Below are 144,179 nucleotides of genomic sequence, written 5' to 3'. Positions count from 1 at the left end.
TGGTAGACTGGCTTGAACAGCAGGCCAATGGGTCCTATGCCTGTGTCCTACCCTTTGGGGTTTTTTTTTTCCTTATGACAAATGACACAACAAACAGAGACAAAGAAAAACAGCAACCAACCCAGGAAGGAAAAGGATCAATAAAAACCAAGAGTACTCACACCAAATCTTCAGCAGAGTTCCCATACCCAAGGATCTAGTTCCACAAATATTTTCTCCTGCTGCTGATCTAAATTGAGAAAAAGAGAAAAAGGACTCTTTCACTTTTGGTGCCATCAGACCCTGCAGACAGAGATCCAGGAGGGTGATGTAGCAAGAATTCTTACCTTCTGCCAGCTTTGTGTCAGAGGTCCCAGGATCTCTTTGTCTGCACTGGGAGCAAGCAGTATCTGATCCTGCCAACTGCGCCCAAACTGTCAGGGAAGGGAAATTTCTCCCTACCCTTCCTGATTCTTTTGGCTGGTCTAATAATTAAATTTACCGAGACAGATTAACAGGAGAAAAAAAATTAAATACATTCAAACAGATGTCTCATATGTGTGCGAAGCAAAGAAGTGACCAAAGTAGGTAGCTTTTATACTTTTTAGACAAAGACACAATAAATTTGTGAAGAATTGACAAGACAAAGAAGTTTGGGTTTGGGGTAGTAAATTAGTAAAGAAGTAACAAGTTGTGTTTTATGCCTTCTTGGCCTTGAATTCCCCATCTCTGGCAATAAGGGTGTCTCCTTTGCTCCACATGGAGATTTATCTCCTGCTTTCAGGGAGACAAAAGAGGGTCTGAGTGTCCTTCCTGCACCAGCTGTTTCTTAAGTAATTTTAATTAAAAATAATCAATATGCCACTTTGGCTATTTTGGGGGGACTGACCTGGGCCCCATTACAACTGTTCTATAAGTTTGAAATTGTTAAAAACAAAAAAATGTTAAAAAAATAAAGCCAGAGTGAGGAAGGCTAGGAAAAAAAATCTCAGCATGCTGATTTACAAAAGAGTAAAGGGGGAACAAGACCTGCTCTCAGGGCCACCTCTGTGTTCAGTGGTTTGGCTAAAATGGATGTCCACTTAGATTACACTAATTCATTCATACAGTAAATATTCACAATGTCTGAATAGATTCTATGTCAACATTATGCCCTGGGGATACAAGAGTGAGCAAAATAGGCACGATCCCCCATCTAAGGAAGTCAGTGAGCTAGCTGGGGTTATAGACAAGTAAAAAGGCAATAGCAACATATTTTACAGGCACATACAACAAGTGCTCAAACCCAGACTTTGGAGATGATGTAGTCTTCCCAAAGGGAGTAAGATCCAAGGAGAGACTGAGCAAAAAGCCAGAAAGGAAGGTGATTTGAAGCGTTTGCAAGTATATATTAAAATATGTTTCATATGTTACCTGACCCAAGGGATAGTTAATGCTAAAATCTCAGCCCCTCCTGGAATCAACACTCTGATGTGGCAAGCATTTGAGCAGAGCAACGATGTTCCTTTGGAGATGTCTCTCCAGGTACTGTTCAACTCTCAATAAAGCAGACTCACTCTTCCCCCTATCCTATGGAGATGGGCATGGGTGTTAAACCAAAAATCATCTTCCAAAAGTGACAAAGCAAGGATTCCCGGGAGCTCTGGGGATTTATCTGCAATGCCTTATAAATGGTTGCTATGACAACAACCAAACAAAGCAGTTACCTAATGTATGCCTCTCAACTAGCTTTTATTGACCTGCTTACTGATGCTCATGCTCCCCTAAACGTTGCTCTTATGGAGTCTGTGCTTTACTGGACATTTAGGGCATTCGGTGCTGAAATGATGTTACAGAGACTCGGTGTATGGAATGTGAAAGAACTCAAAAAGGAATAACCAGGGCTATTTGGGAAAGAGACTAATAATATAAAGTGAGGGACACCTGGGTGGCTCAGTCGTTAAGTGTCTGCCTTCGGCTCAGGTCATGATCCCAGGGTCCTGGGATCGAGCCCCACATTGGGCTCCCTGCTCAGCAGGAAGCCTGCTTCTCCCTCTCCCACTCCCCCTGCTTGTGTTCCCTCTCTCCCTGGGTCTCTCTCTGTCAAATAAATAAATAAAATCTAAAAAAATAATAATAATATAAAGTGGAATAAGCTTTTATATTAAAATAACAAGTTAAAGCTTAGTGAATCTGGAGAGTTAATTGTGCATGAATCAACATAAACTCAAGATTTTGAGATGTCCCACCTACTTTTGAAATTGCCATACTCTGTTGGAGCATGCCTAGAGCAATCTTGCCGCCCAGGCTACAGGACCTTGGCCTCATTTTGCATGAAAGCACAGAGTCCTGACTCTTGGTTGGTGGAAGAAGATAAGACTGAATCTCTTTTTCTATAGCAGCAAAGCCATCTGAGTTTTCTTGTTAGGTACAGCATTGGGCTGGACCAACTGGGGCCAACATAGAAGCAATTTATACTGGTGGAACTGTATATTGTATATTGGTGGGACTGGTCAAGCAGTATCTACCCCAGCCCCTCAGAGGAGCAGAGCTTGTAAAAGAACCTTGAGTCCCTGTAGGTTGGAGGAAAGATGCTCCTCCTTTCTCTCCCAAATGTGAGGAATTGAGTGGGCTGCCTGCCTACAAGGCTATGTTGAAGAAGAACCTTGCCCACACTTCAAGTGTAATACAGCTACAAAGCCAGGGAGTGCTTAGTTGAGATTATGAGAAATCATGCTAAAATGTAGGACCACACCCAAGTTAGCTGTGATAGACCTACTGCCCTAAATGCCTTTAGACTTGTCTGAAGGGTTCCAGTCCAGTGCGCTTGGAGAGTCAGCATGCCAATTATAGGCACTAAATTCTCTATGGGAACTTGTTCAGGAAAAATGTAGAGATGTGTGTGTTCCTGGGGTCTGTGCTCAATCTATTCCCATGGAAAGCAAGAAGAAGCAGGAGGGGACCAAGTATAACTGGGGATTTTGGAAAACTAAGCTCTCTGAGCAGCTGACACAAAATTATTTGCTGTGAATGTCAACTGCCACGATTGTAACCCTTGTGCCTCGTGGTCCTCACATCCCAGCCAATCCAGACCCCTTGGCCAATCTGGGATGCACTCCTCAGCCCTGCCTCCTCCTCTTTCATTCTGAAGCCTTGACAACCCAACCTCTCCCCACCTTTGGGAAAGGAGGGAGAGAAGCTTAGACAGGCTCCAGGAGGCCCATCACCCCACCTCTGCACCTTCAATCATTCATCTGTTCAAGAAATATGTATTAGGGCCCTATGGTGCTGAAGAGGCAAAAGTGAATAAGGCAGATAATTCCAACTCTCAAGGAAGATAACAAGATAAATTCTAATTGTGGTAAATTCCATAAGATAAGCAAAGCAGAAAGCCATGACTGAGGGAAGGTGGGCCTCTCAGTGGCTTCTCGACTAGTATGCTTGTGGCAGCTGAAAGCTTCAGTCCTCATCCTCCAAGGGAAGAAGAGAAGCACCTTGGGGGAATGGGGGCGGTGTGGGGGTGGATCCCTCTGTCACTTCAGCAGACTGTTGGCATCTGAGCCCTGTTGCCAGGCAACCCAGCCATGCCACAGGCAAACTTGGCCGTGAGTTTGGAACCCAGGTAAGCAAAGTCAACTTCTCCTAAGCAAGAAAGCTCTCACCCAGAGCATCTTGGTATCTGGGTGGCCTTGCCCTATGGATCCTTGAAAGACAGAGAGGAAGAGAAGCAATTTTGAGGGGGCAGAGTCAGAGGTCCTAACTCTTGGTCCATGGAAGAGGCAAGATTGAAACATCTTTTCAAAAAGAACAATGTCAACAGCAACAATGCTTAGCAGTAGACTAAGTAAATCTTGGCCAAAAAGATCATTCCCTGTCTCTTTTGATTATATCTCTCCCCCTTTCAGCTGACTGTCCTTGTGCTGCACTCCCTGGCCCCACCATACATCTGGCAAACTGACAGTAGGAGAGACACCTAGAAGCAGGGGCTGTCCCTAGATGACCAAAGGGCTCTGAGGTGTGGACACCTGTATTGAGCAGGAGGGATGCCCCTCCTGCCCCCATTCTGACATCCCCCCAACCAAGAGCATTAGGTACATTTCTTTAGCCCCAGTGGAGTAATGTGCAAACATACTACTCAGAGAATCTCTTCCCACTGATGATCAATCCACCCCTTGTGATGAGAAATCTACTCTTAAATCTTATTGAGGATCTCTTATATGTGACCAGTTCTCTATTGCTGCTTTCAAGATTCTCTCTTTGGCTTTTGGCTTTGGACAGTTTAAATATGATATTTCTAAGTGTGATTTTTTGTTTTCAGTTGTGCTTTGCAACTCCAAAATTCCTATTTATTTCCTTTTTTATAAGTTCTGTCTCTTTATCAATGTTCTCTATATCATGAAACCTTCTTCTTCTGGTTGTCTTTAGATCTTTGTCCATGGTTTCTTTTAGCTCTTTAAGCATATTTAAGACAGTTGGTTTAAATTCTTTGCCTGGTAATTCCAATATCAGGGTTTCTTTGGGGATAATTTCTATTAATTTCTTTTTTCCTATGAATAAACCCTATTTACTAGCTTCTTTTCATGTCTTTTAATTTTTGTGGAAAACAGTACATTTTTAATATTATAATTGGAAACTCTGGAAATCTGATCCTCTCCCCTCCCCAGCATCTTTTGTTATTGCTGTTTATTATAGTTGTTTATTTAGTGAACTAATTTTATAGTCTGTAGTATATGTCATATGTGGTCTGAGTTCTCCATCCCAATAGTCCATTAGTGGTTACCTAATGATGAGACAGAGATTTCCTTAAATTCCCAGAACCACAAAGTCTCTAGTCTTTGCTCAGAAGCTGTGTGTGTATGTTGAGGCATTTGTTTAAAACTCAACCATACACTTTACAACCCTGCCTTAACCTTCACTTCCTGCTTCTTCAGAGCCTCGAGGTCAGGAGAAGGTGAATCCTCAGGACCCTCTTGAGTCGTTCCTAATAGCATGTGCACACACCTAAGCATGCATATGGACTTCCATCCTTCCAGAAATATGTCACAGCTTTTCACAATCCTTATAGATATCTCATTACTCAGCCTTTCCCCCTGAGTTTTCAGGCTAGTCCGTTGTTGGCTCCAACTGTTACCTATCACCTCAAGCAGCAGCAACTGAGATGTTAGCCTGTTAGCTTGTAAAGATTTTCAACAAATTTCAAGCAAATTTAGCACTGGGCCAGGTCCAAGTAAGGCAAAATAAAAACAAGCTTTTGAGCCAGTCTTCCAGGAAACCAGCATACAATCAGAACAAATAATGAATTACAATTCTTCATAAATGAAGTCGATTCTGTTCCCTCTGGTACCAAGAATAGGTACTACTGAAATGGGGAGTAAAGAATGGGGCTGGGATAAGTTAAAACACCAAAAAGTTCATTATTATTACCAAGAATCAGCTGTTTTTCTTGAATAGTTATTCTCTGAGTGGCTATAAGCCTTTGGTTAATTTCCAGAGTTTCAAAAAAGTTGATTCTCACAGATTTTGCCCATTTTGTGTTGCTTTTATAAAAGGATGGAATTTGGAGTTCCTTACTCCACTATTTTGCTGACATCCCCACCATATTTTCGACAGATATTTTTGCAACATGTAGAATTCCAGCCTGATATTTTTTTTCTTCCAGTACATTAGAGATGTGTCTTCTAGCTTGCATTGTTTCCAACAAGAAATAAGCTGTCATTCTTATCTTTGTTCCTTTGTTCACAACGTGTCTTTTTTTTCCTCTGGTTATGCTTAAGAGTTTCTCTTTATCATTGATTTTAAGAAATTTCATGATAATGTTCCTTGGTGTGGTTTTCTGTGTGTGTGTGTTTTGTTGCTGTAGCCGGTTTTTGGTTTGATTTGGTTTGATTTTGGGGTGTGTGTGTATGTGTGTGTGCTTACTTGGGCTGCATCGAGCATCTTGGATTTGTGGGTTTATCATTTTCATCAACTTGGAAAATCTATCAGCTGTTAGTTCTAGATAAATGATAGATAGATAGATAGATAGATAGATAGATAGATAGATAGATAGATGATAGATGGTAGATAGATGATAGATAGATACACATTTGACTACTTGAATTTGTGCCACTAGTGGGCTTACTGGTGTTCTCTTCTTTGTTTTTTGGTATTCTTTTTTCCCTCTATGCATTTGATTTTGGATTGTTTTGATAGTTATATCTTCAGGTTCACTAATCTTTTCTTCTGCAATGTCTAATCTGCTGTTAATCCTATCTGGTGCATTTTTCATCTCACACAATATAGTTTTCATCTCTAGAAGTTCAATTCAGATCTTTTTTAATATATCTTCTGTGTCTCTTTTTAATATATTCAGTCTTTCCTCTAGGTTCCTGAACATATGGAGAATAGTCATGACCACTGTTTAATGTCCTCATCCACTACATCTATCATCTGTGTCATTCCTGGGTCAGGAATAATTGATTTTTCTCCCATATGGGCTGCGTTTTCCTTCTTCTTTGCCGTCTTGATAATTTTTTATTGAATGCTACATATTATGAATTGAACTTGTTGGATATTTTGCATTCTTACAAATACTCTCAAACACTGTTTGGAGACATAGTTAAGTAACCTGAAAATGGTTTGATCCTTTTATGGTTTGCTTTTAAGCTTTGTTAGGTGGGACTGGAGATTCATCTAGTCTAGGATTAATTTTTCTCACTGCTGAGGCAAGACCTTTCTTAGTACTTTTAGGATGCCTTATGAATTATGAGGTATTCTACTCCAGTTTTTGAGAACAGGTACTATTCCAAGCCCTGAGTGAGCTTCATGCACCATCCCCTCGAATCCTTTTGAATGATTCTTCCTCTAGCCCCTGGTAGTTTCCTCACATACAGTACTAGGCTGAATACTTGATCAGCAACCTCTGCAGATCTCCAGAGTTCTCTTTTTGTGCAATTCACTTCTCTCTGGCACTGTGCCCTGAGACTTCTTGCCATTTTGGCTTCACCAGACTCCCAGCTCCATCCCAGCTTGGGGAGACTACTGCTCTCTGCCTATGTTCCCTCTCCATGCATCATGGCCAGGAAACATCCTCTGGGAAGTAAGCTGTGGCCATTATAGGGCTCACCCCATTTGTTTCCCATCTCTCAAGGATCACTTTCCTGATTGTCAGAGTCTTAAGTGCCATTGTGTCATTTATTTTTTTGTCTTTGATTTATTTCATCAGCATTTTATAATTTTCAGCATATTAATCAGGTACATGCTTTATTAAATTCATACCAAGGATCTTTTCACTCTTGCTAGTGTAAGATAAATTGTAGTATTTTTGTCAAGAAATATTTGTTTTTGTCCATTTGTTGTTATTGTTGTTAAAGCAGAAAGGTAAATCCAGTCCCTGTTACTTCATTTTTTTTTAATTGAAATATAGTTGACACATAATGTTATACTAGTTTCAGGTGTACAACATAATGATTTAACAATTATATACATTACAATGCTCACCACAATAAGTATAGTTACCATATGTCACCATACAAAGTTACTACAGTATGAATAGACACTTCACTGGAAAGTAAACACAAATGGATTGTAAATGTCTCAAAAAATTCTCATAAACTCACTAATAATATGAGGAATGAATTTTAAACTCAGATTACTGGATATAACTACTCCATTGACAAAGGTCAAAAAGTGTAGGAACACATTAGTAAGGTTATAGGAAAATACATTTCTCAGACATTGTAAAACGAAGAATAAATTAACAATTAGTTTATGGCAATTTGTCAAAATCTTAAATGCATGCACACTTTAACCCACCAATGCCATTTCTAAGAATCTATCCTACAGACTCTCATATGTATGCAGAGATGAATGGACAACTACATCTGCAGATCTCCAGAGTTCTCTTTTTGTGCAATTCACTTCTCTCTGGCACTGTGCCCTGAGACTTCTTGCCATTTTGGCTTCACCAGACTCCCAGCTCCATCCCAGCTTGGGGAGACTACTGCTCTCTGCCTATGTTCCCTCTCCATGCATCATGGCCAGGAAACATTGTTTATCATGGTAAGAGATTGGAAACAATCTAAACATCCATTGATTTGAGACTTGTTAAGTTCTATATGTTGTAATTGTAAAAAAAAAAAAAGGGGGGGGGAACCTGGTTGACTCAGTCAGGTAAGCATCCGACCCTTGATCTCAGCCCATGTTTTGATCTCAGGGTCATGAGTTCAAGCCCACATTGGGCTCCACACTTGGCATGGAGCCTCCTTTAAAAAAAAAAAAAAAAAAGGAGATCTTCAACAAATGGTGTTGGGAAAATTAGACAGCCACATGCAGAAGAATGAAACTGGACCATTTCCTTACACCACACACAAAAATAGACTCCAAATGGTTGAAAGACCTAAATGTGAGACGGGAGTCCATCAACATCCTAAAGGAGAACACAGGCAGCAACCTCTTCGACCTCAGCCGCAGCAACTCCTTCCTAGAAACATCGCCAAAGGCAAGGGAAGCAAGGGCAAAAATGAACTATTGGGACTTGACATCAAGATAAAAAGCTTTTGCACAGCAAAAGAAACAGTCAACAAAACCAAAAGACAACCGACAGAATGGGAGAAGATATTTGCAAATGACATATCAGATAAAGGGCTAGTATCCAAAATCTATAAAGAATTTCTTCAACTCAACACCCAAAGAACAAATGATCCAATCAAGAAATGGGCAGAAGACATGAACAGACATTTTTCCAAAGAAGACATCCAAATGGCCAACAGACACACGAAAAAGTGCTCAACATCACTCGGCAGCAGGGAAATCCAAATCAAAACCTCAATGAGATACCACCTCACACCAGTCAGAATGGCTAAAATTAACAAGTCAGGAAACGACAGATGTTGGCAGGGATGCGGAGAAAGGGGAATCCTCCTACACTGTTGGTGGGAATGCAAGCTGGGCAGCCACTCTGGAAAACAGTATGGAAGTTCCTCAAAAAGTTGAAAATAGAGCTACCATATGATCAGGAAATTGTACTATTGGGTATTTACCCCAAAGATACAAATGTAGGGATCCGAAGGGGAACGTGCACCCCGATGTTTATAGCAGCAATGTCCACAATAGCCAAACTGTGGAAAGAGCCCAGATGTCCATCGACAGATGAATGGATAAAGAAGAAGTGGTATATATATACAATGGAATATTATGCAGCCATCAAAAGGAATGAAATCTTGCCATTTGCAATGATGTAGATGGAACTGGAGGGTATTATGCTGATCGAAATAAGTCAATCAGAGAAAGATATGTATCATATGACCTCACTGATATGAGGAATTCTTAATCTCAGGAAACAAACTGAGGGTTGCTGGAGTGGTGGGGGGTGGGAGGGATGGGGTGGCTGGGTGATAGACATTGGGGAGGGTATGTGCTATGGTGAGCTCTGTGAATTGTGTAAGACTGATGAATCATAGACCTGTACCTCTGAAACAAATAATACATTATATGTTAGAAAAAAAAAAAAAGATAGCAGGAGGGAAAGAATGAAGGGGGGGAAATTGGAGGGGGAGACAAACCATAAGAGACTATGGACTGTGAGAAACAAACTGAGGGTTCTAGAGGGGAGGGGTGTGGGGGGATGGGTTAGCCTGGTGATGGGTATTAAAGAGGGCACGTTCTGCATGGAGCACTGGGCGTTACACGCAAACAATGAATCAGGGAACACTACATCAAAAACTAATGATGTAATGTATGGTGATTAACATAACATAATAATAAAAAAAAGGAGAGAGAGAGACATGTTATTATGTACTAATATATATAAAGTATGTTATTAAGTGAAAAAGAGAAAGGGCACTAATGTTCGAAGAAAAACTAAAAAGTCAGGAGGAAAGAAGACTTAATATTCATAGTATACTCCTGTGTAGTTTTAATGTTTTACCTTGTGCGTAATTGTTGTGTTTATAGGTAAAAATTCAGTCGATATTAACTAATTTCAAAATATATTACCCAAAATAGCTGTTTTTAGTTTAATGATAAGTAATAAAAGATAGTTTTATGAGAACCAATCCAACTCTCCAGATGTAGCACTATTTGGGGAAATGGTAGATTTTCATTAATGACCCCAATTCTTCACTCCTCTTTATATCCATGCCCTTTGTCTTTCTTAGGTAACCTGTTCAGGGATCTTTCACTGTGGGTGGGACATAATTTCCCATTCCTGACATCCATGTGACTTGCTTTGACCAATACAATGACAGTGAAGGAATGGGTGTAAGCTCCAAGCTTGGGCTTTAAGATACTCTCTGTTTCAGTTTGTTCCTTGTGCTTCTGTTCTCTTCATGAAAAGGACATGCCCAGGCTTACCCACTGGCCCCAGGAGGGGACTGAAAGACAAATGGAGCAGATCTATTCCAGCTAAGACTGCTTAAAGATCAGCTTAGCGCAGAGCCCCCAGATGACCCACAGACACATGAGCAAGCCTAGCTAAGATCAGCCAAGCCCAGCCTCGTGACCTGTGAGCTCTAATAATGAATGACTGCTGTTCTAAATGTTCTAAATATTCTAAGTTATGGTGGTTTGTTACACAACGATTTCTAACCAATAGGGCTGGTGTCAAGGCATTTTAAATATTACCCTGGGTGATGTATGGTGAGACCAGAAGCAAATTAAGAGAGAGAAAGTTGAAAGACTTTTACAATATGGTTACTCAGAGTTTCCCTGGGAGAGGACAGCCCACCACGCAGGGCCACTCAGGGAAGCACGAGGGTTGGTCAGGAGGCAGAAGGAGAAAGGGAAACTGTAGGTAAGCACCTTTACCATGGCTTCTGAGGGAAGGGACGGGCAGGGGGGATGAGCAGGTTTAGGATTGGCTAATGTGAATAATGTCTGGGGCATAGAGGCTGTCCTTGGTGGTTTGGTACCTGGCCCTGGGCGACCAGGGCAGCTGTGTGGTAGACCATGTGTGTGGTGGTCCAGGTGTAAAAACCTGATAGGGTGGGGGAGGATTTAGCTAATCAGGAAGGAGAACTCACCAGCCTCTAGCTAGGACCTCAAAACTGGATCAGGGAAGTATTTTTTAAAAACTACAATACCCAAGGTCATAGTCCCTGTGATCTTAAGGACTTTATCATACAGGATATGTGCTAAGAAGCAGTCAGAAGCAGGAATCCCAAAGGGAAAAAAAAATCAGAAAAAGGTTGCATCAATTATTATTAATTATTGGGACTGAAAGTCCATTGAAGGTATTCCAGTTACTATGGCTGCAGAACAAACTACTCCAAAGCATAGTGGCTTAAAACAACATTTATTTTGCTTACAGATCTGCAGTTTATGTAGGGTTCAGTGAGATAGCTTGTCTACTCCGTTAGGCATCATCATGTAGGGCAGCTCAAAGGTTGGGAGCTGGAATCATCGGAAGGCTTGCTCACCCACGTGTCTAGTGATGGGGTGTCTCGTGTCAGCTAAGACCTAAGCCTGGGCTGTTGATTGGAACACCCACAAATGGCTCTCCATATGGCTGCTTAAGCTTCCTTACAGTATGGTGGCTGGGCTCTGGGAGAGAGAGCCGGGAGGAAGCCGTATCACTTCTTATGACTTAGACTTGGAAGTAATAGTTTTCTTCTACTATATTCTTTTCCTTAAGGTAGTGATGAAGTCCCACTGGTTCAAGGGGAGGGGAAATGAACCATCTCTTGGCGAGGAGTGTCAAAGTGCTGGTAGAGCACGGGGACTAGAAATACTTCTGTGCCAGTTTTTGGAAAACATATTCTGCCATGGGGGTGGGTGGAGAGAGACAAGTTGAAGACGATAGAGGAGCACAGGAGAGATGAGGTGGGGGTGTTTCTTAGGTGGAAACGTGAGGAGGGGCATGAGGAAGCTCAGCTGCAAAGAGCCCAAGAGTGGAAGGGAGCAATCAGTACCCGCCCATGGTAGAAGCAAGAGTGAGAGACATGGTAGGGCAGCTAGGAGCTTTCATGTCCTGCCTGATGGTTTAACAGGAGTTGAGGGAGTCAGAGGTACCTGATGCTTGATCAGGTCCTGGATGGGGTGCATGGCTCAGGCTGGCTGGCTGGAGAGGCAAATCTGATTGCTGCCAAGGGCATGGAGGGGGCAGCCCATAAGATCCCTCATGTTTATACTGTACTAGCCAGGTGTGGAGCCGTGCTCGGTGAGGGGGTGAAGGAAAGGCACAGCACTCAGCCCCACCTCCTCACACCTCTGTTTCTACATCTGCACAGTGGACACTGCCTACTTTTCAAGGTCACCAGGAAGATCAAGCACAATGACAGCCGTGAGACACTTGCCAGTCACTGGGTGCTCCGCACAGAGGCCACAGCTGCTCTGCTTGGATCGCTCATGAACTTTCTCGAGGGAAAAAGAATGAAGTGTCAATTCCTTGACCAGGAATAGATTGATTCCCAGGTGGCAAAATGATCTTATGCTATTAATGCCTGGGAGCTTTTAGGGGGAAGGCAACGAGTCTGATAGGGGAGATGGCCCACTTCTTGATTTGCACCTGACAGAGCTCAGAGCCTCCCACTCACAGCCGGAGGGCCTGCAGCCTGGGTTTCCCAGAGAAACCAGCTCACTGGCTGCAAGGGAAGTGCCTCTGTTTGAAGGTAAGACTGACATACAGCCCCAGATTCAGGCTGGAAGAAATCCAGGAGCCTTTCTCTTCCCCCTCTGCATGGGCCTCCCTGCATTCTCTCTACTGTCCCACGTCCATACTCAGAGGCTAGGCTCAGGATGTTCTGGCTACTCTGCGAGCCTGCCCGGCTGGCTGGGCAGGGCAGGGCAAGACAGCACAGTGGGACAGGGAACAAAGGAGGCAGCACTCGAAAATTCTGGCAGTCACAGACAAATACGCTCGAACGCACACTCTTGGCCCTGATTCTGTTTTAAGCTGTGAGCCAAAAATGTGTCTTATCCAGATGGGAAAATGTATCTAGAATAGCAATTGTCTGCACCCACCCACACACACACACACACACACACACACACACCACCACCACCACCACCACCAGCCCCACCAAATTTTGGGGCTGTACATTAGGTCTGGCAAATAGTAGGTGCTCAGCTCCCGGGCCTTTCTTTCCGTTTTCCAAATCCTTCTCCCTGCGGGGCAACTCTCAGTTCACTCTGGAAGACTTCAAAGCTAGTTCAAGGACACCAAAGATACTTCTTTTTTTTTTTTTTTTTATGGTCTTCTGGTTCTTTTACTTCCTCTAAAGCATATGTCTAACTTAATTCAACAAACATTTATGGAGCACTTGCTGTGGGCCAAGTGCGTGCTTACCGCCAGGACAGGCATCCAGATGCTCTGGAGCTAGAGCTGCGCTGTCCAGTAGAACAATCTGTGGCAATGGCAATGTTTTAGACCTGTGCTGTCCACTACAGAACCACCAGCCACATGTGGCTACAGAGCACTTGAAAGGTGGCTGCTGTGACCGAGGAACGGAATTCTCAGTTATATTGGATTTTCGCTAATTTTAGTTTAAATCACCATATATGGTTAATGAGTGCTCTGTTAGACAGTGCAGACTAAAAGGAGGCGGGCATGTGCACAAAAGCCCTATTCCACCTCTGCTAAAATGCCGCAGTGGAGATGCAGAGACTACCTGAAAAAATAGGTGCATTTCCAAGTGGGCATTACGGAAGTCTTCCTGGAGGTGGCAGCCTGGGAGAAGAGGATTAAGGGAGGGAAAAAATTTCAACAGGTGAGTCTGGCTGAGAAAGGGACTTGTGGGAGAAACCAGCATTGGGCAAAAGTGCAGGTGCTGGAAAGTGCAGTATAAACACGGAATAGTTAGTTCCTTGGGGGCAAAGGAGGCGGGACAAGCAGGCTAGTGAGAGCCTGATCGGCAGCCCAGTGTTTGGGTGCCTCAGAGCAACAGAACGATGTGGTCATCATGAGCTTTAGGAAGCAGACAATATGGCTAAGACACAAATGAGGGGAAAGCTGAGCGGTCCTTGGCGGGCGGGGGTGTGGGGGCGGGTAGGTCCACAAACCAGCGCCAGTACACGAGGGCAGGCACAGAGAGACTGAAGAAAGAGGCGGGCCACTCCAGATTGACAGGTGGCAGTTTTCACAAGCAAGGCAACTTACTTACAGGCTTGTCTTGGCGGCTGCAAGATGAGTAGATCCCACACCTGCCACCAGAATCTTAGAAGCTTATATAGAGGCCTTAAAGGGGCCCAGTCATGTATAGTGTCCAGAGGATTTCAACCACACATTGCTCCCTCAAGGCTGTATCCTTGAAAACAGCTCCCACCATGGGAAATGTGGTTGGAACGGACTTTCCAAGGACAGGGGAGGGGTGAGGAGTCTCCAATTCCCTGGGTCCAGCTTGCAGGTCGTCCTCTCCATGACCTCCTCCAAGAGGGTGCCATGGTCCAAATGAGAGGGAACAAAGACCTGAGTTAGGACAGAGGACACAGCTGGGGGGTGGGGAAATGTGAACTTGTCCTTGGATGACACTCCTAGCACCTCCTACTTTGTCCTGCCTCCCTAACACCCAGCTACATTTCAGTTCATAAAATGGACTGTCAAGGGGCGCCTGGGGGCTCAGTCGGTTAAGCGTCTGCCTTTGGCTCAGGTCATGATCTCAGGGTCCTGGGATGGAGCCCCATGTAGGGCTCCCTGCTCAGCGGGGAGTCTGCCTCTCACTCTCCCTCTGCCTCTCCCCCCAACTCATGTTCTCTCTCACTCACTCTGCTGTCTCTCTCAAATAAATTTAAAAAAAAAATTTTAATGGACTGTCAAAGCACATAGTAGACATCCAATAAATGTTTGCAGAAAGATGGATGAGATTGAGCAATTTCTCAAGCTGGGTGATTGATTATAAATTAGTTTTGGGGATAAAGCAGGGTTAGAGATTCATTCCATCAGCCTCCAGATAGCTACTGTGTGCCCACTAAAGGCTGCACACAGAGGCACGGGGGGTGCAATGGTGAAACAGCCCAAGTCCTACCCTCAGGGAGATCACAGTCATGTTGAAGGATGCAACCAGCTTCTTCCGGAACTCACGACTGAGGGGGGAAGATGGCTGTTAATGGAAATTGAGAAATCAGGACCAAAGGGTGACCCAAGGGGACAGAGCATTTTGTTTGGGGCACTGGAGTTTAGTGTGCCAGTGAGACATCAAGTTGGAAAAGGTCAGCACGTCCTTGGAAGAGGTGTTGGGGTGGGAAGACTTGCTATGAAGCCATGAGCAAGCCAAGGAAACTGAGGCTGCAGGAGTGATGGAGATGTCCAGGCAGTAGGATCAGAAAAGACAAAGGGAAGCAGAAGACAATGCTCAGAAGACAGCCTTTAGGCCCCTTCAGCCAGCCAGTCGTGCACACCTCACCCTCAGCATTATGGTCAACCAGATGACGTCAACCCTCAGTCCCTTCTGCTCAGCCCACACTTCCCCATCACAGGCTCTGCTCTCTGCAATTGGGCAACCGGATATCATAGATCCAACCAAAGGCATTCTGCCCCAAGTATTGCTCGGAAAAGCTGAGGCTTTACCTGCTCCTCCAGGCCAACTTGTGTCCCCTAAAGTTCATAGGTCGAGGTCCTAACACCCGCTACCTGAGGAGGTAGAGATAGGGCCTTTTTAAATGAGGTAATTAAGCTAAATGAGTTTATTAGGGTGGGCTCTCATCCAATATGACCGGCGTCCTCATGAAAAGAGGAAATTTGGACGCAGACACGCAAAGAGGGAAGACCACGTGAAGACACACAGAAAAGACAGCCATTTCCAAGCCACAGAGAGAGGCCTCCAGAAAAACCAAATGGCTGGCACCTTGATCTCGGACTTGCAGCCTCCAGAACTGTGAGAAAATACATTTCTGTTGTTTTAAAACCCCTAGTCTGTGGCACTTTGTTACGGTGGCCCCGGACAGCTAATCCCCGCGGTTATCATCAGCGGGTGTGAGCCCTCTTGTCTCCTGTCAGACAGCTCCCTCCGGCTGCACAGAGCAGGTCCCCCCCAACCCCTTTGCCGCCCCCCCCTGCTGCCTTCCTGCTCACCCCGTCCCCACACACACCTGCTCCTATCCCTGCAGGATGAGAAGGGGATCTGTAGACCCTTCAGATTGCAGGCTCCCACTTCATTTTTTTAACGGTCTCCTATAGAAAGGGTAGACAAAACAGTGTTTTTCCCTTGGCAGAGAATCCTTCTCAGATATATTTGTGGATCACAGTTCACTTGAACTAAACAGCAGTGGCTTGATTCCACCTGGACACCCCCGGGCAGCCTGTGCACTTTTTTTCCCTTTAAATTAGATGCAAAGGAACAGACGGGATTAGAAATTCAACCACATGTGCCTTCTTCCTTTATGCCCCAGTCCCCCTCCACACACACACACACACACACACACACACACACACATGCACGCACGCACACACAGACACATGTGTCCACACACGTGTGCATGCACGCACACGCACATGCAAGCACACAGGCAGAGATGCTATTCTTTTCTCCTAGCCAGTGTCCTGCCTACCCAAAAGCTGTGTCCTTGGGGCCCAGGCCACAGTGCCGCTCCTCGGCATAGACAGCCTGACAGCCCAGGATCTCCGGAGTCTACTTTAGTTCTAACAGGATATCTGATGCTTTAACATTTTTATTTGAAAGCCCTTGAAAGCTTCCCTAGTGTAACCCATCCCCCCTCAAAGGTCCTATCAGGTATTCAGGTCCCATCACCACTGAGGAGGGTCAGGTGATGTGTCTTGGGCAGACAACAGAGAATTCTGAATAGGGCTAGAATTCCGCAGCACCAGGAGGAAGATTAGTGTTCTTCCAGGAAGGCACCTCAGTTACAAACCCAGATCTCCCTGAAAACTTTAAGCCAATCTGGGTTCTTAAGAGCTGAGTTTTGATGAGCCACAGGAACTGGTGATGAAGGTCAGCAATCCTACAGTCAGCAATCCTGAGGACTCGGGTGTGGCATCAGGCACACAAAGTCCAGGATGACCAACTGCCTTTCGTGCAGCTCTTCTGACATCTCAGAGCCCTAGTGGAAGGGCTAAAGTGCTTTTCCCCTCGCTCTGACCCAGAAGCTCTGAAAAAGCTTTTAAAAAGTTGAAAAAGTCACCAACCTGATCCGTAGTTCTGTTTCCTCCCTTGTGAAGTCAGGAGGATTCCGTGTAAGGGACTCTTCCCCTTCCTTGGAGTGCCGGAGCCCTGTATTGTCCCAGGGGTCCCACTCCAAGACGAGCAACATGGCGGAAAGAATCCCTGACTCGGGGCTCACCATCATAGCTCTCACCAAGACAGTAGACTTTGTGAACAGTGACAGAAACCAGACACTGCCACCGCCTTCTGAATGCCAAATGAGCACCTGGAAGGTCAGCAGCCAAAAAAGCCAAAGGACTCCAGAAAATTGGAAACACCCTGACAACAGCTTGAAGGAAAACTGAACAGAAGAAGAAATTGAAGATGGAAGAACAGGGTTTTTATTCTTAAGAAAATTTCCACCCTTTCTGTCTCTATAGACTAACTTCTCTGTGATCCCCATGGGCTAGGGCTGGAGCAGGTGATCCTGAGGGACAGGGCTACATAGAGCTTTCAGCACTTTAGTCGCCACAGGTATGATGGGGGCAGTTGTGGGTATTCACCAAGGTAGGACTTGTGTGAGCCAGGACTGAAGTACTTATTCACTAAATGACATCTGTTGTGATTATCATTGCTTTTTGCCTGTCTCAAGCCCCACACCTCGATGGGCATGTCTTCATAGCTCAAGAAAGATGCCAGGGAATATAGCAGGAGGATATCATCAGTCGGGAGACTTAAGAGCAAGGATGTTGCCAGGGGGTAAGAAGTTCTAGAGCCAGAAGTACTAACAGCAGGACATCCAAGGACCAGGTAATAAAGTTCAAGTTGTCGGGAATGACCTTAAAGGGTCTCTCTTATTCACAGCTGGCTGCAGATGCACTCCAGTGGAATGGAGGTCAGCTACGATGAGAAGCACATGACCGGGCTAGACCTGTGTGGGACCCCTGGGGTGTCTAGAGGAGCCTCTTTTCCTACTGGATTGTCATCACCGTGGGACATATGACAGTCTTGCTTTCTAAACACCTGAGTGGGAGAAGCATGTTCTTCTCTGACCACCTCCTTGAGCAACAAATATTTGCCTACTGTACCTCTCCATTTTGATTTCTAAAAATATCCTTACTGTTTTCTGTGACCACAAATATAATCCAAATGATTTTTAAAAAATCTGGCCCTTACAGAGTACCCAGAGTCACCACCACCACCACCTCCAATTTGGAATTAAATTTTTATTGATATTTACTTGAACCATAGAGCCCCTTTTCAGCTTGAGTTTTCAGTGAGCAATTGATTTTTGCCATATTTCCATGCCAGCACATTTAGTTCTTTTTAAAAACTGAACCATATTCATGGTGTTTAGCCATACCCCTGCTGAATACTGGAATTGGCTCCAATTTTGCACTGTCCCAGATGTTCCTGTTAGTAGGAGTGCTGGTAATAAACATATAATTGACTATGATTCAGCCTTAAAAAGGAAGGAAATTCGGACACATGCTACGACATGGATGAAGCTTGAGGACATTATTCTAAGTGAAGTAAGCCAGTTGCAAAAAGACAAATGCTACCTGAATCCACTTACATGCATCACCTAGAGTAGTCAAAATTGTAGAGACAGAAAGTGGAATGGTGGTTGCCAGAGGCTGAGGAGAGGGGAAATAGGGAGGTATGGTTCAATGGGTTAGAGTTTCAGTTAAATTTCTGGAGATTGGTGCACAACAACGTGAAAGTAACAACACTACTGAGCTGTACACACAAAGGTTTAAGATTGGAAGTTGTATGTTAGGTATACCTTAACCATGATTAAAATACTAATAATAAATAATTTCTTAAATCCCAAAAAACAAAAAGTGGGAATGCCAAGTTCAAAGGTGATTCCAGTTTTAATTTTAATAGATATTGGCAAAGTGCCTCCAGAAGGGCCGTACCGGTCTTATTTCCACTGCAGCGTATGAGAGACCCCTTCTCCCACAGCCTCTCCGACACAGGCATTGCCAGTCTATTCTCCATCATGATTTGGTAATGGCAGATGGGGACAGAAAGAGGGCAGAAGCTCACACTCCCCTTGAAGCGTAACAAAAGAAAGTTCTTCTGTTCAGCCCATCTCGACACTTGAGGGGCCACCAAGTGAATTTGGGTTGCAGCATTCTCCAGGGTAGGTGTAGATCGCTTTGGATGCCTCCGGAAACTCCAGAGTTATTCTAGTTCTTCCCCATCCCATCCCACTCCCTAACCTTAAAATCATGACTCCAAATATCATGGACTGGCCTACATATTTTCCTGAAACAGCTGTCCCGCGGAATCACTAAAACTTGGGTTAAAAATAGCCTCAGTCTCTAAAAGAAGGTTGAGTCCCCGGAAACAAAGCCCGCTTAGAAATGTCCCCACCTCCGTAAAGGGCATATAAAAGCTGACCCAGCTCTGTCTCCAGAGCTAGTCTCTACTCGTGACCACCCCTTTCTGCCCTGGAAACAAGTCCCTGCCTGAAATCTTTTCCCATTCTTGGTCCATCTATGGAAGAAAAACAGGGAACAAGGGAGGATAATGCAATTACAAACAAGCTACAAGCTCATGTCCTTATTTCCATTTTATAAATGCCCAAATGGGCTCAGAGACTTTAAATAACATGTCTGAATTCCCACAACCAGTGAAAGAAGCCAAATTTCAATCTTACATCTCACTTCAAAGATACTGCAGTGACAATACCCTGCTTCCCTAGTGTAACCCATCCCCCCTCAAAGGTCCTATCAGGTATTCAGGTCCCATCACCACTGAGGAGGGTCAGGTGATGTGTCTTGGGCAGACAACAGAGAATTCTGAATAGGGCTAGAATTCCGCAGCACCAGGAGAAGTTTCTAGAAAACAACCCACCTAAAGAATGCCCGGTACCTTGCTGATGGCTTCTCCCTCCCCCTTAGCAAGTGGGGGAGACACATTTTCCTGGGTGGTGGGTGGGAGTGAGGATCAGCTGTCTACTTTTGTTGGCAGACCTGGTTTCTCTGCTGTGGTAAGGACTGGAAGTTTATCAGGTTAAACAGGGAAGCTTCCCGTGAGCTCCTAACCTCTGTGCTGTTATGGCGGTTGCCAGGTGGAGAGATGGCCTCTGGCTGCCCACTTGACCTTGTGCTCTCCAGTCAGGATCTTCGAAGCATATTTAGAATGACAAGATCAGACAAAGCCAGCCTCAGTTTCTTAGGAAAGATATTTGTGGCCGAAAAAAGAGCAGTTACCTGCTGCATTGGCTTACCCATCCCCTGGATCATAAACTTGAGGATGATCCCCAGGACATAGATGTCTGGCCATTACACGGTATTGATCCAGGAGGGCTTTCAAGGCATCCCAGACCCCAGATCAGCTTGCTGGAGAAGGCCAGGGATAACTGTGTGTGTGTGTGTGTGTGTGTGTGTGAGAGAGAGAGAGAGAGAGAGAGAGAGAGAGAGAGAGAGACAGGCAGACAGACAGACAGAAAGATAGAGACTGAGATGTTAGGCATTAAGATGATTAAGATGGTTATTATGGCAGGAGAATCTATGAATCCTGGATTCCTATCCTGCAAGGACACTGAAGGAGCAGATGCATGAGGAGAAATGACCGAGAGAAGTAACACGAAGCTGTGTTGTTAGCTACATACTCTGCCCCAGGCCTGCAAAAAGAGTACGTATCCACAGCTCTCTCCAGATTTTATTCCCATAGTGAGGAGGCCCCTACTCAAATCCACCTGAGCCTCTTCCCCACCGATGTGCTGGATCCAAGGGGAAGCCAAGAGTGGCTGTTCAGGGAAGCAAGGATGAAGCTATGTAATGAGCTTGCATGTATGGTCGGAGTGCCCATACTCATGCCAGGAGACCTTTTGTGGTGTAGGCTGAAGCAAAGGGTGTGAAGAGAAGGGATGGGGGAGAGGTCTGTCTTTGTATTCTTACCCCACAAATGTTAGGGGCAGACCTGCCCTTCTGTGACAGCCAGCACAATTGGCTGCCAGGGTCTTGGGGGAACCAGAACCCAGGAGCTGAGTGATGAGAACTCTGTAACGTTGGTCATAGTTACTCCCCCTGCAGGTTGCCCTGGCAACCAAGTCTTAGCTGCTGGTGAAGCCTGCATGGCCTGCCAGATGTCAAGGTCCAGAGGGGAGGTGGCTAAGACAACAAATGTTTGGTTCCAGGGATAGGTTCTAAGATTCCTCCGGGTGCTAGGGTTCTAGGATCCCCACCAGGCCAGGCAGACAGGTGGATGAAACCCATTCCTTCCAGGGGCAAACTATAGAATAGCATGGGCTCCAATAGGGAGTTCCTATTTGCCTGGCCTCAGGCAAACCCCTCCTTCACTTTACACATATTTGTGACAATCACTGTATTTTGGAGCGCTGTAAGATCTGGAGCTAATACATGCCTAATAGTACCTGACACGTAGTAGGGCCTGGTTTCAGTTATCTATTGCTGGGTAACAAACAATCCCAAGACTTAACAGCTTAAAGCCATAATGCTTTGTTAATTCCCAGTTAATTTGGGCAAGTTTCAGCTGGTGCCGTGGGTGCTAGGGTCACTCCATTGGCCTCATTGAGCAGGCCCCAGGCTGAAATGTCCAAGAAGGCTCTGTTCACATGAATGGTGCCCCTGGGCTCCTACGTGCGGCTCCTACATGTGGCCTCTCTGCCTGGCTAGCTTGGGCTTCCTCACAGCAAGGTGGCCTTGGCGCAACTGAATTCTCACATAGCAGCTGGATTATCCCAAAGAAAAGCAGAAGCTGCCAGACCTCTTAAAGGCCAGACCCAGATTAGACAATGTCACTTCTGCTGCAATCTATTGGCCAAAGCAAATCATAAGGGGAAGGAAAACTGACTCCACCTCTTGATGGGCGGGATGACACACACGTGCAAGGATAGGAAGAAATAGACAGTAGCCGTCTTTGAAATCTACCTACCAGAGCCCTCAACTCTTATTTAGCTGTCAATTTGTGACTGTTCTCTCCATATGTTCCACCCCCTTTTCCAAGGTAGTAGCTAGGACTCCTCAGTTCAGGAGTGACGCAGGGCCCAGGGGATGCCCTAACCAATAGGGACCTGCACTCACATTCATCGCAATGCAATGGGGAGGTGGGAAAACTTCAAGGATGATGGTTGAGTGGGTCATCTACAGATGCTGGACCAGATGTCCCAGGGCTCCTAGCGTCACCAAGCTCAGCTCGGAAGGAGAAAAGTCACCCATCAACTCAGACCCCCCGCCAGCTTGGAAAGAATGTGTCAGTGGTGGCCACCATGAACTGAAGGAGAGAGGGCCTTCCTCCTTTTACCCATGCCATGTAGACCTCCCAAGATTAGAGACCTCAAGGAAATAAAAGGTCCCCCAATAACGACTTGGGTTGAATTTCCCACCAAAGAGGGCTCAGAGTAGGATTTTAATTAATTTAAATAAAATGTGACATTCCTTGTACAACTGAAATTCATGTGTACTGTCCTATTGCTAGAATATGAAATCCCAGGATTACCAAAGCCATACTAAAATCAGATGGAAACACAGGAAACTCACATTCAATGTCATTCACATTCAAAAATTCAAATGAAATACCTCATACACCTACTGGGTAAAACCTGGAAGTTGCTGGGATTTTAACATGGAGTGTTTATAGCCTTGATCATTTTCCTGGGCCCTGGGAGTGATTCCTCATCCGAGCCTGGAGAATCCTTTCTGTGAGCTCCAGAGAGAGGGCAGAGTGCAAGCCTCATCCATCTCTTGGCCTCATCCCTCTCACATCCCCACAAGCCATGTGCCCATCCCGAAACACTGGATCAGCCCCCTGGGAGGAGCCCAGAAGAGCCCACGTCATGACACTAGAGAAATGAACAGCTGACGCACTCCAGCTAGGAGGAGATCTTAGGCAGAGCCAGGACCTGGAAGCACGACTATGCCTGCCTTCTGTGCGGAGAGCAGGTGTAACATTAGCTGTACATTACACTGAGCTCCATGAGCAGGGGCTCTTGCTATGGTCAGTGCTGGCCAGGATGCTCAGCAAACCTGGGGCTCATTTTGAACTACAAGTGACCACTCTGGGGAAACTGAGGCAGGCCAGCAAGGGAAAGGTGATCATGATATCTACAGCCCTGGGTTTGGAGGTAGGGGATGAAATGGGATTCAGTATGTGAACTTCAGTACTCGGGGTGAAGGGTGGGTGCATTCAGGAGAGAGTAAAGCCGGCAGCTTGGGGAGCAGTGCTGAGCTTTGTTATCCACTGGGGATGACTCTGGGCAGCTGCTTTGTCCTGTTCTTGGGGATCAGAGGCCAGGCTGCCCTGAGTGGGTGGCAGGAGAAGACACATTAATTTCCTATAGGAAGACCCCAGTGCCAGAAAGCAGGGTGAGCTGTTTCAGTGCTCAGGGGCCAGTCAGCACACTCTGTGTCCTGATACTGGGCCAGGGTGATGGGCTCCAGAAAGAATCGCTGATATTTGCTGTTGACCTCAGTGCCTGAGTCCTCCGTGGAGAATGCTGGCTGGCCTCCGAAAACCCAGTCCAGGTCTCGGCCCTGCCTCAGAACAGCTCTGTGACCAGGGGTAAGATGCATCACCTGGACCTGTTTCCCCCACCAGTGATGAGGTGAAATACTGAGGTGTCAGCACAGAGCTGTCGGCTCCCACATCAGTGTTCTTCCTTCCTTCAGTCATTTGAAGACTGAACCCGTGTCCCCAGAGAGAACTTGAGGAGAACAAGGGCTCTCGGCTAAGAACAGTCAGGCCAAAGCATGTGCATGTTGGTAGGAGCCATCCGGCCCTTTCCCTTCCCTCAGCAGGCTTCAAGGGCCCTAAACACCATTCCAAACAATGAATGCTGCCTGCAAAGAAGTGGAACTAACGTCTGAGGCAGTTAGGAAAATAGCTGATTCTTCATGATGGGATTTTGGAAGATGAACTATCCCTGAGAATTCACCCTCTTGACAGGAGAGATAGACATTAGCTATGTACTTGCTTGCCCAGCAGCTGGGTACATGGGGGCGGTGGGGGGGACCACAAGGCAGGCTAGGGGGCTGATCATGACAGAGCTCCAGCCTGGGGGAACCCCAGGAGAGAGTTAACACAGCAGGCCTGACTGCTCTCTTTTGAAAGGCCTGCTTACAAGGTTTCCCCTTGGCTGGTGTCTGGTAACTTGAATTTCTGGAGGGTTCCTGCCATCTCCAGAACTGATAACCATGGCTCAAAGTGCTCAAACTATTTGTACAATGTAGTTTATGCTGAACACCTGCTTTCCTTGAGACACTGTGACTTTGCTAGGTTCTAGGCAGAAGATGCCCACATGACCAGCCCCCATTAAAAACTCTGAGCACTGAGTCTCTAATAAATTTTGATTGGCAACAATTCACATGTGTTGTCACACTCTTCGGTGGGGGAACTAAGCATGTCCTGTGTGAGTCCACTTGGAGAGGACCCTCAGAAGCCTGCACCTGATATCCTCCTCCTGCCCCCCGCCCCAGAGTCGGCCCATGTGCCTTTTCCCTTTGCAGATGGTGCTTGGTATTCTTTGGCTATAATAAATCAGAGCTATGAATACAACTACATGCTGAGTCCTACGAGCCATCTAGTGAATCACCAAACCTGAGAGTAGTCTTGGGGATCTCTGACACACAGCCCCCGTCCTGGATTTCCGGGCAAGGCCTGGGACACCAAAGCCCCTGCTACTGGGAGGGCCTGTGGATTGAGGTCATCGGTGGGAATTACTGACCCTGCTGCTAAATCCCATTCCTCACTCCCAACCTCCACACCCACGCTCTAAGCCCCCCTACAATTGAGAAGGTGGATTCCTGAGAGTGGTTCTCTGTAGGAGGTTCTATCAGACAGTGTTGATATACAAGACAGCAGGCTCATCTGGCCCAGTTATGAGCCTCCTGGACCTCGAACCATAGGATCAGAGGACACTTTGTTTCCTGAGACTCAGCTGTCCTGCTCACCCAACATAAGCAAACCCTGAGATCACACAACCAAGACCGGAGGGTGCTCAAACCCGTGGCAACAACCTACGGAACCACTGGGCATCAGGGCACAAAGGGCTCTTGGACCATTCGATTCCCCCAAAGGGGAAACTGAGGCCCCACTGAGCTACATAAATGCAGCTGCCACCCCGTGCGATATGCATTTCTATCACGGCTGCTTTCCCACGTCTCCACCTCCCCCTCACAGCAGACTCCGAGCCCGCAAGGGGGTGCCGCATCTAGGCACTCAGTGATCTGATGTACCCTGGGTTACACTGCTCCGTAAGGGTGGGAGAGGATTCGACTCCGGGTCTCCTGCCCCCCGGGGCTATGTTCTCGTTGGCGGCAGTGCCCAGAGGCAGCACTGACAAAACTCCTCATAGTCCACACCCCAAATGCTCAGGAGGCCCAGGCAAGGCCTCAGGAGACACCGCAACCAGCCCTGAGTCCCCGGATGTCTTCACTTCAGAAGGCACAGCAAGCTTCTGCCGGGGTCGGCATCAACCAGCTGGTCAGAGAGAACCAGTGCCCGGGTTTACCCTTTACTCTCTGAGTGGAGACTAGAAACAAATAAATGGGCGGCTCCAGGTAAGAGAAATGATTTAACTTTATAAAAATGTGATAATACAGTAAGATCTGATTGGGTTTTTTCCCTTTTGTTCTGGCAAGTTTATAAAAAAAACACCTGGAATAAAAATTAGAAACACAACCTAATAAAAATTAGAAACAAGGAAACAGAGTCATTTAGAAAGACAATAAGGAGAAAACAATAAGCAGCAAAAGCAGCAGAACACGGGGAGCAAGCTGGCTCTGCTGTGCGGACAGAGCGATGAAGGGCCCACATAACCCGAGCTTTCACAGCAGGCTGGGCAGAGGGGCAGGGGAGAGGGCGGGCAGGAGCCAGGAGTGGCATGGAGGCCTCCAGAATGGGACCACACTGATGGCCGCTGGCTCAGTGGGGCCTGGGCATGAAGCTATAATAGCGTCCTTCAATCAAGAAAACGAGACACATAGGGCCACATACAAACACTTTTTGGAATGTCTGCACCATGGCGAAGGCAGAGTTAGGACCATCTTGGAGAGGCAGGCTGGGAACCCCCCGCAACATCCCCTAGGTTGCCTCCTAGGGCAAAAGTCCTGAGGCTCCCGCCCACAGGACGCGGGGGGGGGGGGGGGGAAGGGGAGGGGGGAGTTCTGGACTACATTCTGAGGTAGTCTAACCGTGACTTGCACAGGGAGCTGAAAATCATCCCCCAAAAAAATGGGGAGGAGGAGGGCAGAAAAGGTGCGCAGACAGAAGAAGCTACAGTACATAACAGAAGGGACCTTGCTACAAGTAGGTTCAGAGATGACCAGAGGGTGTGGCCCGGGGTCACAAGTGGCCAGCGGTGGGCCCACAGGGACCCCGGGTGCACACGGGGTTCCTGACCCTGCAGCCGCGTGAAAGGAGATGAGGGAATCCGTGGAGGGATTTCCCTGCCAGGAGCAGCGCCAACTCTGAGGTGAGGGGTGTCCCTTGCTGATGACTCACGTCACAATGGGGATGCGCCAGAGAACCTCAGAGCTTTGGGGTGAGGCATCCCGAGGTTATTTCAGCTATGACTCCTCTCATCTGAACAAGTTCTAGAGAGAACTACCACTGCTAGACTTCCAGGCGACAGAGTGATCAGGTCAAAGCCACCGGTGAGAAAAATAACAAGAACAAAAATCAAAGGTGTTGCTAGACTCCCCTACTTTTTAAAGCTAATTTACATTCCTTTTCTCTTCTGCTCCAGCACTCAGGATTCTCAGTCAGGATGGAATGTTCTGAAGGCTTAGGGGGCAGCAGCTGTGTGCACGTTAGTATTTTCTCTGTTTTCCACATTTCCGCAGACGCCTTCGAGGACGGAGCTCACCAAAATCTTCCACTTCATTTTCGTAATCATGTTCCTGAACGATACCTGTTTCAAAAACAAAAAACATGTGCTGTGATGAGCCCTGGGGGTTATACACAACTACTGAATCGTTGATCACCATATCAAAAACTAATGATGTACTATATGCTGGCTAACTGAACATCACTAAAAAAAAAAGCACAAAAACAAACAAAAAACCGGAAACAAAGTACAGAATGGTGATTTCTTTTTTCACTCCACTATTAAATATAACATGCTAGTAAAACCTGATATCTCTGTAATCGTTTTAAATTAAAGGGGGGCAGAAAGCCTGAATCACAGCCCAACTGAACACCCTTCTCTAGAATTAAGTTCTTATACAAGGCTGGTTCCTCTGCTCTTATTTCAGAGACGCTTCAAATGGCAAAGACATCAAACAAAACCTAAGCTCAACCACAAACTTGAGTTGGTATACCAGTTATCTTCCTTTTGAAACAATCATAAAAATCATAGTCCCAGCAGGACACTATATTCTAAAGATTTTTTACTGCCAAAAATATGTGTGCCAAGTCCCTTCTAGTTTTTCCCAGCTCTGGGGTCTGGATTTTCCAGTAGCATCTGGATTGATTAGGAGGACCCACAGAAGAACATTCTGGGGCACATGAAATATTTGGAGTAAGAAGAAATAAGACCTAGCCAAAAGCAGGCAACAATTGGAATGGGCAAGAGGGAAGACTTCCCAGATGATAAAGAATTTGGCAAGATCACTCTGTCAGGAGAGTAACTTGACTCACTCCATATAAGCCCTTAACCCTCTATGGGAAGGCACATGCAAGTTTCCCCAATGATTTTGTTTGCTTTGCTCACAGATGTGTTTGTTTTATATCCCCAAGCCCAAAACAATGCTGATACATACTAGACATTCAATAAATATCCACTAACTTACATGAATGGTTCACACAGGCAAGCATATTTACCAAGAGGAGGTTTTTCAATACTTTGTCTATCCTTGGGAGTCACTGTATTGAGCCTGAGCAGTGATTAGATGTCATCGATAACAGCTCATGAGAGGCCAAAGAGGTTGTCGAAAAAGCAACTAAAGTGAGCCCTCCCAGTCAGCTGGGGAAACTGGGATACTATGGCGCTAATAACGTGACTGACTGGGGCAATGCACCCAGACAGTGAGTGGCCGCTGTTGACACCACAGACAGCCCCACTTCACCTTGACCTGGGAGTCAGCGGAACCAAGAATCACGAGACCCAGAGCATTACCCTGGGATAAAGGGCTCCTTACCTTCCTCCTTTAAGTGGAGTTCTGTCTTCATCAGCCACTCCTGCGCATCCCTGACTGACGGCATCAGAATGTTGACCAACCGAACCATCACTTCCTCTGCTGCAGGAACCAAAGAACAAGGGCTCTGAGTGAGCGGGCCGCTGCAGAGACCAGACCACTCAGTACTAGAGCCAAGGCCCCCACTTCCCAAGAGCCTGTCTCTGTGTTTCCCCTGAGGGGGACAATGGGATAAGGACCCACAGCCACCTTCTGCCACCACAAACGTTATAAATTACAATTAAATACCATCACTGCGTGTCTATAGAGATTGCCAATAGCAAACCTCTCAAGGAAGCTTTGTTCAACATGTCACTAAACCTTAAACTAGAGTGTCCGGATTATAGAATAAGTTTTAAATACCTAGTTTCACTAATTTTATACATAATGTGACTTCCACGCAGTGTTGCTAAGAAATAGCTAATAAGGAAGTTAGAGGAAATCTGATTCAAAGACCACATAGGAATTCTTATTGTTAGAAAGTCTCACACTGGGTATGGTTTAAGAACCCTCCTACAAGGATGACACCAGTTACGCACCTCCGGATCTTAGTCAAGGGTTCAGTACAGAGTAGGTGTTCAAGAAATGATCACTGATGAACAGATCAGAAGCTTTCCTCAAGACTGAACGCTTTCCCTATATCCTTGCCACAGAACTAGTTAGCAAGCCCTTTTCTTGTCTGTAGTGCCAGGGGTAACCATCCTGACCCAAGATAATCACAATGTTTTAACTGGAGGCGGGGTGGTTCAAAGAATGGGGTTTTGCTGTACTTTGAGAACACACGTTCCTCGCTTGTATTTCTTGGCCAACGCCAAGTTCTGTCATCTCCAGGACAGACCTCACCACAAAAGGACTTGACTCTGACATGTGTTCTTAAAGCCTGGGTTCTAACACCACCTGGGCCCCAATTTCTGAGGACCCCTTACCGCCAGCCCAGGCCTTGCGCCTGTAGAGGTCCTCCACCGTATCCGAAACCTTCTTGATGTTCTCCTGGACCTTCCTCTGCAGCATGCGGCTGTGCTCTTTGGAGCCCAGGTGACTGCGGATCCACAAGCTCTGCTCAATTTTCTGTACCACCAGCTTGCCTTCATCAATGGCCGGGTCCACGTTCTCACGGAAAAATTCCGAGTACTTCTGATAGGCCACCTGCTGCCTCTGATGACCTTCTAGGAGGATGTGCTGCTCGTAAGACTCGTTATTCCTCTCCCGACCCTCTGTGTCTCCCAGCTCGACCCTGGAAATGGCCACCGCCTCTGAAGCCTCTCCCTCAAATGCCTTCCCGGGGCTGAAATAGTTGTCAGGACCTCGGGTGAACTTCACCCCACACAGGTCGCACTGGGTCCTGTCGACGTCGGCCTTCTTGAAGTTCCCGGCCCCGGGCTCCCTGGTCTCCTCCCGGAAGCACTCTGTCTGCGCACTCACCCTTCTCCTCCAGCTGATGCACAGGGATACCACCAGGCAAGTCCTTCTCAGCTTCCGCTGGATGGAAGCCTTCCGCTGCTTCTGGGAAAGGATAGCAGCCAGGAGGTGGTCCCGGTCTTCCAAGGCCAGCTCATCTGTCTCGTCCTGACCAAACTCGCACTCTGGCTCAGCAGAGTAGTCCACGGAGTCCACACAGAGCAGGCGGCTTAGTTTCACCTCCTCATGATAGAGGCCGCGCACCACAGACCCCTTGGTGTGCACGCTGTCCCACCGCCAGTGGCAGTCCATCAGGTACTCTTCGTCCCGCTCAGAGAGCAGGTCCTGCAGCGCCTCAGCCACAGACTTCACGGTGACCGCCGTCAACACCCGCTTGACCACTTTCAGGAGCCTCTCGGGAACCTGGTCCGGCCAGTCCATGCTCATCAGCTGCAGCCTCATCTGGATCTCCTGGAAGTGGCGGTGCAGAAGAGGTTTGCAGTACGGCTGCAGGAGCTCCTTGGCATTCACCAGCATCACCAGGCACAGCACCAGGGTCCGCTCTGCCTCACCAGACACCACGTAGTCTATCTCAGCGAAGGCATCGAGCAGGACGTTGAAGTTCACGTTCTCACAGCCACAGAGCACCTTGACAAGGTAGGAGAGGTGGAACCGGAAATCCTGAATGGCCCTTGTCACGTCCTTGGGTTTGTATTCCTGAATGATGCAGAACACGTCCCCGAGCTCCCTGTCCTTCTTGCTGAACAGGAACTCCCAGTAGTGCAAGAGCGCAATGTAGCTCCTGGGGAGGCACAGGATGGCATTCTTCCAGAGGCGGGCCAGAACCACCGCACAGTGGACAAACTGGAACTCCAACAGGGCCACGGTGTTCCCGATGCTGGGGATGAGCGGTTCTTTGCACCTCTTGACCAGGACATTCATGAAGCGGAAAAAGAGCCTCTTGCAGTCTTCTGGGTTCCTGTATACATAGAACTGGTCAATGCAATTCTCCAGCAGCCGGATGAAGCAAAGGTGGGTCTTCTCGGTATTGTCGTCATCCTTGTTGGGCGCCAACATGCCAAATTTTCCTTCTATTCCCTTCATCTTGCTGCCTCTCTCCCTGCCCCTTTCCTCATTTTCAGCCTCTAGAGCTTTGAGTTCCCTGTTGTAGTTGTCCTCCTCCTGGTGGAGCAGCTTTTCAAACTCCTCTGGATAGTTGGAGGAGACAAGGAAAGCCTGCATGGCGCTCAGCCACAGGTCCGTAGACTCCCGGCGGCTTCGTGCCCTTTCATTTTGAAACAAAAAATGGATGTACTCTTTCAGAACAGACCTGCAGGATCGAAAGGATTTGTAGTTTGTTTTGAGGATTTCTTTGCATGCCATGGGGTTTTCTGACAACACTCTCTGATGGAAATGCTTAGGGAAGAGGACATTCAGGAAGGATTTGCAAAGGCCATACCTATCTGTAGGCAAAATATAATCAATGTCTTCAAGTTCTTCTGCCAAGATTTTAGAGAATGCTTTTTTGGCTTCCAAAAGCAACCCACTGATGGCCACCAAGTGCATTTTTGACTGAACCAAACACTTGGCCTCGCAACGCCGCAAAGGCCTGTGGAAATCTTTACAGTTTTCATCCTCACATTTCAAGCCTACAATAAACCTCATGCAGACGCCTGGGTAGGTCTTCCCAAGCAGGCTCTGTGTGATCTGACACAGCCTACTGAAAAGGTGTTTGTTGAGGGCTAATTTCACTTGGTCAATCATTATCAAGAAATAGTCTTTTGTTTTCTTCTCTTTCAAGTTCAAATCCAGGTCAAAAATTATTTTTAATATGGGTCCAGGGTCATTCTGAGCTATCTGGCAATACTTGGCATCCACCTGAGAAATTCCAAAAAACTCAAAGCAAGACTTGACCATCTCCTTCTCCGCATTGTTGGTCACTCTTTTGAGGGCCCTGACCAGATGGAGGAGGACTTCCAGACCCCCCGGAGCCAGGGCCAGGACCTTCTCAGGCTCGGCCTCACAATGGCTGGCAGCTTCGTAGAGCGCCTCCACCACTCCAGCTGAGTGATTGAGTGTGTTAAACTTGAAGAAGGCGTCCTTGAGCTTTTGAAAGTCTCTCAGGATCACCCCCTGGAGGAAATGGGCCTCAGCGATGCCAGACAACTGATTGGTTTGAGAGCAGAGGTCAAGGGCTTCTCTCAGAATGGCCTTGGTGTGCTCTACATCTGAATCCCTGGCTACATTGAGGCGGGCAGCCCCCAGCAGACACGAGGCCTGGAAGTCCTTGTCGGCAGTGAGCCTGGCGGCCTCCAACAGACAGCCATGTTGCTTCATCAGCAAGGCAGCCTCTTCTCGCCGACCTTCCCTGTTCAGCAGTTCTGCAGCTTCTGCAAGCCGTCTGCGAGACTTCAGGAACACCAGCTGGTCTTCTATGTCTAGCTTCGAGAGGACAGTCATCATCTCCTTGATCTTATTTGCACTCAGGTACTTTGCTGCCGCTTCCAGGTAAAACTGACTGGCAGAATAAGACAGCTTGGATATGGGAAGGGTCTTGGCCCTTAGCATTTCTTCGTACCTGCGTCGACAGACAACACAAATGTCAACTCATTACCACCCAACAGAAAATGTTCTCCAAAATACAGCACAGAGCCCGTTAACTACAATTCCCACACGTAGATATAAATAACAAAATAGGACCTAAACCTATCCAGCATCTTTACAAATGCTTCATTTCACACGGATAAAATTAATTCTTTATTCTCCAGAGGAACCAGCATTAGTATATTTAATTAATTAAACATAATGGAGTTGCAACCTAAGCAAATGGAAGTTAGGGTTGAAAGTCAATTTGAGGGGCAACAATTATGCATAATCAAAATTATCCCTGAAAAAAAAAAAACCCTTAAACTTTCATAAAAGCATGATAATCATTTTGGGTCTACAGCTCCATTGAGTCTGAGACAGGACTAATGAGAAAGGGTGAAGACAGAGACTGCACACATACCAGCAGGACAGTAACCTTCCTCTTATTACCCAAACTGTGATTTTTCTCTTCTCCCAGGTATGCATGTGGTTGAGTTAGAGTGAGATTAATGAGGCTCTGAATGCTCCCCTTTACTCTGCTGATCAAAGTCAGTATATCCCACACCGCAGTCCCACAGTCTTCCAGGCACTGGAACAATCCAATAAAACATGCTTGCTTTTGAACTCTCATGGGATAAAATCCATTTCATCACAACCAGAAAAGTGCCCAGGTGCCTTATGATGCCCCAGAGTTATGCTACAAACATCAGGTTTCCTAGCAGAACAGGCTTCCCATGAGGGGTGTAAATAAAGATGAAGAAAGGGAGCATACTTTACATGTGAGCACTGGCTGATGGAGTAAGGAGTAGTTTTAGCAAGTATAAAGAACTACCCACGTATTTTCTTTTCAAATTTAAAATGTCCTCAATACACTGTGAGTCAGGCCAGTTAGCAGTTGAATTCTACACCCAGTATGCATGGTGTTCAAAGGACACTCAAATAGATCTAGTGTGAGGCTCCAGTTAATACTCAGATTACTCTTAGATCTCAACTCAACACATCATTAGAAACTCTTAGTTGTATACCTCAATAAAGCTGAGAAAAAAATAATGAAAGAAAAAGATGTTTCTGGGGGAAATCCATGACTGACTATTCAAGGCTCTTCTGGAAAACTGAGGATAGAAGGTTAAATAATGAATTAAAGGTTTAAAAAAAAAAAAAACCTCTCAGTTGGTTTTGTCATACAAACTCACAAGGGAATTGGCCTGGTCAATTACCCCCACCACCACTGCATAGCACCCTGATAACGGGGTACCCAGTAAATATCACAGCGGGCATCCTGTTATGGACTGATAGTTTTGTCCTCTAAAATTCATACAGTCAAGCCCCAACTCCCAGTGTGGTTGTATTTGGAGATGGGATCTCTAAGGAAGTAGCTAAGGTGTAAATGAGGTCACAAGGGTGGTGCCCTGATCCAAGAGAACTAGTGTCCTTATAAGAAGAGGGGCGCCTGGGTGGCTCAGTCGTTAAGCGTCTGCCTTCGGCTCAGGTCATGATCCCGGGGTCCTGGGATCGAGCCCCGCATCGGGCTCCCTGCTTGGCAGGAAGCCTGCTTCTCCCTCTCCCACTCCCCCTGCTTGTGTTCCCTCTCTCGCTGTGTCTCTCTCTGTCAAATAAATAAATTAAAAAAATCTTAAAAAAAAAAAAAAAAAGAAGACACCAGAGAGGGGCACCTGAGTGGCTAAGTCAGTTGGGCATCTGACTCTTGGTTTTGGCTTGGGTCATGGTCTCAGGGTCATGGGATCCAGCCCCACATCGGGCTCTGTGCTCAGCAGGGGGCCTGCTTGAGGATTCTCTCTCTCCCTCTCCCTCTGCCCCTCCCCTCACTCATGCACGCACACTCTCTCTCTAAAATAAATAAATTAATTTTTTTTAAAAAAGAAGAAGACACCAGAGAGTGAGCTCTCTTGCGCATTCTCTCTCCTCAAATGTCAAGGAAAGGCCGCATGAGGACACAGGGAGAAGGCAGCCATCTGCAAGCCAGGGAAAGAGCTCTGAGCAGTAGTCCAACCGGCCAGAGCCTTGATCTTGGACTTCTAGCCTCTAAAACTAGGAGAAAATAAATGTTTGTCATTTAAGCCACCCAATCTATGGCATTTTGTTATGGTAGTCTGAGCTGACTAATACACACCCATTGCATGTATCACATATATAATAGTACCAAAGACCTGGATAAAAGAATATGCTCATTTACCAGCCATGGCCCTGAACACCTACTTTTCCATTTCCAAAAATAAAACTCAACGTACTGAGTATCTTTATTGAGGTACTGGTTACACAAGTATATTAATTTTGTGAGAATTATGTGTACCTTTTTGAATATATACTTAAATAAAAACTGACTTAAAAAATAAAAATCTGAAGTTTGAACATCTGGGTCAGTTACGTTCATTTTGTCATAGGTGTAATTTGGTAGAAAGCAAAAGAAATGTAGAACCAACCCACACCCTACTTTTCCAGGAGCTGAGAGTGGACTCAACTCCTGCTCAACAGAAACGCAGAATAGCAGACTCTGATTCTAGCTGTCCCATACCAGCAGGAAGATCTCCTAGGGGCATCAACAACATGCTATTTCTATATTCCTTGTCAACCATTAACCCCACCATCTCCACTTCACCTTTGGAATATGAACTAGGCTAAAGGTTCAAGAAGGCCTCCAGTGGTCAAGTATGAAACTTACGAGGGTACGTGTTCATACACATATGTACGAGTGCATGGCTGAGGATCTGCCAGTAGATTGTGGTGAAGCAAAATCCTGATGGCCCACTAGTGCTCTTACCTTTATCCATCCATTCAGCAAAACTGTCAAAGCAGCAGGTAAAGGCGGAAGAGGACAGAACCATCATTAAGCACAAAATTGCCCTGTGTGTTATGTACACACTTGTAACAAACCCTTCATCTTCTTCTACCCCTTCTCCTTATGACACGGCGTCAAAGCTTACAAAGAGAGTAGAGTATATGAAATATACATATACTAAGGGTGTGTATCCTAAAAGCACTGCAATGGCTGCCAATGGGGAGAGAACAGGAATGAAGACTGGCCATGAAGAGGAAGAGAATGAACAAATTAAAACCAATGGTGGGTTTGCTGTGAAGAGAAGATTATATTCCGCTCTTTTTCCTCCCACACTTCCCATCCAGCTCCTCGGGTAATCCTTTAGGCTTGGCTCTTGCCTTCAAGGAGCTCCTGACCCAGCACCGATGCCACGACTCAAGCGGAAGGAGGGTGACATGGGCAAGTCACTTCAGAAGAGCAGGATAACACCATCCAGGGTAGGGTGCCCCCAGAGAGCAGTGGGATGGAGGGAACAGGGTGGAGGAAGGGAGAGAATAAAACCACCTACTTTTCCGCTGCAATAGCAGCTTCTTCAAAAAGCTCCTCCTGGCAGTACATTTTGAGTGCTAGATCGAATTCCTGAATCTGTTCAAAGCATCTGAAAGCATCTTTGTAGCACTGGCTTCGCTTATAGTAACAGGCAGCATCTTTTATCTAGGACAGAGTAAAACATACTCTTAGAGTATTCATAGCATATAACCTTTTATCTTAAAAATAAGCCAACACCATGAATAGTATTGTCTGCCGTTAGGATCCAGTGAAAAACACTAAGACATAGGTAATATTAGGAAAACAAATTCTTTATAGGGAGAAAAACAAAGTTAAATCCCAACTTCACACCATACACAAATTTAACCTTTAGATAGGTCAAAGATCTAAATGCGAAAACTATTGGAAGAAAATGTATGACAATATCTTTGTGACCCTGAGGTAAAGAAAGTCCTCAACAAAACCCAAAACACTCAAACATCAGGGGAAAAACTGATGGTTTCGATTATATCATAACTGTTGAACAAAGGGCATGTGAAACAAAGTTAACAGAGAGAAGACAAACATTAACATCTAGACCAGCACTGTCAAATAGATCTTGCTGTGAAGATGGAAATGTTCTACAACTATGCTAGCCAATATGGTAGCCACTAGCCACGTGTGAAGAGTAAGTACATGAAATGTGGGTAGCGTAAAGGAGGAACCAAATGTTTTATTTCATTTCATTTTCATCAGTTTTAACCTTATTTTCCACCTGTGGTTAATGGCTACTATATTAGACTGGACAGGTCTAGAACATTAAATGGATTCCTACAACCACAAGAAAAAGACTCCTGGAAACCCAGCAGAAAACTAGGTAAAGGATATAAAGTGGCAGGTCACGGTGGAGGGAAACTTGAATGACTAACAAATCAATAAAGATGCTCAACCTCACTAATAAAGAATTGTGAATTAAAACCACAGTGAGACACATCCATGAAGTCTGCAAAAATTAGAAAATCAGAACCCATTGAATGTGGTCAAGAAGGTGGGGCACATGGAACCCTAATGCACAAACTGGCACCGCTGTTCTAGAAAGAAAAGTGGCTTCCACTTTCACCTAGTGAAATTAAGTACATGCATACCCTCGGGCCAGCAAGCCCACTTCTGGCAGCACCCAGGACTGGAAGGAGACACGCTATGCCACAGTCCTGTATGTGGCAGCAGGGAGTTGGTGGTAACTTGGACGTTCACCACTAGCGAAATGGATAAGTCAAAGGCAGGGATGCCCGTTCTGGATTACTATCAGGGGTCAGAAACCTGGCCAGACCTTAACACTATAGCAGGGCGTGGAAAAAGTTAAAACAAAAACAAAAACAAAAACAAAAAACACAAAAATATGCCATTTAAATAAGCTTAAAATATATATGTATAGAAAATATTACTATTTGCTCTTCACTTAAGCATGCAAATGGGGGCTCCACATTAAATGCACTGGAATGACTGCTGGTGAGGAGAGAATGGGAACGGAGAGCAACCATGAAGAGGAAGAGGACGAACAGACGAAAACCACCAGTGGGTTTGCCATGGACACAAAATTCTATCTCACTCTTCCTCCCACACTTCCAGCCAGCCCCTCGGGTAATACTTTATGCTTGGCTCTCCCAACGTTTGCCCAAATTCCCTTCCCACCACCTCCAGCACCCTCATGGCAATCCAAGCCACACCATCCAGCCTCGGCCTGCTCCCCACTGGCCTGTCTGCTTCTACTTTTGCTGCCTACACACCTCCTCCCAGAGCATCCAAACGATGAGCTCCATGTCGCTCCTGCAGTCAGAACCTTCCACCGGCTCCCTGTCACCTCTGGACAAAACATGGACTTTGAGGCCCTACCTGATTTGCTCCTGCCACCCCCTCTTGCTCATTTTACCACTTCTACCCACTCACTCTGTTCTGGCCCAACCAGCTCTCTTGCTATTTCTCGAGCTCCCCGACACGCTCCCACCTTGGAGGGCTCTTGCCTGCAAGGATGCTTGGCCTGTGATGCCCTGCAGCACTGCTCACAGTCTCTGCTCAAAAGGCAGCTCCCTTAACTATAGAGAACAAACTGAGGGTTGGAGGTGGGTGGGGGATGGGCTAGACGGGGGATGGGGATTAAGGAGGGCACTAGTGATGACGGCACCCGGTGTTATATGTAAATGATGAACCACTGAACCACTCTACTCCTGAAACCAATATTGAACTGTAGGTCAACTAACTAGAATTTAAATTTAAAAAAAGAACAAACAAAAAAAGGCAGCTCCCTGCCCACCCCCTGCCTAAAACAGCGGCACCTGACACCTCTCTCCCCTGGTCACCTGTCCTCAACAGCACGGGCATCTCCTATGCTTCTGGCTAGTCTGTCATCCCTCTCCCACACTAGGAAGGCAGAGGCCCCTGTGTTGCCACCTGCTGGCCACTGAGCACCCAGAGTGCCTGGCACCCAGTAAGGGCCCATCTCTTCATGTTGAATATTTCATTTCAAAATTCTACTCGCGGCACCTGAGGTCCAAAGAGAAAACAAAATCAAAGTGAAACAAGACAAAAACACATATGCCAGACCCTCTAGTAAATCTGAGCTGGCTTTTATTTCTCTAGACAATCTACACCAAGTGCCAAAATACAAAGAAGATTCAGGTATGAGGTTCTTCTATGTCCAGAGACCTTACAGAGCAGGGAGCATCTAGACCCATCTCAGCCACATGAATACAACCCCATCTCTTGTCCTCTCCTGATGATGCTGATTACTCAGAAGGAAAACCCCCAAGTGGGAATGCACGTCCTCTTAGGTGCCAAGCTTGTGCCCAACCAGAGAGAGAACAGAGGGCTGGCTCTAAGCGGCAGCCCCCTGCTCTGCATGTCTGCTCCCTGAGGGGAAGGGTCCCCACCTACCATCTAGAGCAAGGGCCTTGAGAGGTTTCCAGGGAAACCAATGTCTCTCTCAGGCAAGAAATAGGTGAGGCAGAGGAATCCCTGCAAAAAAAGTCTTATACCCCCAGGGCCGCCTCACAAACATTTCTTTGCGAGGGTAGCACACATCTGGGGGCTAGGAACACGGAGGCAATTTGGTCTAAGGATGTTGACAAAGACTGCTGCCAAGCTGATCAACTTGAATCGTGCTGGTTAGTTTGGTGGGAGGACCACATGAGGTTTGAGGCTGGCTCAGGTTGGACCCCCTTCCAGGGAGGAGCCTGAGCAAAGAGAGAGATCAGCCCCTTCCCTGGGTGGGGCTTGGAGCTGCTAGAACATACTGGGGAGAGGAAGTAGAAGAGGCTGCCACCAGAGGTCAAGCCTGTGGAAGGGGAAGGAAACAGGGAAGGCTGTGTTTCCAGGAGCAGAGTGGCCTCCACATTTTGAAGACACTGAAGTCCCAAGGAAGGGAACATAGGCTGTACTAATGGCCTCCTGGTCCCTGGGCCTCCTATTTTCTGAGGAAGAGCTTGCCAGGCTGGGGGTGGGGGGTGGGCAACGTGAGTAGGGAGGAGATCTCTGACTCAGCCATGGCAGGCACTGGTACACAAAAGGGACACAAAGGCTTAGGCTGGTTCCCTGTGGCCATCACCACTTAGGGTCCAGGTGGTGGCATGGGAGACTGAAGGGTTGGCGACCAAGGAACATGGTAAGGTTGGAAGCTATCCTAGTTCCTAGGATCTTAGGACCCAAACTCCCACCCGCCCTGAAATCCTTATCCCATCCCCATCTCCCACACCCTAACAAGTCACATCCCCTAATAAACAGGGAGCAGGGCAGGCAGCACCAGGAGGGCCTTACGATCTTTACACGGACTTGGGGCCACACTTCAAAGTCCCCGGTAAGTGCCACCCCCACCCCACCCAATGCCCAGGGTGCTCTGAGGATCCAGGAGCTACTACATTTCACAGAGAGATGTGGAAACCCACCCCCCTCTTGGAGGGGCATAAAGCCCCTACCCCCGGGGCGGGGGGTTCAGCAGCCCCAGCTGAATCGTGTGAGGTCTAGCATGGTGGCTATAGTTACCACTGTATTGTATATTTGAAAGTTACTAAGAAAATAGATCTTAAAAGATCTCATCACAAGAAAAAAAATTTTGTTAACTCTGTATAGTGATGGACGTTAATGAAACTTACTGTAGTGATCATCTCACAATACATACATGTATCAGATCATTAGTTGTATACCTCTAACTGATATCATTTTACATGCCAATTATATCTCAATGAAAAAGACAAAGGAATCACTAAAAAAATCATCACCGATTGGAGGTTACGGCAATGCCAAAGTGCTGTAACAGTCTCTCACTGGTTACTTTCATCTTCTGTGTTAATCTTGTTGCAGACAAATAAAAATCTGTGGCCCACCACCAGCCTGCCGACCACTCTGTGAGTAGCTAAGTTCTAATCAGCGGCTATATCCGACAGCGCTGTGATGATGGAAATATTCTAGAACAATGAGCACTTGAAGCGTGGCTAGTGAGACTGAGGAACTGTATTTGTAATTTTATTACATTTTCATTAAATTATAAATTAAATAGCCACGTGTAGCTAGTGGCTGCCAGATTGGTTGGTGCACATATAGAACAATTACTGAGAACACAGAAAAACCACTATGTCAATGCCAGGCCATTCACACAGGCAGACTCCAGACTGAACATGGAGGACAGGAAGGCAGGAATATTCCAAAACCCACCTCCCCTTTGATTTGAACAATTGGGGGCGCCTGGGTGGATTAGTGGTTAAGCGTCTGCCTTCGGCTCAGGTCATGGTCCCAGGACCCTGGGATCGAGCCCCGCATCGGGCTCCCTGGTCAGCGGGAAGCCTGCTTCTCCCTCTCCTACTCCCCCTGCTTGTGTTCCCTCTCTCGCTGTGTCTCTCTCTGTCAAATAAATAAATAAAATCTTTGATTTGAACAATTGGCCTTCCTGTGATTAACATCAGGTCGCAAACGTTCACACGGATGTGGACACGCATGCGCGCACACACGTCTCTGGAGCCACGTAAACACTCGGGCAAGTGGAGAAAAGATGGCTGCCCTATAGTCTTCAGAGCCGACCTCTCCCTCTTTGGAGGCCCGGAGCCCCTCCCTGACTCAAGCAGGGGCTGAGGGAGCCCAGTTCTCCCAGCGGAATGCAGGCTAGGCCCGTACCTTCCCCAGCCTCTCGCACAGCTGGGCGGACAGCTGGAACTCCTTGGCGTAGCTCAGGCACTTAAGGGACAGCTTTGGCTCCTTGCACTCCAAATAGGTCTTGGCCAGTTCCAAGTACTCCACCTGCTTCTCCCTGGAGGAGGGAGAGAAAACAGAGTACCCATGGAATGGTGACCTAGCCCCAACAGATCCCACCAGCTGATCTCACCAGAGCGGCCCTGAGATGACCCCCGAGACTCTTACTTGGGGCTGACTTTCTTGGATTTCATGTTCAGGGCGGTGTTATGGGCCAGCGCCAACTTCTCCTTCTCAAATGCACCTCCTTTCTGGTAACACTTGGCGGCAACCTAAAAGAGGCAAAATGTCTTGATTCCCAGCAAGGGAATGGAGGTGACATACAGAACAAGGGTTAAAGCACACGTGCCATGTTTGCACTGACAAGGCAGTGAGTCTCATCCCACATCCCAGCCCAGCCTGTGGGGGAGCAGGAACGTGCTGATGAGCTAAAAAAAAAAAAAGGCCTCACAGGATAAAGCCCAGTAATGTTACTCGCGAACACTTCCCACTCAAAGGTTCCTTTTGAAAGCACCCAGAGAGGTACCTGGGTGGCTCAGTCGGTTAAGCGTCTGCCTTCGGCTCAGGTCATGGTCCCTCTCCCTCTGTTCCTCCACCCCTGCTCGTGCACACGCTCTGTCTCGCTCTCTCTCTCAAATAAATAAAATCTTGAAAGTGCCCAGAATCCATGGAAAAGCTATACAGGATATATTTTTATAAGCCGCCATAATTAACACCCTCACTTAATCTTCCAATAGCCATGTGTGAGAAGTTTCATCCTTCTCATTGTATATAGTAACAAAAACACAGAGCCATGGGCCCAAAGTCACCCAGTGGCTCTTCTGGGCCCCACACAGGTTCTCTCTAGACGGTAACTATAATGGCTAACCAACAGTCTTGGTGAAACAGCCGCAGCACAGAAATGGGGGTAGGGATGGGGATGGAGATGGTGTCACCACACATCCCAGAAGATAACTGGCTAGAGCCCTGGGTCATGCAGGTCTGTGTTAGCAGGTAGAAAGTGGGCAGACGAGCATCACAGGAATGTTGCCTGGACCCCCATTCCTGCCAGCAGAAAGCTGCTTTTCTAAAGCAGGAATGCTGACACCATGTCTCAAAGCACAGGCTATAGGGCAGAAAGTCATGTCTGGTCCAGCATGTAAAGATTAGGTCTCAGTGTGGGCAAGGGAAGGATTAAGTAGACAAGATGACATCTTGTTCCCTCAGGCTCTTTGCTTCAGCTTCCCCAGCCTCATGGGCCTCCTTGCATTCCCATGACCTGTGCCACACTCTTTCCCACCAGAGGACTTTTGCACATGCTACTCCTTCTGATTGAAATGCTCTTCCACCCCTTCTCTGTCCAGTTAACTTCATTCATCCTATGGGCCTTAGCTCAAGGCTCCTACTTAGAGCAGCCTTCCCTGGTCTCCCTGTCCAGGACAGGTGGTTCTAGGAGCAACTGGTCTCTCCTCTGTGATACCTGCAACAGCTGGGGCTGGACACTCTTCTGAGTGCCTGTCCCGCTCACCATCACATCCCTGCAACCTAAACACGGTGTTTGGCCCACAGCTCCACAGGGATTTGTTGAATCAATCAATCTCAAGTGATTGCCATTTGTATGGTGGTTCTGGAACATTCACTGACATGTAGCCAAAAACTTAATAAACCACCTGAGTCCTGAAGCCCTTTAGCAGAATCAAAATAAAATCAGGTGAGGGGAAGGCTTTTTATAACATTCTCATCTGTGCCAATTCCCATAAAAAAAGGATTTTAGATTCAAATGTTCAAAAGCCTCTTGTAAAGGATAAAGAATTGGAAATCCACGGGCAACACATATGGGTTAACACCAACAGTGTTCTGAAAGGAATAAAGGGAAAGGCTATCTAGTTTTCCAATTTCATATCCATACCTGCTGGCCATATCATCCCGCCCTTCCCTCCCTGCTCCTCCCCCGAAAAAGGATCTTGGTTTTACAGCAGCAGCCAAGTTTTAACAAGGATGGGCAGAGAAGAAAGTTTCAGAGCTCCGTCAACCTCCAGCCGCTAAATACTACAGATTTATGCAAACGCTTGGCAGACACGCCCAAACACACAATGGCGCGATTCTGTTCTCTCACCCTTTAGGGCTGACTGCAAGGTGGCGACGGTCCTTCAGTCCTCCCTGTTTCCGCCCACGCCCCTTTACCGTGTAATTCTGCAGCTTCTCCCACCCATGCATAGACATGCTGCCTATGACCCCTCCCTTCAGATCTGGGCCATGACCTGCTCAGGCCAACAGAATGTACCAAAAGCGACAGAGGGCCAGCTCTGAGGCCAGGCATCAGGGGGGCCGCTATGCTCCTCTGCTCTTTGAACGCTGCTGGGGCACCAGGTGAACAAGCCCAGGCTCACCCGCTGGAGGATGAAGTGCACGTGATTCAGGAACCCCCTTCACCCCGATCATCCGAGCCAAGAGCCCACCAAGCCCCAGAAGCAGACCTGCTTGTGGACTGGTTGCTGAGTTCAGACGTGGGTCAACCGGCTGAGACTACAGGAGCCACTCCGCTAAATCCGGCTGTTGGTTACCAGCCCACAGGGCACCCCTCTCCCTCCCTTGCGTGATGGCAGAACCTGCCTCCAACGAAGGGCTGAAACTGCAGGATGGGACTGCTCTCCCAGACTCCCTGGCAACAGGCATGGGCACGTGACCTAGTACCGAGCAGTGAGATGTAAGAAGTCCATGGGGAACTTCACGATAAAGAGAGAGACCCCCAAGAAGAAAAGCCTCCACCCTTCAGCCCTGCTTGCGATGCTGCCAAGGGAACAGGCTGCATGGCCTGCTGCAGTCATTGTGCTTCTGACAAGCCGCAGATGACACAAGGAAGAAATGGAACGAGACAGGGCCCATGATGAGTTTGTTGAGCTGAAGGTGTCCGTGCCTTGCAGGGGGAGACATCATCACCATTGCATCCTGGGAAACACACACGCCACGGTGCCCAACCTGAAACTGTGTGATGTGTAGGGATGCTGACCGTCGGGAGAGGGATGGGGCTCTTCACACTGGTTTCATTATTTCCAGAGGACTGGCAGAGATAACACTGGCTGGAAGAATGCTGCTCAAGCTCACTAGGATGACTTGTGGCCCAGAACTGGTCAACTGAGTCTAGTGATGAAGCTTAACCCCTGCTCACCAGACTCAGCTTGGCAGTCAAGTCTATGTCAGATCAAATTTGAAAAACATGAAAAACAAATGACCAATCTGTGACTATTTTAAAATGTGGTGGGACGACAGCAAAAATGTTTAAACACAGAGCACAAGAAGGAAAGAAAATAAGCAGAGGGGTTTGTCGGCGGGGCAGAGGTCATGACCCTCCATTTTCCTGCAAGTCATGCAGACACTTGGCCATGTGGAGGGTTGTCATGCTTGCCCTGGAGAAGGAGCTGGGCGAGGAGCTCTCCTCATCGCAGGGTAGCCTGATGTTTCCGAAGAAGCACACGCACCACAGCCTTCGCCCTATCCTGCTGGCAAGGATGATGGTGGAAAACCTGCCTGTGAGGCCTGATAAGGTCACCAGTCACAAAGACCTCCCCCGCTGGCTCCCAGCCCGGCTCCTTACCTTCCAGCACTGGTGTTTAGCGTAATATTCTCCTTGTGCAATCCACTCCTCAGGCGTTGAGGTCTTAACAAACATACTGTCATCAAAGTCTAAAATGAAAAAAAAGTGGGTTTGCTTCTCTGGGTGTTCATCCCCTTAAACTTGTCCTTATGGGCTGACGTCTGCCCCCTCCCCCACCCCAAAAATGCATATGTTGAAGCCCTAAACCTCAATGCCTCAGAATGTGGACTATATTTGGAGGCAGGGCCTTTAAAGTTGTGATGAAATTATAACAAAGCCATTCAGGTGAATCCTAGTCCAATCTATGTCCTTACAAGAAGAGGAGATTAACACACACAGAAAGAGACACCAGGGGCTCACATGAAGGAAAAGCCATCTACAAGCCAAGGAGAGGGGCCTCAGAAGAAACCAAACCTGCTGACACCTTGATCTTGAACGTCTTGCCTCCAGTACTGTAAGACAATACGGTTTGTGGCTTTATTACGGCTGCCTGGCCAAACAAATACACCTGTGTTGTCTTTCCAGGATTCTTTTTTTTTTTAATTTTTTATTGTTATGTTAATCACCATACATTACATCATTAGTTTTTGATGTAGTGTTCCGTGATTCATTGTTTGTGCATAACACCCAGTGCTCCACGCAGAATGTGCCCTCCTCAATACCCATCACCAGGCTAACCCATCCTCCCACCCCCCCACCTCTAGAACCCTCAGTTTGTTTTTCAGAGTCTATCGTCTCTCATCGTTCGTCTCCCGCTCCGATTCCCCCCCTTCATTCTTCCCCTCCTGCTATCTTCTTTTTTTTTTTTTCTTAACATATATTGCATTATTTGTTTCAGAGGTACAGATCTGTGATTCAACAGTCTTGCACAATTCACAGCGCTCACCATAGCATACACCTTCCCCAGTGTCTATCACCCAGCCACCCCATCCCTCCCACCCCACCCCCCACTCCAGCAACCCTCAGTTTGTTTCCTGAGATTAAGAATTCCTCATATCAGTGAGGTCATATGATACATGTCTTTCTCTGATCGACTTATTTCGCTCAGCATAACACCCTCCAGTTCCATCCACATCGTTGCAAAAGGCAAGATCTCATTCCTTTTGATGGCTGCATAATATTCCATTGTATACATATACCACTTCTTCTTTATCCATTCACCTGTCGATGGACATCTTGGCTCTTTCCACATTTTGGCTATTGTGGACATTGCTGCTATAAACATCAGGGTGCACGTACCCCTTCGGATCCCTAGATTTGTATCTTTAGGGCAAATACCCAGTAGTGCAATTGCTGGATCGTATGGTACCTCTATTTTCAACTTTTTGAGGAACCTCCATACTGTTTTCCAGAGTGGTTGCACCAGCTTGCATTCCCACCAACAGTGTAGGAGGGTTCCCCTTTCTCCACATCCCCGCCAACATCTGTCGATTCCTGACTTGTTAATTTTAGCCATTCTGACTGGTGTGAGGTGGTATCTCATTGAGGTTTTGATTTGGATTTCCCTGATGCTGAGCGATGTTGAGCACATTTTCATGTGTCTGTTGGCCATTTGGATGTCTTCTTTGGAAAAATGTCTGTTCATGTCTTCTGCCCATTTCTTGATTGGATCATTTGTTCTTTGGGTGTTGAGTTGAAGTTCTTTACAGATTTTGGATACTAGCCCTTTATCTGATATGTCATTTGCAAATATCTTCTCCCATTCTGTTGGTTGTCTTTTGGTTTTGTTGACTGTTTCTTTTGCTGTGCAAAAACTTTTTATCTTGATGAAATCCCAATAGTTCATTTTTGCCCTTGCTTCCCTTGCCTTTGGTGTTGTTTCTAGGAAGAAGTTGCTGCAGCTGAGGTCGAAGAGGTTGCTGCCTGTGTTCTCCTTTAGGGTTTTGATGGACTCCTGTCTCACATTTAGGTCTTTCAAACATTTGGAGTCTATTTTTGTGCGTGGTGTAAGGAAATGGTCCAGTTTCATTCTTCTGCATGTGGCTGTCCAATTTTCCCAACACTATTTGTTGAAGAGACTGTCTTTTTTCCATTGGACATTCTTTCCTGCTTTGTCAAAGATTAGTTGACCATAGAGTTGAGGGTCCATTTCTGGGCTCTCTATTCTGTTCCATTGATCTATGTGTCTGTTTTTGTGACAGTACCATACTGTCTTGATGATGACAGCTTTGTAATAGAGCTGGAAGTCCGGAATTGTGATGCCGCCAACTTTGCTTTTCTTATTCAACATTCCTCTAGCTATTCGGGGTCTTTTCTGGTTCCATACAAATTTTAGGATTATTTGTTCCATTTCTTGGAAAAAAGTGGATGGTATTTTGATGGGGATTGCATTGAATGTGTAGATTGCTCTAGGTAGCATTGACATCTTCACCATATTTGTTCTTCCAATCCATGAGCATGGAACATTTTTCCATTTCTTTGTGTCTTCCTCAATTTCTTTCATGAGCATTTTATAGTTTTCTGAGTACAGATCCTTTGCCTCTTTGGTTAGATTTATTCCTAGGTATCTTATGGTTTTGGGTGCAATTGTAAATGGGATCGACTCCTTAATTTCTCTTTCTTCTGTCTTGTTGTTGGTGTATAGGAATGCCACTGATTTCTGTGCATTGATTTTATATCCTGCCACTGGACTGAATTCCTGTATGAGTTCTAGCAGTTTTGGGGTGGAGTCTTTGGGTTTTCCACATAAAGTATCATATCATCTGCAAAGAGTGAGAGTTTGACTTCTTCTTTGCCAATTTGGATGCCTTTGATTTCTTTTTGTTGTCTGATTGCTATGGCTAGGACTTCTAACACTATGTTGAATAGCAGTGGTGATAGCGGACATCCCTGCTGTGTTCCTGACCTTACGGGGAAAGCTCTCAGTTTTTCCCCATTGAGAATGATATTCACTGTGGGTTTTTCATAGATGGCTTTTATGATATTGAGGTATGTACCCTCTATCCCTATTCTCTGAAGAGTTTTGATCAAGAAAGGATGCTGTACTTTGTCAAATGCTTTCTCTGCATCTATTGAGAGGATCATATGGCTCTTGTTCTTTCTTTTATTAATGTATTGTATCACATTGATTGATTTGCAGATGTTGAACCAACCTTGCAGCCCAGGGATAAATCCCACTTGGTCATGGAGAATAATCCTTTTAATGTACTGTTGGATCCTATTGGCTAGTATTTTGGCATTCCTCTGGCTATTCGGGGTCTTTTCTGGTTCCATAGAAATTTTAGGATGATTTGTTCCATTTCTTTGAAAAAAGTGGATGGTATTTTGATGGGGATTGCATTGAATGTGTAGATTGTAGAGCCCCCATTTTTGATTGCACCTCATTAATAGCCTTTTTGATTTCGACTTGGTTAGATTTTAGTTCTTTTATTTCTCCAGAAAGGGTTTCTCTAATAACTTCCATGCTTTTTTCAAGCCCAGCTAGTATCTTTAAAATCATCATTCTGAACTCTAGTTTGACATCGTACTAATGTCCATATTGAGTAGGTCCCTGGCAGTGGGTACTGCCTCTTGTTCTTTTTATTGAGTGGTTTTTTTCCATCTTGTCATTTTGTCCAGAGGAGAATAGATGAATGAGAGAACAAAATGCTAACAGGGTAACAACGTCCCCAGAAAATATACTCTAAACAAATCAGAAAAGACCTGAAACTGGGTGAAAAGAAAGGGAAAGAAAGGGAAAAGAAAAAGAAAAAAAAGAGAAAAAGATAAAAACAAACAAAAACAGAACAAAACAAAAAAACAGAATATGATCAAATATGATCAGGCTGGTGCATAGATCAGTGCCACACACTAGATTTTGGGTGTATTTTGGTCATTAGAAGAAAGTGCCTCCCAAAATTTTAAAGAATGAAAAACTTATATATGTACAAAAATAAGGGTTAATACGATGAAGGGATGGAATATGACTGTAAAGATGAAAATTATAAAAGATTTTATAAAAGGAATTGATAAGATAAGAATTTGTTTGAAAGAAGAAAGAAGAGTATTTAAAAAAAAAAGGAAAAAAAAGGGAGAGAATGTGATCAGGCAGGAGACTAGAACAAAGCCATACACTAGAGATTTAGGGTATATTTTGATCTGTTAGAAGAAACTGTATCTCAAAATTTTAAAGAGAAAACAATTTATATATATATATATATGCCAAAAATAAGGGTAACTACTATGAAGGGATAGAATATGACTCTAAAAATGAAAAATAAAAATGTTTTTTAATAAAGGATTTGATAAGATGTTGGTTGAAAAAGGGAAAAAGAAAAATTCAAAAAAAAAAAAGTTGAAAAAAATTAACTTGGAAAGACTAAGGAATCATGGTAAAAAAGCCATGAATTCTATGTGCAGTATTCCCCTAGCTCAGGAGTTCTGCCGTTCTCGTTGATCGGTAAACTTGGTCTTGGCTGGATGTTCTCGCTGATCTTCTGGGGGAGGGGCCTGTTGCCGTGGTTCCCAAATGTCTTTGCCGGAGGCGGAATTGCCCCGCCCTTGCCGGTCCGGGCTAAGTAATCTGCTCGGGTTTGCTCTCGGGAGCTTTTGTTCCCTGCAAGCTTTCCGTACAGCTTTGGAGGCCGAGAGTGAAAATGGCGGCCTCCCAATCTCCGCCCCGGAGGAGCCGAGAACTCGGGGCCCCGCTCCTCAGTGTGCCCCCAGAGAAAAGCAGTCAGTCACTCCCGTCTCCCCGGTCTCCGGCCGCACTCTGTGCTCACCCCACCTGTGACCGAGCATTTCTATCTCTGGCACCCCACCCCAGGTGGAGTCTCCAAACCCAGCAGATCCCTGCGGTGCGCTCCCGCGCCGCTCCTCCCAGGGGAAGAAGGTGAGTCTCCCCGGATCTGCCGCTTGTTGGGTCCCTGCTGGAGGAGCAGTGGCCCGACTGTGCCGCGGATCACGGTTTATGGCAACCCCGAGCTGAGAGCCCACGCCTCGGCTCCGTCTCTGCAGCCAGCTTCCCCGCTCCGATCCCTGGGAGCTCTGCCGCACTCAGGCACCCCCGGTCTTTCTGTGACCCCGAGGGTCCTGAGACCACACTGTCCCGTGAGGGTTCCACCCCCCACTTAGGCACCAGAGCGACGTCCCACAGCGGAGCAGACTTCTAAAAGTTCCGATTTTGTGCTCCGCGGCTCTATCACTTGCCAGAAGCGGCCGACGGAGGCCCCTCCCCCGCCGTCTATCCTCCTGAATATCGCCTCGGATTCACTTCTCTGCACATCCTACCTTCCAGAAAGTGGTCGCTTTTTTGTTCAGAGAGTTGCTGCTATTCTTTTCTTCGATCTCCTGTTGAGTTTGTAGGTGTTCAGAATGGTTTGATCCCTATCCAGCTGAATTCCTGAGACCAGACGAAATCCAGGTCTCCTACTCCTCCTCCATCTTGCTCCGCCCCCCTTCCAGGATTCATTTTAAGATGGATTTTAGCTTACCAAGCCAGGTTGTTGTGGCTTTTGGAAAGAGGAGGCAGAGGGAAGAAAGGATGTTACCCAGTTTTTGATCTTCAGTCTACCTTCCTCTCCTACAGCGATGGATTAGAAGACAGAATATTCTAATTCCTCCTTGAAAATCCAGAGCCATGTGGCTCTTGGCAAACTCCCACACAGAGGACAAGGTAACAGGGTTTTACAGTATTTTCAAACGTGCAGACTTTGCCCTCAGGGTAAGCAATGTGACACGTCCCCATCGGTGGACATGGACTGTCACAACCACCTGCTGTCAGGCCCTTCTGTTGTCACACTAGCCTGCTGGCGACTAGATTAGCCACCCCTCCTGCAGCCCCCCAAGCATCAACAGCCGTAGGCAACCCCTCTCTGCAGGTTCTGAGCCTCAGGTGCAAGAAGCATATGGAAGACTGATGACCAACACAAGGTTGAGAGCCAAATCTGGGCCGAAGGGGTCCAGGATACCCCGGCCCATGGATAGCAACGGGGGGCAGCCAAGCAGACACACCAGCTTCCTTTAGAAGGCGCAAACTCCCTCTCGCCGGCCCTCTGCCATGTCCTGCAGCGCTGTGTGCAAAGATGACTTTGCAACATCTTGTCCTGACTCCGTGCATGCTATCCGTGCTCCGGTGACATTTTATCCTCACAGGGAGCTCCCCGGTAGCTCCACATAGGGCAGGCGAATGCTGCCGGCACGATGATAAAGACACCCAAATTACACAGTCACTCCGCTCATCCCCAGCTCCCCCTGCACGGTGGGAACAGATGTTCTCATAGACGTTACCATGTGCAACTTACAACACACTTAAGACTGTCCTTTTTTTTTGGGCGCCTGGGTGGCTCAGTTGGTTAAGTGACTGCCTTCGGCTCAGGTCATGATCCTGGAGTCCCTGGATCGAGTCCCACATCGGGCTCCCTGCTCGGCAGGGAGTCTGCTTCTCCCTCTGACCCTCCCCCCCCTCATGTGCTCTCTCTCATTCTCTCTCTCTCAAATAAATAAATAAAATCTTTAATAAAAAAAAAAAAGACTGTCCTTTTTCTTGTATTCTTAACGCTACCAAGACAGAAAATAAATTGTGATCTTGTTTCATTCGGAATCTTTAAATGAAAGAAAATTGGCTATCTTGATGATCTCTTATAACAGGTGCCAGAATCTACTCTGGGAATGAAAGGAATAGGCGCCACAGGGGAGATTAAGAACGACCACAGCAGGCCAGCCTGCCCCCTCCCTTTTCGTTGAAGAAGTGAAGGCCCAGGGTGAGAAAGTGGGTCTGGACAAGGTCATGTGGCTGCACAGATGGAAAATTCTAATGAGAAGCTAGGGTTTTTTCATTCTAAGACTTCAACTTTCCCCATTACACCCAACAGCCAGGGCCCAGAAACAGAACAGCTAACCCTGGTCCCCAGCTGAGCCATTGGCTGCCACCAGAAATAGTCTCCATAAAACTGGCCAGAAAATGCTCAGGAAAGCAGCAGACCCCTGCACAGTGGCTGAGCCCTGCACTTTCCCCTATCCGTAGAAAAATTAACTGTGGCCTGGAGGAGCCGACTCAATGGCTAACCCATAAGAAGGACAACAATTTTCTCCTTTATGAAGGGCTGATGACTTCTCCCACTAGTTATCCTATCAGGAGATCTGCACTCCATTTTTTTAATTAGCCAGTAAGTGATCAAAACAACACACAATATTGGTTTGGCTTTTTAAACACTGCAAACAGCACAGAAGGGGAAAAGTGAAAGGTGTCCCTATCTCCTCAACAAGCCGCACTTACCAGTCCTAGGACCAGAGCAGCCCCCAAGAACAGTTCCTCACTGCTGGACACTTAGGTCATTTTAGTTTCTTATAATTACAAATGGGGCTGTGAGGAACACTCTTGTGCGTGTATCTTTGAGATTTTATTACAAGAACATCTCTAGGATAGGTTCCTGGAACAGGAATTGCTGGGTCACTTTTAACCCAGCACATTTTTTATTTTGATAGATACTGCCAGTCAGCTGTCCAAAGACCATAGCAATTTGTGTTCCCCCAACAAAGCCTATTTCTTCTCAACCTCGCCCAGGACCCTCACTTTTTTTTTTTTTTCTTAAGGAGGCTCCACACACAACATGGGGCTTGAACTCACGACCCTGAGATCAAGAGTCAGACACACTACCGACTGAGCCAGCCAGGCCCCTGCCATGACCCTCACCTTTAAAGGACCAATAATAAATCTTCCCTGAAGGTATTAACCTCCCCCCCCTCCCATTACAACCACACTTTCCCACACACCTTAGCAGTAAATACGAACTCTCATTTCTCAGAAGAAATGTGGAAAGGAAAGAAAGTGCTTTCAAAATCTATATCCTTTATACCTGACCATAAGAAGAAGTTGAGAGTAACGTTTTGTTTTGTTTTGGGGGGGGATTATTATTTAAATGAGAGTAACATGTTTTGTATCCAACAGCCAGAATATCTTAATGAGATCTTACCTTTATTTTCATCTGTCTTCACAACTTGGACAAAATTTCTTCTCATGAAATATTTGAAAGCAGGAGCCCGCTTCTCTGGGTTTTCATCAAAGATCCAGAGGTTAACCCGGGCCCGTGTGATGGCAGTATATAGTTGCTTCAGCTCTCCATTGAGGAGCTAAATTGAGGACAAAGACGGAGAACTTTTTGTCTAGAGCTTCAACGTGATACACTTCAATTTGGTGAAATACAAAAACCAAATTTCAGTATAGCAGAAGCGTGAGCAGGACAGGAGGCTCACTGCGGCCTCAGCACAGCTAAGTGAAGCTCTAGCAAGGGAGCAACATTAGCATAGGACTGCCCTTATCGGCTGTAATTTTATATTTTGAAATAATTATAGGTTCATAGGAAGGTACGAAGATAGTATAGAGAGGTCCCATGTACATTTCACTCAATTTATCCCAATGGCTACATCTTACACAGTTACTATACCTTATTTTTACAAATTAAGCCAGTCATACACTTCTATGACCACTATCATTAGTACAAAATTACTCATGACCTATGCCATGATTGAGGGCTGCAGATATAAGGGGGTTATGACTTGAACACGGGGAGGGCCTACTTGATTAAATAATGCACATTTCCAAACAAGAGTGGATTTGTGGCTACCTAGAGGTTTGCATAGCTTGGCAGTGATTTAACTTTTATTTCTTTTTTTTTTTTAAGATTTTATTTATTTATTTGAAAGAGAGACACAGCGAGAGAGGGAACACAAGCAGGGGGAGTGGGAGAAGGAGAAGCAGGCTTCCCGCCAAGCAGGGAGCCCAATGCGGGGCTCTATCCCAGGACCCCGGGATCATGACCTGAGCCAAAGGCAAACGCTTAATGACTGAGCCACCCAGGCGCCCCTTAACTTTTATTTCTGTAGAGCTTTCTAGGCATTTACCGAAATAACCTGATAACTGCTATTCTGTTTGTTTTGTACTTTGTACAAGACATAAAACTAGGGCAGTAGTTTCTCCCCAAAGTTTTTCGTTTTACTTGTTCAATTTTCACTCTCCCGAGGCTCCATCAACCTCCCTCAGTCAAGAACTCTGCAGAACTGCTCAGCTTTAGCCTCATTCTCAGTGAGGCAGCTGCGATGTGAAGGGAAAGGGAAGCTGGGTCCCTTCACAGTGTAGTGGAGAAAAATTTGCCACCCCAAAATGTGGACTTCCATCTCTTTGGCATGTGGATTATTTTAGGCCGATTATTTTTAAGAAACAAAAGGTTCACAAAGAACCTTTGACCTTCCCCCTGACTTCCTAAAAGAATTTAGACAGAGAACCTGCTCCAGGAAGGGAGCAATCACCATAGATAACTGTAGTATATATGAACTAGGGGTGCTAAACAGGGAGTTCCATAGCAAAGTCTGTTTGTGTGAACTCCTCTGCGTCCCATTGATCTGGATGGCCCAGCAAACATCTGCTTACCAAACATTAACGTTTTTCATATTCTTGTGAATTGCTTTCTTTCCCTTTGAAGCCCTAGAACCCTACCCCCTTCTCCTTGGTTCAGGATGACAGATACACCTCATTTTGCCTGTTTTTGGAATCTCATGTTTATGTTGATTCCCTGTACATACATAATTAAATTTTATTTTCTTTTTTTTAACATTTTTTTAAAGATTTTATGTATTTATTTGAGAGAGAGAGCATGAATGAGAAAGCAGAAGCAGGGGGTGCAGCAGAGGGACAGAGAGAAGCAGACTCCCTGCCGAGCAGGGAGTTAGATGCAGGGCTTGATCCCAAGACCCTGGGATCATGACCTGAGCCAAAGGCAGAGGCTTCACCAACTGAGCCAACCAGGCGCCCCTAAATTTTATTTTCTTCTGTTAATCTGTTTCATGTCAATTTAATTTTTAGACCAGCTAGAGGAATCTTAAAAGGCAGAGAAACATTTTTTCCTCCCCAATAATAGTCAAGCCTGGTATACAAGTCTCCATGAATTATTGTCCTGGACTTCACGTCTGAGTTCCCTGTCAGCAACTTCAAAATTTCTGAAGAGAGCTGAATTCCAGAGGTGAATAGAAGGTACAACCCTCCCCTTTTCACTTTCAGACAGTGCCCCACCCATCAAGCCCCACTCTCTGCTGAGAAAAGAGCGTCTGCCAACACTGAGATCCCTGCCATGCCCACTCCCATCCTCCTTCTCTCCAGTGCTGATGCACAAGAAAACCAGTCAAGTGCCGGGCTCTATTTTTAACCTCATCTTCTCATACAAACCTTGTTTACTGCCCGCCCCCCTCCCCACCCCCGTGTCAAATAAGCATGTGGACAAATGGCAGAAAATCACCTTGTACATCTCTGGATTCACCATGAGAGACCGACGCTGGGAGGAACTGGGTTTCTTCAGGGGCACTTCAATCAGTGGTCGGTTTTCCTCTCTGGAGTCAGATGATGAAGGCGTAAATGAAGAAATGATCTTCCATTCCTTGTAAGCCTGAACAACAATGACAAATTAAAAACCAGCAGAATATACCCTTGAACTATACACACAGCCTCATGGTGAATTAAGCCCTCTTTTCCTGGCTTGGGGCCCTCAGCCCAGCTGTAAGGAGGGGGCTATCCTATGGCCTCAGGTGGGGGGACCTCAGGTGGCACAGGCAGGGAAAGGGGAAGCTACCATGAAAACTCCCCCAGACACTTGGCCAAGATGGCCGAGAAGCCAGGCACACATACCCACTTCCAAGAGGAATGCTAAGCATCCAGGAAATTTCTTGCTTAAAGAATTTCCACAAGCAGTATGGAGGGAGGAACCCAGTGTCCTTCAGCCCTTTTCACAATGTGTGAGAGATGCCACTTAGTGTCAGCTGTTAAGACATATATGACAAAATTCTCTAACTAAATTATTCACCCAAGGATGGAACAAAATTCAGGAGCTGTGGAGTATAGTGTGCACAGGACACTGAGATCAGACAGAACATATTTGTATCTCAGTTTTTTCACTCATTAGCTATGTGACCTCAGAAAAATTGTTTATTTATTTCCTCCATGTCTCCTTTTCCTGCTCTGTAAAATGGGGATGACAGAACTACCCAAGTTTATTGGGAAATAAAAGGAGATAATCAATGTCGAGTGTCTAATACAATGCTTGACAAATAGTTGAGATTTTAGCCATGTGTCCCTTTATCCAAACTCAAACCACAAAACCATAGTAACTATGTAGACCAGAAGTTGGCAAGTTTTTTTCTCTAAAGGGTCAGAGGATAAAAATTTCAGGTTTTGTGGGCCATGTGGTCTCTCTCACAACCACTCAACTCTGTTATTATGATGCAAAAGCAGCCATTGTCAATTATGTAGATGGATGGGCATGTGTGTCCCAATAAAACGTTATTTTTCAACACTAAAATTGAATTTAATATAATTTTCATGTGTCACGTAACATTATTTTCCTTCGATTTTTTTAACCATTTAAAAATGTAAAAACCACTGTTAGCCCACGGGCCATACAAAAGTAGACAGTGGGCTGGATTTGGCCCTGGGGACCATGGTCAACAGACCCTGGTAAAGCTAAAGTGCCCAGAATACATGCAGTATTTAGAGGGCAGAATTCCTATGAAATTTCAGATTTCATCCTTTACTGAATCTTGTGAGTAGCTAGTTAACTCCCCTCAGCCTTTACTTTTCCATGTATAAAATGGTGCTCCTTGCCACCTATGTATCTTCTCAAGAATAATGAAAACCTGGGGCGCCTGGGTGGCTCAGTTGGTTAAGCGACTGCCTTCGGCTCAGGTCATGATCCTGGAGTCCCGGGATCGAGTCCCACATCGGGTTCCCTGCTCAGCGGGGAGTCTACTTCTCCCTCTGGCCCTCCCCCTCTCATGCTCTCTCTCTCTCATTCTCTCTCTCAAATAAATAAATAAAATCTTTAAAAAAAAAAAAAAAAAGAATAACGAAAACCTGGAGTGGATACAGTTCACGACCTTAAGTCACCCCATAACTTAAACTAATAAGTATCAGGTTAAATGCTTTAAACAATCTAATTTATTTAATATTAATCAAATTATTATTACGTTAAATTTATTTTGATATTAAAAAATAAACACTGTCTATTAAATAAGGATGGTTATGCTATAACCAATTATGGAATTAATCACCATATTCTGAAAAGAGATGTGAATCATGTAATCATTGAAGTAGTTGGGAGTTAAAAAAAAAAAAAAAAAGCCTTCAGGACATATTTATGACCGTCCTCTTTGTAGAGCCATTCACACTCTGAATTGCTGGCCAAGGAAGGCAGGCAAAAGACACAAGCGTTTTGACATTTATGAGGCTCTCCTGGTAGACAGCGTGAGGTGCAGACCAGCCGATCTTGGAAGGGCTAGTGAAGCACAACATATTTTAAAACTGCTGAATGAGAAGGAAAAGCTGCTCATATGGCGCAGGACTAACCTGTTCCCAGGAATAAAACATACTTTACTTTCAAGACCGAGCCTTTGAGGAGTACGTGTATTTGTGGCAAGAATACAGGCCTACAGCACCTCTGACAATAAAAGAAGCAGTATGTAAGTCTTCCAGCTTCTTCTATTGGGACTGATCATTGTGAAGGTCACCTTGGTGGGGCCTGTTCTCTAAGTGAGAACCATAAAAGCTGTGGTTTTCAAAGTCCCTCCTGTCCTATTCACACAGAATAGGGAGTCCTTACATTGGGCCTGAGTGTAAATGCCAAGCACCCTTCTAAGTCCCAACAGGAGGAGAGTTTGGGGGTGACTGGGAGAAAGACTACTGCTCCCCGAAATGAGGCCAAATCCTAGAAGAGAAGGATTTGGCATAACCATTCCTTGGTCCCTTCCCCATCTCAGAAGATGGCCCTGGCAACTATGTGGTTGAACAGGGAGCAACAAATCCTCTAAAGAGAAGAATCGCACACGAGGACAACAATAACGCCCCCCACACACATGCACAAAGAGTGTGTTTGCCAGAAACATAAACCCGGGGTGGAAGAAGAGGCCAGGGGTGGAGAGATGAGCTCTCCACTGTCCCCCATGTCAAATGCAATTACTATGCAGCAGCCTGCAGCCAGTCACCCCGAAGGAAACCCCACATGAGGAGCCAGGTGATTGAAGACTTAGGTGATCCCTGTCTTTCCTCTGCTTTGATTAGAGAATTTCCTCTCATTTAGAAATGAGATGTTTTTTGGTCTTATCTCTGTTGATGATAAATGGAGGGTGTGCTTTGTGCCGGGGGAATGCATAATGACATTCCTCAGGAACTGAGAAGGAGCACCACATCAGGAGTCTTTTTAGAAGTCTTACTGTGCACATGGGATGAAGTGGATGTTACCAAAAAATTCCATTTGTGATTATTTTAATTTTATGCAACAAACTGAGCCATTGGTTGGGAGCACAGGGTCAAGATATCTGGGCCTTCGCCATTTCCAGGATCAGGGTGAGACAGAATAACTGGATTTTTCTTCCACAAACAGAAGTGACCACAAGTTACAGATCCATAAGTCCAGAGCTCCTCGGGCTTCTTACTGGCACAAGCATACAACTGGCAGTTAATAAAGGACAGGAACAACAAAGTCTTACCCCTTCCTCTTTCAGCACAGCCTCGGTCCAACCATGACCAATGGATGTATTATGAGAAAAAAGAGTTAGTTCTCAGAGATTAAAAATCGTTCCAGGGTTAATGAGAGTGCATCTGATTTCATTAGCAAAAGTCAATAGAAAAGGAATGCACTTAAGGTATGGCAATGATATACTCATCGTGGAAGGTTCTGGAAGGCCATTTGCATGCGGGGCTTTAAAAGGAAAGGAGTACAGAGGAAAGACTGCGAAACTGAGAACTCAAAGCATCTGAGTTGGTCTCCAGGCTCTGGCACCCACACCGTGACTACGGGCAATTTACTTAATTTCCATGACCCTCAGCTTTATCTGTAGAATGAGGGTAATGAGAATACATACAACCTCAGAGGGTTAGTGGAGGATGAAGGGAAACAAAGCATTGGAAAAGGACTTTATAAACCGTGAAGTACCCATAGCAATAGTAGTCAGAGCTATCATCAAGGCAATCCTATTTTTTAAAAGATCAGAAAAAAAAAATTCAGGACTCCATTTAAAACAGTCAGTTCTGGGGCAGATTTTAAGGTGTCACAGCTAACAGTACAACAGCCCCTTCAAGCATGCACCATGTGCAGTGGGAAGTCTGCAACAGGGACCAGGACACAGCCAGCTAAGTGCCCAGAGGAGACCCCCCAGCACAGTCAGCAGCCAGCCTGAGCCCCCACCGAAAGACAGTGGTGAAAAAGAAACCAGGGGCTCGAGTTGGTGACTCTACCCATAATGTACTGAGCTTGGGAAGAAAGACCATCCCAAGGTCTTGGACTCGGGAGCCAAGTCAAAGCGGTGGGCTGGCACAGAGGTCCTGGGGGTCGATCCAGGGACTCTTTCACTGCCATGGTCTGCATGGGCCGCAAGCAGTGGGGAAGCCATGCCAGAAGGGAGCTCCCAGGCGGGGCAGCTCTCCTCACCCCCCACATTACCTGATCCAGTGGCCAGGAACCAGGCCTCATTTGTCTTCCCGGAGTTTTCTCTTTCTATGAACTGAACTTGCCCAGTTCTGTCCTCATAGGGTGGACACTGCTAACCTTGCCTTCATTTGTAAGGCTCTCCTGAGAGCTCACTCCAACTGGAGCATCCTTGGGAGTCAAGGATAACAGAGCTAGTGAACACTGGAAGCTGGCACTCGGGTACCAGGCATTCAGAAGAAAGAGAGAGCAGGGCAGGGCACGGGAGAACCAGCCCATGACACACTGGGAAACCACCCACAGCCATCGACAAAACCCATATCCAAGCACACAAAGCCCACACCGAATGGATGATGCTCCAGAACAGAAAAAGGTACCTGTGAGAAACTCACTTCTACTCAGCTCCATGTTCTCTTTCCCAGAGAGAAAGTGTAGCTCATACATATATGCATGCACAGCGTGAAAAGAATTCAGCATAACATACCTCAGAGTCAGTAAAAAAGTTGTAAAGGAGGACATCGTCAAATTCTAAACCTTTCGCTTCATACACGGTTAGCACAAGGGCTAACCCCAGCTCTTCTGGAATTTTCTCCTTTGCCATTTCATTAGCTACAAGGATTACCTGGGGGAGAAGGAAAGAAGAAGGTAGGAAAGAGAAAACATCAAATTCTACAAAGAGGGATCTTGCAAAGCTCAGTCCATTTCTGTGGGAGGCAGGTAACATCTTTAAAAAGAAGTGGCCGGCCTGGATTTGGTCAACCAGGCTAGCTGAAGTATTAACAATTGCTCCCTCACCCAGATCTGAAATTGACCTATTCTGGCAGAGGAGCTATTGAACTCTATGCTGTGGAATAATTCGGCCTCCCAAACCTTTTCCAACTGCAAACTGCCTTTGATTTCACAACATGCAATCCCAAGCTCACCTGGTGGGCTCCGAATTCAATAGGCTGGGTTTTCCTTTTGTTCCCTCGTAGCAAAATTGCCAAGTCGCTCACACTACAAGACTCTAGGACAGTTGGTCTGGGACCACCAAAGAGGCCAGAATCCCTGGGAAGGCGATCAAAAGATTCCGGGAAATAGAACTGAAGTAAATCCACCACTCCAGATGCCAGATTGAGGATCCCTGAGGTAAAACAGAAAACACATGTCAGACTGGGTGATGGACACTGGGGAGGGTATGTGCTCTGGTAAGCACTGTGAATTGTGCAAGACTGTTGAATCTCAGATCTGTACCTCTGAAACAAATAATGCAATATATGTTAAGAAAGAAAAAAAGAAGAAGAAGAATGTAGCAGGAGGGGAAGAATGAAGGGGGGGAAATCAGAGGGGGAGAAGAACCATGAGAGACGATGGACTCTGAACAACAAACTGAGGGTTCTAGAGGGGAGGGGGGTGGGAGGATGGGTTAGCCTGGTGATGGGTATTGAGGAGGGCACGTTCTGCATGGAGCACTGGGTGTTATGCACAAACAATGAATCATGGAACACTATATCTAAAACTAATGATGTAATGTATGGGGATTAACATAACAATAAAAAAATTAAAAAAAAAAAGAAAAAAGAAAACACATGTCAGATATGGAGCAACACGACAACAACATGGCTGTGGGGTTTTTGTTTTGTGTGTGTGTGTGTGCTTTTGTGCTTTGTTTGGTTTTTTTATTTGGGCTTTGGCTTTTTTTCTCGAGAAGCAATATTGGTCCTGATAGTATGGATAATTGCAAGTCAGTTTCTAGTTCCCATTAGATTATCACTTTGCCCCTGCGTGATATTACTCCCAGTACAGGGGATGAAGGCAGAGATGCGTTGCTAAGAAGGTTCTGTTGGATCTCGCTCCTGACCTATACTCATATTAGAAAAAATTACCTCATAAAGAAAAATCAAGGCAGAAATATAAACAATTAGAGCTGTTAGAAAGCTAATATAAGCGGCTGGCATGGATGGTAAGGGAACAAAAATTATTCGGACCCTCTCATTGGAGCTTGGAGCCGTAGAGACGTTGTCATGGTAACAGCAGGGCTGAATGTTAGGTGGGGGCAGCAACCAAGGCCTCCATCCCCTCCCCACCAGGTTTATACCCAGCCGAGAGGACTATCCTAAGAAAAAAGGTAGAACTGGAGAAAGGCTTTTGTGAAGAGCTTTCTCCCTGGGTCCCCTTGCTTATCTAAGCTCTGAGTAACGTTGCCAGTCAAGATGAATGAACACTACCACAAGACAGGCACCTTCATAAAAATACCCCATTTAATCGTTAGGACTGCCCAGTGACATAGACCAGACAATCCCACCCTTACAAGCAGAGACTCCAAGGTCTAAGAAGTTAGTAAAAACCTCCACGTGACAGGATCTGAAGCTGAATTGAACACAGATCATCCTGGGTCTTCTCCATGGTTCACTTTGTGCCATGTGCCCTTTGCCTGACAGCAGGTAGAATACCGTGTTCTTGGTAGAACACCATGAAATGGGCAAACATGTCCCCACTGCTATTACCAAATAATAAGGAGAAATTTTACTTCCCAGTAGTAATATTATTAGATGTATACAGTCGGGAGCACAAGTGGAAACTGCCGAATCTAAGCAAATCAGCTGCTACTGGGGTTCCCTCCTCTTTAAAAGCTAGCAAAGGCCAGAGATGTACATTAATGGGAGAATCAGAAAAAGGCACAGAAGTGTCGATTGCAGTGATAAATGGGAATCCACTGAAATGCCCTTTTAGAGAAACTAGATAAATAATTTTTAAATGAGCCTACCCAAAGAATAAAAGATGGTTCCACCATAAAAAGGAATGAAACTCTGACACATCCTCCACCATGGTGGAACCTTGAAAACATTATGCTAATAACTTAGCCAGACACAAAAGGCCACATATTGTATGACTCCTATTACATGAAATGTCCAGAATAGGCAAATCCATAGAGACAGAAAGTAGATTAGTGGTTCCCAGAGGGGCGGGAGTGAGGGAGAATGAGGAGTGACTGCTAATGGTATAGGGTTTCTTTTTGGGGTGATGAAAATGTTCTGGAATCAGGTAGTGGTAATGGCTGCACAGCCTTGTGAATATATTAAAACCACTACACTGTATATCTTAGGTGGGTGAATGTTACGCTACGTGAATCTCAATTTTTAAAAAAAGAAAAAAACATAAGGGAAAATATTCACTAAACATAGTATATATTCACTACATGATCAATAACTACAGTGTGTATGATACATGCATTTAATGTCTATAAGGAAAAAAGATCAAAAGGAAATGAAACAAAACGTTTGCAGTGAGTGGACTTACAGGTTGCTTGTGATTTTTTTTTAACATTTTAGGTGTTTTATAAAGTCCCTAAAATCTAGTACATATGATTGGGGCTTTTTCTGGCTCTATACACAGAAACATATACACACAATCTTCCCTCCGTTCCAACATGGGGTTTATGTAGCCACTGTCCTAACGGGTTACTTAGCAGAAACATCAAAATCGCTCCCAGGAACAGCCCTTCGGCCATGCTCTGTTTTGCCAATCAGAAAGGTTGCTGGCCCCAGACCAGTGGCACTGAACCAGAGGGTCAATCAGAATGAGGGGCTCATTCAACCACTCATGCCAGATCCTTCTACTGGGTCCAACAACAGAAAACTGGTGCCACTTCCTGAGGACAGAAAGAGTTCTGTACCACACACAGTGCCAAGCAGGGGAGGAACTCAGGAAATGTCTCCTGAACAGAGGAACGAGGGCCAGGGCTCCATTTCCTATTAAGAGAATAAATTACTACACAATCTGAGTCCCAGGTATAAGACCACGGAAGAACAAGAAGTTGAACTGCTCAGACCCAGCCAGCTCCTGTGATTTTTTTTTCAAATGCGACCTCAGGGAGGACTTCCAGAGCCCTGGCAAGCTGGGCTGAGTTTGTGTGGTGCAGCTACACTCTAGGAGGCCACCTGCCTTCTAATCATTTTCTGACTCCTTGGCTAAATAAATCAGAATTTTAATCTCATTTTACAACGTGTGTGTGTGTGTGTGTGTGTGTGTGTGTTATGCATGTATTTTCTCTTTCCACCAAACCACAGCCTACCTGAGCTGCATCGAGAAAAAGAGCATCTATCAAACCCTACAATAACCATCAGACTTAAATGGTAAAATATTAAAAATATTCCCATTAACTTCAGAAATAACACACAGATGCCTATTAAAGCTTCTGCTTAAGGCCCTAGCCAATGAAATATAGCAGGAAAAAATGAATGATAAATATAGAAAAGAAGATAAAGACTGCCCTTACCTGCAGAAAAATGCCAAAATCTAAAAGTTAGAATGTTCAGTATGATTGTTAGATTGACCAGATCAACATATAAAAACCAACAGCATTCCTCTATCCCAGTAATAACTGATAGAAAATGTAAAAGAAAAGAAAAGAAAAAGAGGCAGCCGTTGATAATAACAAAAAGTATAAGATCCCTAGGATAAATCTAACAGCTGTGTAAAATGTCTGGGGAAAATTATAAAATATTATTTCAGGCACTAAAAGAAGACCTGAATAGAGAAAAACGCCAAGGTCATGGTTCAGAAATCCCGATGATGTAAAGATGTGAATTCTTCCCAAAGAGCAATAAATTCAATGAAATTCCGGTCAACATTACAAAAAAAGAATCTGATAACTATGGCAAATGTGATATCATGCTAACAGTACAAGACAGACAAATGAGACAAATCAAAGAAAACAGTGAGCCCAGAAACAGAGTCCCAAATACACAAGAAGAGCAGCCTTACAAATCAGAGGCAAGGATGCACCAAGCAGTGAATGGTGTCAGCACAGATTCTCCATATGGAAAAAAGTAAAATTAGATCAGAGAAGGGTTAGTTCAATAAAGACAATGTCACACCACACGTACATTTTAGATAGACTAAATTTAGTTACTTAAATTTACCCAAATTTAAATACCTGCCTACATATAAAAAGCAAAATTTAAAACCATTGGAAAATTATATAGGAGAATATCTTACTAACTCCAGATCAGAAAAATTTCTTAAGACACCAAAGAGCAAATCGTAAAAGAAAACATTCATAAGTTAAAATTTTAAAGTATCTTCCTACTAAAGAACACCATCACTCATATGCCCCTTTACTGTAACAAAGTTAAAAAGATAAGCTCTGCAATTTTTATAATCAACAAAGGATGCAAAGGCAAAAATTCATAGAGAATTCTTAACAAATCAGTAAGAAAAACAACTCATTAAAAGGGTAGGCAAAGGAGAACAGGCAATTCACAGAATACAGAATCACCGGTAAACACACGAAAAGACACCACGTCTTAAGAAAATGGAAATTCAAACTATACCAGATGTCCTTTCACACCCATTCCAAGAGTAAAGCAAGAGGATATAACATAGATCCAGAGAGAAGCTCAGGAAGGTTCGCTCCAGGATTGTATGTCACAGTGAAAAACTGCCAGGAGCCTAATGTCCATTACTGGAAAATGAGTAACAAACTGTGGTACAGCCCTAAAATGGAATGCTAACACTAGTTAGAAATGCAGGGTCTAGAGCTCCACATCATCAATATGCAGAATCCCAAAATGTAACATGAAGCAGAAATACAAAGTGGCAGAAAGATATGTCTGGCACGATCCCATTAAATAAAGTAAAATGATACTCTATATTGTTCATGGACATGCAGGACACAGGAGGTGAATTGTGTGAGCATTTTATAAACCTAAAGGAGGGATTCTGGCATGGATGTTGTGTTTTTCAAACCCTGCGTGCCTCGGTGTCCTTCGTAAAATGGGAAGGCTGCCTACCTGGCAGGGTCGTTGTGAGGATGAAGTAGGGGTGGTCTACATCGGCTGCCTAGCATCACACCTGGCCCAGAGAAGGGGCACAACTGAGGTTCGAGTTAAAAGCATCTGAGTGTGTGCTATCTCCCACCACCCCCTAGGCCTCTTTTTTGGCTTCTCCTCAGGAGAAAAGCCGCTTTGGGAATTAATGACTTATAACTGGCACAAGAATGTGCTTCCAAAGTGCTTTAACAAAAGCAGTTTAAATGTTCCCCTGTAATGTTTTCATGTCATGGCAAGGTCCCTAAAATGTAATTTCCATTCAACCACAGCTTGAATTATCAATCTACGAATGACGAGCGGCAGAAACCGTAAGACTTCTTGTTCATGGGTGCATTTCCCAACAAACTCCAACATACTCTCCTTACTTCAGCTACAAAAGCCTAACCAAAGCAGTGCAAGATGATGCCCAAGCACCTCCCCTGCAGGCAAGCACAAAGGCCAGACATACCCGAATGGGACCTGTAATTCTGGTACAGCTGGTAGATCTTCTTGGGCTTCCGGACGGCACACTGCTTGTCCACGGTGTTTCTACTGGCATAGTGGAACAGAGAGCGCAGGTCACTGAAGCGGAAGGCCACGCCCTTCATGATGCTCTGGGCCGTGTCCCCCGTGAGGAACATGGCGTTGGGGTCATTGATGCATTTCATCAGCAGTGTCAGCTCGGCTTGGGTGAAGTCCTGAATCTCATCGCCATAGAGCTCATGGATGGACCACGGGAGCACCTTGAGCTTCGACAGCCTCCGGGACAGGTTATACAGAACATCTTCTTCATCGAAATAACCTTTCTGAGACCTGATCTGCTGGTACAGGCAGAAGAGACTGTAGATCTCGCTCCGGTCTTCCTTGAAATTGGGGGACCGCTTCCTCCCTAATTTCTTATACGCTTCTTCTGTGAGCCTCCCCTGGGGGCAGCTGAGGGCCTCAAAAGACCCCTTCAGAAAAGATTTTATTTCTTTCCAAATCAGTGCGGGGTTGTAGGAGGTTTTCCCTTTGATCATTTTGGGCCATATTTCATTGGTGAACACCTCAAATGTCACATACACCCGGGGGTCACTGTCACACGTACGTGTTTCTGCAGCTTTATCCTCCTCGCCATTGTCCCCATCTGCCTCGGCCTCCTCCTCATCCTCTTGCCAATTGGGGATGGTCAACTCTTCCTGGTTGGACCATCCCACGATGGCTCTTTTCAAGCTGCCATCTTCATTTCTCAGAAAAAATGGTTTGGGCAGAGAAGCATCAAGCAGGAGAAGCAGCTGCTTGGAAGTGACAAAGAGAGGAAAGTTCTCGTCCCTTAAGTCCTGAAGTTTGTGGACATTGGGTTCCAGTGGTTTGTAGTGACTGGTGGCCTTGGTAGACTTGGAAAGCTCAATGAAATTCCTCTGCACCTCCTGGCACAGGACATGGTTCTTGGTCACGAAGATCTGATGTAAATGCTCCAGCTGGTGGGGATGCTCTGTGGCGCACACTTCCACTGCCTGGCCAGGCTCCCCCGGCTCCCCACTGGATCCCCCGGCACAGGCTTCGCTATCCTGCTCCTCATCTATGCTGTCCGCTGTTTCTGCTTCCATGGAACCTTCCTCTTCCTCCTTGTCCTCTTCCTCCTCCTTGTCCTCTTCCTCCGTCCGGGGACCTTCCTTTCCGGGTTCCACTTCCAACCTTCTCTTCATCCACAACTGCTTGGTCAGCAGCGGGCTTCCTGCCTGCTCAGCCTTCTCCCAGTAAATGTGGAATTTCTTCCACAGCCTATACAAGCAGCAAGTTGTCTTCCCAGTGCCGCTCCGCCCAATGAGGATGATGGGCTCCAGTGGCCTGGGGTTGAGGTCGATCACGGCATACTCCAGCTCACCCACCCTGAAGGGGTACTCCACCGTCGCTGTTGTGTCATTGAGGATGTTGGAGGCCATGCTGTTGCTAAAGCTGTGGAACTTCATGATGTTATACTCCGTCTCCACCGCGCTGGCCGGTGGGAAATACTCGGGGTTCACGTGCTCCCGGCTCTTCTCGGCCTCCGTGTCCTCCACGTAGAAGCGGGGTATGCGCTTTTGGACCTTCACGTTGGCTGACATCTGGCCTTGGTGGATGCCCTTCAGCTTCTTCCGCAGGACACAGGACTGGCCCCGGTTGTAGGCACTACAGATGGCCCTGATGGAGTCCGACAGCTTGCAGTGGTCCAAGACGATGTCCCAGATCCGAATGATTTCTGTGTAGACCCGACCCGACTTCTCTGGGCTGTGCAGGTTCCGCTCTGTGGCAGCGATGATCTTCTCTGGGTTCTCGCTGCATCGAGGGGAGAAGTCAATGGCCAGCTCCCACAGCATTCGGGCCCCCTTGTCCAGCTTGGCCTCGAAGAGCTGGATGCTTCCCTTCAGGTGCTTCAGCCGCTTCTGCAGGCCCTGCGTCCACTCGCCATTCCCCAGCTGCTGGATAGCTAAGATGATTTTTTTCTTCATGACCTTCGTCATGACCTTACTGGACAGCTTTTTCAGCATTTCCGAAGTGCATTCGATCTCCCACGTCATGTTCTCGAAGTCCTGGAGGCAGGCCTCAATGTCCTGCGTGTTCCAGCTGTCCGGATCATCGCTGCCCTCACTCCCTCTGTGGCCAGCAGGAATGAGCTGCGAGGCCACGAGGTCTGCCTGAGCACATCCACCCCCTGCCTCAAGGACGCTGTGGTTGTTCCCACTAGAGTCAGAGCCTTGAGGCCCCAGGGCTTGCTGGAGCTCGTCCTTCTTTACTTTTGTACCAACGCCTGCCTCCAGAGGCTCAGAGTCCTGAGGACAGTCCTCAGAGAGGGGCGTATCCAATTCAACCTGCTGAATTAAACCCATGATGTCCTGCACCAGGCGGTCTCTCAGAGAGAAGGGCCTGACAGCTCCAGGCTCCTGCCTCATCTCCTGGGCATCCGGGAGAGTCTCCCAGCTGTCGGGAACCATGGTTCCTTCGGGCAGGGTCCTGGCAGGGACGCTGCATGGCAGTGACTTGGATGAACCCTGGGACTTGAGCTGAGACACGTGACCAGAGGCAGTGGGCCTCGGGAGCTTCCCCGGGTGGGCAGCAGAGTCCTGCCGGTTCCTCCGCTTGTTCTCCATCACAGCTTTGTTCCAGGCCAAGAGCAGAGCATCGTTCTTCTTAATCCGGTGCCTCGCGTCTTTGCCTTCTTTGTTCTTCAAGTTCAAGTTGATGTCAAACTTCACCAGCAGGTCTATCAGCTTCTTCATGCGCTTCAGCATGCCCTTCTGGAAGATGATGTGCATCAGCGTGTTCCCATTGCTGTCCTGGCTGTTGGGGTTGAGGTAGCAAAATTCAGTGGGGTTGGACCAGAAGAGATCCAACAGGTAGCTGAGGAAGTTAAAACCGATGTCAGCTGAAAGACATAAATAAAACGCTTTGAGTGCTGAGCCGCTCTTCCCAGAGAATAGAGACCCCTGGATCTGGAGAGATGCCAGCCAGGGGCATATCAGAACGCCACACCTCCCCAAGCACTTGGTAAGCCAGTGGTTGAAAACCAGGGACAATTTGCTCCCAAGGGATATCTGGCCAATTTCTGGAGGACAGCCAACTTTGAAACTTAAGAATCCTCCTCAATCAACCCACCCTGACCATTCACCATGATGGTTGCTCCTTCTCATCCAGCTGTGGGTGAGGGGCCAGGAGATAATGGGTGGGCCTGACCAAGAAACAGTCCTTTTTCAGATCGTTGGTTTTCCCAATAGGAAAGATGAAAAAGCATAGCATCAGTTCTAATATCCGGCTTCCTCTTCAAAGAAAAGACTGGTTAAAAAATAAAGGCCTACCTTTGATGTCTAAAAAGATGTGGAGTGCTGCATGCAAAGGAGTATCACCTTCTGTGAGGGAGATACTGCGGGGGTCTGCACCCTTGGTCAAGAGAAGAAACGCCAGCTCGAAGTCCTCATGTTTCAGGCACATGACAAGCGGCGTCTCCTGGCTGTCGTGGAGACCCTTGGGCAAGGCTGAGAAGGCAGAGGAGAAAGGCGCATCCCCATGAGGGATGTACCCTGTGCCAAGTGACCACCTGGCTCACCTGAGGAGGAGGGAACGTCTGCCTTATACTCCAAGGGAAGAGCTGATGCTGACCCGACTTCTGAGGCGAAGGCTTCCCAGAGCCCTCAGAGTGAAAGCCCAACTCCTTCCAGTGTCCCATTCATGGGCCATGCCTCTCCCCACTCTCCTGCTCCCCTTCGTGTCCCAGGGCTCCGTCTTCAGCCCTGCCCGGGAGTGTGGACAGGGCCCGGAACAACGGAAACCCCAGTGGCTGCCTAACACCCTACCTGATACATAGTCGGTGATGGGGATATGAGCATGGCTTCCTACGTCCGTTGCTTCTATGACGCTTCTTCCTGAGGATGCCCATCTACCCTCAAATGGCATCTTCCCTGACACCTCTCCACCCCCAACATCAGCTTCCCTTTAGCTCGGTCCACGCATCCCCTCTGCACCGCAATCTCCCTGACCTGCACCCCTGTGATCCGCACACCCCCACACAGCAGCCACACTTTCACTTTGTCCCTGGTCCCCAGCAACCGATTCCAGGGAGGCACTTCGTAAGCACTGGCTGACTCAGGAATAAAATAGGAAGCCCATGACCGCCGCAGTTTCCAGGCAAAGGTAGTAACATTCCACTCGAGGAATGGTTTTGAAGAAATAAACTATAGGAGGCATTCCATCGACCTCTTGGAACCTGTGGGGAACAGCCAATGCCCAAAGGCTTTGTATAGCACTTTGAGAGCAAAGGACCAATAAAGGACATTCCCTCTTAAATAGCCGAGCAAGCAGAAAACCACACGGCCGCAGTGCTCTTCCAAGAACCTGCATGCGTGAGCTCATTTAACATTCAAAACAGCCCTGAGAAAGAGGACTGTTATCGTTCCCATTTTATAAACAAGGAGATGGAGGCAGATATAGCATGCCCAAGGCCACACAACTAGTAGTGGCATTAGTAGAGGGTTGGGAATTGGGGGCAGGAGGAGGCTGGTGTTTCCAAATCAGTTTTAAAATAAAACCCAGTCCAGAGCACCTCGGTGGCTCAGTCAGTCAAGCGTCTGCCTTTGGCTCAGGCCATGATCTCGCGATCCTGGGATCGAGTCCCACATTGGGCGCCCCTGCTGAAGTCTGCTTCACCCTCTCCCTCTGCCCTTCCCTCCACTCATGCTCTCTCTCTGTCTCTCTCAAATAAATAAATTAAATCTTTACAAAATAAATTAAAAAAAAAACGCAATCCAGCAAGATGCTGGCTCTCTCCAGACATACATCCAGCCAAGTGTGATTGCGCTGATTACAGCAGTAGATGTATCCACCCACCAATTATTCGGCTGTTTCTTTACAAAGAAGCACCTCAAATCCTAATCCGCCGATTAGAAAAGAATGCTGGAGAGTTGACAGGGATTCACGCAGCATACTGGGTGCAGGGAAAAGTCCAGCCAGGAGTCGTGAGGAAAGGACCCTGTGCGCCACACCCGGGGCCAAGGGCCCCCCTGCACGCACCTGAGGTCTCTCACACAAGGCAGAAGAAAAGACAACAGAGGTGACTAGAGTTCACAAAGACGCAGAGTTCCTACAAGGCCAGCACCCACTAACAGGGCATTAACCTGGTCGCTGTTACAAAATGAGAAGCTATGGAGGAAGAGAATGGGCCAGAATTTAAAGGAGTCTCCAAAGTCAAGTGAAAGAGCCAGTACCAGTGGTGTCCCAAGGGACAAGTCCCCAGTGTCCATCATGAGCATTCTCACCTCCACTGTCGATGAGGCAGCCCAGGAGCTGCATCCTCCGAGGGTCCCAGGCGCTGAGGCGGGGGATGACAGCGCAGAGGTCAAGGTCTGAGAAGTTGCAGCCCTTGATGAGGCAGTCTCCCAGCGGTGGCTCCCCGCTTACTTTGCGGGTCAGCAACAGAAGCACTTCCGGCCATTTCTGTTTCTCCAGTAAAAACTTGATGAAGGTGTTGGCGCAGTCACGGTTAATGTCACAGACCAGGTCAGGAGGAATTTCTTTCAAAAATAAGAATACACCACATTCCCAAAAAGGTTCATATGACTCCTGCCCCAGATACCACCCAACACATTTAGGCGTAATTAACAAGAATTATGCGTCGGTATTTTTAACCTCTGGGGGAAATATAAGCAAGTAATTACTTTGGGCAGCACTCAACCACTCATAAATGTCGGTATAAGCACCGGAGGTGTGACCTTCTTGGGAAGGTCAGAAGTATTTTAAGGGGAGTAGAGCCTGGCCCAGGAGAGCAGAATTGACTGTCTTGGAGATTACGTGAGTCAGGGCATTCTACTAAGATCAGAAGGGCAAGAGCCCAGCTTAAGTTTTGCATAATATTAAGAGTGTTCTGCTTAAGGAGCACTGAAATACAGGGAGACACTATAGAATAATTAAAAAGTTAAGAGTTAAGAGCATTCTATAACTTGTCTGGCAACCCTACCAGTAAGAAAGCAGGAAGAAAGAGAAGGAAAGAAATCAAGAGTTAACCTAAATAAGAGCAATTTAATTTGCATTTGCTAGTTTTTGCTTCCCACCATTCTCCAGGATTTCTAACACGAATATTCATTTTAATATTTAATATTTAACTTGAAAACAAGAAAAACAATTCTGTGTGCAGGACCCTGGACTAAGTGCTCGACATCCATCATCTCAGCAGATTAGTACCCTAGTTAATGCAGGAGTGAAGGAACTGACACTTAAGAAGTTAAATAATTGGCCCAGGGTCACAGATCTGCTAAGTGGTAGAATCAAGATGAAAATGTAAAACTCCAAGCCTTAAACACTAAGATCTGCTGCATCCCGTGAAGAGCATTTTTGTTCCACTGGCCACCCCTTCCCGCATTCTCTGGAAAATTAAGAAATCTCAACCCTTTGAATGTGTCCATGCTGACTGCCAACCTAAAAAATACTAAATTTCACCTACTTAGGGTTTCTAGAATCTTCCCTAATTATTACCTAAAATGTGTCATCTGAGGTCCTTTTCTAGAACTTTCCTGATTTCCCCACAATGAAAAAAAAATTAACATTCAATTCTACAATAACCTTATATACCAACATTAGCCAATATCTAGGGAAGAAAGAAATATCCGGAGTATTTATTTTATTTATTTATTTATTTATTTATTTGACAGAGAGAGACACAGCGAGAGAGGGAACACAAGCAGGGGGAGTGGGAGGGGGAGAAGCAGGCTTCCCGCTGAGCGGGGAGCCCAATGCGGGGCTGGATCCCAGGACCCTGGAACCATGACCTGAGCCAAAGGCAGACGCTCAACGACTGAGCCACCCAGGCGCCCCTGGGATATTTAAAAGGGGATCATATAGGGGCGCCTGGGTGGCTCAGTCGTTAAGCGTCTGCCTTTGGCTCAGGTCATGGTTCCAGGGTCCTGGGATCCAGCCCCGCATCGGGCTCCCCGCTCAGCGGGAAGCCTGTTTCTCCCCCTCCCACTCCCCCTGCTTGTGTTCCCTCTCTCGCTGTGTCTCTCTCTGTCAAATAAACAAAATCTTTAAAAAAAATTAAAAAATAAAAAATAAATAAATAAATAAAATAAAAAGGGATCGTATAGGCAAAAGTACTTCTAGCAGGATACATGAAAAACCAGACACAGAGACTGACGCTGGGGATGGGACTTAGGCACTAATGTTCAGGGTAGATGATACGGACTTTCTGCTGAATAACTTTCTGTGCTATTTGAATGTTTCACACATAGCTCATCACTTTCATGCTTTTAATTAATTGTTTTAAAGATGTCAGAAAAGAGTTCTAATAGGCATAAGTCATCTTTGGCACAACTAAATGTTGTGAGGAAAGTTACCTTGCAGAGAAGAAAGAAGGCGCAAGAACCTCTGAACGACTTCTTGCTTCAGAAAGTTTTTAGGCAGTAGCCGGCTTCCTGAGTTCATGTACTTCACCAGCTGCTCAGAGGCCTTCCGGAAAATGTCGGTCTCACTAACAGGTCCGTCACCATTGTTCAGTCCTGCAAAACAAGCACACGATGCCTCAGAATACAGAGATCACAGCTGTGGGAGATTGCAAAAGTTACCCCGGCTTGCCACCCCTCCGCGGAGCCCCTTCTTTGCCCCATGACTTCGGGTCTCCTTCCATCAAGAGGTGGAGCCTATTCTCTTCCCCACCCTGGATTCTAGCCTGGCTTCCAGACTTGGTATGACCAATAGAATGCAGTGTGATCTGGAAAACAGTATGGAGGTTCCTCAAAAAGTTGAAAATAGAGCTACCATATGATCCAGCAATTGCACTACTGGGTATTTACCCCAAAGATACAAAAGTAGGGACCCGAAAGGCTACGTGCACCCCGATGTTTATAGCAGCAATGTCCACAATAGCCAAACTGTGGAAAGAGCCAAGATGTCCATCAACAGATGAATGGATAAAGAAGATGTGGTATATATATATACAATGGAATATTATGCAGCCATCAAAAGGAATAAGATCTTGCCATTTGCAACGACGTGGATGGAACTGGAGGGTATTATGCTGAGCGAAATAAGTCAAACAGAGAAAGACATGTATCATATGACCTCACTGATATGAGGAATTCTTAATCTCAGGAAACAAACTGAGGGTTGCTGGAGTGGGGGGTGGGGTGGGAGGGATGGGGTGACTGGGTGATGGACACTGGGGAGGGTATGTGTTCTGGTAAGCGCTGTGAATTGTGCAAGACTGTTGAATCTCAGATCTGTACCTCTGAAACAAATAATGCAATATATGTTAAGAAAGAAAAAAAGAAGAAGAAGAATGTAGCAGGAGGGGAAGAATGAAGGGGGGGAAATCGGAGGGGGAGAAGAACCATGAGAGACAATGGACTCTGAAAAAACAAACTGAGGGTTCTAGAGGGGAGGGGGTTGGGAGGATGGGTTAGCCTGGTGATGGGTATTGAGGAGGGCACGTTCTGCATGGAGCACTGGGTGTTATGCACAAACAATGAATCATGGAACACTATATCTAAAACTAATGATGTAATGTATGGGGATTAACATAACAATAAAAAAATTAAAAAAAAAAAAAAAAGAATGCAGTGTGATTTTTGTCCTGGTTCTGAGGTGGGGCCTCAAGAGGCCTGGCTTAGTTCTATTCACTCTCTTGAGACCCTGGCCTCTGCCAAGTGAACAGGTCCAGTCTCGACTTCGGGGGGACAGGAGACAGCATAGAACAAAGAGGAATCAGTCCGGTTGTCCAAACTGAGGGTCCATAGATGTGAAAGAGCCTGGCCAAGATCAGCAAGACCACAGCCTCTTGGAGGAATTCAGTTAAAGCTATGAGAACAACCCAGCCTAAACTGCTGGCCTGCAGGGTCACGAGCGAAATAAATGCTTGTTGTTTAAAGCAACTAAATTTGGGAGCAGTCTGTTACACAGCAATAGATAACTGACATAAGAGTTGAGGGAAGTGACAGAAACAGGAGGGCTTAGCACCACCTGCCAGCCACCCACGCGTCTCACTGGCCAGCAGAAAAACCCAAGAGGAAGGAGCCACCTCTCTGGCCAAAGAAGGGAAGACAATATCCCCTTGGTTCAGTTTATTTGAGAAAGTAGCCATGATTAGAAAAACCCCCGACAGAATGTTGAAATGGGCAAATGTTTTATTTGCTATCAGGTGATACACTCAAAAAGCACTCTCGCTTAAAATAGAGTATTTTATCAGGGAGCAAAACTGGACGTGCTTTCACACCCAATGAAAAGGGCCCGGCCCACAGCATTAGGTGCTGTCACACTGTGCAGAGATGAACAAAGTTTCAATGTCGTGTTCCAACGAAGTAGGAACACTTTAAAAGAGATGGACTATTTGAAAATGAGAAAAAAATGAAAAACATCTACCTTCATCAGGTTTCCCAGCAGTAGGCCCTGGGTCAAGGATTTGTGTGCAAGTAATTCACGAAGGAGGTGATGGGTGGGAAGCAGATTCGGGGTCAGAAGGAAGCCAGGTGGTCTTGCCTGATGGCCCAGGGAAGCTCTGGAGTGAGCGTACCCCTCACAGCTATCCCCATCCAAGGCCAGGAAGACGGGCTTTCAAATTCTCACCTCGATCTATCACTGGCTATAGGCTGCCCTGGGAGGATGTAAGTCCTCAGGCACTTCTAGTTTAAATGAGCCCCAGCAAAACTGGCTCCATACGCTGTTCTCCTTGAGAGGAAGCCTTAGGTGCTGGCTTCCCAAAGTCAAGGCACCCCCACGTCGAGGGGCACACAAATGGTGAAAGGGATCCAGGGGATCTAAGCAGAGCTCCAACATTATCTGCTGTGCCTTCTGATGCACACCTGGGTCACCTTTCAACAAATCAAGTCAGAACACAAGAAACACACACATACACACACCGACTTCAGGGGCTCATTGCCCTCTACTCAAGAGACCTTCAGGTGCCAGAGAGAAGCAAGACCCACTTTAGCACCATCCTCCAGAGAAAAAGAAATGGAAACCACTTAGCAAAGGAAGACCTACATCACCTCAGCTGGAAGCCCAGAAAACGTCTATGTGCTCTGACAGTGACTCGGCCCTCCCACCTTCATCCGAAAATACCTACGAACACACAGAAATGGTGAAAGCTCACATTACAGAGAAATAGGATCCTTGGAAAAGGAGCAACTTCCTTCACCATCATGTGTTACTTGTCCCCCAGCCTCATGCCATTAAAATCTTTTCTAGAACAACATTCTTCCACTAGGGAAATTAGTATAAAAGTCACTTGACACTGAACAGAAATAGACTAAGATGGCCAGTATAATTAAATGCAGTTGTATAATAAATGCATGGTTGTGTGGTTCAGAATAGTTAAGCAATGGGTCAAAGAAAGTTCCACATGTCAGGAAAGAAACCAGAGAATGATACTAACAATGTAAAGACACATAGAAGGAAAGGTGCTGGCAAGGGTACCCCTGGGTAGATGTGGGTGACTTATTTATTACTCTGAATTTGTCTAGTTTTTTTCTAAATTTTCTATAAGCTTAGTAAGAGACATTATAATCACAGATTGCTTTTCAAAAGATGATTACGTAAGTGCTGAACAACACCAACAAAAAGACTGGATAAAATATGCCAAAGTATAATCACAATAAATTTTTCTTTTTACATAAAACTATGTTTTTACAAATTTTCTACAGTGATATTCAGTAAATATATAAGCAGATTTGAAATTAAAAATTAAAACAAAGAGATCTTCTGAAATTGCAACAGTGCTCAGAAGTGTTAGAAAATAGAAATAAATCATTTCAAAAAGAGATTTTGCCCTAGCCTGAAATTTTTCTTTCAAGCTAAAAAAGGCAAAACTGATTAAGTTTTAGTACACACATTTTATCAATTCAAATTTATGTCCCCATTTCATTTTTTATAAAAGAAAAGAAAAATGTATAATTATGAAAGCATGGAATACGACTAAATGACCAAATCACAAATATATTAATTTGGGGGGGGCAGGTGAGTTTATGGAGAATTCATGTTTTCTTGTTTTCCTTTTCTATATTTTGTAATTCTTTTAAAGAAAACATTGCATTTATAGTAAGGAAAAAGTATCATGAGCATCCTTTAGGTTGATTCCAGATGCCTGCATTTACTGAAAACAGGGCACCGTCTTTGGTGCTGAGGGATGGTAAGATGACGAACCAGGGCCTCTGCGTCCCAGGCCCCATCCGTGGGGAAAACCAACACAGAGAGAAGGTTCCAGGGTCCTCTGAGTGCTGTGTCCAAGGTGCCTGCATGAGCACAGAGCAGAAAGCAGCCGGCTCCCACTGGAGCGGCAGAGAGAAGGCCTCAGAGGCCTGGAATGGTTCTCACTCTGAGTGAATCACAGATTACAAACCCTGAGGAGAAGGAAGGCTCCAATCCTGTTCTTGGTCCTGAGAAGAGAGAATCGACAGCGGCCAGAGAGGTAGGTGTGCTGCCACCTAGTGGTGGCCGTGAGAGGCAGGTAAAAGCAGTTAAGAGTTTTCACTTTCCACCGCGGTCACCCAGTCAACCGCAGTCCAGAAGCAGATGATCCTCCTTATGACAAATCGTCAGAAGGTCAGTAGTACGGGTGCCTCGGTGGCTCAGTCAGTTAAGCCTCCGACTCTTGGTTTCGGCTCAGGTCATGATCTCAGGGTTGTGGGATCGAGCCCTACGCCGGGCTCTGCACTCAGCACAGAATCTGCTTGAGATTCTCTCTCTCCCTCTCTCTCTGCCCCTCCCCCCATGCTCTCTCTCTCTAAAATAATAAATAAATAAATCCGGAAAAAAAAAAAAAGGTCAATAGTAGCCTAATGCTCTGTCGCAGTGCCTACATCATTCTCATTTCACCTGACCAGGCAGGCATTTTATCATCCCATTATCATCACAAGTGTGAGTACAGTATAGTCAGGTATTTTGAGAGAGAGAGAGACAACATTCACGTAACTTTTATTACTGCAGATTGTTATAATTGTTCTATTTTATTATGAGTTGTTGTTAATCTCCCACTGGGCATAATTTATAAATCAAACCTGATGGGATGTATGTATAGGAAAAAACAGTACATACAAGGTTCAGTACTATCCACGGTTTCAGGCATCCACTGGGAGGCTTGGAAGTATCCCCTGCAGATAAAGGGGGACTGCTGTATACAGTCCTGACTACTTAGAGGTAAAGCCTTGTTCCTCCAAGTGGGCTCTGGCTTCCCCTGGTACTTTGCAAGAACTGCAGAATCTCAGGTCCTGTCCTGAACCTGCTAAATCAAAATCTGCATTTTAACAGGCTCCCAAATGGTTCCTGTTAACAATGGGAAGCTCCAGGGCGCCTGGGTGGTTCAGTTGGTTAAGCGACTGTCTTCGGCTCAGGTCATGATCCCAGAGTCCCGGGATTGAGTCCCGCATCGGGCTCCCTGCTCAGCAAGGAGCCTGCTTCTCCCTCTGACCCTCCCCCTTCTCATGTGCGCTCTCTCTCTCTCTCATTCTTGCTCTCTCAAATAAATAAATAAATAAATCTTTAAAAAAAAAAAAGACAATGGGAAGCTCTGGTTTAGAGAACAGCAGAAATCTTCAGCAAGACCCTTCATTTCTCACCTCGGTGCAAAAGCCACCCTCTCCAAAGTCATCATCACCATAATCATTAAAATGTTGCACAGCAATGCTCAGGATGAGCGAAGGGTGAGAACATCTTTTATCCTAGTCTCTAAGTTAGAATGCTGTTCGTCTGGGTACAAAAACCTAGCTCCCTGATGGTGCTTTACTTCGGGCCACAGATGTAAAAAAACAAAAATCATTAAGTCCGTGGACTCAGGTCAGGAGCCAGGGTACCCAACACCCCAGCAGAAGCTCTTCCCAAAGATAGTGTGCGTCCATCAAGCCCATTAATGTGTGAGGATGGGGAGGGATTAAAGTCCATAAAATCTTCATTTTTATGACTGGATATCTACATTTATGCCCATGGCCCCAGGCCCCCCCTTTGCCTGTCTTCTCAACTACTACTCTGGTTTAAAAGACCATGCTGGGACTAAAGTCTAAAACTACACTATCCACTACAGTGGCCACTGTATTTAAAATAAAATTAGAATTTCAATTCTTCTGTTGCATGAGTCATGCAGATTTCAAGTGCTCAAAAGCCATAGGTGGCCAGAGGCTATCCTATGAGACAGAGCAGATATAGAACATTTACATCAGTACCGAAAATTATATTGCATGGTCTTCATCTACAAAGATTCCCCAGCCCCACCTCAGGTTTTAAAGTTTATGCCACTGGCAAAATCTCAGAAACAAAATGTATGCATACAACTCTATACAGCTGTATGGATGCACAAAGTAACCGTGCTACTCAGTACAGACGTCATATTCCAATACTGACGTCTAGAAGGGTTCCACCGCTAGGGGTCTTTGGGAAGTACGCTACCCAGAAGACTCCAACTCGCTAGCCCTGCCTCATAACTGGCCATCCTCAACTTGTCCGATTTTTATCAGTTTCTTTTGCTTTTTGTGATTCCATGTTTCCCTATAGTCTTTCAATATTCTTCTAGCATGGCAAGGAAAAATTCATGGTCGATGGTCTAGAATACTTTAAAGTAACCAAACAACCAATAAGTTTACCAAGGAGTATCAGGGGCTGTAGGCTTCGCTGTATCCACTGTCATCACAAACTACCCAGTGAGCCAAAAGGCAGGCTTGGAAGGAGGCACGTTCCTCTTGAATGTGCTTTTCTTCCCAAGCGAGCATAACTGATTTCTAATAAGTAAAAAGGGAACCAGCTGCTTTTCTACTGAGTCTCTTCTCCTGGTTCCAAATCTGGGCCACAAATCTAGCTGGTGAAGGTAGAGAGGAAAGGAGGGTTAGACCCTATCTCAGAAACTGAGCTGTTTTTAGGATTAGCAGATATTCAAAGATTCTATTATGCTCTCCCGAAAAAAAAAACTGAAAAAAATCAAAACTTTAAAAACTAAACAGAATAGCATGGCTTATGCTAAAGCCCATACCACTAGATATAGCATACACATACACATATACAGTATTCTAAGAATTAAGGTTAGAAATAATTGCAAACAAAAAAATTAAATGCAAGCAAAAAATCTGCAAACAAATCAGCCATTTTCTACCATTAACTGGTGGTCCTTTTTTGTTGTTATACTAAAACCTGGAAATTCGCTGGCAAAGAAATCTGTTCGGTTAGTTTCAATTTCTCAAACAGTAGAACCCATCCTGAAGCTGAGATTACAGGCATAAACTCTCAGAAAGCATCTCACAGTGACTTATTAATTTACTACTTCACAGAAGAAATCACAAGTCCTTAACACGGGGGTCTTTTAAAAACTAAATATATGTATCAGCTTAAAAAAAAAATCCATGAAAAATAGAGAACTCTGCAAATACACTTCTTTCCCCTCATTCCAGTGATCTCACAGAAACAACAGATGATATTTTAAATAAGTAAATGAAAATGAAAACATAGATGGGGCAATGAGGGGCAGGGACGTTAAATGAAAAACAGCTTCTCCCCCATGTGAAAATTTCCTGACCCTGGCAATTGCGATGACCCCCACCTGTCCAACTGCATCCCACTCCAACACATACACCCCGCCACCTACTTACCCACTCCAGGGGCGGGGGAGTGTTTCTGGGGAAACACGTCCAAATAACTTCAGTAAACACACTAACCATCTATTAAGTATTAATCAGTCCAGTCCTTCATTCATGCCCACAGACCATCCAAAGAGCAGAAGATAATTAAAGAAAAGCAATAGCACAAAAGAGAAACAAGAAAGTGAATCTACTCACCCCAAAAGAAACAAATAATTCAGAGAAGAGGAGGATGTTCTTTCAGGAAGAAAAAAAATTCAATATTCTCAAATGCCATTCAAGAAGAGGTGGCACATATAAAACAAGCAAAAGCTGCCATGGATTAGAAAAAAATCAGAGAGCAAGAGTTCTTAGAAATTAAAACTGAGTTTCCAAATTAAAACAAATGCAATGGGCAAGCTGAGTTATAAAAGGAAAAGCTGTAGACCAAGTTAAAGGACTGGGAAGAAAAAATACCTAGAGAACAGTAGGGAAAAGTAGAGAGACGTGTTATAAATTCAGGAAGCTCAGCCATTTAATACTTGCAGCAAAGAGACATCAGAAGGGAACAAAATGATAGAAGATAAATTTCCCTGAGCTAAAAAAGTTAGATTGAGAGGGGCCAACAAGAGCCAAGTGAGAAGAATGTATAAGGACCCACACCAAGAAACTTCCCAGGGACATTTCAAAACTCGAAGGACAGAGAAATCCTAGAAGGGAAAATAAATGAGACTGACATCAGACTTCTAATCAGTAGCAAATGGAGGTTAGAATACAATGACACAATTTCCTCAAAGTTGGGAGGAACAAGGTTTTACAGCATATTTCATAAATCTAAGATCCTGTGCATTGTCCTACACACCAGAAACAGCTGCATCAAACTGACCCATCACTGATGGTAAAACACATTCCAATTTTAAAGATGTGGGGAGAATCTGCAATTTAGAATCCATGAAATACAATGCCTACATTTGAAAATACAACGCCCATATTCAACCAATATAAAGACAACATAAAGACATTTTCAAAAACTCCATAAGTCCATGCCTCCTCCAGAAGAAACTTACTTGAGTAGGTATACTAACAGATCAAGAGAGAAATCTAAACAGACAACATGAGCCACAAAGTCATATATGAGTGCAAGAACTAAAGGAAGCATTTATACACACACACACACACACACACACACACACACACACACACACACACTGGGGCTGAAGTCTAAATAAAAAACCTAAATAAGGTCCAAACAGTATATATGCATACATACGTGTATACACATAGGGTTCATTAAACTGGGACGCTTAAATGGTATCACATTGAAAGAGCGAAGTTTTCAGGACGTTTGGTGGTTCTTTTCTATGGGTTCTGCTATACCAGTTGCAGAACGTAGTTTACATAACCATTTACATAATCATACTACCACCATGTAAATGCCATTTACTTGGTTTTTCATTTCTACAATTCATCTATGGATGAAGCCCAGAAAACCCAGAGCTAAGGAACAGAATGGAAACGACACAAATGACATTACTGGGCAAAATTCATCAGTTGGAGCTAACTTGTTGCATTTCATCCTATACAGCAGCCAGTCAATAGATGCTGTCCCAAACTAATAAACCGTATCTATTTCAGAGATATGAATGTATTTTAAATTGTTGGTTGTAGTTGCTTCTGAGGAGTAGGCTTGATGTTTTGTTAGCCCCTCTTCTGTATGACTTTTTTTCCTTTTTATACTGTGTGCATGCATGGGGAAAAAAAAAATCACCCAAACTGCCCAAAGGTGGACCTGGCAAAGTGATCGGGATGTCACAGACACTCTCTAAATAAGAGTTGTCTCTGTCTTTCAAAAAAAAGCAAACAAGTTTTCCAAAGACTGGGGGTCTCACTTCCATCTTCATATACTGAGAAAGTATAAACTGATTTGTATCTCATGTCACAGGACCCGTTTTACCACCCATCTCCCAAAAAGTTATTTCCCTAGAAGCTGTACCTGATAGGTCCTTAGAACATGCAGCCAGCTTTGCCAAGTGACTGTTGATTTTCTCAATGGCTTTGAAGTTCTTATTCCTCTTCAGGACATCCATGGCAGAGCGGGACTGTCGATCCAGCAGGGTAGGGTCTGCCCCAAAGCTCAGGAGCATCTGCACATCCTCTGTTTGCCCTAGACCGGGCCAAAAGGAGAAAAGGGGGCTGTCATGGTCCCTTCCATAAGGAGACGTCCCCATGAGTGCTCTTCCTCCCAGTTCCCTGCCCAAGCAGCCTGGGGCAAGGGGACCAGTGTCGCTCTGCTCATAGAATCTAAACTGCTGGCCTTGGACAATCCACCCAACTCCCCGAAGCAAGGAGTCCTGTGTGGAGTGGGTAGGACAATAGCTCTGAAGAGGTTCAGAAGTGCGCTCCTCTCTACCTTTCTCCCCTCTCCCTGGCAACAAGCAAGGAGAAGGGGAATCTGGTTCCTAGGCAACAGTTACAGCTGTAAGGATAACAGCGAGCTGTGACTTCAGATTTCTTTATTCCCTAGAGAGGAAACAGAATATTCTTCCAGAAAAAAAAAAAAAAAAGCCTGTCTGGGGATCGGAGAAGAAAGTGGCAATTGCTTTTGCATCAGGGTCTTTTTGTTGTCACTGTTTCCACCCTCCCAGCCCCAACCCTCTGGCTGCCAGCTCCATTTGCTGCTTTGACGTTATCTATTTGCCAAGCATCAAGGTGTCTCCGTGATCACAGATGCAACAGTTTTCCGAATGGAACAGGTGTATCCCTGGGGGTACAAAGACTGACGTGGGCACAAAGAGTTCAGCAAATCAATGCCTGATCCCCAACTTCCATACCCATGCTTTCCTAAAATCCACTGCCCGGACAAGGCACCTGTACTCCAGGTACTGTCCTGCTCAGGGCGCTCTCCTTTTCCATCTCCCCAGTCACAAGTGCCCTTCTTGCATTTACAAAAATGAGACAAAACTAAAAAGTCAAACTTTTTACCCTCAGAGTATCTCACTGAGGCAGGGAGAATTCCAAGACAGTCCCCAGGATTCCCAACCCCTGGTGCACACACACCTTCTCCCCCAGTTACTCAATCAAATATGAATCTAAATGTGATGAGACTTTGCAAATGTAATCAAGGTCCCAAAGCAGTTGACCTTAAGATAGGGAGATTACCCTGATCTAATCACATGAGCCATAAAGGTCAAAGGTCTAGAGGTCAGGAAGAGGGCAAAGATTTAAAATATGAGAGGGAATAAAAAAAATAAAAAATAAATAAAATATGAGAGGGAAGTGATTGCATAAAAAATTCTCCCCTGCTGGCTTTGAAGAGAGAGGGGGCCACATGACAAGGAATGTGTGTGCCCTGCAGAAGCTGAGAGCAGCAGACATCCAGCGAGGGAACAAGGACCTCATTCCTACCACCAGAGGGAACTAGATTCTGCCACAACCACGTGACCTTGAAAGAAAGCCCACAGTTCCAGATGAGAACACAGCCTCTGTCAGTACCTTGATTTCAGCCTCGGGAGACACTGAGCAGATAATTCAGTCACATCATTTCAGACTACTGACCCCCAGAACTGTGAGCTGGTAAATGGGTGTGCTTTTGAGCCACTAAGTTTATGGTGATTTGTTACAGAGAACTAATTACTAATTAATGTATTGCCCCAAAGGCGGTGAAAATTCCTGATTTCCAGAGTGTCCACTGAAGGGAAAATTAGGTGCCTGCCAAGCCCCTTTTAAAAGGCGCTACAGGGCGCCTGGGTGGCTCAGTAGGTTAAGCGTCCGACTCTTGATTTAGGCTCCGGTCATGATCTCAGGGTCCTGGGATCAAGCCCCACATCAGGCTCCATGCTCAGCAGGGAGTCTGAGATTCTCTCTCTCTCTCCCTCTCCCTTCGCCCCTCCCCCTGCTCTAGTGCTCTCCCTCTTTCTCTCTCTCTCTCTCTCTCAAATAAAGCTCTAAAAAATTAATAAAATAAAAAAATAAAAGGTACTATAATCTACCCTCCTCTTACTACCCTCCAAAATTATTATTTTCTTCTTTAATAATTAATTACAGAAGATTTTAATATATTTCTGTTGCTTTGATTATCTGTAGTAATAATTTTGTAATAATTAAATCTAGAAAAAAAATTAACCCCTAGAGTCTTAAATCACAGACATTTTTTTCTAATTTAAAGCTATACAAGTACTTTTATTCCAGAAGAAGATCACTGGATGACTAATAAGACTTTCAAGCATAAACTATATGAGGGTAAACTTCTTTCTGAAAAGGAAACTAGAAATATGATCCCAAAAAAAGGAAGGCACAATTTGATATTTTTGACTATTAAAGAGCTAGTCCACAATTTTTTAAATACATGTTAGAGGGTATCAAGTTGCTGTAGTATTTATATTCTATTATATGCAACTAAAGGAGTGAGATGATAGTTTTATTTTAAAATATTTGTGTACACAATTCTGAAAATTACCTTTTCTTACATATTTTTGACTCACAGATAAAAAAATCTACGTGTCAATGTAAAAACATGTAAAGAGGTACACAGGTTTTCAAAATTCTTGACGATAAGGAAGCAAAATTTGAAAACATACTAGACTTTTTTTTTTTAACTGACTGCATCCATTAGCCCTTTTCCTGATAACAACACCTCAGTTTTCCTTTGGAAAAGCACCCTTCCCGCCCGTTTTCAGCCTACCTGATTTGACGGGAGTAAACACATTCAGTCACCACGACATACTCCACCACCGCCCCAGCCCGAGCTCGGGGGGGATAAAGGTCTGACCAGAATCTGACCAACCAGATCATTCCATTCTCGGCTCTGCCCCAGCACCGGATCCAGGGGTGAACACCTGACCAGGATCTAGCCAATCAGATCATTCCATCCTCCTGACTCTACTGATTGGTTCATGGAGGCATGTGACCAAAGTCAAGTTACCGAGACTCATTCCTAGGACTTTAACTGAAATACTGAGTAGAGATATCCTCTTTGGCTGAGACTGACAAATAGGCATAATATAAACCTAATATCAGGTGGCTTCAATGGAAAGAGAGCCTGCCTAAGAATGAACCTAACGCAGAAGAAAGCAGAGCTGGGAGACAGGGCAGATTCTTGAAGACGTCTCTGGAGCACCTGGAGCAAACTCTGGACGATTGAGTCACATGAGCCAATAAATTCCCTTTCTTGCCTAAACCAGTTTGAGTGTCTGTAGCCTGTAACCAAGTCAGACGCAACTACTGATCTGGCCTCATGTCAGTTCCAGAAGGTGATCATTTCTAGGCTTTGGGTCCCGCTGCTGGGCCCTGGTAATTCCCTGAGCCTGAACCCCTGGGCCTCCCAAACCACATGGATCCAGAGCCAGGAGGACCATCGTAACAACGTCCACCCACCAAAATGCCAACAGAACTGATGATTTCAGAGGTTCTATGATGCTACAATTATTTTAAATGGTAAATTTGGAATTTGGGCCACATTACAGCATCTGGAGAGTTCCTGACTCTCCATGTATCAGAAAAGTATTCAAGGTGGAGATAATCTCATACACTATTGGGGCAACCTTTCTAGGGTTCAAGTTAACAATAGCTTTCAAAAGCCAAATACATCCCACCATGCTAAAAACATCCTCAAACTGCACATATGTTTTTACTTATACATTATAGAATATTTGTGGGGGAGCGCCTGGGTGGCTCAGTTGGTTAAGCAACTGCCTTCGGCTCAGGTCATGATCCTGGAGTCCCGGGATCGAGTCCCGCATCAGGCTCCCTGCACAGTGGGGAGTCTGCTTCTCCCTCTGACCATACCCCTTCTCGTGCACTCTCTCTCACTCTCTCAAATAAATAAATAAATAAATAAATAGAATGTGGGGAAAAAATCGTAAGATATTGGTAACATTGGTTTCTCAGGTTAAAGGACAGAGACTCTCAATGTATACTTTTTGTATCTTTTGATTTGTGAATGTAATCTATTTAAAATTTAAATAAAGTGAGTTTATCCAAATAAATAAAATGCACAGTTCTTTGAACAAGCAATCTCTCAACTAGGAAATAATCCTACAGATATATTCTCACCAGTTCACAAAGATGTATATAGGAAAATATTCTCTGAGCATTGTTTCTGGTAGCAAAATAACTTGAAAACCATTTAATCATCCATCAGCGCAGTATAGTCATGTCAGAGAATACTGTGAGCTGTTAAAAAGAAATGAAATAGTTATGCAGGTACTACTAGGGAAAGATGGCCAAGATTATTGTTCAGGGAAAAAGCAAGTTGCTAAATAGAATGTAGAATATGTGCACATTCATATTTAAAAGAGGAAATTCATATTAAAAGAGGAAAAATTGGCAAGACTCACCAAAAAAAATGCTTGGTAGACTTTGTGAAAGAGAATTTACTTTTTATCACTATCTTGTTAAAGTGTTTGAATTCTTTTTTTTTTTTTACCAAGAGCATGCCTTTCAATTTCTTTTTATTTTTTTACCTTTAAATTTTTTTTGATTGAACATACCATAAAATTCATCCTTTTAAAGTGTATAATTTAGTGGGTTTCAGTATATTTAAGAAGTTGTGTAATCATCACCACTACCCAATTCCAGAACATTTCATAAGAAACCTTATATAAACCTTATATGCATTGGCAGTCACTCACATTTCCTCCTGCCCCTCCCCCAGGGCAACCAGTAATCTGGTTCTGTCTCTAGGGATTTCCTTATTCTGGACATTTCATATAAATGAGATCATGCAATATGTGACCTTTTGTGTCTGGTTTCTTTCCCTCAGCATAACATTTCAAGGTGCATCCTTATTGTAGCGTGTATCAGTATTTTGTTTTTTTTTTATGGCTGAATAATATTGCATTGTCTGGATGTACCACATTTTGTTTGTCCATTCAGCAGTTGGAGATTTGGGTTGTCTACATGATTTTGGTTGTTGTGAGTAATACTGCTATGAGCATTCATGTACAAATGTTTGAATATGTTTTCATTTCTGTGAGGCATAAATACCTAGGAGTAACATTGCTGAATCATATGGTAACTATTTGAGTAAGTGCCAGACTTTTTTCCAAAGCAGATGCACAATTTTTCATTCCCACCAGCAGTGGGTCCCAAATTTTCCACATCCTTGTCAATACTTGTTGCTGTCCACCTTTTTTTATTTCAGCCATCTTGGTGTGGAGTGTACTTCTGATTTTTAAACTAGTTTTTAAAAGGTGATTCAAAGAAGCCTATATGAAGGGGTGCCTGGGTAGCTCAACTGGTTAAGCGTCTGCCTCTGGCTCAGGTCATGATCCCAGGGTCCTGGGATCGAGCCCCTCGTTGGGCTCCCTGCTCAGCGGGAAGCCTGCTTCTCCCTCTGCCACTCCCCCTGCTTGTGCTCCCTCTCTCTCTCTCTCTGTCAAATAAATAAAATCTTTTTAAAAAAAGAAGCCTATATGAACAATGAGACCCAGTAGAATAGAACAGAAAGTCCAGAATTAGTGGCATCTCAAATTCCTGAGGTCATGAGAACACTTTTAAACAAATGATGCTGAGACAAATAGGTAGCCATCTGGAAAATGGTAAAACTAGATCCTTACATGAAACTCCAATGGATCAGGGATCTAATGTTAAAAAGGAAACCATAGAGGCACCAGAAAAAAAAATAACTCTTTAACTTGGATGTTCAGAAGGTTTTTTTTAACTCTGACTCTAAATACAGGAGCAATAAATCAATAGATTGATAAATTTGACTGCATAAAAAGAAAACATTTGCATGACAAAAAAGCCCAAAGTCAGAAGACAAGTGACAAACTGGGAGGGGGGATTCATAACTTATACCACAGACAAAGAGCTAATGAACAAAGAATTCTTAAAAATTGAGGACAAAGGACCAAAATCTCTGTAGAAAAATGGGAAACAGACATGAACATATAACTCGACAAAAAAAGATTAAAAAATGGTTCTCAACTGTATTTTTAAAAATCCAAACTCACACATAAATAAATGCAAATTAAAACAAACTTGAGATACCAATTCACCCCTCTCAGACCAGAAAAAACTTAGAAATGCAACAACAAAATTCTGTTGGTGAGACTGTGGGGAAAGAGGCACTCTCCTCCATTATGGGTGGTTGTGCAAATTGGTACCATCCTTCCGAATGGAGATTTGACAATATCTAACAGACCTACATATGCATTCATGCATATGAACGAATATGCAATGATTTCCAGGACATACTGTTAATGAAAAAAAAGCCAGGTGCCAGGCAGAATCTATAGAATGGGGCCCTCCATGTAAAAAAGGAGGTGTAAGAAAACACACATATGTCTGCTCATTACTGCAAAAGGAATCCAGAAAGAATGAGCCTAGAAAAAAAAAGAAAGAAAGAAAGAAAAAGAAACTGATCACCTACAGGGGGTGAATGGGAAAGGGGCAGAAAAAGGGGGTAAGTGGAAACTTAGTGGGGTTAAGGGACGAAGAAGAAGTGACACTTCTCTGAGTATGTCTTTCTACAAAGTTCAGACTTCTAGAACCATAGTAATGTTTTACATATGTGCCTTCCACATACCAAAATATAAACAAAACCAATCAGGATGTGAGGAGAACCCTAAAATGGAATGCAAACACTGAAAAATATACCTAAGTGTACTACAAATGAGCAAAATAACCATAGTAAATGGGGGGAAGGAAAATAACTTAGTATCTTGACTAGACGCTATAAAACTGAAGACAAAAAGAACTAAACACAAACATAAAATGAACATAAACACAAAAAAAAAAATTATACAAACTGAAGTACATGAGAAAAAGAAATAAAGACAGAAAATCAAAAAAAAAAAAATGAACATAAACAAACATACATCTATTTAGTAGATGTGTTTCTCAAAGGGACATGGGTTAGCAAGTCTGAAACTCATAAAACTGAACAAGTAAATATATTATAGATGAGAGATGTTACAAATTTTAAAAGGCTAAATGACCATGGTGTTGGACCGGAATCAGAGGTATCAGCATAAACTCATGGTTTTTAATACAGAGACGCAGTAATACAGATGTGTGTATCCATGGGTTAGTACATGACCACATGTTTCTTCCCTCCATCTGCTGAGAAGGCCTAGAAATAATGACACTCCAGTAACAATGATCACACCAAGTAGCAGACCTTGTTTTCTACACCATTCTTTAACAAAAGGTTAACCAAAGGAACTGGGGATCCTTGGAGGAATGGGAGACACAGAAAATTCAAGGTGAGCCTGAAGCAACTTGTGGTGTCTGAAAGTAAGGAAGTGCTCAGAAAAGGATGGGGCTTGTCAAAGGAACACGGGAGCCAATCAGAAGAAAGGAGTGCCTAATGGCCAAAGCTGAAACAATTTGAGCAACTATGGATTTTATCCCATAGAGTAAATATCCATGAGTCCATACATACATACATACATACATACAGAGAAGGGACAGCTCTTCATTGCAACAGAATTCCAAGTAATAAATGTAGAAGGAAAGAAAAAAATAAAAAATCAACATTAATCGAAGATCACAGTGATAGCTGATGCTGACAAGATCCACCAATGAATATAAAATTAGTGTGCAAAAATTTGAAGAGAAGCAGGGTATTTGCATAGCCTCAAAGTATCTCCTCCAAGATATTTAACAACTACAAAGGGAAAGATGGTAACTTTACAATGGAGAAATCCCACGGATCCCACCTTAACCAACTAATCGAGGTTAACATCACAAGATATATTGGCATGATGAACTCCTTAATATAATGCAGAGAAGACCACAAACTCATTTCTGTTGTATTCTTAGCAAAAATGCATAACTTTATTCCAATCATGAGAAAAACATCAAACAAACTCAAACTGATAGACCATCTACAAAACAACTGACCAATCCTCTTCCAAAGGGTCAAGGGCGTGGAAAACTGAGGAACTGTCAAAGACTGGAGGAGACTAAGGAGCCCTGACAAGTAAATGCAGTGTGGGTCTCCAAACGGACAAAGGACATTAGTGAAAACAAGGGTGAAATTCACATGAGGTCTGTGTATTAGTTGACAGCATTCTGTTAATGTTAACTTCTTGATTTTGATAACTAAACCCTGACATACAACATGCTAAGATTAAGGGAAGCTGGGTGAGGATACACAGAAACTCTTGGAACTACTTTTGCATCTTTTCTGTATGTCTAAAATTAGTTCAAATTGAAGATTTAAAAAAAAAGGTGAGCTCTCCCGAAAGAGAGGAAGAGGATGTGGGTAGTGAGAGAGAGGTGGAATTAAAAGGAGGAGAAGCAGCCTATAAGAGTCGTGAAGGCTCGTTCGGTAGAGGCCAGGGGGGCAGCCCATGTTACACCTGCATGAAGAAAGGGCCGTCTCTTGACTTCTTATGTTTCAGAAAGTCAGGAAGGTTTCAGAGTTTGTAAGAAATAGTATTCAGTTGTGCTGTCCCATATGGCAGCCACGAGGCACAGAGGTGGCTACTGAGCACTTAAGGTGTGGCTAGTCAACAAGGAGCTGGGCTAGCAGAGCAAAATACATGCTGGATTTCAAAGACTTAGCACACAACTGAAACACAGAATGTAAAATGTCTCCATACTTTTTATACTAATTACACAGGGCAATGATGGTATGTTGGATAGATGGGTTAAATAAAATATATTACTACAATTAATTTCACCTATTTTGCTTTACTTTTTCACAGGCCTACCAGAAATTTTTAGAATTTTGTATGTGGCTCTCAGTACGCTTGTACTGGAAAGCACTCGTTTAGGTCCCAGGAAATGGAATGCTTGCCAAGTTACCGATGCATACAGTAGGAATCCAAGGCTCCGCGTGCATATAAACTACCCAAACACTGCTCAACCCGCCTGGATTTCAGGAGACTTGGAGTTGTGTTTCTTTGCAAACCGAAGAGTCTTGCCTGGAAATCCTTTTTCTTGGGCATTTTCTGGCTGGGGAAGTGTAAGGAGAGCACAGTGATTGGAGGCAAAGATTTGAACCGTAAATTACCAGGCTAACAAGAGCTTTAGCACAGAGGTGTGCTGGAACCAGCTCACACCAGTCCACGAGGGCCAACTGTCGAATATCCAGAAATGCTACAAGATGGTTGGTAAACACAGCCGTTATTAACTAACTTATTTAAACTTACAATAAATAAATCACATTAAAAACAAAACTCATCACTTCCTAATTATTTTACTATGCTCTGCTATTGTCTATGATGAGGTTTCTTTACATCTATCTTAACATGGATCTGTGTGGGGGCGCCTGGGTGGCTCAGTCGTTAAGCGTCTGCCTTCGGCTCAGGTCACGACCCCAGGGTCCTGGGATCGAGCCCCGCATCGGGCTCCCTGCTCAGCAAGAAGACTGCCTCCCCCTCTGCCACTCCCCCCGCTTGTGTTCCCTCTCTCACTGTGTCTCTCTCCGTCAAATAAATAAATAAAATCTTAAAAAAAAATTGATCTGTGTGGTAAAAATACAATATGATGGTATGCTACTGCACATGTCCCAGCCCCATGTTCAATGATATCACATTAACAGCTTGAAATCAACCATGGTGGGAGTATTTATACCAAGGAAATTGGCAAACACCACAATTCGGGACTTTTCTTTTTGAAGACCCAGTTGTCAAACATTTGCCAGAATACCACGGTCTCTCAGAGGGTACTGAAATTCAAGGGACACCAAAAAGACAGACAGTACCAAGTGTTGGCAAAGATTTAGAAAAATTAGAACCTTTGAGCATTGCTGGTGGGAGCATAAAATGGTGCAGCCACTTTGGAAAACGGTCTGGCAGTTCTTCAAGAGATTAAATATAGAGTTACTAAGTGATCCAGCAATACCACTCCTAGGTATCTACCTGAGAAAAATGAAAGTATATTCCAAAAGCAAAGACATATATGTAAAAGTTCACAGCAGCATTATTCATAATAGCTGAACAAATGTCCATCCGCTGATGAATGGACAAATAAGATGTGCTTCATCTATACAATGGGATATTATTTGGTTTGAAAGCATGCTCAGTGAAAGAAGCCAGTCACAAGACTGTATGACTCCATTGATATGAAATACCCAGAATAGGCAAGTCCACAGACACAGAAGGTAGATTAGTGGTTGCTTAGGGCTGGAGAGGGAGGGGGAAATGGGGAGTGACTGCTAATGGAGACAAAGTTTCTTTTGAAAATGATGAAAATGTTTTAAAATTTGATTGTGGTAATGGTTGCATAACTGTGAATGTACTAAAAACACGGATTTGGATGCTTTAAACAGGTGAATTATATGGTATATGAATTATATTTCAATAAAGCTCAAAACAGTATCTATAGCTCACCCTTTCTCCGTTTGCCCAGATGTGGGTTCCTGGGACCCAGTCCAGTGGGGAATGACATTAGAGAAATACCCCTCACTGTGCTCCTCCAGGACATGCTGAAGACACAAAACTCTAAGTTCCCAGGAGGACCTAGCAGGCCAGGGGTCCCCAACCGGACACCTCCGGGCTCTGTCTAGTCCACAGGCGTGTTTAATTTTGAGCAGACATTTTATAATCATGAGTTGTCTTATTTTTTAAAAATCCATCTTTCCAACGTCTCCTGCCATCAGAAGATGGCCTAGTTCCCATGATCGGCAGGAGGCTGTGGCCACACCGAGCCGAACTCCCCAGCCCTCCCTGTCACCTCCCTTCCACGGAGGCTGGGAGTCCATTACCATTCATCATCACAGCTATAACATTATTATAGAACAAAATGTGCTGTCTGCATGGGTTTCCAGAAAGGCGAGAGGCATCAGAGAGCCTTCCTGTTTCACAGGCTAACAAGGTACGTCTGCATCGAAAGCAGCAGCTTGTCCTTGCATGCACCAGCCTCACTCTTCCCCGTGGCCTGTCTGGCCCTGGCGAGCATGGAGGATGAAATCCCTGTGTTAGATTCTACAGCAGCCGAGAAGCAGGACCACGTGTGTGGTCTGGTTCACAGTGTATCTCTGGTAACTAGCGCAGATTTGACACGAATTAAAGCACTTAGTACCGCGTGATGAGGGAGAGAACAAGTGCAGCCAGAAGCCCCTGTCCTTGAGACATTCAATCCCACGGAAGCCAGTGAAAGAGCATGTGGAACCCCGCCATTCTTCCTTCTTTCGCCACCTCCCCGCCCGTCCTTCCTGCGTACAGCCTGCTCTCCCCATCATGCTTAACTCAAGGTGAGGTTTAGTCCTGAGCCTGTCCCAGGATGGATGGGAAATACGTGTGGTCGGTTGTGTGGGCTTTCTAATGCCTGAGGTCATGCAGCCCATAGCGCACCCTCCAGCCTGGTGCTGCTACTTACGCTTGATAAGGTAGGGGGCCGCGGCGACGACGTGGAGGACAGTGCAGCCATCCTCGTCCTTCTGGTTGATGCGGCCTTTCCACTCGGGCTTGTGGTCCATTAACCACCTGAAAAGATGGTTTTCCTCTGAAGGGAATTAAAATGAGTGACTGATGTTATTTTCTACAGACAGAAAATCAGTAAAGCACATCAATGTGTAGCGCCGTGAGGGAACCAAATGGGGAATCCCACACACATTTGGCACTCAACACAAATAGGTCCGGGAGACACAGAGTTTGTAAATTAAAAGGATGAGTTCTAGAACATTATTCATAATAAACTCAGCCAGGTTCCCTAGAAGCAGAGCCTGAGACAAGGATTCCTGTACATGTGAGTTGTTGACAGGGAGCTCAGGAAAGAGACTGAGGGAAGCAGGACAAGGCAGGGGAAGGAGGCAAGCAGAGATGTGGTCTCAGCTGAGTCAGCCTCAGCCCAATCCCACAGGGAGCTCTGGAGCATGAACCGAACCAGTGTTGACCCACCATGAGGCAGGGGCTAACATTTTGTACGCATGTCAGTTAGTCAAGAGCTACAAAACACCTCTAAGGAGGGGGTGAGGTTGAGGGAGAACCTCTGTAGAAAGAGGTGCATATTGGCAAAAAGCAGTGCTCTGGGGAAGGAGGCAGCTGTGAACCAGCAGGGGGGGATGGGGGTCCTGGTGGTAAAGAGGCTCCAGGCAGGGCACCAACAGCACCCATGTCAGGAATCAGGTCAATATCTGAAAAGACTACCCTACTCATTACTATCGATAGGACATATATTTAAAAATTATTTTCCCAGGCTCCTTCCTTGTAGCTCCTGGGCTCAAGGAAAGCCACATGCGTGCTCGCTTCGGCAGCACATATACTAAAAAAAGGAAAGCCACATGCTTCTGCCAACTCTGCGAACACCATTTGTCACCATGTCAGAGTTTCCCTCTGAGAAACAAATCAGAGATAAAGTTAAACACCTGATCCTACTGATTCCTGCCTGTACCCACAGGAGCTAACGTAAAGAGCAGACACAGTGGGGAATTGTGACTCTCACAACCAGAGACACACTTCTCTGGGTTCCAGATTCCTACTTGAAAACTGGGAGGACTGGATCAGATGGCTTTTAATCAGACTTTACTTTTAAACCTTTGATCCGCCAATTCCTGTGTGAGAATAAAACATCTTATGGACTCCCCAGTAAGAAATGGGTAATGGCAAGGCAAATGTGGCTAAAGCAAAGCAGCGGCCCAGGTCTTGAAGCCCCTGGCCAACCCCCTCACTCCTTCATTCCTGGGAAGGCAACCCAGCCTAGAAGAGGAAGACTGTCTAGAAAATTCTCTTGGCCCCTTCTGGCTCTAAAACAGTATGGGTACATGTCCAACACTGATGCCATACATGCTTGGAAAAGAAAAACAAGCTTTTTTATCTAACATGTGTATGTGATAATGAAAAAATTTAAATATTTTAAAATTTAAATCCTATCACCAGGTGGTAAAGACTTAAAAAAAGAAAAAAAGAATTTTATGAACATCAGCGTTCTTTAGAAGAAACACAAACACTCTGTCTCAGTAAGAACCAGTGTTTCCCTTGGTATCAGCCCCCAGCACCACCATCACCATGGCAGTCAGCCCTCTGGCTAGAGAGAAAATGAACTTGAACAAGGGGGAAAGACCACCTGTGCCTTGGCCAGCTGGAAGAAACTCCACAGCCTCAGGGAGCTCTGCCCAGCAAAGGCTGTCTGTCCCAAGTCCCTGCTTGGGTCTCAGGGCTCCTCTACCGCTAGCATCTGTCTAGGAACACGGAATCCTTTCAACTTGCGCCCCGTAGCTACCAGGTCCCAGGCGAAATAAAAACAATGCTGTTTCCCTGCTGCCTGCATGCATTTGAATAATCAAACTATTTGCATATTCAAATCATTTGAATATTCCACCTTCAGGTGGCTAAATTCTGGTTTCTCTTGAGCTCAGTGGAGCACGCGGGAGCTCAGAGCTGGGAGGGCAGGTTGGACAGTGTGTAACTGGAAGAACACTCACTTGCTCGGATACAGAGTCGCATGAGGGCATGAAGAGGGTATGGTCCTATAGTCTCAATACTTGCACCAAGGCAGATGAGCCACTGAACTAATTTGGGCACCTGTTCCATCTTCTCATAAAGTCCAATGAAGACGTATTTCTGGGTAAAAAACACACAGGAAGAATCATGGAAGTCACTCCGTCAATATGAAACTTCAAACTCCTTCATTCATAACGTTGGGGATCAGTAAAACCTGGATAGCTGTGGCCCAAGCCTGAGATGATTATAAATAATAAATTTGCAGTGAGACAGCTGAAGTCCCCTTATACAAGCTGAGATCCCAAATACAAGCCTGAGTGGCCGGACTTGAAACCGTACGTTTTAAGAAGCCACCTTACCTCAAAGAGACTCTTCAGTGTTAACCCTGGGACATGGATATTTCTTGGTAGCCGGTCTTTTCTCGCCGACAGAAGTAGGAATGACTGATGAGAAAGGAGAAAAAGAAAAAGCTAAAATAATCATGTTCTCCACATAGGTTATTGGAGCAAAAGTTATCTTCAGGGTTAAAACAAGCAAAAAAAAAAACCAAAAAACAGAAAACAAAATACCCCCCAGCCCTGTCTCTCTTTTTAAGCTACCTGCCAAGCTTTACAGCCTGAGCTATAATCGAAGTCCCTTTGTCCAGCCAATGTCCTGTTCCTGCTGAGAGCTAAGCTCTCTCCACATGTCCTCAAAGCCTGCTGAGGATAGCAGCACCAGTGGGTAAAAGTGATTCCCTGCAAAGTTCTTGAGGCTTACTTGGCAAGCAGAAGAATCCAATCCTTTACAAGTAGCTCCTTCCAATTCATTCTTTAGCACTTTAGTGTTTCATAAGCCCCAAGTGTTTGGGGTCCGCTAGACCCTGGCGAGGCAGCTAGTGAGCACCAACTGCAGTTCAGAATTCCCAATGCCACGTCCTGTAGCCCTATTAATGACTTCAGATTGGGCCATGGTGAGAGTACTGACACTACAGAAATTGACAAACATTTTTTTTCAGAGAGCCAGGTGTTAAACCACTGACGCCATCTAAAGTCACTGAAGAAACTGAATCCCGGAAAGGTTAAGCAATTTTTCCTAGGTCACACAGACAGCATGTCCTAAGAGGTCCCTACTGAGATCATCCTGGTGTGCCAACGGGTCTAAGGGCTCCAGGCTCTGGCATGGCCACAACTGGAGACCAGGCTCCGCCTCAACCTCCGTCATGTATGCACCTGCTAGTGGACGTGGGACCCCAGGGACTGAGCCAATGGCTACATCTTGCTTCCGGATTTTCAGCCTGATGCCCACTCTTTCCTGCTCTCCCTGAACAGACCCCAATCTCAAATGACATGCTCAGGATTCTGCCAATCCTGATTGCTGACCTGGCTTTTTTTTTTAACAAGATGTCTCTATTTCCAGTATGTGAAAAAAAATGACTGGAGCCCCACAGCTGGAATATTGGACCAAGTGGACCTGCCACTGGGCTGCATTCTCGGGCCTTCCCTTGCCTGCCTACTTTCTCAAGAACTTTTAATATGGGAGTGAGCTTCAGGGAACTTGTTGCTGGACTTTAGGGGATTTCCCATGAACCACCTGAAACTATACCCATAACTGTGTGTGTATGCAAAGAGAACCCCATCGATTTCATTAGATTTCCAATGGAATCCATGAGCTTTTTAAAAATTGAAGAATTCTGTATTCTACAGTAATTTGCCCTGCCTGGCTCTAGAGAGCTTTTGGGTTGCCCTTGCTTTTGGTGACTTTTCCGGGCTGCCCAGCTTCAGAAAGCCCAGCAGGCCCTTTCTGATCTAACTGCCACCCTTGACCAGCCCTTTCCACGCTGACTGAGAGCCCACCATCAATGACAACTACTATTCACTGGGCATTTAGCGCACGCCAGGTATCATAAAGCTCCGTTAGCTCAGTGCCTGGCACACTGTAAGCCCTTGATAAACATTAGCTAATATTATTAGTAGGTGTTCTTGGTCCTTTATTTCTCATCCTCACCAAAACCTGAGGAGTAAGTTTATATCCTGCAACTTACAAATGAGGAAATGAGGCTCAGAGGGGAAGTAATTAGCCCAAAATAGAAAGTGGAAGATTATGATTTGAGGAGGCATCTGTGTGACACTGAAGCCCAGGCTCACAGTTCGCTCTGTTCCTCCATTCTCTGGATTCCCAGCCCTGGGTTTGGCTCCTGCAGCCTCACTGTTATCTGTGGGCAGCAGTCCCTTAAAGCTACACAGAAGCAGGGCGCCTGGGTGGCTCAGTCGGTTAAGCGCCTGCCTTTAGCTCAGGTCATGATCCCAGGCTCCCTGCTCAGCGGGGAGTCTGCTTCTCCTTCTGCTCCTCCCCCCCCACCCAACCCCCATGCTCATGCTCTCGCTCTCTCTCTCTTGCTCTCTCATGCTCTCTCGCACACACACACTCTCTCTCAAATAAATAAATAAAATCTTAAAAAAAATTTTTTTAATTGAGAAAAAAAAAAGCACAGAATTGCTCAGAGCAACACAGGCAGGTCTTTTGAGCCCACACTAGCAAATGCAGTAAAAAAAAAGATGATGAAGATGAACACGCAATTGTTTATTTTCCTCATTCCACATTATCATTAGCACCTGAACTTGACACTTCTGTGATGACAATGAAGACACAGAGCAATAAGGGCGATAATACATTATATATAATGTGATATATAATACATTATATAATATATATAATACAGTATATATAATGTGATAACGTGAGGGTGATAAACATTAGCTAATATTATTATTAGATGTTCTGAATATGTATCCTATCTTTAAAAAAAAAAACAGAAACTGGCTAATTAATATCTCTCAGTGACTTTCCATCTTTAATGATGGTGCAGTTAAAAAGTTATTTTGGCATCAAAATAAACAGATAATAAATTACAATCCCTTCCCCAGTGCGGCAGAAAAACTCTATTTAACCAAGAATGTACTTTCCCCACAAGAGAGCCATCTTCTTTTACTTACATGCCATAATCCTTTTTTTGCCAACTTTTCTATTACAGATTGCCACACTTCTGTTGAGAATCCAGTAGTAAAAATATGATCAAAACAGGGCAAGAAACTTTGCAAAACAATGGGGTCACCTGAAAGAAAGTTCCATAGTTTAGAAATTTTAACCTGGGCAGAGTCTAGAACATCTGGGAAAAGGTCCACAGATAGACAAATGGAAAATTAAAGATATCAGAAAGAGAGGCATTTTCAAAGTAAAAGTAAAGTCAAAGGCATTTTCAAAGTAAAAGTACTCTATAATGGAACGAAGTGGAATCACTTTAGGTTCATCTATAAACTCAATGCCCCAAGAGTTAGGCAGTGGGATTTAGCTCTTCCATATGCCAAGCCCAGCAATACGTGCTAATATTTAATCCCTCAAACAGACCAACAAGGCACTGGCCTATTATCTCCACTTATAGAGGAGGAAATAGAAACTCAAAAGAAGTTAAAAAAATTTTAAAAAAATAGCACCTCGTGTCCTTTAAGAAAGATGTTGACAAATATTATTGTCACCCAACCGATGAGAAATGATGACAAATGAGGTCAGGCTTCATGGCACATCATGCAGTTAGTTAACGACAAAAACAAAGACGGGGACCCAGATCTACCAACTCTCTTAGTCAATACACATTCTTCTAACCTAGTGGCCCATTGCATCTCATGATCCTCCAAACCACATTTCTCAAACTCATGGATGAGAGCATCCAAGGAGCAAGGGCAGGTGCCGGAATAACACGGCACCTCCTCCAGGATTGTCAACTTCCAAAAATAAGTAAATATCAAAACAAATAGTATTGCACAAAAGGATACAAAATTTCCACAAATACATTCTTCAAATTTTAGAAATTGGGCCGTGGACATACATTCACCCTACAAATAGAAATACTTTGGTATAAAAGTATGGGATGCATTGCCCTACAAAGTTCTAAGAAGTGCTCCCTCTCAGGATGGCGGCAGAAGGGAAACCATCCAGATTTCTTAAGGGAGCAGTCCCCCAGAAATAAACAGTGACTTCACAAAAGATGCAGAGAAGACATGAGGGATGGTAGGGAACGCGCCAAGCCATCAGACTCAGAGGAAAGGGAAACAGGCTCGGTCACTGCCAGCAAAAGGCTGACTGGAAAGCTGGGACCCGTCAGCATTTATCTGGGGATCTTCCACTTCTCTGTCCAAGGGACTCGGCTGTGCCCACCTCCAACCCCTTCCCACTGCCTGCCTGATATGGCTCTCACGCCCCCCACTCCCCCATCTGCCAAACTTGCCCAAATTTGTAGAATGTCGGCCACAGACCACAAGAGTTGCTTTCCCACAATCGCAGTGGGAACAGGTGGATCTGTAACAGCTGAATCAATTTCCCCACCTCTGAAAGCCAAAGACCTTTTTCCCACAATTCTAACATGTGCCATTTTTCACATTCTAACATCTCTACAATAGGGACATGTGTGACAACTGATTTTGACTCTCAGTGGCAAAACATTTTTCAATGGCACATCTTAAGTCAGTACAATCTTAAATGCAATCAAACGCAGTATTTGAAAACAATGGCCTGGTCACTGGCAGAACTTTAGCCCGTGCCAAGATAAGCACAAGAGAGCTCCTTTGTCACTGGCAAGGATATGTTACATTGTGTTTTATGGTTTTCGGTTTTTGCCTAATCCAGGCCACTGACAAAGCCAGCTCACGGGCCAGGTCATTAGAGTAATAACTCAAGGCAGTGACGCAAAAAGTCCTCCATGCGTCACTCCTACATGGAGTGCCCGGGTCCTCCGCTGCAGTGAGCATAGCCAGCAACGCCCTGAGCACCGCGTCAGCTTCCACAGCACCCTCTGTTAGCTGGACAGTGAGGTAGTCCCGGCCAGGGTTCCCAACAAGAAAATACAGAGTCAGGACAGCTAAGATAAAACAGCACTAACATCCTGTTTCACAGCTTAGACAGGAGCGCACTAGCATTCTGCTTTGCAGCCTTTGCAGAACTGAGTTCTGCAAAACGTCCTAAAATAAGACAATTACCCACAAAGCACTTGTCACTATCACAGGCAAGGGGCAGTTAAGACATAAGCCCCCAGATGTCAGCAAAAAAGACCATCAGCATGTTGACATTAACCTAATAGGTAGACAGATAATGTGACCAAAGCCCTGATTGGCACAACCTAGCACAACCTGGCTGCTTAAGATAGTTCCACAGAAGAGCTCATTAAAAACCACTAAACTTAGAAACTCCGGGGGCAACCCACTCGAGCCCCCCTCCCCCTCTGGGAGCTTTGTACTATCGCTCAGTAAACTTTGCTCTGCTGCCCACCACTCTTCGTCTGGCCTACCTCTTCTTTCTTCCAAGCGGCATGACCAAGAACCACGGGCACTTAAGGCAGAGAAATCCTGAGACACCTCCATCAGCCCTGCCAGGGTATTTTGATAGCAAACAGGACTATTTCTCGGCATATTGGAGAAACACATGCAAACATCACAAGAAAGAGCACAAATCACATAAAATCAGTAGCATAGAGAGGGAAAGATCTCTAAGTAGCAAGAGAGAAAACTGAAGTCTGATTGGCAGAGCTTTAAGTGGTTTCTGCGAAAGGATTTTGCTGTTTTTACAAGGACATGAGCCACCAAAGCTTCCAAAATGCTTTCTAATGTGAAAATCAGTTCCAGTCAAACGACATAAATCAGCCACAAAGAAACACCCTGGAATTATCTCCCCAGGAGCCATTCGAATAAAATAACAAGGACTTAAAAAAAAAAAAAGGAAAGAAAGAATGAACAAAGGCTTCCCCCCTCCCCCTTCCAACTTACTGCCCATAGTGGTGAAGACTCCCACAAGGAAATCAGCAACCTGGATCTGGTCTGGAGTGCCTTGCAGAAGTCGCAGACCCTCGAAAAACATGCGAGCCGCTTCATAAGGTTGGAGCAACCGCAGTAAGGAATAGCCAGCTTGGTAGTATCCCTGGGACAGAAGAAAAGCAAAACCGTAACTCGCCCATCTCTTCCAACCAGCTGCTAAAAGGAAAGGCAAGATTGATGACCTGGGGAAATGGACTGCAGAGGTTTCACTTCTATGTAAACACAGATTTCTAACAAGCACTGGAGACAGCATTCCCACATTACGTTGTGTGCCACATTTTTCCTGTCATTCTTTAACCGCCAAGAAAATAATACTTTCAAATCCATGACTGGTACAGCATCTAACACATGACATGGAGCGAGGAAGCAGGACTGGTTCCAATTATATGTGTGGCTTATTTATTCATGCCTCCAATCACAGCCTGGGTAAGAAGAGAATGAAAATATCCTATGATGACAGTGTTCCAGAAAAGAATGAGATTGTCATGTAAACACAGAAGTTGTTCCCTGCTCCTTTCAATCAAAGTAAACACAATTTCCACTGGGTATGTAGCGGGGGGGGGGGGGGGGGGGGGCGGGAATGAAAATGGTAATGACAAGCATTGAGATGTATTGAGCTCCACATTGTGGGCCATGTACACCAGAGGCAAAAATTTTTTTCTCTCTGTAGAGGACAATTACAATGAGTAACAGAGGAAAATGGTTTAGTTTTGCCTATATACAAACTGCGTACCTTGAGTAGGAACAAAATGATACTGCTTTTCCCCTCTTTGATTCTCTAAAGGAATCCACACCAGGACCTACCAAGACAGCATTCTAAGATAGTAAATAAAAGGTGTTCACCAACCAGCTTCATAAAAAAAAAAAAGCAAGCACTTAAAAATTCCACTTGACACCAAATCTCTGATTATTTATCAATTTGTTTTCACCTTCATTTGAAAGTCTAGAACCTCAGATAATCAGAAAAAAGGGGTGGGAGAAGGTGGGGGTTTTTTCCCCCAACTGGGTAAGCTGGATACAGAATTCCCCACTTTCTTACCCTCCTCAGATTTAAGTTTCTTTCATCTTTTACTTTGGCAGGGGGATGAAGGGGGTCAGAATATGCCACCCCAAAATATGACACTTTGGCATAAGGGTTATCTTGAGCCCAAGGCATTTGAGATTCAACAGATGTAGAAAGAAGCCTTCCTGGAGCTTCCCTTATCTGACTAAAAGCAGAAAGTCTAAAAAAACGAGGACTGCCATAAATCCCCTCCCCCAGGGAATTTTTATGGCCATGAAGAAGACGGAAATTGGCACTGAGTGGGACCAGCACTGCTAAGCGTTGCTAAGATAGCCTTGCTCTCCCTCCCATTAGTTTCTCCCATGTACGTGTGTTCCCACAGTACGGGGGCTCCAGAAGTCTAAACCCCTTTCCTTTGTCTGACCTGTCTCCACAGTTTATTGCTCTCTGTTAAAAATGTATATGAGCTCTAGGGGCGGGGCTCAGTCAGTTTTAAGCTTCTGACTCTTGATTTTGGCTCAGATCATGATCTCAGGGTCAGAGGATCGAGCCCCTCGTAGGGATCTGCTCTCAGTGCCAAGTCTGCTTGTCCCTCTCTCTCTGCTCCTCCCCCTACTCTCTCTCTCTCTCTCTAAAATAAATAAATAAAATATTTTTTAAAAATGTATATGAGCTCTCAAGCCTATCTGATTTTTTTGGGGTCCTTCCTAGGAAGGGCCCTCTGTCATGTAAAAACTATCACAAAATAAAATTTGTATGTTTTTCTCTTTTTAATTTGTCTCTTGTCCGTCAAATTTGCAGGGCCCCAGCCATTGAACCAAAAGAAGGTAGACAAAAAGAGTTCTTCCCCTACAGATGACATTTGGGGGAGAACGGGAGGTGGGAAAGAATGGGGAAAGAGGGAGACACCCAGGAGTAAGAATGGGGGCGGGTCCTGGTCGCTGTGCTGCCGCGGACTGAGGCAGGCCTGGCCCCTCAAGGAAGTCCGTCCACCGCCTGAGGGATGTGCGCATGCCCCAACTCCTCCCCACCCCCCCACCCCCACCCCCCACCCCCCCCCACCCCCCGCCGCCAATCCAGTTTGGGGATGGGGAAAATCCTAAAATGCCTCTGAGGAGATTTCCTCAGGAGTGCTTTCCCATTTTTAAAACTATTCAATAATTCCTAAAGTATCCATCCTCCAATAGAAAAGGCCTAAGGTAAAACAGACAAATCGCTCCCTCGAGGATGTAGAATCCGTAGGTCAAAGCCCCTGGCCACTTCCCACTGTTCCGTTTCTAGCAGTCGTACACAAAATGCAGACCCCTGAGGAAATAATGCGAACTCCTGTTTACCGAGTGCCAACAACTTGAACCAAGGTCTCTGAATCCTTGAAGCAACTCCAGGATCTAGGTAGCATCTGCCTTTACAGTCGGGGGGAAAAGGAAGGCTTAAGGAGGGAAAAGGCGCTCCTCCGGGCTGCTGAAACCAGTCCGCAACAAGGCCTGCGCTTTTCCCACCTCGGAGCCTCGCTCTCAATGGTCTATATCACTAACGGGACACGTCATTGTATGTGCCTCAGGTGGCTCCTGAATGGCAATGCCGTTATGGTCTCTGATTCTGCTTTCCGTCCTCCTCCCAACCGGATAGTGAGTTACTCAAAAGCTGGGATGGTGTCTTCCTGTCCGTTTGTTTGCCTCAGGAATGAAGAACGTGGAGGTGCCTTGCAGAGTGGGCACTGACAGCATTTCAGCTGAGAAAAACAATCAAATGGTTGTTTATTGACCTTGGCTAACACCAGAGAGGGGCTGGCTGACTGGCCTCCCAAACCTCCCGATCTCCACGTAAGAAGTTCTTTCTGAAGAATCTGTGTCATGTGTCCCCGCAGCTAGCAAGTGAAACAAAGCTTTGCTACAACTCGCAAGCACCAAAGAACATTTCAGACTCCCAGCCAGGAGGTAACTACATCAGAACACAAGAGTTCCCCCCACAAGGGCATTTCCACACCCGGCCACCATCATCGTCGTTAGTCTTCTCCCGAGGGCCTCGCATGCCCTAGGGGCATCTGTCTGAAGTGCAAAGAGTTGAATGCGAAGCTCTCCTCATATTTCCATTTTAAAAAGAAGGGAGGAGGAGCGCCTGGGTGGCTCAGTCTTTAAGCGTCTGCCCTCGGCTCAGGTCATGATCCCAGGGTCCTGGGGATCGAGCCCCGCATTGGGCTCCCTGCTCAGCGGGGAGCCTGCTCCTCCCTCTCCCACTGTCTGCCTGTCTGCCTACTTGTGCTCTCTCTGTCAAATAAATAAATAAAATCTTAAAAAAAAAAAAAAAGAAAAAGAAGGGAGGAGAGGAGGCAGGTGAGGAGAAGACAGGCAGGGTCCCTGGCTGTCACTGTACCTTCACGTAGTTTGGATCCCACTGGAGACATTCCTTGGCCGCCACGAAGGCCTCATTCCATTTCCCGAGGCTGTAAAACGCACTGGATTTGTTGCACAGCAACACAGCCAGCTGCCTGGGGGGGACTCTGTCAGAAAGAACGGACCGGACCAGCGGTCAGCAGTGCTGTCTTTCTGCAAATACAGAAACCACCCTTGAAAGCCACAATGCTGGGGCTGGCTGCCACCATCACCAGTTAATGTCCCAATTACACCTATCACGTCTGGCCCTCCAGCCAGCCCCCAACCCCCCCGCCCCCCCGGCCCCAGAAAACCCGGGACAAGTCTGTCCCTCCTCACTCCCAAATCGTCCGCTCCTTTTCATGACATATGTTCTCAACACCTCAGTTCTACCTCTGACTCATCTCCATGGATCTTTTCATTTTTTAGAGACCACCTTGGTGAAGATGCTGTGAAGGTGCTGATGGGTCCTAAGGACAGGGAGGATGGGAGTTCCCACTGAGCCTCAGCAGAGTCCAGACACTGACTGGTGCAGTGTGGGGTGAGCCCCTCCACGTACATGTCCACGCTGGATGGATGCAGAGCGCATCACGGGAAGGGCCTTTCAGAACATGTGACCACACCATCCCCACGGACCTACCATGACAGGTGCAGGATGAGCACCGTTGTAGTGTAGAGACAGGGCCGCCCTAACATTTGCAGGACCCAGGGCCAGTGTGCAAATGGGGCTCACACACCCTGGGGCTAATCCACACTGTCCAATATGGTAGCCACTGGCCATGTGTAACTATTCATATTTAATTTAATTTAAATAAAATTTAAAATTCAGTTCCTTAGCTGTATTAGCCACATTTCAAGTACTCGATACCCACATTTTGTATTATAGAACATCTTCATCATCACAGAAAGTCCTATTGGACAGTGCTACCCTAAGTATTTGAAGGTCATAAATCAAGTTCACAAAGTTTTCCATAAAATACGTTCTATCTTCCTACTTTACAATAACTGGTTCAAATTTAGAACGGTAGGAAATGTGTCAGGGCAGAGTGATCCCAGACTGCACCCCTGCCCACTCCCTCCACCTCAGCCTTCATCCTGCACTGCAGGAGGCACGATTCCAAGTGCTGTCCACACCCCTGAACTTGGTCAGCCCTGGGAAGAATGGGCTGCGGTAGGAGGTCTGTGAAGGCCCTGGGAGTAGAGTCCATGGGCAAGAATTCCAGGGTCCTGGTACCTATGGAATGAACCAAAGGGGAGGAAAAGACTCTGGGTGGGTAAAGCCTGTGGCCGCACAGACTCCTACCTGGGTGGTGGGCCCAGCTGGAGGGAAGCCACAGGAGGGCCCTCTAAAGCATGAGAGGGCGGGTCCCCTTGCCTGTGTCTAGGCATAATACTACCAGGTTGGTGCCAAACCACATCAGAATTTGAAGACAAATGCAAAGTGTACCACAATATGTTAAAGCCCAGGTGCCATTGAATTCAAGACACGTGAGCAAAAAAAGCCAGGCTTATACCTCTTTTTTATTGAATATTTTAATTGCAAAAGTACTACAAAATCATTATAGAAAAGTTAGGTGATGCAGGTTAGCACAAATAAAAAGCAAAGTAAAAATCACTTCTACTACTGCCCCATCCTCAGTGCTTTATGTTTCCGGCTTCTGTCACTGCCCATTGTTCCCTCTAGGTGAAGGGATGAGGCCCCAGAAGCACAGGAGGGGCAGTGGGGCAGCCAGGGAGTGACTGGCAAGGAAGCTGTGACTGCAGGTGTCCAGCCCGGATACCCTGGCCGGGGCAGTCATCCCCAGCTGCAGTGAACACTGGCTGCCGCTAGGGGCTCCCAGTGCCCTGTTCTCCGGATTTGCCCTCAGCCTAATGGGATCTGCCCTCTCCCCAGGAAGTTATGCCCCTACTGTGAACTAAATTGTGCCCCTCCGCCCATATGTTGAAGCCCTGCCCACCATTGTGATGGTATTTGGAGATGGGGCCTTTAGGGAGGTAATTAGGTTTAGCTGAGGTCATGAGGTGGAGCCCTCATGATATGAAGAGACACCAGAGAGCTTCTTCTCTCTCTCTTCCTCTTTCTCTCTCCACCCTGTGAGGACACTGTGAGAAGGTAGCCATCTGGAAGCCAGGAAGAGAGCTCTCACCAGAAACTCAATTGGCCAGCACCTTGATCTCAGACTTACCAGCCTCCAGAACTGAGAGAAATAAGTTCCTGTTGTTGACTCCACCCAGTCAATGGTATTTTGTTATGGCAGCCCAAGCTGACTAGTACAGCCCCACTCCTTAGGACAACTCCTAGGGGCCAGACAGCCTACAATAGATGGCTGACTGACGTGAGAACCAAAAGGTCAGCTCCCTTGCCCCAAAGTGGGACCAGCTCTGCAGTAGACCTCATGCTCCGGAGCTCCCCCAGAAGATCAGGCTGAAGCTGCCTCCAGTTGACACACCATCCCTGCCTGGAGCTTTCCCCTGCCCCATCCTGCTTCCCTCCGTCCCCTCCTCCTGAGAGCCCATGCTCAGTAAACCACACGCACTAAATCCCTATGTCAGCTGGCAGTGGCAGGAAGGCAGGCTACAGGTGATGGGCAAGGGCAGCAGTGTCAGGAAGGCCATGAAAGACAATATGTGAGCGTCCAGGCAGAAGTCCCATTAGTGGCCCCACAGTATGGGGTCGGTCTACAGTCATAACCACTACACAACACTTCCTCTTTAAGAAAGTCAGATGCTATGGGCACCTGGGTGGCTCAGTCGGTTAAGCATCTGCCTTTGGCTCAGGTCATGATCCCAGGGTCCTGGGATCGAGCCCCGCATCGGGCTCCCTGCTCAGCGGGGAGCCTGCTTCTCCCTCTCCCTCTGCCTGCCGCTCCCCCTGCTTGTGCTCTCTCTCTCTGTGTCAAATAAATAAATAAAATCTTCAAGAAAGAAAGATGCCTTGCACTCCAGGCCCAGCTTTGACACAGTTCTGATCTGAGCCAGGAGCGGCAGAATTACAGACCCAAACCAATGACACTCAACTCACATCCAGCTAGAGTGTAGACACCAAGGTGATAGAAGGTGGGAAGTGGGAGGCATGGTTCAGTAATTTCATTCAGTGACATTTCCCAGCACAAGTTTAGGCTGCATGCACCCCACAAATGACAACCTCTATTGCATCTGTTCCCAAAGGATGGTGTGGGAACCTCTGGGGGTCCCTAAGACCATTTCAGGTGGTCCCCAAGGTCAAATATTTTCACAATGGTAGCAGGCTGAATAATGGTCCCTAAATAATATTACCTTTTATTGGAAAAAAAAAAAAAAAAAAAAAACTTTTGCTGGTGTGATCAATTTCTAGATCTTGGGGGGAGATTATCCTGGGTTAGGATTCAATCACAAGGGTCCTTGTGAGAGAGAGACAGGGGGAGACGTGACACAGAACAGGAGACAGTGAGACAGTGCAACAGCACGCTGGAAGGATGCACTTTGAAGACGAAGGAAGGGGCCACAAGCCAAGGTGTGCAGGCAGCCACCCAAAGCAGAAAGAGGCAAGGAAATGGATTCGCCTCTGCAAAAGACCAGCCCAGCCGACACCTCAATTTTAGCTTCGTGAGACTCACATTTCGGACTTCTGACCTCCAAAACTGTAAGATAATAAACATGTATTGTGTTAAGCCACTAAATTGTGGTAATTGGTTACAGTGGTCACAAGGAACTAAGACATTATGTGCCTTTCTCACACATTCTCTCACATGTACTCAAGGAATCTTCCAGGCTACATGATGTGTGATATCCCAAAGGACTGAATGTAGAAGCAGGTATGAGAAGTCAGATGTCTTCTATTGAGAAAGAGCTCTGCAAAAATGAAAAATGTGGGGGCGCCTGGGTGGCTCAGTCGTTAAGCGTCTGCCTTCGGCTCAGGTCATGATCCCAGGGTCCTGGGATCAAGCCCCGCATCGGACTCCTCGCTCTGCGGGAAGCCTGCTTCTCCCTCTCCCACTCCCCCTGCTTGTGTTCCCTCTCTCACTGTATCTATCTCTGTCAGATGAATAAATAAAATCTTAAAAAAAAAAAAAAAGAAAAAGAAAAATGTGCCACTCTTCTCACGAAGCTTCTGATTTTGGAAAATATACTTATTTTTCATTAAAATATGTTACTGAGGTTGACATGGAATGAGTTTATTACTGAAATTTTAAGGAGGTGATGAATACATATTTTAAATTTATCTCAGTTTTAAGTTCGAATCCAGGCTATAGTGATAGCTACAGCTTACATAAACAAAAGGCTCTTAGGGGTCCTCCATAATCGCTAAGCACGTCATGGTACTTAAATGAATGGGTACAGGTCGACTTGAAGGGGCAGGGGAAGAGGTGAGCCTGAGCTCCCCAGTGGTACGCACTGTAGCCAGGGCGGGAAACGGCACAGAGAACCAGGAAAACGAATTAAATGACAGCGGAGACGTTGGGGCCTTGGATCATCCCAGGAACTCTGATTCCCATCACCAGGCAAAGGGGCAAGTTGTGCAACAGTCCCCTGTGTTTCACTTTCTATTTCCCTATTACTTAGTATTCTCTGTGCAGTTTCTGAGCTCACAGTACTGAGCAGATACTTAGGAAGGGGGCGGAGAAAGAAAACAGAAACTAGGCGGTGTGATAAGAAACGGGAAGAAAACGAAAGTGACAGAGGGAGTTTCCGTTTACTGAAAAAAACAAAAACAAAAACGAAAACCAAAGGTGCGGGGTAAATCCCAGCACTTACCCCCACTGGTATAACTGCCGGAGGATCTGGATGGCTTCGTCGTACTTTCTGATGGCCAGAGAGAAGTTCCCGTTCTTCAGGACCTGGTTGCCAGACTCTTTGAGCATCTCGGCGTAAGCTGTGGGGTCCATCCTGTGAGGAGACGGACTTAGGGCTCGCCGCCCGGCCCCGCACACAACCCCTCTCCCTTCCCGTCTGCATTGCTGGGAGTCTGCAGACGCAGTTTGTTCACTCTGGCCCCGCCCACCTGCGGAGAGCACATCCTGACCACGCCCCTCACGCCCCGGGGACCAGACGGGGCGTCTGCTGAGCCCATTTCTTCCTCAGTTCTCGTCTGACCTGGGTGGCAGCGGTCAGAGCGATTCCATGTACTCCGTGGCAATGATCAGCCAGGCACTGAGGGAGGAGGCTGCTGCCAAGCACGAGACAACTCACACCTCGCGGGGAGGGTGCGCCCCCGAAGTGGCTGCTATTCCCCAAACGGGCACTATTGTTCCTTTCTCATTTACCCACCGCTACGGCCCATAAGGAGGCACGGTCCCCACTGTTCAGATGAGGAAACTGAGGCTCCCGGAGGTTCAAGTCACTTTGCCCAAGCATCTGCTAATGGCATTCCCCGGTTCTGACCTCACGTCCAAGTTTCTGCTCTTGACCACTGCACCACACCGCCTATAGGTACAAGCAAACTCAGTGGGCAGTCCTTTCATTCTCTTGGGAGGGGGAAAAGGGAGCGGAAGGGCAGTTCTAAAGGCCTCCATACACAAGGGGCTAGGTCGCAGGGCCACAACCACCGCCTCTCCCACCCTCCTCCCTGCCTAAAACACTTATTAAAATAAGCCTCAGAGTATTTGTCCCTCAGATTACTTCTTGCAGGTCACGACTTTTGTCTTATTCTTTTTGTAGCCCCACAGACTAGCATATGACCGGTGCTTAAATATTTGTGGTGTAACAGATGTGAAGGCCGGACCCAGAAGGTTGCCTGTTACTGACTCTGTCTGGGGTAGCCTGGGGAGTCGGAGACAAGTGACTGGAGCCCTACCTGCCCGTGGAGCCCAGGAGTGTTTGCTGGACAAAGGTAATAGAAAGGAGAGCATCTAGGGAAGCCTGGAGAAGCAGCCGCCAAGGAGGCAGAGAAAAGGTGGGGCTCAGAAGAGATGTCCCTTAGGATCTCCTCCTCCCAGGGTGGCAGTAGGAAGGAGAGTCTGAAATACGAGCGAGGACAATTCAGGTGTTTGCATAGGCCATGTACCTGGGAGTGTGTTGGGGGGGGGGGGGTCACACAATCTGTCGGGGGGGGGTATTATTGATCTTAGCTAATGATTCATATTATTTTTATCATTTCAAATCTTGGTGAGGGGTTTGGGACAGGGGAAGCATATCCAAGCAGATATAAGTGGCGGCCTATTTTAAACCCATATGAGCTTACCAAGGATGGGGTTTTGGAACAGCACTGCATTCTTCAGCCAGAGCTGAATCTGAATGAGGCTCATGGTTCCTAAACAAGTGAGAGTACAAAATTGCACCTATACTTTCCATTAAATAATCTCTCAATTCCATGACTCAAATTTACACAGAGATGACTGAGTTGAACATGAAAAACTGTTCAAGAGTTGATTGACTACAGATATAAACATGTTTCTCTTCTGAGTATTGTCAGCTATCTGTCCAGTTTTTTACACTGGCCATGACCAGACAACTAGGATAAAGAAATCACCATTAACAACTGACAAAGATTAATATGCCTCTTTTGGGTTCCCTGCTCAGCGGGGAACCTGCTTCTCCCTCTCCCTCTGCCGTTCCCCCTGCTTGTGCTCTCTTTCTCTCTCAAATAAATGAATAAATAAAATCTATTAAAAAAATAATATGCCTCTTTTAATTTTTTTATGAAGTAATCTCTATGTTCAAGGTATGGCTTGAACTCATGACCCCAAGGTCAAGAGTCTCAAACTCTACCATCTGAGCCAGCCTAGCACCCCAATATGCCTCTTTTAGAAATACCTTTCCACTGCAAGAAAAGGCCATGAATTTGTCCCAAATGTGTAAGGCCCTAAACACACAATTCACACAGGAATACAAGTAATTTCTAAGTATATGGAGGGCAGATAAACAGGATGGCCCTCACTGATGAGCAAAGAAATGAAGAATTACAACAACAAGGTATCACTGAAAAATACTTTTAAAAATGACCCCAAATGTTGGGGGCTTATGGGGAAATACACTACATCATGTTGCTTACAGGGGAAATATACTACATCATGGTTAGATTTAGTCTCATGGATGTTTGCCACAGTGAAAAAGTATAAATAACCCTAAATGTCCTATAACTCGTAATGGATTTGAATCAGTTATAGAATATCCATATGGTAGAACACCACACAGTTATTTCAAAAATCATGTTGTAAAAGAATATTTAATGATTGGCTAAGTTAGTAAATGAAAAATACAGTCTACATAAATAGGTGTATAATCCCAAATTGAATTTTTTTCAAGATTTTATTTATTTACTTGAGAGAGTGAGGGAGAGAGAGAACACAAGTGGGGGGTGGGGGCAGAGGGAGAGGGAGAAGCAGACTCCCCACTGAGCAGGGAGCCCAATGCGGGGCTCAATCCCAGGACCCCCAGATCAAGACCTGAGCCAAAGGCAGATGCTTAACCAACTGAGCCACCTAAGCACCCCCCAAATTGAATTCTAAACACATATAATATATTGAAAATATGCCAAAATGTTAACTAACAGCCACACCATTAGGATTAGGCAGGGTTTGGGGGCACCTGGGTGGCTCAGTCATGATCCCAGGATGCTGGGATCGAGCCCCGCATCAGGTTCCCTACTCAGCTAGGAGTCTGCTTCTCCCTCTCCTGCTTGTGCTCTCCTCTCTCACTCTCTCTCTCTCTCTCTCTCTCTCTCTCAAATAAATAAATAAATAAATAATCTTAAAAAGAAAAGCCTTAAAAAAAAGATGAGGCAGGGTTTTAATTTTCCTTCTTGTGCTTTTCTGAATTTTCAACTGCTCTACAACATACAACATTAATAATCAGAACATAAATGTTATTAAAATGAGACTCTTTAAGGGCTTAATTGAAGAATTCAAAAGCAAAACATTTCCACTGTATTTACAAATACAATAAAAACTATTCATGTCAGAATTTGGGTTTTTTTTCATACTCCTCTAGACACCAAGAGTGAGCTCTTAATGCTAAGTGAGGAAATATCAAAAGTGTTCCTTCACTTGTTTCTGCTTTTTCTTGGTAAAATCACGTCACAGGAAATAGGGGGATTGCCAACCACCCAGAAGGCTTTTTGCTTCTTAATAGGATTTATTGGCCGTCACATTCTCATTATAGAGAAGAATGTTTTACATCTCTTCCTTAGAACACAGAGGGCTCAGTTGTTGAAACTTTTTTTTTTTTTAACAACTGGACCATCTGTTTATAAGATGAAATTGTTGAATACAAGTGGTAATGACAATGTGCTTGATGGCTAATAGGTACTGAGCACCTACTATGTGCTTTATGTCAATCATGCCATTCTATCCTTACAAGAAAGCCCATGAGGTAGTCATGATCGTCCCCATTTGACATACAGGGAATCTGGGGCTACTTGCCACAGTTACCTAGAAGGTGGTGGCGCTAGAATCCAAACCCAGGTGGTGTGACTTTAAGCTATACAAAGGCTCAAAGGTCAGCACCCAGTCAATCCCCCAGGCATGTGATGATTTGGCTGACACCCAGCACTCACTTCCAGTTTTGCTGGTGGTATGAAAGCGGTTTCACACTCTCACTGTGTCCCTATCAGAATTCAGGGTCCTTTTGTGGGGAGGTGTCATGGGCTGCCTAGTTAGACCCAAGGAAGTTAGAAGCAAGAAAAATACAAATGCACTCAGTAGATTTCGAAACAAGCAAATCTGAAACAGAACAGATCCAGGTTGTTGTGGCTTTTATTACTTGTGTATAAACACATGAAATTCTGTAACTGACTTACAGGAATAGAGTGAAACCTGCAAACAGGGGTGGGCTTGAGGCCACTAAAATGGGCAGAGGGAGGCTTCACTTTCATACATTATCTGCATGCTACTCGAAATCTTGATAGAAAATTCACTTTTCTTGTTTTGGGTTTTTTTTCCCCTTTTTTATTAAAATCTTTTCAAAAGACCCCAAAACCAGCCAATGATCTAAGATGAAATTTGGAATGCTGGGGATAAAGAGAGTTCCAAACTGAGGCCAGGGAGAACGGTTCTTAAAACTGACTCCTTCCTACTCTCCACAGGAGAGAAGGCGGCCACAAACGGTCCGGGATAAAAATCCAAAGTCAGGAGGCACCTGGGTGGCTCAGCCAGTTACGCATCTGACTCTTGGCTTCAGCTCAGGTCTTGATCTCAGGGTTGTGAGTTCAAGCCCCATGCTGGGCTCTGTGCTAGGCATGGTGCCTACTTAAAAAAAAAAAAAGAAGAAGAAGGAAGGAAGAAAGAAAGAAAGTCCAAAGTCAGAACTCATTCTGGGGACTCCAATTAGTTTTCTTTGCCTTTCTTTTTTCCGGAAGGAAAGGGTGCAAATGAGGAAGAAGAGTAGAGATTTTCTTACGAAACTCACTCACATTTTTTCAAAAGGCCTGTGGAAAAGTATGAAGTGCTGGGCCCAAGCTTTTCCTACCTGGGTGTTTTAAATAGAAAAAGAAAGACCAGACTATTGTGTTGGCCCCCCTCAGCTGTCTCACCAGCCTGCCATGGGGTAGGGGACAGAAGTAAGGCTGGGGAGGAGGTAATGGCTGCCAAGGGCTGGACAACCTGGGACCGTGGAGGCCATCTGAGGGTCCTAGAATTCATCTTAAATGCAGTTGGGAAAGCAGCAGTGTCCATTACAACTTCCTGTGATGATGGGGATGTTCTGTTCTGTACTGGCCAATACAAGAGCCACTAGCCACAGGTGGCTATGACACCTTTGAAATACGGCTGGTCCAGCTGAAGAACTGAATTGTTTCTTTTATTTAATTTTCACTGACTTTAATGTATACAGCGGCTGCCATGCTGGACAGCACAGAGCTAAAGGGTTTTGAGCGGGGGATTAAGAACTAACTGCATCAATGCTGGCTGTGGGTAGGATGGAGAGAAAGGGGCCACTGTAAGACCAAGTCAGGAGGCAGACAGACTCCACGGGAGGAAAGCGCAGGGAAAGTCAACACCAAAGCTTTTAGTCAAACCTTACCTTGCATTACAGAAATAGAAGCTCCGATTTCAAACAAACACATGTAATGTTGAATTATCTTCTCTACACACACACACAGCCTAGCCCCTGAGGATAGCCATTCTGATGACACTGAATCAAATGGGGTGAAGTATATGCTCTGTGAAGTACACAATTTGGGGAAATACACAAAAGCCTGAGGATGGATCCCCTGTGACTATCAGGGATATACCAGGTAGAAATATATTCTATAGGGGGAAAAAAAGAAGTATCTAGAGAAAATTTTCTCTACCACTTTAAAATGTTTTTATAGGGGCACTTGGGTGGCTCAGTCAGTTAAGCGTCTTCCTTCAGCTCAGGTCATGATCCCAGGGTCCTGGGATCGAGCCCCACATTGGGTTCCCTGCTCAGTGAGGAGCCTGCTTCTCCCTCTCTCTCTCCCTGCTGCTCCCCCTGCTGTGCTCTCTCACTCTCGCTCTCTCTAATAAATAAATAAAAATCTTTTTAAAAAATAAATAAAGTGTTTTTATAAAACTTATCTAATTTTTAAAGGATGATACTAACGTGAGAGTAGGCAGACCAGCGAAACAAAACAGAATACCCAGAAACAAATATATACTATGAAAGAATTCCACGTGTGATAAAGATGGCTTTTTAATAGGAAAAGAATGAATCGGTTTGGTACAACGGGCTGTATATCTGGAAAAGAAGTTAAATTTCTAACTGGTGCCATGTGATAGGCCGAACAGGAGACACACACACCCCTGCCAAAAACGTCCACACCCCAAACCCAGAACCTGTGAATGCAAAAAGGGACTCTGTAGATGTATTAAGATTATAGGCCTTTAGACAAGGATATCATCCTGGATTACCTGGGAGAGCACAGTCGGATCATAGGAACACTTAAAAGCAGAAAACCTTCTCTGGCTAGAGTCAAGAAGATGCCGGAAGAAGGCAGGAGAGATGCAGCAGAAAATGTGAAACTAGAGAAAACCCAGACTCGTCACTGACTGCCTCAACGATGGAGAGGAGGCAACGTCAGAAGGAAGGCAGGTGGCCCTGGAACCCAAGAGAGGCCCCTGGGTAACAGTCAGTAAGGGCCCAGGGCCCTCAATGCTATAGCTGCAAGGAGCTGGATCCTGCCAGCAATGTGAATGAGCCTAGAAGGCGCTCTTTGCAGACCCACCCGGTAAGAGCCCAACCAGCCAACACCTTGACTTCAGCCTTGTGGAACCTGCCAAGTTAACCCAGACTTCTGACCTCCCGACCGTGACAAAATTCATTTATGTGGCCACTAAGTCTGTGGTCATTTGTTATAGCAGGAACAGAAAATGAATACAAATTGTGTAATAAAATGCACAGCAACATACAGAACCTCAAAAATAGTATGATGAGCAAAAGAAGCCAGACTCAAAAGAATGTCTACTGTGTGGTTCGGCTTGAATGAAGTTCTAGAACTGGCAAATCTCAGAAAGCAGAACTGTGGTTTCCTAGGGAGGGAGGGCTATTGACTGGAAAGGGGAATGACTGCACTTTTGGGGGGAATGGAAATGTTCTATATTAAAGCTCATCGAACAGTACACTTAAAATCTGCACCTTTTATTACATGCAAATATCTCACTTTTTAAAAAATCATTGAGAAAAAGAGACCATAAAGGTAGTAAGAGAAAATATAGGTACAAATTTTAGATCATCTGCAACTGCTCTAGGAGGAAATTTGGGAATACTGAACCAAGTGACACATACATAGAGCCTTTGACCCAGCAATTCCATTTCTGGAAACCAATCTTACAGATGGATTGCACACACCGGAAATGGAAAATATACAAGATTATTCACTTGTCAAGTTGTAACTATAAAAGAGTAGGACGAGCATTAATGCCCATTAACAGGAGACTAGTTTAATAAATTATAGTGCAGCCCCCATAACAAAGCCTTACAAAAGTAAGAAAGAAAAACAAAGAATGAAGATGCTGTCTATGTACTGATCTGGGATAATCTCCAAATATATTTGAAAAAAGCAAATGCAGAATAGTGTGTATATCACGTTACCTTTTGTACAAGTTAAAAAAAACAGGGAAGAGTTGAATAAGAATTTATATTCGCATTTGCCTACATATGCATAAAGAAGTTCTGGAAGGATCCACCAGAAATAAAATTATTTACCTTTATTGGGGGATGGGGCAGAGGGCAGAGGAGGGAGACCTACTTTCTCCTTTCCATGGGAACCTTTTATATTTTTGGATTCTTGAATTAGATAAATTCAAAGAAGTTTTAATGCAATGAAAAACACTATGTAATCTTCACACTCAAGAAGGCCATTCTTATGATAGCAAAAGCAGAAACCATAGACAATAATTCATTAAAAATTAAAAACCTCTGTACATCAAAAAGCCCCCAAAACACTGTGAGTCGGCAAGATGATGGGTGGAGAGTCACTCACATAGAACTGATGGCCGGGTAAAGGGGCGGGGGGCAGGGGGGTCTGTCTACGGAAAAAAGTGCACACACTTCCTCACAGCTAGTTAGCTAAATGGGAATGTATTCTACAAACATATTTCTTTCACGTACATAAGGATATTAACTGCCTCGTCTTTTGTGAAAGCAGAAGTGTGATACAAATCCAAAAGTCCAGTAAGTGGAGACCTTTATACAAAGAAAAGTACAGCTGAGTGCAGAACACGATACAATTGTTAAAACCATGAGCTGATCTAAGTAAGAGGAAGCCATGTCAAGATGCACAATGAAGGTGAATAAAGCAATCTGGAGACCAATTTGTAGAGGTACTTGGAGAGCTTAAGGGTGTGTGTGTGTGTGTGTGTGTGTGTACACTTAACCTACCGGGAGAATTTCTGGAAGGCCTTAAGAAGCGAACAAGAGGGCGCCTGGGTGGCTCAGATGGTTAAGCGTCTGCCTTCAGCTCAGGTCATGATCTCAGGGTCCTGGGATCGAGTCCCGCATCGGGCTCCCTGCTCCTTGGGAGCCTGCTTCTCCCTCTGCTTCTCTCTCTCTGTCTCTAATGAATAAATAAATAAAATCTTTAAAAAAAAAAAAAGAAGCGAACAAGAGTGGTGATCTTTGGGGTGTAGGTCTGGGAATTGGGAGAACATTCCCGAACCATGATAGAATGAATTTCTGTTGAGGTAAGTCACACAGGTTGTGGTAAGTGGTTATTGCAGCCCTAGGAAACGAAGATGACACCTCTCTGAATATGCTCACAGAATCATATACAGAGAAAGGACTTAATAAAGTGAGATGGTTGGACTAAAATTTCTGGAGCAAGGAAGCCAAGGCTCAAAGATTCGGGGGCCCGACCACAGTCACAGTGTAGCGAGCACCAGAGCTGAAACCCGGGCTGACTTCCCAGCCTCCGCCCCGGGGCCCTGGTCCACAGCACTGTGGATGGGCGGGAAAGCCAGGACCAGAAGCCAGGTCTTGCCCCTGGTCTGCAAAGGTTTGGGTTAATGGTACTGGCCATGACGACCTCTGTAGGTTATTTGAGTGTAATCCCTGCAACATTTACAGAACCTTTGCTTTGTTTACCCAGCAAAGAGAAAATATTTGGTAAAAAACACAGCCCTAGTATTGGCCTGTTTCCACAGGGGTTCCCTGAAATTAACAGTCAGTTAAACCGCTACAGCTGAGAAAATCTGAGCTTCCAGGCCTTCCCTGGATGAGGAGTCGGAGGGGGTCAGCACTGTAGCATCTGAAAATGGCCCCAAGCTTTCTCTACTGGGATTGTTCCTTTGAAAAGAAGGGTCTACCTCCTGCTTACAGGCCCTAATAAACTCTTGTCAGGTGGACAGTCACCAGGGTGAGCATGCTCTGGAATGGCTGCTCGGCTCACCACAGAGGCCTACTGAGGGGAGGTCTGAGGTGCAAGAGGCAGGTCCCAGGGCCTCCCACATGCTCTATGTGCCAGACCTATGGGCCAGAATTCCCTGACAGAACACTTCCCTGGGACTTTTGAATCAGAACTTCGGGAAGAGCCTCCTCTGGTAGTGGCAGCTGACGCAGGAGGCTCCAGAGGGCCACAGCCTTACCCCCCACCCTGAGAAGAAGCCACTCTGGGCTGAGAGATCACAATACCTACACCCAGAGAGAGCAGAAAGAGGGGCTCCCTCCACATTCCCCTGCCTCTGAGGCCCAGCTCCTTCCCTACCCCTTCCCAAGTTACTAGAGACATCAGCAGCCTTCTAGAACTTTCCCCCTTTTACCTAAACAATTTGAGTTTTTAGTTGCATTCACTAGAAAGGGAGGAAATGAGAGCGGCTTGCCATTTCATCCCTCTCTGCAGGTTCACATTAGACAAAGATTTCTATCAGGGGTGTCCTGCCCCCACCCCACCCCAGACACCTCCAATCACAGTAGTCCTTCCTTCAGGGCCTGACAAATCCTCAGAATCCTTCCCCCAACATTCACTCTAGGTGGCACACATCCATGCCCCAAACGAATCCTATGTGCCATTCCCAGTTGCACACCAAAGATTTGGGCCAAAAATCAACTTGTGCATCCGAACACAAACACTGGAAGTGCCCTAACCAGGAAACAACAGGCTGAAGACAAGGCAACCTCTCCCCACCTCTCCCTCAGCTTCATCATCCCTAAGAGGCACCCAGGCCTCAGAACAGCTGTCCCCAAGTCCGGTTTGTACACACCCTCTAGAGACATCTTTCCCACTGGCCTGGGTTACTACATTATCTGCCTTGTGATCCTCCCCTTGCCCCAGCCTCATCCAGCTCCAGCTCAGCCTCCTCACCATCACTGGTGAGATGGTCCCCAAATCCATCAGACCGCATGCTGTGGGGGGGGGGGGTGGGTTAAAAGCCTCCGGGATCTCCCATTCTACCTCCTCTCAGGCATCATTTCCATGAAAGTTCCCAAAGGTTTCAGACCCTGTGTGCAGCTTTCATACAGTTTAACACCCTGAGTTACAATCTATCTACTCCTCTCGACATGTATCTCCCACCTAGCCTTTATGCTTCACACCCAGTGCTAGGTTTTTCTGCTTTCCCCAGTAGACTAAACTCTTAAGGGAGAAACTAAGTCTTACTGAGTCTTATGTCTGCAACCAAGGGCTCAGCATTGTTAAATGAATAAATGACTTTCTGGCTATTTCTTTACTCATCAGATTAAGCTAGAGAAATGGGAAAGGAAGAAAGGTTCTGGAGTTTAATTCGAACTAGACAATTTCACTCCTGGTTTCAGATTTCTGACCATCTCCTGGAAAGCCAAGAATGTCAGCTGCTCCCTTGGAAAAGGACACAAATTTAATAAAAGTCAACTGCATAAAGGACAAACCAGAAACAACCAGATAAGTCCAACCAAAATCTGCCAAAGCTGTCAGCTACTTGGGGAAAACAAATTTATAAGCACCTGCTGAAAATTCAACAGACAGCACACAGGGCCACATATTCCCATGTGAAATTATATTCCCGGAGATTCAGAAAAACTGAAAGCAAAGAATAATCCTATAGATCAGTGGTTCCTAGACTTCTGGAACTGACAAACAGAAACATTTACACACAGAGAAAAGAAACTGAAGGGTACCAGGGGGCCTGGGTGGCTCAGTCGGTTAAGCCTCTAACTCTTGATTTCCGCTCAGGTCATGATCTCAGGGTCTTGAGATAGAGCCCTGCACCAGGCTCCATGCTCAGCTTGAGATTCAACCTCCCTCCTCCTCTGCCCCTCCCCCCTACTCATGCACACTCTAAACAAAACAAAAAAAAAGAGAGAGAGAGAGAGAGAAAGAGTTGCCAACTCTTTATTTTGCCAAATAAGAGCATTTTTTTAAAAGTGTACCATCAGGGAAGACCTGGCCGGTTCAGTCACTAGAGCATGTGACTCTTGATCCCAGAGTCGTGATTTCAAGCCCCATGTTGGGCATAGTTTACTTTAAAATTTTTTTTAATTTAAAAAAAAATTTTAAAGGTGTACCATCTACTGCCCCCAGAATTTCACAAAAGAAGAAATTTTTAACTCACCAAAAAAAAAAGAGGGGGGAGGAAGAATGTAAGCTCAGACTAAAGAATGCCTTCTTGCAAAAGGATGAGCCAAGAACCTTAGAGTACATTGTAGGCCTGGACGGTGTGCAGATAGTATGAGCTTTGAGAGTAGACATTCCAAATTCCTAAAATTACGCCAGGTCCCCGGAAGGTACTCAAGAAATATATCGCTAAGGGCAAAGACAGATCAATTATAACTCCTAGTTCTGAAGTGGAGTCCCCATCACTTGACCTCCCTCCCAGCTGGGAGCCGGGGATGGGCATGATTTCTCCTCAGTGTGTGCACAGACTAGCATCCTTCCATTTTGCTATTTGAATGAGAGTAGTCCGAGGCAGCTGTGTAATCACAGCTGAAATTTACTGAGCACTTACTATGTGCCAGGCCCTGTGCTAAGCCCTTCTTGGGCATTTTCTCATGGAACATCCCTAACAATGCTAGTGAGGGAGGTATAATTATTACCCCAATAGTACAGGTCAGGAAACAGCTTCATCAAGGTGAAAGGACTTCTCCAAGCAAGGTACAAACCCAAGTCTGATACCAACTGTTCACAACTCTTTGGAGAAGATGGATGCAGAAAGGGTGAGGGTGTTTGGGGAAAACAGAAAGGATGGCCTTCAAAATTAAAATCAAATCCAGGGGCACCTGGCTGGCTCAATTGGTAGAGCGGGTAACTCCCTATCTCAGTTGTAAGTTCGAGCCCCACGTTGGGTGTAGAGATTACTTAAGAATAAAATCTTAAAAAAAAATAATAAAGTCTCTACAAAAGCAAACCTGAAGGAAACTGAAAAATGAGCATTCCATACTCTGTCTCAAGAGTATGGGTAGGTAAGCATCAGCCAACACAGGCTGCTCACAAATCTGGACTCAGTGTCTGTGCTAAATCCGGGCTGCCCAACAACTGCCACATTCCCCTCAGTTAGCTTTTCCACTCTCCGTTGGAGCACCCGGGAGCTACAGATGGTTGTGAAGTCAGGGGCAGCGCCCAAGGAGGATGCAAGGCCCTCCTATGACAGCCCTTGAAGAAAGGTGCTTTATCATTCATTCAAAGGAGAATTTGGAGTTTGGTTACCAGCAACCCTGTCATCTTCTCCTCCAGATCCACCCCCGAGCCTCTCTTTAATCATTTAAATGCTACTTAATGGCCCCCATTCCAACTCCCACCCTCAAAACCACAGCAGTCTGCTTCCCCCTCAATCTGGAAGGCAACACAAACCCTGCAGAGGACTAAAACACCATCCACTGCAGCCTGGGGAGGGTCCACAGGTGCCCAGGAGCTCCCCATAAACAAAACAGTCTCCCCCAGGCAGGGACCTTGAAAGGCACACCCAGTGAAGGGAGCTCCCTTAGCAGTGCTGGGAGGACCTGAGTTCTAGCCTCAGCTCTAACACCGCTGACAGATTCCTGAAACACTGGGAACTTGAACTTGGCCTTTAAAAAGGATGAACTTTGGCCAGCCTGAACAATTATTCATCCACAGCCTCAGCCCTCTAAATAAAACACAGAGTTACGCACACACACACACACACACACACACACTTTCCATGGCTCCTAATCCCATTTAGTCTAAATAGCTCAGAATCCCATTCTAAGTCCTACACACACACACACACACACACACACACACACACACACCCTTCATCTTAGCTTTCCAGTATTCTCCAACCCTATGTGCCTGCCATGTTGTAGCCACATAACCCCAAATTCTTCTGGCTCCCTCCCTCTCATATGCCTCTGCAGTGCTGGAGCTAATGCCAGAAGGAGAATATAAGGTTATGGGTGTGTCCTTGTATGAGAAAGGTCAAAAACGTGAGATCAGAGTCACACTTTACCTCTTCCAGGCCACGTAAGCCTAGGCCTGTTTCCTTCCTGGAAAACAGGGACAGCATCACCTATAGGACTGGACTCTCTGTTTCCTCAGTCAACACACATTCGTTGAATGCTTAATATGTGCTGCAAAGCTGCTGGATGCCTGAGATATATGGATGAGCACAACCGATCAAAACACTGCTGCCCAGAAGCTTACATTCTGGTGCAGGGACATCTGTAAAACGGGGATTGTTCATAGTACTTCCATAACAATTACATCAGAGAATATCTGAAACACACCCAGCATAAAGCCCGGCTCAAGGTCAACTGTTGTTATTATTATTACTATTATTATATTGATATTTAGAGTCTAAGCCCTTTTGCTCACTGTTATTCTTGATTAAGAAGCTGTTTCTTTTACCTGGACTGTCCCTCTCTCCCTGCTGGCACCTCTCAATCTGCCCACTGGAAGTTCTCTTCATCGGCCCAGGCATGGTTCAACACTCACCTCCCCTACTTCCTCCTGAGAAGGATTCAGGAGCTAGCAACTGTCTTAGAGTGTTTGTCCACATCTCCATGGACGCTTTCTCACAGGTCTGCCTGGCATTAACTCTGCTCTACCACCACCAGAAGCACCTCCCGGCTCCTATCTTTACATCCTCCATAGGCCAATGCAGGGGCCTCAGTATATGAGGAGAACTGACTTGGACAATGAAGAGCAAAAAGAGGTGAGAATAGGTAAGACCCTGAGGGGAGAAGAAAGGGCCTATCAGAGGGAAGTCTAAGGGCCAGAGTATAAGGACCCTTAGTCCCTGGCCAATAAGTTCAGACTTGAGTGAGTCCTCAAAATTACCAATTTTTGAGCCTCCAGGGAGAGTGGACCCCAAAGGGCAGAGGATGAGCTGGCGCAAAGGTGACCAAAGGAGAGCACCCTGGAGGCTACAGCTGGGTATGAAGCTCATTCCCATTCAGGGCTGTGAGCCAAGTATTCTTACACCGGCAATCAACTCGCCCAGTATGGCACTATAATTCTCTATATTTTCTACGTTGTGTAGTGCTGGCTTGGTTTCCCCCAAAATATCATCAGCATTTTCCAGGGCTAGCAATCTTGTTCCCTTTCCAAATGCTACCCCACTGATAGGAGGACCCAGTGCTTCAAAATAAAAACATCTCAGTCTAAGTGGTGTTGGAACGTCAAACACAGACAGAGCCAAATTCAGACCCAGCCTGCCTCTGACAGACAGAGGGTCCCACCAGCTTGCCAGGCTCATAAGAGCTCAGGTAAACACATCATGGTGAGTGCAGGCGGGCACTGATACAGACAAGGCAAAAGATGGAGTCAGTGCAGGTAAACTGGGTCCAAGGTATCACAGGTAAAGCTCATTCACCCTTCCAGATATTCAATAAAAACAAGGAAACAAGGCAATGCTTTACGTATGAATGTTGAGACCAAGAAAAATGCCTGGTCAGGCAGAATGGACAACCATGTTGACCAAAAGAAGAACACTGCTCTCGGTTTGGGCACCATGACATTTTGGGGTCCCAAGATGTCTGTTTACCTGGTTCAATACTTTTTAAGTTTCAACCTGAATGTTTGCCCCCACCACTGCCACTGTCCCCACCATCAGTCTCTGCCGTAACTCGAAGTGTCATCTTGGCTAAGGAAATTGTCCATTTCCCCTATTTCCTCTTTCTTGTAAAGATTTCTTATAACAAGGATTTGATGGCCATAAGAACTTCAGGCTGCACTCCAAGGAAGCTTGTTACCAAAGCCATAAGGCCATACTCAGCTGTGTCACTGACTGGAAAACCAGAGGCAAGCCAATGTCAGCTCCTCTTCCCCAGCTGGAAAGGCAAAGGAGAGCTTATTCCTCAAGGTCAAGTGAAATAATGCCACTCTCTTGACAATGGCCGGAGGCCCACACCCCAACCTCCACTTCAGTTCTTAAAAACATCCACGGGATCGCTTTACCCTCCTCAAACACGGGACCTCCAGGCTCCACTTTGGCTACTAAAAAAATCTGCAGTACTGTATGATCTCTCTTATATGTGGAATCTTTAAAAAAAAAAAAAGCTCATAGATACAGAGAACAGAATGGCAGTTGCCAGAGGTGGGGTAAGGAGGATGGGAGAAATGGGTGAAGGGGGTATACATTAATTAAATAGAAAATTTAAAAAACAAAAACAGCATAACTGATCTGACTTTGCATACCTCACTCTGGAGAAAAGACTTTCATTTATTTTTGTTTTCCATCATTCAATTAACTCTTAACACCCATATGTACAAAATGCTCTTACCCATTCTATGAACAGAAAAGGATTCACAGATATCTAAGACATGGCCTCCACCTTCAATACAATTTCAAATCTTAATTGACAGTTAATGAGGCTATATGAGTGGCATATGATAAATGTCAAAATATAAGCTAGCCCTTAAAATAGTGACAAGGATATGGTAGATGTTCACCAAATGTTTTGATGAAAAAGCATATATGTAAAATGATTTTTACAGCATTTATCTTTGGTGTCTAGAGAGGATAAAAGGAAGGTGGTACAATAGTCCAGAAGACTGTTTGTGACATTTTCCCAGTGACAGCTAAGACATTGAGATGAAAGATGGGGCCACACCTTAAGTGAACCTAAAGTAAAATAATAATAATAAAATAATAATAATAATAAAGTCAGCAGCTGTAAACCTGAAAAAGGGGGGAGGGGCAGTGATCCTGGGAGATGGGAAATAAATGAGGGGGAACCTTGGGGCACCTGGGTGGCTCAGTCAGTTAAGCGTCAGGCTCTTGATTTTGGCTCAAGTTGTGATCTCAGAGTCGTGAGATTGAGCCCTGGGACAGGCTGGCTCTCGGCGAGGAGTCCGCTTGAGATTCTCTCTCCCTCTGCCCCTGCCCCCTGCTCTCTCTCGCTCTCTAAAATAAATAAATAAATCTTTTAAAAATAAGTAAAAAATAAATGAGGGTGAACCTTATAATTGTCACAATTTACTGCCAAAAATCATTTCCTGAGTCTAGCACATGCAGGGGAAACCTAAGCAAAAAGAAGGGGGGGGAAAGAATCACCATCCCAAGAAACAAAAATAAAACAGTAAGAAGGTATATGCCATAGAAATGGGCCTTTGGCAGCAACCCAGGAAAACAGAACTAACCAGCAAAGAGAAGTTTGAGAATTCCACAAGGGCAAAGTCTCTATTTGGTCCCTGAGAGCCATGGGCTGAAAAAGCAAGACAGTGGATGTCCAATCCCAGAGGTACCCTTAATTAGCTAATGACTACTGGGTGATGGGCTACAGTTTCTCCATCTATAAAATGTTCACGGTGCTGCTCCTAACACTGCTGCTGTGGAATTCTGAGCAGAGACTTTAAGAATCCTCTTCTGAATTCATGAATCCAGAGTCTGTGGCCAGCTGTGCAGCACCTGCCTTCCTACTTCCTGCACCACCCCAAAAAAGGCCTAATGCCAAGGAGCCATTATGTCCCTATCTCTCCAAAACTTCTACAAGGCCCCACTGGCCTCCATGGCAGGCGGCCAGCTAGCTCTGTGTGGACAGACAGACGGACCTAGATTAACCAGAAGCATCCCTCGTTCTGCGTCTGTAGATGCTACTGGTGGGAACCACACAGTCATTCCTACGGTATTCTTATTACCCAAGTATGAATTTCCTTAATCTGGTACGAATTTCAGCCTCCTTCATCTCTCCTACACCAACTCCCCCCCTTCCAAAGTTGCTTCCTCAGTGAAATGCTGATGTTCTCCTCAGCCTTTCTTGGGGTGTCCCAAAGAAAGCTTGCAGTTGCCACCTAAAACTGATTAGTCAAACACAACATCAAGTTCATGGATTATGACTAGTTTTTTTAAACAACAGAAAATAGAATAGAATATTCTACAGATTCTATTAGATTCTATAGATTCTAATAGAATGTGCCATCCTGTAGAGAGAATAAATATACTGTAAAGCCCTTGTTGCAATTTTATACTTATGTGGGTAGGTGTGGGTCTCTATTGTGGGCTCGGTTAAAAAAAAAAAAAAGACGGAGAAACCCACATCCTGAGGCAGTGGGATCCTACTCTGGGGGTGAATGCCACACACACCTATCCTACCTCCAGCCCTTGCGGAGGATGCAAGAACAGCAAATGTTACTTCGAACTCAAAGGCCCATCCTGCAATTCTACAAAACAGACCAGACTGGAAAACAGTTAAAACAAACTTCTGACTCTCTTACAAGGTAGTACTTTCATTAAGGCACAAAACAGGATGCTCAACAAAAGACCAAGCCATCCGGGTAAAAGTTTTGCCTCAAAAAGGTGCCTGGCACCGGGGAGGCTCAACACCAGGCAGCCGGGGAGAACCTGGTCACTGGGAATGCAGGACCCTTTGCTCCCAGCTCTTTCTCCCCGCCTAAGGATTGACTGGGCCAACAGCAACTGGGCTGGGTTCTAGAAACCTCAGAAGCCCCCTTCTCTCCCCCTCTTTTCAAAAATTTTCTCTTCAATTTTTCAAACTGCACATCTCCCTAGAAATTGTCCCTGGGAAGCACGAAAGCTCGCAGGCTCGCGGAAACGCCTCCAGCTGGGAGCAGAGCTGGCCCGCGCTGCACACCGAAAGAGAGGCGCTATTCCAGCGGGGCTGCGGGACTCCCGGGGCGGGGGGAGCGCGGAGAGGGGGGCGGAGTGCACCGCACAGCCTACCCGCTCGGAGCCCACGACTGCAAACGCTCGCAAGCAGAACCCTCCACTTCTCAGCTGGGGGGTCCCGCTGCTACCCCGCCCCTACACTCCGTTAGCCGAGGATCGAGGACTGGACAGCCCCTTTCGGGCCAGCCCAGCTCGCGATCGCGCGGGCTGGGGACGAGGCCTGCCCGGGGCTGGAATCGCGAACCTCCTCCGGCCGGGCAGCGGCCAGCGCTGTCCAAGTTCCCGCAAATCCCTCCCCGAGCCGGGACCAGCCAGCCCGACTGCGTGCCCCGGGGGCGCGTCCGCTGGCCCGCTCATCGCCACCTGCTAGCTGCACTGGGGTCCCGCGCGGGAGGTGGGAGGTGGGCCCGGGAGCCGCAGCTTCGGTGCCGGGGTGGGGACGGGGCAGGCCGCGCGCCGCCGCAGTCCTGTCGCAGCGCTTGCCCTCGTCCCCCGGGGCCGAGAAGGCCGGAGCCGCCCCTCGCGCGCGCCCCCGCGCAACAGGCCCGGGTCGGCCCCCGGATGACCGCGGAGCCCGCGGGGCCCACGGGGACGATCGCTCGGCCGCCGCCACCGGGTTCGCCAGCTCCCGCGCGCCGCCGCTTCCCGCCGGGAAGAGGCGCGGGGCCCGGCAGGCCGGAGGCGCCCCCCGCGTTTCCCGCGCCGCTACGCACCTAGCTGCCCGCGGGTCCCACATGGCCCGGGCCGCCGCCGCCGCCTCGGGGGCCGCTTCCCGGGGGCAGAGCGCGGTGGGAGGCGCGGAAGCCCGAAAGCCGCGGCCCTGGGTGCGGGCGGCGGGAGCGGCGGGAGCGGCGGGAGCGGCGGGAGCGGCGGGAGCGGCGGGAGCGGCGGGAGCTGCGGCCGCGCGGGGCCCCTGCTGGCGGTGGCGCGGCTCCCGGGCAGTGCCGAGGGGGCGGGGGCGCGGGGCCCCGGCGCTCCGGCTGTGTGCAGCGGCAGCCCTATTCCAAGTTTCCACGTAGTTGCGAGAGCCCGAAAACTGTCACGTGCACGTCGCCGCTGGGTGGGGGGGCGTGTTTGTCACCGTGTTCAAGAGGCGTTTCGATGTCGCCCATCTGGCATGCGAGTGCTCCAATGGGGTGGCTCCCGGCCGCCTTTGAAAAACGAGTGCTTCGAGCCGGCTTCCACGACGGACCGAGCGCACACACACGACCCTGCGACACGTTTGGGTCCTTGGGATTTCGTAGGCTGGGCCCACCGCGATGGTGGGGGAAACTGAGAACACGGTTAGCTGAGGGACCTGGCTCGCCTCTTCTCTTCCCTCCGGTCCCCTCCAACAAAGAAACTAGAGACACCAGCCTCTGTCAACCAATACTATACCCCACTCCGCGGTCACCTCGGGTGGTCACTGGTTGGCTATCTAGCACTTACTGTGTGCTCAGGCCTCCATTCTGTGGACGCGGGGCATTCAGGTGGGAAGAGGCCAGCGAGGCCCCCGATGTCTTGACGCTCACCGCCGCGTTCAAGGTGTTTGCAGAGGAGTGAGCTTCTCCCCACAGGTGGAATGGCGGGGAACCTCCTGGAAGGGCAGTGATGACTGAAAGTGTTGGGGACAGTTAGGACGACCTCAGGCTGCCATTTCGCCTTTGGTCTTCGGCGCCACAGGCCGCACAGCCTCTCACCCACCATTCGGGTTCGGCGCCCAGCTTGTCTGGTACAGGGATCACTTTCCCAGACGCCAGGGATTTGACCCAATCCAGGAGCAAAGCCCACAGTCCTCTCTTGGGACAAGGCTTTGGCCTACACTGCTCCTGGCAATTCTCTCACCCATCGAGGGCCACCACACGGGGCAGCCCCGCGGCGGGGAGGAGGATGCCACAGAGGTTCCCGAGAGGGACAGTACAGTTTCCGATGAGGCAGGGAGGTGACACATGGTGTGTCATGTGGTGTCACACCAATGTCACACATTGATGACACATGGACACACCTAATGCACACAACCCGTGTCCTTCTCTGTGCTGCTTACTCTGAGTCAAAAACCAGCTTTTCGGTCTAGCTAGTGGTCTTTTTGCTTCTAGAATCTCAGCTCCTCCCATTTCTTCTGTCCATTAATCTTCCCCAAATGTCACATGGCATCACTTCCAGTTCAAATCCTTCAGTGGCACCCCCATTGTCTACTACAGATCAAATTAGGTAGCTGGGCATTTGAGAATCTTCACAATTTTTGCCATACCCTTCCAGTCTTACTTCCTCACACACAGACCACTCCAGTGGTTCCCACATCTGACTGCACATAGGAATCACCTGAGGGCCTTTTAAAAATCCTGTTGTCTGACTCCTACTCTCAAATAGTCTGATTTAATTGGTATGGGGTATGGCATGGGCTTTGAGATTTTTTAAAGCTCCTCGGGTAATGATAACATAAAGCAAAGTTTGGGAAACACTTCTAGTCTCCAAATACTTGGAGCCACTTCCCATTTCCCAGACATCATTCCTCCTTTCACTTTTAGGAAACTTGACAAATCTTTTCTCCAATTTTTTTCTCAATATCCCCCAGTTCTATATTTGGGAAAGGTCCATGCCACCTCTTCTAGCATGGCTCTTTTTTTTAGCCAACTTCAAGGAGTCTCTGCTTCCAGAAGACTTCCAGGTTCTTACATGAAGGAGAGCAAGTCAAGAAGTTGGTGAGGGTGCAGTAGGTTAAGAAGGTGCGTCTAAACTTTCACTACCCTTTGACCAGTTTTCACAAGCCTATTAGAATCTTTTTGTCCTACTGGGCCACCTGGGTGGCTCAGTCATTAAGCATCTGCCTTTGGCTCAGGTCATGCTCCCAGGGTCCTGTGATTGAGACTTGCATAGTGCTCCCTGCTCTGCGGGAAGCCTGCTTCTCCCTCTCCCACTCCCCCTGCTTGTGTTCCCTCTCTTGCTATGTCTCTTTCTGTCAAATAAATAAATAAAATCTTAAAAAAAAAATCTTTTTGTCCTACTTCTTCCTCTGTATCTTTCATCATGGTTCTCAAAACAATCACATCAGCTCAAAACAGACCTCAAAACAGTCACCTTTCTTTCTAAAATCGTTTCTTCTCTTTCTGATTTTTTAATATTTTTATCAAAATTATACATTCTCACAATTAAAAGAGCAGTCCCCCCCCCCCCCACCTGACTTATTCTTCAGAGGCAACCAGTTTAGCTATCTAATCATTCTGTTGGCTCTGTTCCTGCCTCTAAATAATGCTGCTACTCCTTGTTGGTGGTTTTCCCCTCAGTCTTATGCATCGTCAGATAATTCTTTTTTAGATTGTGCTTGTCTGAAAAAAACTCACCTTTGATGTAGTTTGGCTGGGTATAAAATTCTAGGTTGGAAATTACTTTCCTTCAAGATTTTGAAACTATTACTCCAGTGACCCCTGTCTTCCAGTACTGCTGTTGAAAATCTGAACACATCCAATTACCCATCTTATGTGACCTCTTTTAAATTTCTGGCAACCTGAAAAATCTTTTTCTCCCCAGTGTTTTGAAATTACACAATGATGTACTTTCATGTAGGCCCATCCATCTATTCCACTGTGTACTGGGTGGGTTCTTTAATTCTTGATACTCAAGCAATTTAGTTCCGAGAAATGACCTTGAATAATTTTGTGGATTGTTTCTTCTCTTTCATTTTCTCCATTCTCTTTTTTTGGAAATCCTGTTATTCAAAAATTGAACTTCCAGGATTGGCCCCTGTGATATGTTTCCCTGATGTTTAAATCACTTTTATTTTTTCTTTTTTGCTGGAAGATTTCCTCAACTTTATCTTCTGATTCTTCTTAATGAGTTTTTTTTTTTTTTAATTTCTGATAGCATACTTTGATTGTTCCAAGAGCTCTTTCTTATTCTGTGATTTGTTGGGATACCCCATTCTCTTTTTCATGGTTACATAAATTTTCTCAGCTCCCTGCAGATATTAATAGTGTTGTTTGTTTGTTTTTTTCTCTACATAGGCTTCATTCTCTGGGTTCCTTTTCTTGTTAATGTTTCTTGTTTTATTCTCCTTGTTATGGATTTTCCTCAGATGGTTATCTGCTCAGGATTAAGACTAAGGGAGCAAGATGTCCATCAGTAGAGAACTGATTGAATAAATCATGGTATACCCACACCATAGAGAACCATGCAGCTATACTAAGAAATGAAGAGGATTGCTATATAACACTATGGGCAGAGGCCAGGAAATACTGTCAAGTGAAAAAAGCTAGGTGAGAACTGTCTTGATAGTATGTTACCTTTGTAGTAAGAAAGGAAGGTGAATATTTTCATTCATTTGCTTATATTTTCTGAATGAAACAATGGAAGGAAAAACAAAAACTAAGACAAATCGTTAATTATAAGGAAGAACAGAGCAGGAGGGAAAGATAGGGAAGCTAAGGTTCTTTAAATATACCTTGTTTTAAGACTCTGAATTATAGATAACAACCTGATGGTTACCAGAGGAGAGGTGGGTGGGGGGATGAGTTAAACAGGTGATGGGGATTAAGGAGTACACTTGTTGTGATGAGCACAAGGTGATGTACAGAAGTGTTGAATCACTCTATTGTAAACCTGAAACTAATATAACATTGTATGTTAACTAACTGGAATTAAAATAAAAACATATATTCCTTGTCTTACAGTTTTGACATTGGAACCATGTGAATATTTAACATAATTGAAAACTTACATCTAATTTTAAAGTAGGCTTCACACCCAGCATGGAGCCCAATGCAGGGCTTGAACTCATCACCCTGAGATCAAGACCTGAACTGAGATCAAGAGTCAGATGCTTAACCGACTAAGCCACTCAAATGCCCCAACTTAAATCTAATTATTAAAAAGTAGTTCTTAGGGGAACCCTCCTACACTGTTGGTGGGAATGCAAGCTGGTGCAACCACTCTGGAAAACAGTATGGAGGTTCCTCAAAAAGTTGAAAATAGAGCTACCATACGATCCAGCAATTGCACTACTGGGTATTTACCCCCAAAGATACAAATGTAGGGATCCGAAGGGGTACGTGCACCCCGATGTTTATAGCAGCAATGTCCACAATAGCCAAAATGTGGAAAGAGCCAAGACGTCCATCGACAGATGAATGGATAAAGAAGAAGTGGTATATATGTACAATGGAATATTATGCAGCCATCAAAAGGAATGAGATCCTGCCTTTTGCAATGATGTGGATGGAACTGGAGGGGGTTATGCTGAGTGAAATAAGTCGATCAGAGAAAGACATGTATCATATGACCTCACTGATATGGGGAATTCTTAATCTCAGGAAACAAACTGAGGGTTGCTGGAGTGGGGGGTGGGGTGGGAGGGATGGGGTGGCTGGGTGATAGACACTGGGGAGGGTGTGTGCTATGGTGAGTGCTGTGAATTGTGCAAGACTGTTGAATCACAGATCTGTACCTCTGAAACAAATAATGCAATATATGTTAGAAAAAAAAAAAGAACAAGAAGATAGCAGGAGGGGCAGAATGAAGGAGGGGAAATCGGAGGGGCAGACGAACCATGAGAGACGATGGACTCTGAAAAACAAACTGAGGGTTCTAGAGGTGAGGAGGGTGAGAGGATGGGTTAGCCTGGTGATGGGTATTAAAGAGGGCACGTTCTGCATGGAGCACTGGGTGTTATGCACAAACAATGAATCATGGAACACTACATCAAAAACTAATGATGTAATGTATGGTGATTAACATAACAATAAAAATTAAAAATAAATAAATAAATAAAAAGTAGTTCTTAAAATTGAAAACATACTGAAACAAATGAACTTAACTGTATGTCAAGTGGGTAGCATAACCACCCAAAAATTATTTCAAGTTTCAATATTGATATGTTTTTAAAACATTTTTCTAAAAATACTACTGAGTGATATTTTTATTACTCAGACTGTGTATAAATTAGAATAAGCAAATAATTAATTATGATACTGTTATCCAGAACCAAGACTTTCAGTGTAAGAGCAAAGGAATACAAATATAAAATCAAAAAAGTTAAGGAAAAATTCTGTAATCTGAGAACTGAACTGGAAATATCACTATGACCTTGTGGTTTATTGCCTCACTCTGTTCATTCTGTCCATCCTTGATGTACTGATGCCATACTGCTGGATTGAATAATACTGTGCACCCCAGCACCCATGAGGTGACCTCTAAATATCATTCCTCTCTAGAAGGAACAAAGACTCATTAAAAAAAAAAAAAAATCACTAATTCCATGTTGGGGGCAGAGATGTACAAGTTGAGCCAGGGAGATTTTGTTGTTCTGGAAAGCAAAGAAGCTACCAAAGGGGAATGGGGTTATGTCAAACAACCCAGACTTCTAGAGGCTTCCATTGGTCACACATGGGAAATTTAAGCATTTTGAAGTCATTTTTTAACTCTATCCTTCTTTCTGCATTTATTACTTAGAGTTCTTCTTTCCATCTATAATCATTTGGTTGCCCTGAAAAACACCTCATAGAGGAAAAGCAGAATAAATGCTTGTTCCCCCACTTTGTTGACTAGCTTTCAGAATAATGAGTTGGTACACTAGTAGCCAACAATTTTTTTTTATGAACTCTCATGAATTTCTAAAAACATTTCATGTACTTCAATCAATCATTACAATAGTCTTTCTTTTTAAGGCTCTAAGTTCCTGTATTTGAACAGTAGGAACCCATCTACCAGGGATCACCAGTGGTAGTAAAACCACTGGAGGAAAGATGAATCTGGCTGTTTCTTTTCAACCCCACTTGTCAGTCCTACCATCACTAAAACTGGGACAGCCAGACATTAGGTACCTCCTGCTGTGTTGCAAAAAGAAGGACCCAGCAACTCCAAGGAAGAATTTTTGTCTCCCAAAATTGAATCTGAACCTAAGCTAGTCTGTAAATTAGAGATGTTAAACCAAGGATCCATGGATAGAGTTCAGGTCTGTGAATCTGAACAAGAACCTAATTATCATTTTAATTTTCACTAACCTTTAACTGAAACTTAACACTGTCTTCAATTATGAATACAGGCAAATTCAAACAAAAAATAAAACTACACTAAAACCAGTACGTAAGGCTTTGTTGACAGTGAAATCAAAGATTCTTTCCTATCCCATCACCATTGTTGTGTACACCTCAAAATATTATTTTTGTTTATACCTACTTTAAAATTATGCTAATTATTATACCTGCTGCAAGGTCTTGCTATTTAATGTGTTAATCAAGAAGATGTATTATTATATCACAATTAGTGTTTTTGCTATTTTGAGAATTATAGTTCAATGTAAATAGTTTTCTTTGTAATCTTATGCATTTTATTTTATGTATTTAAAAATATTATCCTGAGAGGGGCGACTGGGTGGTTCAGTCGGTTAAGCGTCTGCCTTTGGCTCAGGTCATGATCCCGGGTCCTGGGATCAAGCCCTGCATCGGGCTCTCTTCTCAGTGGGGAGTGTACTTCTCACTCTTCCTCTCCCTCTGCCCCCTCCCCCAGTTCGTGTTCTCTCTCTCTCTCTCTCTCTGTCTCAAATAAATAAATAGAATCTTAAAAAATATATTATCCTGAGAAAGGATCTATGGACACTGTCAAATTTCCAAAGGGGTCCGTGATCCCTAAAAGATAAAGAATCCCTGCTCTGGATCTATCAACCATTTTATAGGATTCACAGAGGATAGAGAAACATGTTACAAGGACACATCCAAGATGCAATCAACGAAATCCACGATGTGGAAAATTCTACAGGGAAAATGACTTCCTCTCTTCAACCAAAAATAATGGTAATAACAACATGGAGAGAGAATGAAGGAGGGGTAATTATAATAGAGCGTAAGAGACTTTAGGGACATATCAACCAAATGCAACATGTTAGCCTGGTTTGAGTCCTGATTCTAACAAACCCATCGTAAAAGCAAATTTTTGAGACAATCTGGGAAATATGACACAGACTGCATGTTATGATGACATTAAGGCATTATTTGTTGTTAATTTTGTTGAGTATGATAATGGTATTGTGGTTGTTTTTTAAAAGTCTTTCTCTATTAGAGATACATACTAGGTATCTCTCTCTCCTTTTTAATCAGTGAACTGATAGGGTGTCTGGTATTTGTGGGTTTTTTTTAAGATTTTATTTATTTATTTGACAGAGAGAGAGATAGCAAGAGCAGGAACACAAGCAGGGGGAGTGGGAGAGGGAGAAGCAGTCTCCCCGCTGAGCAGGGAGCCAGATGCAGGGCTCGATCCCAGGACGCTGGGATCATGACCTGAGCCGAAGGCAGATACTTAACAACTGAGCCACCCAGGTGCCCCTGGTATTTGCTTTAAAATACTCAAGTAAAACAAAACAAATAAAAAGTGGAGGTATAGATGAAACAAGATTAGCAAAATATTGATAATTACTGAAGTTGGGTAATGGGTTTTATGGGGATTCATTATATTATTCTTTCTACTGTTGGGAAGTTGAAAGTTTTTCCATACAGAAGAGTTTAAAAAGAGAGAGAGATGGATTAAAAGCTAATTGGAAATTCAGAGCAAGTGAGTGTGATTATTAGTTTGCAAGCAGTCAGTGAGCCTCTGAGATAAAGAATCTCTGACATCAGGGTCTTCGGGTTTTCCCTCTGGGCCTGGTCAGAGTAAGCAATCTCCTTTCCAGAAGGTGAAGGTCTGGCTGTCTGTGTTATGGGCACCTAAGGGATGTATGGGAGTTAGGGGCCTCAGCATCCAGTATACACATATTGACTGCTTGCAATGTGGTACCTTTATCTTCAACTTTGCCTGATGTCCCCCAGTACTGAGACCTGCCTTTCTGCCTCCACAGAGAACAAAGCCCTTGTGGCCAGGTGAGGAAGGGGCAGTGGGCAGCTCTGCTGAGTTGGGGCGGGATCTAGAGATCCTACACTTCTTAAATAGACGTTCTACCAAACTTACTTATCCTGTTCATTGGCCCTACTTCCAAAAATATCCGCTGCCAATAGTTTCTGAGACTTTTGGAGATCGTGTTGTATAAAATGAGCTGGCCCTTGGCTTCCCCTCTGCCAGCTCACCATCATTTCTCTTGTGTCTGCTAAGTCATTTCCCATTCTTCTAGTAGCTTTCCAGCACCAAGCTTTTACTGCTGTTGTATTCTTTCCTGTTCTCCCTCTCCATATGCCTTTTAAAAATCTCTTTACTATAGTTTTAGTAGGGCTTCAGGAGCCAATAAAACCATATACTTGTGTTCTGTCCACTGTTGTCCTCTAATATTCTTTTTAAATGGTTGAAAGTTCTGCCTTTTGAAGAATGTGCTGAATAACACTCCTTCTCCCATCCCACAACCCTGCTCTCACCCGCAACTGTGCTTTTGCTCTGTGACACTTCTTTATGGCCTTAGAGTGCAGGGCCAGATCAAGGGGTGATTTATCTGCGCACCTGCCCATGTTACCTCTAAGGAGCCCCAAAACATTGGAGTCCCAAAGATGGAAAAGATTGTATCTACCCAAACTCCAGGGAGAGTTTTATATGGAATGTTAATGAGTATTTGGAAACACCATTTGGTTAGGGGTTTAGGGGCAGGAAGGATGGAGAGCAACCCCAAGGACAAGTTCACTAACAATGGATGGTCACTGTTTTCCAAGGAGCGTGGATCCTAGTAAGTGTAGGACTCAGCTTGTACTAAGCAGAGTATGTGAAGGGTCGAGTCAGAGATAAATTCTCCAGCCCACCAAGGGAGGCTGACATCCCAACAGGGTCCTCCTCTGCCTTTGTCCTTGTACTCCCCAGTCTGCCCTCTGTGGACAAGCTGAACATGGATTTAAGCTTCATGAACTTGGATGCTCAAAGGTCTCCCTAGGTTTGGGAAGTTCTCATTCCCAAATAGATTCAGCCCAAAGAGATCTTCTCCAAGACACATTACAATGAAAGTGTCCAAAGTCAAAGAGATCATTTTTAAAGAAGCAAGAGAAAAAAAAAAATTCCTCACACACAAGGGAATTCCCACAAGGTTATCAGGGAAAGATTTCTGAGCAGAAACCTGGCAGACCAGGAGACAGTGGGATGATATACTGAAGGTGCTGAAAGAAACAACTGCCAACCAAGAATACTTTATCTGGCAAAGCTGTTCTTAGCAACAAAGGAAGGATAAAGACATTCCCAGAAAAACAAAAACTGAGGGAGTTTACCACCACTAGACCTGCCTTCTAACAAAGGCTGATACGAGCTTTTCAAGCTGAAACAAAAGGATGCTAAATAGTAATATAAAAACATATAAAAATATAAAATAAAAGTATATAATCAAATTCAGAATACTCTAATAATGTAATATGGTAGTGTGTTAATCATTTAATTCTAGTACAGAGACAAAACAACAAAGGTATTTAAAATAAATATGGCTACAACAATTTGTTAGTGGATACATAATATAAAGAGATGTAAATTGTGACATGAAAAACATAAAATGAGATGGGGGGAGTAAAAAGGTTTTGTTTTTGTATGCAGTCCAAATTTAATTGTTTTCAGCTTAGACCATTTTGTGTAAGCCTCATGGTAACCACAAAGAAAAGACCTACAGTAGATACACAAAAGATAAAGACAAGGGAATCAAAACATATTGCTATGAAAAATAATGAATTCTCAAAGAAAGACAGTAAGAGAGGAAGAAAGGAAAAGGGAACTACACAGCCAGAAAACATTTAATAAGATGGCAAGTTCTTATCTATCAATAATTATTTTAAATGTGAATTGATTAAATTCTCCAATCAAAACACACAGAGTGGCTGAATGGATTAAAAAACAAGACCCTGACTGCAAGACACTGCCTAAAAGAGATTCACTTCAGCTTTAAAGACATGCATAGTCTCAAAGTGAAGAGATGGAAAAAGACATTCCCTACAAAAGGAAACCAACAGCGAGCAGGGATAGCCATACTTATATCAGACAAAATAGACTTTAAGCAACTAAATAACAAAAAACAAATAATCTGATTTAAAAATTGGCAAAGAAGCTGAATAGACATTTTTCTGAAGAAGACATACAAATGGTCAACCGGTACACGAAGAGGTGCTCAATATCACTCATCACCAGGGAAATGCGAATCAAAACCACAATGAGATATCACCTCACACCTGTTAGAATGGCTGTCATCAAAAAGAGAAGAGGTAACAAGTCTTGGAAAAGATGTGGAGAAAAGGGAACCCCTGTGCAGGGTTGGTGGGGATGCAAACTGGTACAGCCAATATGGAAAACGGTATGCAGGTTCCTCAAAAACTTCAAAATAGAACTATGTGGTCCAGCAATTCCACTTCTGGGTATATATTCAAAGAAAATGAAATCAGTATCTCAAAGAGATATCTGCACTCCCCATGTTCATTGTAATATTATTCATAGTAGCCAAGAGATGGAAACCACCTATGTGTCTAATGATGGATGAAAAGGTGAAGAAAATGATACATATGTAGAGATATAGACAATGGACTATTACTCAGCCATGAGAAAGAAGGAAATCTTGCCATTTGCAACAACATGGATGAACCTAGAGGACATTATGCTAAGTGAAATAAGCCACACAGAAAAAGATAAAAACCATATGATCTCACATATGTGGAACCTGAAAAAGAAGGAAAGAAAGTAAAAGAAAATAGAAAAGAAAAGCTGAACTCACAGTAGGAGAAAGTGGAAAGGTGATTACCAGGCTGGGGGTTGGGGAAATGGGGAGATGCTGGTCAAAGAGCACAAGCCTTCAATTACGAGATGAATACGTTCTGGAGATACAATGTACAGCATGGTGACCATAGGTAATAATACTGTACTGTACTCTTGAAATTTGCTAAGGAAATAGATCTTAAACATTCTCACCACATACACACACACACACACACACACACACACACACATACACACAAAAGTAACTATGTAAAGTGATGGATTTGTTCATTATGGTAATCATTTCATAAAGAATACATACATCAAATCATCAAGTTGTACCCTTTAAATAGATATAATTTTATTTGTCAGGTGTACCTCAATAAAGCTGGAAAAATGAAAAGGATATTAACTTGAAAGAGCAGGAAAATGACCTGGCAAGAGCGTCCATTGGTCTCTCTCCCCCGAGTCTATGGCTTGTCCCTTACTATAATGCTTTGAAGTCAGAGTCTTGCCCCATATGCCTTTCTGTTTCTCACATGTGGGCTGGTTGTTGAAAGAATGACAAGCTCTTCTCCCTTGAAAGTATCCAAGAACCCATTTCAATGGCCTTGAATAACTGAAAACTGACAGACAATCTGGGAACTTGGGCAGGCCAGAATCATCAATGTCAAAAACATCAATGTGAACAAATGACTATAGAGTCTTTAGTGGCCACAGTGACCACTATATCAAGGGAAGGTATGGACCCAACCCTGTGTGTCCAGATAGCTAACCAAGTAAGGACAAATATTTAGATAAATGATCAGGAACATAGAGTATATAAATAAATATCAGCTGATTTTTTAAAGGGAAAACTCACCTAATGCCAAATAGAGGAGGAAGTATAATTAATTTTCATTCAACATTTATGTAGTACTATTTTTTAAAGTATGATAATGTAAGTTGTTCTCAAAAGAGTCCTCTAAGAGGGGTATTAATTATCTTCATTTTACAGAAAGGAAAACTAAAGAAAAGAAAGGTCAAGCAGTTTGTTGTACAGCTAGTTGGTCAGGGGCCGAGACTAGAAAACACAGATGAGCTTGGGATGGGCTTGCCTGTGCTTCTGGGACACTGAGCTTGGTCAACCCTGGATTCTGGTGCTGAAGCAAGACGTCACTGAGATCCCTGGGGCCATTACCCATTCACTGCTCATTGTATATGCCTAGAGGCAGACAGGTCTACACAAGAAAAACCACTCTGAAGTAAATTCTGTTTTTCATTTCAATGTCAGTAGAGCTGATTCCTGCCCTCTGTAACATTCTGAGAATACCAATCAAGTGTGTCATATATGACACTAATCTATCCTGATAACATAAGAGGAGGACAGTGTGAACTATGTACCATCCCATCTTGAGATGTACAGATATATACACCCTCACTCAGATATCTACACCCACATCGAGAATTGCACATTTTCAGAAACGTACACACAATGAGTAAACCAGTGAACATGCTCATTCAAAACACACACACATATGATACTCTCTATTGGTTTCCCACTTCTTTTTTAAGAAAGGGAGGGAGAGAGCGAGGGGGGAGGGGCAGAGGGAGAAGGAGAGAGAGAAACTTTTTTTTTTTTTTTAAGATTTTATTTATTTATTTGACAGAGAGAGACACAGCGAGAGAGGGAACACAAGCAGGGGGAGTGGGAGAGGGAGAAGCAGGCTCCTCGCTGAGCAGGGAGCCCAATGCGGGGCTCAATCCCAGGACTCTGGGATCATGACCTGAGCCGAAGGCAGATGCCTAACGATGGAGCCACCCAGGCGCCCCGGAGAGAGAGAATCTTAAGCAGGCTGCACACCCAGCACGGAGCCCGACATGGTGCTCAATCTCACAACCCTGAGCTCATGACCTGAGACAAAAGCAACACTTAACCGACTGAGCCGCCCGGGAGCCCCTTGGTTTCCTCACTTTGGCTGAGCACAGCTATTCACGTCTGAGCCCATCAATGCTCCATCCAACCCCCTGCTCACAAAAGGAGCTGCCCCTCTCAGCCTCTAAGCCAGCCCTGACAAAGGCAGGCATACTGAATATATATCAGCATCCTTCATTCTCACACTGCTGACTACTGACTATCCTGGTGTGGATGGGGTAGTCCTGGAACCCCCCTCATTTCCCTTAGAACTGTGATTCTCAACCAGGGGTGATTTTCCTCTCAGGAGATATTTGGCAATGTCTGGAGACATTTCCGATGATCAAAACTCAGTGCAAGTGGGGAATGGGGGCTGCTGGCCCCGACTAGGTAGAGGCCAGAAATGCTGCTAAACATCCTACAATGCACAGGTCAGTCCCCCACCACAAAGAATTACCCAGCCCCAAAATGCCAATAGTGCCAAGATTGGGAGAGTTCACCTTCACAGGGCAATTGTCCTGTCCTTAACAACTTGCTAATAAACCGCCTTGGGCTGCTTCCTCTGTGATAACAAGCCATGGTTTGTCTCACAAGGACCAAACCCAGGCCACAACTACTTGGACCAGGATGGGCAGGCATCTACCCAGGGGCAGCCAAGGCAGACTGGCTAGTTCTCACTGAGGCAAAGTGATGAGAAAGCTGTTCTAAAAGGGACTACAGTGATTTTCTGGATCAGAATTTTCCAGACTCAGCAATTTAAACTGGAGGTCAGGGACGCCTGGGTGGCTCAGTCAGTTAAGCGTCTGCCATCGTCTCAGGTCATGATCCTGAGGTACCCCGAGTACCTCTCTGGCCTTAACAGTTCACCCTGGCTGAAGGCTTTAGAGGACTCCAAGATTCAGGCTCTCCTCTGACTGTGCCCCCCCAGGGGGTAAGGAGTCCACTGGCCCAAAGCGACGTGCCCCTCCAGGAAGGAAGGCCCACACCTTCTTTCAAGACCATGATCTGGGCCATAATTCCTGGCCCAAATGGCTCCAAGCCTGCTTATAGGGTCTGCCCAGGCCTGGTTCTTGAGTCTGTCCTCCCAAGAGTACACCAAGCTTCCAGTGTCCACCCAAGGGGTGGCCAAGGAGTGGCTGTTTGCCAGGAGCATGGAGAGCTGCCGACAAAACTGAGCTTGTGGGCTAGGGTGTCCACACATGTGTGCGCTTCATCCTGCGGGGCAGAGATGAAAACAGGAAGAGAGCAGGCTGTGGGCTATGGATTTCCATTTGTACCATTGCCCTGCCCCCCACAATAGTTGGGGTGCACCTATCACTCTCACACTCCCAGGCCAGGAATACCATCTAAGGAATGGGCACATTTCTTCATCACTCTCAGTGTTTCTTATGAAGATCCAGGCCACAGGAATGAACTGCCACCTTATTCCTCCTCCTTTGCTCTGACTCATCTCTCTGCAGAGGGTGGGACCTCTGGGTAACCCTCTATACACATAATCTCAGTGGCTGAGTCACCTCCTGCTCCCGTCCCTCCCTCCTTTTCCTCACCATCCCGAGGAAGGGGATCTGCACCAGGCTTCTTAAGAACCTTGGCCCACACCTGTAGCTGGGTAGAAAGTCAAAGCAGAGGTCCCAAATTTGGCTGCCTACAGGGACGAATACATGAATTCTTGCCTACAGGCAAGAATCACAAGTCAGTGTATCTGGCCAGGTGTAAGTACCAGGGGGAGGTGAGGACAGCCAGGCTCCTTCTAAACCGGCTTCAGCTGGTGGTTGCCATAGAGAAGGTGGGCCTGATGTGAAAAAAATCTTTTGATTTTTTTTTTTTGGTGGAAACCAGAAATCTTGTGAAGAAGTTCCCACCAAATAAAACCCAACCACAGACAAGCCACATAGGACAGCCAAGTTTATTGGCACTAATATAGCTCAACACCCATACCAGATCCAGTTGTCAGGCTGAGGCTAGCTGGGAGGTACCCCACTTGGTGGCTTGCCCTGCCCTCACTGGACTCCGGGGGGTTTGAGGAACTAATGATGTTTTCACGTGTTATGTTGGCAGCCCTATGCAGCCTTTGCACCACCCTCTTCTATCTGGTAAACCCCAAAAGTCCCTATATGACTCATCTCTGTCATCACCTCCCATGTGAACGCCTGGACTGACCCATCTCCCCCCAGCCGGCCTCTCCATTTTCAGCACTTCCTGCTCCCGGCTCCTTACTCTTGTCTCAGTTTCAGCCCATACCACATGACTTTGTAACTGTTTACTTGTCATCTAGTACTAGACCATAAGCGCCTCCAAGTCTACGGTTTTATCTTTTTTATTCTGTGTTCCCAGCACGCCGGCACTCAGCTGCCAATGCCTGAAGAGTGAATGAATAAAGAGTACATATCACTGATGAGAGCGGGGTCGTGAAGCTGCTGGGTATGCAGCTCACCCTTGAACAACACCATCCCGACTGTGTTGGTCCACTTTTAAGCAGATTATTTTTCATAAACACAGTACAGCACTATAAATATATTTTCTCTTCCTGATGATTTTCTTAAAAAAATATTTTATTTATTTATTTGAGAGAGCAAGAGAACACAAGCAGGGGGAGTGGCAGCAGGTGCCGCAGAGGGAGGAGAAGCAGACTCCCTGCTGAGCAGGGAGCCCAAGGTGAGGGGTGGGGGGGCTCCATCCCAGGGTCCTGGGATCACCACCTGAGCCGAAGACAGACACTTAACTGACTGAGCCACCCAGGAGCCCCTCCTTATGATTTTCTCAACAGCATTTTCTTTTCTCTGGCTTACTTTACTGTAGGAATAGAATATATAATCCATAAAACATACAAATATGTGTTAATGGACTGTTGATGTTAATCGGTAAGGCTTCTGGTCAACAGTAGGCTATTAGCAGTTAAGTTTGAGGGAGTCAAAAGTTATAGGCGGATTTTCAACTGGGTAAAGTGGGTACCCCTAACCCCTGCATTGTTCAAGGGTCAACAGTAGTTCCAAACTGCTATTTGTGACAATCAGTTCATCATCATCATCATCAGAGTTTAGGAATGGGGCAAAATAATGTTCAGCAGAATGGCCAAGGACTGGGAAACTGATTTTCACTGGAGAGCGGGAAGAGGTGGAGCAGGAAAAAAAAAAAAAAAGAACAATCCCTGGATTGAAACTGAAGCCTCGAAGGGCAGAAAAGCCTGGTGGGCTCTCATGGTGAGGATGTAGGGGCAGTAAGGCGACAGATGAAACAAAGCAGTTGTAATGGAGGGTAAGGTCTTTAAAGGGAGCTGTAGGGTGCAGGGGCAAACCAAGTGGTGGGGGATAAGAATTAGAAATTGCCTGCAGGGGCATCTCGGTGGCTCAGTTGTTAAGTGTCTGCCTTCGGCTCAGGTCATGATCCTAGCGTCTTGGGATCGAGCCCCGCATGGGGCTCCCTGCTCAGCGGGAAGCCTCCTTCTCCCTCTCCCACTCCCCCCGCTTGTGTTCCCTCTCTCGCTGTCAAATAAATAAGTAAAATCTTTGGGGGGGGGGGAAGTGCCTGCAGCACCCTTCTGACAGCCACCGTGAGCGATGCCACACTTGGAAAGGGTTTCGTTTCCTCCGGTGATTGCTCCTCGCTGATTGTTTTCCCCAGCTTCCTTCCTGGAGGGACTAGGCCAGTCGGCATTTCGGTCTGCCGCCCCCCTGCGGCAGGAGTGTGCAGTTACACCACCAGGCGGCGGGCTCCGGCTTCACCTCCAGGCAGATGGAACCCTACTCAAGCCCAGCACGTTTATAGATCCAATAACTTCAATAACATTTAAATATAATACAGATTTTTTTTTACATCTGCTGAAGTCAAGCAAAAGGAAGACCACAATACTCATTTCACAATCCATCATGCCCCTTCCTGATGCTTATTCCTTGTCTTGTGTTTGCTTCCCAGCCAGTCTGTCCCAAAGGATTTAGGGACAGAGATTTATTCGTCTTTGCTTCCCCACAGAGCCTTACACACTGCAGGTGTTTTAAGGAAAAAAAGAATCTCTGCTTAGTGCATTTATATGTATATGATATAACCCGTTTGTTTAAAGCTCCAAAAACAAGTCAAATAAACCAGACGCAGAGGGACAAATACTGTATGATTCCACTTATGGAGGCACCTAGAATACTCAAATTTGTAAGGACAGAAAGTACAGCACTGGCTAAAAGGGGCTGAGGGGAAAGGGGGAGGGGTAGTTGTTGTTTAATGGGTCTAGAATTTCTGCTTGAAATGATGAAAAAGTTCTGGGATAAGATAGCAGTATTTGTGAATGTACTTTATGCCACTGAACTGTACATTTTTAAATGGCTAAAATGGAAAATTCTGTATTATGTGT

The 144,179-nt window shown here is 45.4% G+C and overlaps 1 protein-coding gene across 2 annotated transcripts; it reads right to left on the bottom strand.

The window, feature by feature from the left end:
- Window positions 1–25,505: 25,505 nt before the first annotated feature.
- Window positions 25,506–127,186, bottom strand: TRANK1 (tetratricopeptide repeat and ankyrin repeat containing 1). 2 transcript variants are annotated; one of them, XM_078073787.1, is made up of 24 exons: window positions 127,059–127,186; window positions 108,710–108,841; window positions 103,977–104,103; window positions 100,553–100,703; window positions 97,733–97,851; window positions 95,117–95,200; window positions 94,739–94,877; window positions 92,695–92,820; window positions 81,416–81,586; window positions 72,232–72,393; window positions 70,162–70,416; window positions 68,209–68,385; window positions 64,863–67,778; window positions 59,525–59,724; window positions 59,086–59,223; window positions 54,426–54,572; window positions 52,110–52,266; window positions 44,218–44,306; window positions 40,812–40,915; window positions 40,569–40,701; window positions 35,449–35,594; window positions 29,047–32,096; window positions 28,085–28,183; window positions 25,506–26,856 (listed from the first exon to the last, which is right to left on the bottom strand). In XM_078073787.1, the coding sequence occupies exons 1-24, from the start codon at window positions 127,079–127,081 to the stop codon at window positions 26,756–26,758; spliced, it is 8,946 nt and encodes a 2,981-aa protein (XP_077929913.1). In that variant the 5' UTR covers window positions 127,082–127,186; the 3' UTR covers window positions 25,506–26,755. The 2 variants fall into 2 exon arrangements, with proteins under 2 accessions (XP_077929913.1, XP_077929916.1); XM_078073790.1 differs by lacking the exons at window positions 92,695–92,820; window positions 94,739–94,877; window positions 95,117–95,200; ... (3 more) ...; window positions 108,710–108,841; window positions 127,059–127,186 and adding an exon at window positions 85,474–85,574.
- Window positions 127,187–144,179: the final 16,993 nt, after the last annotated feature.

Source organism: Halichoerus grypus, chromosome 1, assembly GCF_964656455.1.
Source record: "Halichoerus grypus chromosome 1, mHalGry1.hap1.1, whole genome shotgun sequence".
NCBI classification, from domain to species: domain Eukaryota; kingdom Metazoa; phylum Chordata; class Mammalia; order Carnivora; family Phocidae; genus Halichoerus; species Halichoerus grypus.
Note: the sequence above shows the minus strand (reverse complement) of the source record. Positions and strands in the feature narration are given on the sequence as shown.

Bases quoted from the DNA above. Each gene is read 5' to 3' on its own strand.
- TRANK1 (XM_078073787.1), bottom strand. From the start codon at position 127,081: ATGTGGGACCCGCGGGCAGCTAG. The intron at 100,704-103,976 runs GTACAGTGACAG...CTTCTGTCCCAG, and splicing joins GGGATCCAAACTACGTGAAG to GGATACTACCAAGCTGGCTA. The intron at 81,587-92,694 runs GTAAGTAGCAGC...GGCCCGGTCTAG, and splicing joins GGCCCCCTACCTTATCAAGC to GGCAAACAGAGGATGTGCAG.